At 40.6% G+C, this 127,127-nt stretch overlaps 5 protein-coding genes across 8 annotated transcripts; 2 read left to right on the forward strand and 3 right to left on the reverse strand.

Annotated features, from left to right (window-relative positions):
* Nucleotides 1–1,625: 1,625 nt before the first annotated feature.
* Nucleotides 1,626–67,992, forward strand: LOC121953414 (formin-1-like). 4 transcript variants are annotated; one of them, XM_042500492.1, is made up of 19 exons: nt 1,626–1,709; nt 3,154–4,748; nt 12,652–12,818; nt 19,008–19,128; nt 21,596–21,657; nt 23,793–24,400; nt 28,632–28,773; nt 35,919–36,006; nt 40,358–40,419; nt 40,692–40,780; nt 41,930–42,059; nt 42,183–42,329; nt 43,462–43,521; nt 43,609–43,729; nt 51,760–51,852; nt 58,824–58,875; nt 63,666–63,815; nt 65,873–65,954; nt 66,047–67,992. In XM_042500492.1, the coding sequence occupies exons 2-19, from the start codon at nt 3,260–3,262 to the stop codon at nt 66,089–66,091; spliced, it is 3,708 nt and encodes a 1,235-aa protein (XP_042356426.1). In that variant the 5' UTR covers nt 1,626–1,709; nt 3,154–3,259; the 3' UTR covers nt 66,092–67,992. The 4 variants fall into 4 exon arrangements, with proteins under 4 accessions (XP_042356426.1, XP_042356425.1, XP_042356424.1 ...); XM_042500491.1 differs by lacking the exons at nt 1,626–1,709; nt 3,154–4,748; nt 12,652–12,818 and adding an exon at nt 16,460–18,877; XM_042500490.1 differs by lacking the exons at nt 1,626–1,709; nt 3,154–4,748; nt 12,652–12,818 and adding an exon at nt 16,460–18,877 and having other exon boundaries at nt 43,462–43,729.
* A 2,448-nt stretch (nt 67,993–70,440) lies between these two features.
* Nucleotides 70,441–72,406, reverse strand: grem1b (gremlin 1b). The gene is made up of 2 exons (XM_042500957.1): nt 72,174–72,406; nt 70,441–71,714 (listed from the first exon to the last, which is right to left on the reverse strand). Exon 2 carries the CDS (start codon nt 71,711–71,713, stop codon nt 71,165–71,167), a length of 549 nt encoding a protein of 182 aa, XP_042356891.1. The 5' UTR covers nt 71,714; nt 72,174–72,406; the 3' UTR covers nt 70,441–71,164.
* Nucleotides 72,407–74,472: 2,066 nt separating this feature from the next.
* arhgap11a (Rho GTPase activating protein 11A) lies at nt 74,473–82,667 on the reverse strand. The gene is made up of 11 exons (XM_042500954.1): nt 81,978–82,667; nt 80,542–80,609; nt 80,343–80,439; nt 79,982–80,238; nt 79,719–79,882; nt 79,482–79,622; nt 78,667–78,840; nt 78,436–78,565; nt 78,055–78,163; nt 76,661–76,775; nt 74,473–76,555 (listed from the first exon to the last, which is right to left on the reverse strand). Exons 1-11 carry the CDS (start codon nt 82,104–82,106, stop codon nt 75,090–75,092), a joined length of 2,850 nt encoding a protein of 949 aa, XP_042356888.1. The 5' UTR covers nt 82,107–82,667; the 3' UTR covers nt 74,473–75,089.
* Nucleotides 82,668–83,757: 1,090 nt separating this feature from the next.
* On the reverse strand, nt 83,758–87,061 carry LOC121953743 (actin, alpha cardiac muscle). Its single transcript, XM_042500955.1, has 9 exons — nt 86,956–87,061; nt 85,717–85,867; nt 85,494–85,622; nt 85,213–85,323; nt 85,040–85,124; nt 84,632–84,793; nt 84,356–84,547; nt 84,088–84,269; nt 83,758–84,001 (listed from the first exon to the last, which is right to left on the reverse strand). The coding sequence occupies exons 2-9, from the start codon at nt 85,843–85,845 to the stop codon at nt 83,858–83,860; spliced, it is 1,134 nt and encodes a 377-aa protein (XP_042356889.1). The 5' UTR covers nt 85,846–85,867; nt 86,956–87,061; the 3' UTR covers nt 83,758–83,857.
* Nucleotides 87,062–90,592: 3,531 nt separating this feature from the next.
* eif2ak4 (eukaryotic translation initiation factor 2 alpha kinase 4) lies at nt 90,593–120,651 on the forward strand. Its single transcript, XM_042500953.1, has 39 exons — nt 90,593–90,987; nt 91,127–91,242; nt 93,433–93,535; nt 93,608–93,781; nt 94,921–95,001; nt 95,119–95,270; nt 95,349–95,449; nt 95,547–95,704; nt 96,577–97,115; nt 98,061–98,176; nt 98,988–99,142; nt 99,222–99,655; nt 99,752–99,824; nt 99,907–99,996; nt 100,079–100,201; nt 100,427–100,531; nt 100,753–100,816; nt 100,912–100,991; nt 101,515–101,616; nt 101,721–101,771; nt 101,873–102,109; nt 103,235–103,310; nt 103,643–103,764; nt 104,046–104,095; nt 105,705–105,873; nt 106,471–106,587; nt 106,737–106,802; nt 106,906–107,076; nt 107,158–107,292; nt 107,509–107,616; nt 108,022–108,150; nt 112,247–112,333; nt 112,925–113,037; nt 113,134–113,189; nt 113,668–113,771; nt 115,051–115,119; nt 115,974–116,018; nt 117,553–117,668; nt 120,101–120,651. Exons 1-39 carry the CDS (start codon nt 90,856–90,858, stop codon nt 120,156–120,158), a joined length of 4,977 nt encoding a protein of 1,658 aa, XP_042356887.1. The 5' UTR covers nt 90,593–90,855; the 3' UTR covers nt 120,159–120,651.
* The last annotated feature ends 6,476 nt before the right edge of the window (nt 120,652–127,127 follow it).

Raw genomic sequence — 127,127 nt, forward strand, 5'->3', positions numbered from 1 at the left:
AAAGCCTAAGAAGCTGAAGGACATATCCTATCCTGCTTAACTGCCATTTAATTGCACATGTGTTAAACTATTTAAAACATTATGATTGGATGAATAGTAGCTATTAAATTATTTAACATTAAATGAGATTAAAGTCAATGAAATATTCATGAATGCAATGCAAGTTCGTTTTTTCCCATGTGGAGTGAATACAGTGACAGCAGTGATCAGTCTGGTCTTTGGTTACTCACTGCTGAATCAAAGTTTACCCTCAGCAGAGCCATAATGAAGTGATCCCATCTCTACAGCTGATTTATAAAAACACATACCGGTAAATTCCCTCATTATAATGCGATGCTGCCCTCTAGTGCAATGACTGTGACAAAACACCTGTACTCTTAATCGTGAGGTTTTCCTTCCTTCACGTATCCTGTTTTTTTTAAGCACTTGATCCTTCTCCTCTTTACTCATACGCACTTATTTTCAATTAGTTTATTCTTCCCGCCTTTATGGTATTAACTTCTCTTCCTCACTTCTTACCAGCAGTTGGCTGTTAGCAGCATTTTTAAACAACCAGGCTAATTATGACATTTATGTGATATTCACCTCCAAGTATTTCAGTCAACTTATGTAAGTATCACCTTACTCTCTTGGTTGGAGGCGCTCTCTAGTCCTTGTGGCCTGTGGGCAATAAGCAGACTACAGTTTCTCTTTAAATATTCTTCAGTTTACACCCTCGACTCTACTTTTCACATGTTGTTACACTCACACCTGTCCCCCGCAAAACAATGACAAGTAGGAACTATTCAAATGTTTGGCTAAGCAGAGACACGAAATGACAACTTAAATGTTACACATGCAAATACATATATATATATATATATATATATATATATATATATATATATATATATATATATATATACACATACTACTGTATGCAATAGTAACATTTAATTCTGTAAATCCAAATTAACGAAGTGGAAATATTCCTCCTAACGAACACACACACACACACACACACACACACACACACACACATATATAGTTGTGGAATTAATCGACATATGCATGTACATATGTGTAGATGTATGACTATATTTTTTCTTAAACTGCCTCCCCTTTTATCTTATTCGCTCTGTAATCTCAGTTACTGTGACTACCACATTATGAAAATAGGGGTAAATAACATAAAATGCTATTTACGAAAATACAAAGTGAAAACTGAACTGGACGGAAAACATAACATCCTTGGCAGAGATGAGTATAACTGAAGAGACTGCTGTATAAATTGTAACAGCTGAGCGGTATAACAGTGACCACTAGGTGTCTCTGTGTCGTAAGAAATGGCACCACCTCGGGCCTTCAGAGAGCAGGTACTTTCATACACTTATCTCTCCACCAATGCGAACAAAATGCTAATATTAGCCTGAAAACTGCTACGGCTGGTGGATTAAATTAATGCTAGCAAAACTTCACTTCCGCTCTACTCGATGCACAAACTGAAATCGATCACATGGCCTACCTGCAAACTGCAGCTGCACTGACTCAAAATGTGGGAAGTGATAAACACAGAGGAGCCAATCAGATAGCCTTGAGCCGGCGCTGAGTTTATCTATTGGACTAAACTCCTGTCAATCACGACAGACAAACCCTGAGAAGCAGCGGTGAGCAGTGGCTGGCTGCAGTACAAGAGATGTGAAGAAATATTTGCCATGCCGCTGAATCCGGTAAGTAACTGTTTATATTTGACAAAGTGCTCCTGTGCTTTCACCCGCTGCAGGTGCACTTGATTATGACGCACTTTCATCTTCTAATTGAATGCATGACATTGAAAGTGACGCTGGCATGATGCTAAATGCGGAGTTTTGTGCATTAAATTTTAATTCACAGAAATATATGACAGGATATATGTAGATTTTAGTAGCAGTGGCCAGCAGTAAACCCCGGGAAAGTGTTAATAAGCTGCCATTTTATCACTGACAACTGCACTCGGGTTTATTGCAAGGTGACAGTAACCCACGGGATTATGTTATGATGTAAACAGTTCAGAGAGGTTGCCAAATGTTGAGGACATCCACTGAAGCACATGTTAAAATGTGTGCCTGTTTTGCCTGTAAACGTCTCAAACGGCAGCCATAGCATTGGCCTCTCTGCGTGTGTCGTCACCTTGTTTGACACTCTCAGGTTTTATGCGGCAGCAGCTGTGAAATGTTGATGAAATGCGGCTTGTTTCATGTACTCATGTAACAATGCCGAAGGGAAGGAAGAAGATAAAGTAGGGTTAGGAAGGTATAATGGAGTCTTTGTCTTGTTTAATCACCGCAGGGCTGGATTTTATTTCGTTTTTTAATTAGCAAATTGGTTTAATAGTGAAATATGGAGGGCCTATTGTTGGGAAAGGGGCAGTTTGTGTTTGTGGGCTTCAAAACAAGCTCTGCATTAGCATCCAAAAAGCCTGTAGAGTTTTTAAGTGTGAGAGAATATGTTAAATATGTTATGATTATACTTTATTTTAAGCTTAAACTCATGCATGTGTATGTTAGCCCTTTAAAACCAGAGCAGACTGGCTTTATTTCTTTCAAATACATACACGCACATATACAAACACACACACACACACACACACACACACACACACACACATTATTTAATTGAGTAGAAGTTTTTAAAAAGATGGGAAGATTGCAATGAGGCAACAAAACAAGAAATTACTTAAAAATTAGCAAGACATTAGTAGATTAGTAGATAGATTTTTTTTTAATGGAAAAAGAAAGAGAAATTAAAAACAAACAAATAAGGAAATGACCTTTAAAAAAGTGCTTAAAAATGTGTAATCATTCTGTACGATAATTTAGATATTTAATTATGGTAATTATGAATATAGATATATACATACATTTTTCCCTAGCTTTTTAAAATAATTGAAAATATCTACCAATGTCTTGCAATTTCTTAAATATTTCTTACAAAGTTGCTCATTGTCTTTTTTTTCAATGTTGCACCAATTTGCCCATGGTTCAGAGGTTTCCATACTTGTGAACGACATCTTAAAACAGCACAAGAAAAGTGATGTCATTCCATGTTTCAAAGGGTTAAAGTCACTAGCAGGATTAACATGTTATTGGACATAGATTGTAGATTTACAGCTGTGTGCTTCTTTCTCTCTGACAGTATCTGGACAAGCCAGGTGATGAATAGTCCAAGATCCTCCTCCTCAGTCCGAGTCCAGTCACTCCGTCTGGGTGCCGACCACTTCCAGAGCGCTTGAGTGATTAACATGGCACCCATCATGGAGGGCACACACACCGTGTTGCTCCTCTATGCACCCATCCGTGAGCTAAGCAACATCAGCCTGTATTTCCCCAAGAGGCGGGCCCCGAGCTTCAAGTACAAGAGCCGCGCCCCTCATTCAGAAAGGGCCGGTAATGACCATGACCGGGGAAAGGAGGATCTCGCAACCTCCGAACAAAGAGGCCAGTCTTCATGCTCCTCGGGCGAACTCCTCATCTCCCAGCAGGCAACAAAGGAGGCAGTTGCAGAGCTCTGCTGGCTGGCGGCGGAGCACCACCAGTTGCTGGCGGATTTCTTATCACTGTGCAGGGATTGTGCGGTCAAAGTCAGGATGGGAAACCAGGATGGGAAACTCCAGGAGTACATGGAAGGACAGGAAGTTCACCTGGGAGGTCAGATTCTCAGCAGCAGCAACAACATTTCTCTCAATGTTTCTCCAGAGCAGAAGACATCCAAGAGCAAAAAGGTGAAGAAGTTAGATAACAAGAAGCTTGACAGCGCAGAGGAGTTCCTGCACAGTAAGATGAAGGAGAAAGTTGCAAGTGGAACATCATCTGGTCAGCTTCCTGCTCACAACACTGCTTCAGTAACGCAGCAGATTCCAGGTACCCCCACCTCGGGTCATGTCACTGACAGCTCAGTCACCGGCTCTTACGTCAGCGCAGTCAGTAATCCCATCTTGCCTATGGAGGAACCCTTCCAGATCTCTCGTGAAGGTTGGGACTTCATGGAGGACAACCGGACATTTGACCCTGACATAGATTTCTGCAATGACTTCTCAGAGTATGACGGCGAGCTGGGGTACGAATCGTCGTTCTGCAACCTAATGGAGGGCCTGACTCGGCGGGAAAGCGGTAGCAACCTTCGTCCAATGAAGAGGTCCGATTCTTTGGGTGAGATGTCTGAGACTGCATCGACAGGGGTCAGGGTGGTGGCCAAGGTGCAGGATGTGGAAGGGAAAGTGCAACATGTCAGCCATACAAGCCCAGGGCTACATCCAGGGACTAGCAGCTGCCAGCAGCAGTACGGAGAGTGGCGAGGACCAAACCTGCTGGGGGGTAATAAAGAAAAGACAGGTAACAAGCTATCAGAGGGACTACGTTTGCCTCTATCCCACACCAACGAACCTCAACCCCCAACCAAATCCCACACAAAGAGCCCCTCTTCCCCATCCCTCGCTGGCGTCTTCAACACATCCTTTCCCGCCTCCAACAGTCTCCAGAGCATGTCCCCAGTCCTGTCCCCTCTGTCCTCCAAGCAGGTGAGCCCGCAGCTCAACCATCGCATTGTTCTGCTCTCAGATAAGGACGTGGACCATGAACGAGACAGCTCGAGCAACACTGATGAGCCCAAAATCTTCACTGAGGTCATCGACAAGAACGGCAACAGGCGCACCGTCACCCGTCTGGATCTGAATCTCAGCAGACGGCCCAGCAGCTCCAAGTGGAACTCCTCCAGCAACTCTACAACAACAGGTGAGCCGTTAGAAATCTCCTACTTTGAACACACTGATTCATGTTCAAACTCTCTACCTTTGTGTAAATGTTGACACAAGAGCTTTTATCATCTCAGTAGGTTGAAGCGTTTGTCAGAATGTGCCCTTCATCTGGCATTGCTGCTGCTGCATTTCAAAGAATAGAAGAAGAAAAGGATGCCCTAAGGTGTGTGTGTGTGTGTGTGTGTGTGTGTGTGTGTGTGTGTGTGTGTGTGTAAAAGAGAGGTTGTTATTGTAATGCTCCAACAATTACTCGGCAGCATTTTAACTGACAAACATTTTCAGCGAGAGTTTTACTTTGTCCCTCAGTCATTATCCAATAAACTAGCTAGACTAACAAATTAGCTCCTTTCCAAAATGTCTCTGTTGTTAGTTTCTTGTCTCGGCTTAAATGTGTGACCACAAATTAAAAACTACCCAGCAGAGCTGAACAAGGGGCAAGCAGGGCCTGTGAATACTTTCGTTGATGATCCATTTTAACCCTCGCAGTACCGCTGGAGAGGCTGAGATTAGTGGGAGTGTCCCAGATCAAAGGCTCAAAGTTGACACGGGGTTCGACCTGACCGGGGTTCTCGTGAGCGCGTTGTGAACTGAAGCATTGCCAATTTGGATTTTGAGGGATCTGCCATCCCTCCCCTAAATCCACATCCTCTCCAGTTCACAGGAAACTGACAAAGGATCAGGGACCCAGTGGGCACAAGGGTTACACTAAGAGGGATTAGAGTTTCCCTATTTTCAGCATTTTTTTCCTCTTTCCATAAAATGTACAAATCTTATCTTATGCTTGGTTTAAACAGTTTTATATACTCACAACTTATATAATCTTCGCAAGTGTCACTTTTTTCCTAGTGACCATCAGTCACTCCAGCTATTTTTTTTCTCTTTACAATGGCTAGTCTCTAGAGCGTGACTGATTCTGGATTTTTGGGGCAGATGCAGAAACTGATATTGGGCAAAAAATTTTGATATTGACATATTGGTCAATCTTCTGTGTGTGTGTGTGTGTGTGTGTGTGTGTGTGTGTGTGTGTGTGTGTGTGTGTGTGTGTGTGCAATTGTGCAATTCAATTATCCCTCAGATATTGTTATCTGAAGATATGCAATGAAGGCATTTTGTATTTATTTTATATTTTATAGTTTAACAACAAACTTTAAATTACTCTAGGTTTCTGCATTATGTTCAGTTAAAAATAAAATTTTCATATCATGTATACTGGACAACATAGAAGCAGATACTGATATATCTGTAAAGGGCCAATATCAGCTGATAATATCGGCTGATTGATGCATTGGTCGGGCTCTTCTAGCAGAATGGGCTTTTTCAGATGGAGACTTAAAGAGACAGGTGCTAAAAGAGGTAAATGCAGGTATATATAAACAGACAGTATGTGAAAAATAATGTTTTTAACATTAAAGCATGTACATAAGTTCAAGTAAAACCTTAAATACAATTGTGAACCCTAAAAATGAGCATAATATGGGACTTTTAAAGGTCTGGAATGACTCCAAACTGCACAATACAAGCTGTTGGTCTGATGCTTGGAAGGAGGCTGTAGGGTTGTTGCATTAGCTACTTCTGTAATGTGGTTAATCATGCCTCTCAGTCAGAGTGGCACAAGCTTTGCTTTGCAGCAGCAAACAGATGGCTTTCCATTGATTATGTAATTTACTAATAGACCGTGGATAATGGTCGTACATTATTATGTCAGCGTAGACAGTTTGACCCCTAATTCAAGAGCTATGCTGCATTTTTAGGGAAGCTCCAAAGCATTTGAGCTGTTACATCACAGACCAGCAAAAGCTCAAAAGATACAGCCAGCGATGCTTAGCTCAGCAACAGCCGGAGGGAGGAGGAGAGCTGAGCTTTGCAAAGCTAAGCTAACTGGTGGACAGGGCTTTACTCGTGTGGAGATTGTTTTAATCAGTTCCCACTGAAATGACACTGTCCCTTTGTGTCCTCACTGTGGCATTTACACACAGGTTCAACCGTTAACATTTATGCACTCACACACATAACCCACATTGTCTGGCATCACACCACACCCCTTTTTTTAAAAATTAAATTCAACATTCATGCAAATGTCAGATATAACGTTATGAGCACTGTTTTTTAATTTCCTGAACTCGGGCCCGCGCAAATATCCTGAATCCATGTCAGATGTAACTGCATGATACTATAACCCGTGAGCTATATGTGCGGAACAAGATACTCTTACATTGTTGCTTAAATCATGCTAACCAAATGCTTCATGCTGCACAGTCCTCACACAGAAGCCTTAAACCTTTTATTTTAAAAAAGATCACCCTGTCTATTTTGCTGCATCTCAGCTGTTTACCAGCTCGCCATGTGTTGCTTGATAATTGAATACACTTCAGATGTTAACACAGATAAACGAACATCACAGGGTCCAGCCAACAGCGCTAAGTGGGTCAGCGTGAAGGCCGTCCCTTCATGGTTTGCAAAGGTCCAACTAATTATGACCGGGGCTCTTTAATCTGTGCTGTCTTATTGAAGCTCAGTGCTTATTAATGAGTGTGATTATGCAGACTGGAATGGCAATTTAAAAGTAATAAATTCTCTTGTTTGCTTCATGTGCTAATGCTCTAGCACTGTAGTCTATTGGACACAATACCATATGCACTTGCTAAAAGTGTGCATGTTGTTGTTTTATGTGTGTTTGCACAAGGTATGTCTGTCACCCTCTTTCTGAGACACTTTTTGTCCAGTCCAGTCCAGTCTGCTCTGATTGGGCAGTGCTATCTTCTGTATCATGGCATCTCTGCATCTTCTTTGCAGGTGTGGGATAACTGCAACAGGAAATAGTGAATCTTTTTAGCATTAAAAATGCCAGGTAAAAGCATGTTTCTATGATGTAAGCATGTAGCTACATGGAGCAGTGTACTTGCAGACAGAGAATGATAAAAATCACCCAAAAAGCGTCTATATGCAACTGGACATCTCCTAGCTGGAATATATCCAGAAATTAGAAAGATGTTTACAGCATCGGCATTGGCAGGTTTACATGGTTCACTGACTTGACCTGCATTGCTAAATGGAGCTACTAGCATGTAGCTCCATTTAGCAATGCAGGCTATGTACGGTAAATACTTGCAGTAACGTGCCTGGAGCAGATGACCATTTGAAGAAATCCGACTCACTATGCAATCACTATGCAATCATACTGTAGCCAGAATGAAAAAAAAACTTTGAAACAGAGTATTCAGAGCAGTCTGAAGCCATTGCTACACACGTTTACCTCATGATTTTAAACTTTGGCCACATTTAATGTGATCATTCTTCATTGTAACGCTATATATAAGACACAAAATACAGAAAAGCATAACAGGTCCCCTTTAAAACCTGCAGTGGTAGTCTGGGGGCAGCAGGAACAGGCTACAATTACACTGAGTGCATTTACATGGATACGAATATCCAGTTTATGATAGGGTTTTTGGTGTATCCTGTATATGTGGTTGAGCATGTAAATGCCATATTCTGTTTATGAGAACACTGAATATGCTAACTGAAGTACTGTGAAAGAAACGCTCAATAAAATATACGCTCAATGTGACAAATCCGATGTGTCAGTGCTCATGTAAATACCATATCCCAAATATGATCATAACCAGGATAAGCCTCATAAATGGGTTATTCATGTCCATGTAATTATACTCACTGGCACACTGTCCGTGGAAATGTGAGACTTGTAAGCAAACATTTGCATATTTTCACATCTAGAAGATAAATTGCAACAGCTGTATTCATTTTAGCCACCTGGCAAATTTATCCCTTATATTAAGCTCTGTTTTTGGTCCTCAACAGCTCCTGATACAAATATCTGGCTCAGGTAGCCAGTAACTTTTTCTGTGAGCTGTTTTGTGCTGATCAGGTAGTGCGTGGTGGGTTTTAAGAGCTTTTACATTACCCTGCGGCTGAAAATAATGATGTCAGCGGTGGGACTGAACCAAAACAGTAAATCTATGGGCCAGAATACCAAAACTATGAGCTAGAACATGCTATAAAGCTCTGTACAGGGTATCTGTGGGTTCTTCACTGAAAGAAACCCTTAGCCACATAAAAATATTGATTATATCTGCTTCAAAACATTACTATTTAGTCCAATCAGCCATAAGTGTCCCTCTCTTTTTATCCCCTCTCCCTCTTTCCATCCCCTACTTATTTTTTTGTCTGACATATGGCAGGCAACACCATAATCAGATTACCAGATACGTTCCTGCAAGGTCATATGAAACTGATCAGTGCAGAGCAAGAGTGTATCACCCCACTCTCTCTGCAAGCTGTCATTCAACACAAAGTGCACTGCCTTGCGACATTGTTCCACCAAGTAAAGACAAGGGCCAGCTCTATTAGATAATGAAGTGGATTCTGCCAAAACAGGCTAAGAGAGCTCCTCTCTCAGTCTGTCTCGCACTGTTGCTCCAAGCTGCGTGCATGCAGAGAAACAGGGCACAAAGGTCCTTCTCATATAACTTGTAACTTGTTTTTTTTAATAAATGACTGCCACCAACTCGGCAAATGTTAGCTATGCTCTGTGTCATGCTTTTCAGTATGAGCAGCTAAAAGAGGCTTCTCCACAATGCCCCACTATTTTAGACATGCGCTCACCAGTGGACTGAAGCGAGCTTAACCAAATTTTCTGTCTCCCAGTCAATGCGCTGCCAGGCCCAATAAAAGCACCCTTCCTTCTTCTGCAGATCTGTGTATCCCATCAGCCTCCAGAACTGCATTTCAAATGAGTAATGATGACTCCGTGAGCATTGTGTCATGCTACATCGCTGCTCTGGCCCTCAGAGCACCACAGCAGCACTCATCCCCGAGTTTCTACTTGTAGCTCCCCCTGACACGGACTTAAGCACCAGCAGCCTAACCAGTCAGTCAATCAGCCAGCCTGACAGCCATGCACGGCCAACACGAAAAACAGCTGTGACGGGTGCAAAAGAAACGGGGTGATTTATAAAACCTACATTTTTCATCATTTATATTAAAGTCTATTATCCGTCTCCTTTGCTAAAAGTGATGGAGGAGGGGGTGGAGACTGCCAGATGCACTCAGCATGCCACATGGCCCAGTTCTTTTACTTTGAATGATGAGGTTATAGATTTTTAGTGGATAAAATAGGGCAGACTGGGCAAAGCTGTTTCTGTAATAAGACTGAGAAACTGTAGCACGAGAGGATGCATAGTGTTAATTTGCAAAAGCTGTGTATTTATAGATATGCACACAGATATTTCTGCTTTGTCGGCCTGCAGTATTTATTGATCTGAAAGGAATCACATTTGAAGAATAGATTTTTCTTGTAGTGATTTCACATCTGCTTTCTCGTGTTCAGTTCAGCCTCCACTGAGCTTCCTCTGACCACTGGATGAGTGATGACTGGCCGACAGAGTGAAAGGTGCATTCATCACCACTGACAACACCCACCTGTCAGGGTCAGGCATTAAACAGCTTCTGAGCCGTGCCAAACACAGATACTTTATTGTTAATATCACAATGCGTACAGTAGCACAGAAACGCCCATGCTTTCTGTCAGCTGCTCACTCACAACCTGTGATTTTCTGTCAAGTTACTGCTCTGTCAGTCAGCACCTGCAGCTGTGCTATAAGAAAACACCTGTATGTACTATAGAGGTTTCTATTAAAGTCCCCTGACGCTGCTAAAGAGCAGTGTATTTGATGGACTGTGGCTGTCTGTATGACAAACACAATCCCATCTGCACCCTGTGTCCCCTCAGATATGGACACTGCGATTTGGTTGCTGCTTTTAGAGCAGCGGGGGGGAGATTAAATGGGAATAAGCACACAGTTTTCCTCAGGGACACTGAACTTAAGCTCTCTGTGTGTGTGTGCGCACAAGAGTGCACTGCATTCCCTACCTAATGCATCAAAGTGTTTTTTCTCCACATCTGTTGACAGTCACCACATTAAAGTGTTGCATGTTACTTCACTATGTCTTATTTCTAGCATGCAGCAGTGACTTCAGAGCTTCACTGCAGTGTGTTTAACTACAGGGAGTGATGGATGCTTTTTTTCCCTCCCTGTCCAGATGGTGGCAGTGTGGGCCATCTCACTCTTAATTAAGTGTAACAAAGGCACATGTGCACAAGATTAAGAATGTTTATCTGTAAATAGTAATTCTTCAAAGTCACGAAGAAACATAGCAAACATATATCAGCAGGTGTTCATTGTTTGCCGATTGAATATAATCAGTAGTTTTGTTAGAGTTGTTGGGAGAGCTGTTTCTGATCACTAGCTTCTTTCCTTGGCCCTGTCCGGGCTTAACTCTGCATTTGGAAGTGTCCCAACCTACAGTCAGCAGTTCCCACTGCAGGGCCGTACAGTGCAGCATTATCATAATGAAAAGTTATTAATCTAATCCCTTTTTTCCCCTGCTGTCCAAGTCCGAGATAACTGGAGGGACTGCAGGCATTGCTGCTGTCTCATAATGACTGATTGTGGCACTGAAGCTGAATTTCAATGCTTCCATTTTTTAATGAAGGCCCCCCCCAGTTAGTTGTGTGTGTGTGGGCTCATAACTGAATTTAAAGCATTTGGCTGAGAGTCAGATTCTGGGGGAGCGATACAAGTGGACTTCCAAGGCTTTAGAAGTGGCTGCTGTGCAGAAAGACAGTAATACTGTACGTCCTCTTCAAGGATACTCATTACAGAGGGAAGTTATTGGATATGTTAGCAGCATATTGCACAGGAAATGATGTGATTTTTATTTTTTTTTTTAGTATGCAGCTTATAATATTGCCCATACACGTCAAGGTGTTGTCTTACAGCCAGAGGAAATTGAGGTCAACAAGCTTCAAGTTCTTGTACCCTCCCCCCTCTTATTCCCTCTAGGCTCTCTTGGCTGTTATTCTTTCACATCACAGTCTGTGCCCCATACTTCCTAACTTTCACTTTTCCTCCCTTTTTCTTGCCTGGCTGACTCTTTTGAGACAGTGAACGCATGCATTAGGGCAAGATAAATCACGTTTTTCTGCATGTGAGAAGAATTTAAAATTGCATTTCTGCTTAGTGTCTCCTGTGTGAAGCAGTGGCCTGGTTCCTGAAGTTAATACCATGTGACTTGTTCGGGGCATAGCGCATAAGGTTGTGCAGGTTGAGGCTGTGTCTTCAGTGTGTCTCTGAGCAGTAAATGTTAAAGGCCAGGTGCTCTTGAATGCACAGAATACATTTAACCTCCTCAGCCTACTGCAGCAAAAAAGGACAGAGGGAGGGTTTTCATTTAAATTTTAAAGTGTGTCTAAGCAGTTTTCATCATTACAGTTCACTCAGTACCCTCTGTGTGATAGCCTGGTCAGGAGAGGGCAGTCTTTCCCAATCTAAATTAAAATTAAGTACCATAGTTTCACTCTTTTGGGGCATTAGGATGGCAATTGCTAACACAAATTTCACACACGGATCTGCAGCTGACCTTACTGTAGCACAGTGGGAATGCTGAGCAAAACCATGGCTCTGTTACAGTAAACGTGTCTTGAATGCAAATCAATGGTTGTATCCGTTTTTGAGGCCAGCACTCTGCAGCCATTTTTCCTTATTGGATCAGTGGGGCTTTCTGCTGGTGGCAACGGTGGGAACAGGGCCGGCTAAGTGCTGATAAAAATAGCCAGGTGCCCTCAAGCCTGCAGCAAAACAGTGGTCTCTCTTGCTTGATGCTAAAAGATTCTGATGCCTGCTTTCTGACTGCTTCCATTGTCATTATCCGTGCAGGTTACACAGCCTCAGTCAGCACCGCTTATTTAGCCCTGTCACACACGATCACACCTGTAATGCTGTTGTGTCATTCCATGCTATGCTTTCTTGCACAACATAGAGTCCTAATTACCCTGTGGCGGTGTGTTTGTGTTTGTGTAGACGATTCCCTCTTGCGTCAGGATGACATTTGGATGCTGGATGGTGATGACCCTCAGGAGCCTCTTTCCCGCGTTCCACGCCCCGATCACCTGGACTTCTTACGCATCACACCACCTGAAGATGACATCATGGGGGACACACCCTACTGTCCCAAGCTGGAGTGCACGGTGAGGGTGCTCAAGCAGTACAAACACTAATCACTGTAAGCAGATATCTGCATATGTAGGGAGGCAACAGGAGAAAAATTTGGATTTATTTGAAGTGGTCTGTTTTTTGTTTGTAGCCCAAGTGGTATTGACCAATCATGTCTAAGCAGACTTTGGTTTTAGGCAGGTAAACAGTCTGAATGGAGAGCAAAAGAGGAAAAACACATTAGCCGAAATGCAGTCATGGAACACATGAACTATGGCCTGATGACGATAAAGCTTTTTATTAGCTTTACTTAAGTGGCTACTTGTAAAACAATCTGGCCTTCCCTTAACTCCAACTCCGTGCTTGTGTCTGAAATTGTTAAATGGATTGTTAAGAATGACTGGTGCACTGAGGAGGAAGTCTTAGCCTGGATACACATCATCTGGATATCCTCTAGCTGCACCAGAACCCCCAAAATACAGGTTATTGCTGGACCGATAGCCAATGGGTTCCAAAATTAAACATGATTACAGGTCAAAATTAGCTGATGTGAGCCATTAGTCGACAAGTTCATTAAACGTTGCTACCCTTGATCGTCTGTACTAGTCAGTTAAACTTATTATTAAGATTATTAGTGTTATATGTGATTGCATTAAAGGAAATGCTGATGTAATATTCAGGCACATTTCCTGAAGATTTATTTTCCTGAAGGATGATGTTTTCAATAAGTAGGAAGTTGTCATATTTTGTAGAAAGACATGCAATGTTCATAATGCAAAGTGCGAAAGTGGTAACTGAAAAATTGTGATGAATGATTTTAATTGGCCGTTATAATATATTTTTCGGACAATGTTTATGCTTTAAGTCCAAATTTTGCCAAATTTTGACTGTTGCTCGGTGGTTTTTTTGGGTTTTTTTTTAACCTTTTACACTAGCTGACTAGTGTAAGTTTAAACCTCCAGCAGGGACATTTGTCATTGGGAACATCATTAGGAACATCCCTAGTAATGTGTATTCTCACACCCAGATCAGTGTACCATCCCCCCCTCCCCTCCCCTCGTGGGATTCATAGGTATTTCTCTCCACTGGGCCGTTTAACCACCTGATGATGAATTCTTAGAAATGGATTAACAGGTCATGGATTCTAATCTGTTCACTGGGGACCCGAGCCAAAACTCACTGAGATCACTCCACTCAAACCTATTTCGTTCCGAGCAAAGACAGGAAAATCTCTTAGTCTCTTGAAGCAGTTTCAAAACAATTTTTAACTAAATGCTATAGGCTTTTTAATTGTGATTTCTAATTGTTATTGAGGAGAAGTTGCATCAGGGTATATTGCTTGCCGCACAGCATGTGCCTGATGTAGTACATTTAAAGAACAATTAAACTATGCTTCTAAATCTTTCAGCGATAGAATAATGTGAAAAACTATTTCAGTCTAAGTCTTTCCAGATTCCAACATGTTGTCTGGCAGAGGCGTTCATTACTGTGGCAGATGAGGCAGATTACCTGGGTGTGGTTTTAGGCGGGTAGTGTATCAACGCAAGCCACGCATTGTTTTCCCCAAGACACAGTAGCTGCCGTGACTGTGAGCATAATGACTTAACAAACCAGTACAAAGGCCGTGCATTACAGATTTAGACACATGGTATTGTTGTGAAAGTACATACTCCATACTTCATTGTCACCATCATCCATTTTCATGTCATTTAAAAGACACACTTCTCTATAGTACATGCTGTATTTTGTGTGTTGTAACAGCAAATAGAGGGTTGTGACGATGACACAGTCTAATTATGTGACCTATGTGAGAGTTTTTTGTAGTTTTTTTTTTTTTTTTAGATCTGTTCACATGGTCTGAAACTTGTAAATGGGAGATTTCACTTCTATTTTGAGCCCATGTGTGTCAGATTTGTATTCACGTCAGTAGTGACTCTTTCTAGTACTACCTCTGGGGGGGATTTACTGTACATGCTCTTACGTAACCTAATTCCTCAGCCACAAAAGGCCCCTTTCTATATGTGGCTTTCTTCAGATGAGGGGAAAAATTAAACACCTATCTTAGTAAATTGTTATTACTTTTTTTTGTTTGTGGTTTTTATTGGGAACACATTTCTAAATTATAACAGATAGATAGGATAGATATTTTATTAATCCTTCACAGGACATTACATTTGTTACAGCAGTTCATTCACAGCTAACCGCACATGGCCACACATAACATAAAAGCACAATGTAATTATCCACAGGAAAAAAATCTTAAATAAATACTAAATTATAAATACTAAAAAATACTCACTTCTAAAAGAAAATATCCATTAATATTAAATACTATGTAGTGTATAAAATATCAGTGTGCAAAAGTGCAGTAGTTAAAAACAATGGTTATATGTGGTTATATGGGAAATGCTTTCACAATAGTATTCCTATCATTTATGCAATAATTTAGCTGGGTTTATTACTTTCATTAACTATTGTGATTTTTGAAAAATGTCTGTTTTTCCTATTTTTACTCCAGTTGTGTTTCTTTTAGCATCATAACTAACTAGAAAATACATTTCTGGCAGAAAATGCATGCGGATTCTGAGACCCGAAATGCATTGCTCAAAATGCACAGATATGTAACAATTTGCCTAAAAGATATTAAAGCTCAAATGCTCTGACTACACTGCTGAAAAAAATGAAAACTACTATATAAAACTGGTAGAATTGGTAGAACACATTGCTTGAAAAGGTGGAGGCAGTATTAAAATTAATTTAATACTATCAAATGTGCCTAATTATTGGTTATAAGTCTTATGTCAGCGAGGGCAGAAAACTGTTTTTGAAAATGTTTAATTTAGGGCAGTCATGAAACTGGATTCAGTACATTTGCAAAGCAGCCTGTAGAAATGTGCCCTTTGGTCCAGCTTAGATCGTGCTCAATCAGGCAGACTGAAGGAATGCATTCATGGACGCTGACCTTTGGTTTCTAAGGGCAACCAGTCTGAAGAATGTGGTGTTTTACTAACAACTTTGTTGACATTTATTAAAAAAGTACCAAAGGTTAGAGCAAGTTAAATGAAGGATAAGCTAAAACAGCAAGAAAGAAGGAAGAAGCCTTTTTCTGCTGTTTTGTTTTCTCTTAAAAACAAAACAAAATTTGTTTTTTGACACAGGTTGAATTCCCTGTTGTTAGCTTAAAAACTTTAGCAAATGTTAGCATAAACTTTTAGAAAACTAAATTGTCTAAAAAAAAATTGTCAAAAAATCCAGTTTGACTGCCAGCACTCACAACAAGTAACTTAAGGTAAGTGATACAAAATGTCTTTTTTTTAACCCTAACTGTTCTGCTTAGGTTTCCATGAGCTGCTAATCACACATGTTAGCCTCTTAGCATGTTAGCTAGAGCTGGCTAAGTCCATGCTCACTAATTGCCAAGTCTTAAGCCCTGTATTTCAGTAGCTCACCACTTAATGATGCAATGCTGGGCTAATGGACCAGTGCAGCTCTCCACCTGACCACAGACTGACGCGGTCTCTGTGTTTACTCTCTGTTACCTTGGTAGCCATTTTACGGAAGTGAGCAGAGGTAATCAGACACCTGCGGTGCCGGGTTTTGCAGGTCCCCTCCCAGGAAGGGAGGAACCTGAATGGAGGCGTCACCAGACTGGGTCGACCAGTAAGACACATTTTTTTCAACCTGAGGGTTTTTTCTCACACAGCAGCACACAGGGCTTTCATGTAAACTGGGAGACAAGTTACAGAAAACAAACTAGAAGTAGCTTAGTCTTGGATACCGGCACATAAAAAAGGATAAGCAGCAACTTTTTGGATTGTACCACGCAACTTGTCGGAACAGTTGGGAATGCTTTTGTGAAAGGCAGGTGAACTCTGCTCTCCCAGGGAGATTACAGCAGGACATGCTTCCAGCCACTGAACAGCTTCACTCCATTTACAGCCTCATGGGAATCTTGCTCGCACAGAGGAGTCTGAACTGGACAACACACAGTCAGCAGTAGATTTTATGTGATGTTATGAAAGTCTACCATACAGAACCAGTTCTGCGTGTCACTAAACAGGACTACAGGGTAGTGTTGTTATAATTGGCGCCCTCCCGGAGAAGGTAAGAGGAGCCTGGGAGATTTGTCCATACAAAGGCCTTTTGTTTCCCAGCCAGCAGCAGAGGTGGAATAGGAGCAGCTTGGATAACTGGAGGTGGGGACATTTGTGACATTTTCAATGGACACTTTGGCAAAGCTGTTACCTGTTTCGCTTTGGCTCTTTGCTCTTAGTTGAAGTGACACTTTGAGCAAAAAATGGACAGTGCGAGCAGTAACTCAGATGGAGCAGATAAGCAGCCTGCTAACTCCCTGCTGAATGTGTTCAGCAGTTTCTTCGGCCGTGATAAATCTGGATCTGTAGATATGGAGTCAGCCGTGCTGATGTCTTACAAGGAGCTGTCAGATGAGACGAATCCTCTTCCTGACAGTGGTCAAAATAGTGAGAACAAGCAAGGGAGTGAAGACATGCATCAGGATAATGTGACAGCTTCCTGTGATACAGCGCAGACGGCTGAATCACTGGAAACCTGCACAGAGTCTGAAGTTAAAACAGCAGCTACAGCCTCGCTTGACCATGAGCTGGTCCAGGTCACAAGGGTGGAAACTTATAGTGACAATGAGGAAAATGAGGAGGAGGAGGCGACCCAAAGCAGCACTAGTGGGTCCGAGAAGCTTGCCAAAACCGGGGAGTCTACCTTACCTGGGGAGGACAAAAATTCAGTGCAGCATGGTGATGAAGATGCGCAAAAAGATGCTAGTGAGTCAGAAGTAGAGTACCAAGTGCCTGTGTTTAGGACACACAAACGTAAGGAAAGATCACGTATAGAAGCTATGTTATATCCAGAAAGGTTTGTCAACAGAAGTGATTATAAGTCAGTCCTGATCTCTTCAGTTTTGAAAAGGGGAGTTGCTGGCAGCCCTAAAGAGGACACCACCATCGTGTCTTTGGATGTAGACACATCTGCTGCTGTAGAGAAGATTAAAGACAATGTGCGAACAGATGAGGACGAAGAGTTTACTGGCATAGATTGCTCCCAGCCTGTTGCTTCAGTCATATCTGGAGATCTTGCCTTGGAAGCCTCAAATCATAATGCTGCCTCACCTTTAAAGGAGGACTTAGATAATGCACAGAAGAACGAGACACATGAGCAAAGGCCTGAGAAGGGGACTGAGGAGTCTCACTCTAGCCAGGTGTCCTCCTCTGTTCCCTCCAGCCCTAAAAATCCTGAAGTTTCAGTCCAATCATCCTCCAGTCCGGAGGAGCAGTCAGACTTTGTCAGTAAAACAACTCCTAAAACGTTGCTGTCGTCTACACCCGAAGAGTCCCCAGGTGACATGCAGCCAAGTTCCAGTCCTCCCTCACAAAGCACAACTGCTCCAAAGACACTAGATACAAAAACACCACCTCCAGCTTTATCTGTTTCCCCATCCAAGGGCACTGCGCTCTCCTCGTCCCCTTCCTTCCAAATGCCGGCGCTCTTCAGTGGGTTGCGTGTGCTGAAGAAAGGAGCAGTGGGGGAAGACAGGGAGACAGTGTCAGAGATTAAGCAGAGTGAGAAGGATGCTGACCTGGCCCTGCTCAGCCTGAAGAAGACGGTCAACAAAGCCAAGCTCTTCCCTGATCAGAAGACATCAACGCCAGTCAAAAAACACGCAGAGCCTAAGCCAGTTGCAGAATCTAAAAGCAATGCAATGGTACAACTCAGTCAGCTGCACAACCTAGGCAACCAGGATGAGAAAAAACAGTCAGACGATGCTGATCCTGAACACGGCAAAAAACAGTCTCAGAATGGAGAAAAGGTTGTGGGAGAGAATGTTTCAAGCCCAGAAACCCCCACAACCTCACCAGACAAGAAGAAAACCTCAGATCTCGCCTATGAAACCTTCAGGAGCATCTTTGGCCCGAAAACTGTCAAAAAGGAAAAAACTGAAGATGTGGATCTGGAGGCGGTGAAGAAGAAAATCAAGAATGACAAAGAAAATCTGAGGTCTATTTTTGAGAGAGCCTCCAAATCCCCCAGCAAGGAACTCATCAGTCCCTTAGAGGCTTATGTATGAATCATTTTCATCTTTCCTTAATGGAAATTTAAGTTTCACATGTGGTTTGTGCAAATATAGGGTCAAATTGATGCTGTATCACTGCATTGCCAGACTGACATTTTTGCATGTTTCCTCCCCACAGACAGAGGTCACGTCTCCTACAGACAGCGAGGACCGGACCCCGGGGCGTCTTCAGGCTGTGTGGCCCCCACCTAAACCTAAAGATGAGGAAGAGAAGGTGGGGCTCAAATACACAGAGGCAGGTAAGAACCGCAAACTTGTTGCTTTAGACACTGTTATCTTTTTTTACATCTAAGACCTGGAGGATCGCTGGCCACTGACACACCTCACACTGATTGGCTTTGTGGATTTAGTATTTAAAAGGCAGTATTTATGAATGGATCTCTTTAAAGAAAAGCAGAGTCACCACTATCACACCTTTAAGCACTCACACTTAAAATCTCTAAGACAAGTCATGCAGAGCTAGCTAAGCATCATTAGCAGGCTGTAATACATCCTTTAAATCCATTTAAGAGCACAGTGAGGCTGTGTCTGCATCCTAATGCCGCTGTTTGTGTGGCTGCCGTTTCGTGGCACCACAGGATCGCATGTGTGGGTGTCAGAGGTAAGAAACATTTAATGGAATCGAGTAGACTCTGGGCAGCACGCCATGTTTGGCCCACCTTGTACTCTAAAGGTGTAATGACACACAGATAGGTTAGAAGCGCACACACTGTGGATAGGCTGATTCAATTACAAAGTAAAAAAGCTTTCCTTTCATGTTCTGGGTACAGTGAAATTGTGTTTAGCTAAAAGCGTACAGTGCAAAGCAGCAGCAGCGTGACAGCTGTTGGGTGTTCTGTGTAGTGCAGCATCATTCCTGGGAATAGATTAAACCGAGTGAGTGTGGATTATTTTGGTGATTGTGCTCCAGGGTCGGGCTGTGCTCGTGTGAGAGAAAAGTGTGTGGAACTTCAGAAGCAGAGCAAAAGTCCAGACTGCAAGCCATATAGATAAACCAACATGTGTGCGTTAACAGCACATGCATTCCTTTAAACAATGGCCCTTGATTAGAGTGCTACTTGATTGGTGTAAATAATTTACTATTAAGTGGAGCTGCAGTATCTTAAATTGATTTTTAGAGTAGCTGCCCTCAGATTAATCATTGTTACAGCACAATGTTACTCATTACAACAAATGGCAAAAATGTTGGTCGATAAATAGACCATGTTAATGCATCATCACAAACAGAAGCATCTACTCCATGTTATCTTGATTTTAGTCTTAAAAGAATACTTAACCCACAAAATGATCATTTGTATATCAATAACTTATCCTAAGAAGAAACTAAGAATGAAGAAAACGTTTCTTAAATGCTTCCATGGCGAGCAAAGAATCCAAACACGGCGAAAAATTTTGATAAATTAAATTCGTAGGGGTCTTTTGATATAATCTCACACAGCTCATGCAGTATAATCCCAAAGAAATGCAGTTTTACTGTATGCAGTCTCACACATGGATGGATGTTGTGCCTGATTACGCCTGTGCATTTGAACTCTGCTCAGTGTAATGCATGAGCAGAGTTAAAACGCATGCGCTTGCCCAGGTGCACTGCTTCCATGCAGAAGTATTTTAAATAGTAAGGTTTTAGCCAAAATGCATGTGTTTGTTAAGTACTTAGCATATGACTAGATAAATGAGATTTTGATTCCACAAGTAGACGAGTTGTGTGAGAGTTTGTTAACAATTTTTTTCATATAGTTTTGTTGTTGTTCAACATGCCACCCTTTGCTAGAATTCAATTTTTTAAAAGAAATCTCAGTTTTTGGATTCTTCATCCATCTTGGAGGCATGTCAAGTCAATTCAATTTTATTTTATTTATTACGCCCATTATCACAAAACAAAGTTTGTCTCAGAGGGTTTTAAAGCATACATCACTCTGCCCTTAGACCCTCACATCGTCTAAGGAAAAACTCCCCAAAAAACCCTGTAAAGGGGGAAAAAAAATGGTAGAAACCTCAGGAAGAGATCCCTCTTCCAGGACAGACAGACGTGCAATAGATGTTGTAAATAACAATTGAATTACAATAATGACAAAATGTGAGGAAAAAAAGATTTTAAAAAAAGGAACATTGGGCTAGTAATTGATATACAAATGGTCATTTTGCAGGGGAAGTATTCCTTTAATTGTGAATAGGTATAAACACTTTTAATTGTAAAAATGAGATTGACATTGAGATGTAGACTTTTAAACTTGGTATTGTAAGATACAAACATTATACACAGGGTAGGGAAGGGTAGACATGTTTAGACAGTTTTCAAATACAACTGCAACATCATGTTGTGTGATGATCTTTTCAAATGAAGTCATCTCATTAGAACCAACAGATCTGCATTTTTGTGTGTGTTTTGAAATGACAAAATGTTTTGTTTTGGCTTCCATTCGAGCTAACAGTGTATTTCAAAACTGGTTGGTTTAGTTTTAAATGTGACCTATTTAAAGTAAAAGTGACCCACCCTTTCTCTAGAATCTTACCACTAAACAGAAGCGCATCCTGTTGGTATGCCTCTTGTCTTGCAGATTAGCTTGATAATGATTTACCATACCAACCTATTAGCCAGCAGCAAAAAGAACAACAACATCTGTGATTATTGCATTGAATGGACACATTCCAATGTGTATTTAATAAATCAAAGCGAGTGTATGTTCTTGTTCTGCCTCCTTTCAGAGCACCAGGCTGCCCTCTTGCAGCTGAAGAGAGAGTGCAAGGAAGAGCTGGAGAGGATGCATGTAAGTTATCATATGACATAAGCAGACATGTTCAAACACTGACTGAAAATAGTTTACACATGAGAGAAACCTAGCCCAGGCACCTCTGTGAGTGATGACTAGTAAAAGGAAGTTAAGTGTGGAGGTTCTGACAAACACTAATAAATATGCACAAACAGACATTTGGGATTTGTGAAAATAAGTTTTGCAGTATGTTTTTGGCAGTAATTCCAATGTGTGAGATGTACATGTACAGAACATTAAGGCCCCTAATATTTTTGAATATCCAAAGTGACAGCGCAGTTGGCTCGCTTGAACACAAGATGGCACTAAGTAAGCATTAAATGTTCAAGTCCAGCAGCTAGGCTGCTGTTCAGCCTGCTGCAGTAGAAGCTTTAAGATGTCAAAGGTTTTGATGTTGCCCAATGCTGCACAAAAAAATGTCTTTTAAAAGGAAAATTAGCATTAAGTAGTTCAGTAAGCAAGTTTTTTAAGTTTTAAAGTTAATTTTATACATTTACATGTTCTGAAAAATCATATATATAGGCTGAAATGAAAAGCAATTCTTAAATGGGATTCAAATTTCTCTTAGATGTGCAACCTGTCTTCATGATAAAGAGATATTGTATGAGGAAATTTGTTGCAAGCTATATTCTTTAAAAAACCCAATAGATTTAGAGTAAGTGCATTTAGTGAGTAAACCAAAAAAACAAACATAAAACCTTTGACAGACTTTAACAAATAGCATCATCAAACAATTTTTAATGATAGTTTAATAAGAATATAATAATAATGTTCTGATCTGTGACTTTGAAATTACCTTTAGCACTTAATTACAAAAAGTGAAACTAAAGTTAATTAATTCAGTGACATAAAATATATATATTAAATATTGTATCATGTAAAAACTGCAGTGTGTCAATTAAAATGTTTCTAAAAAAGACATTTCATTATCATTCATTATTACATAATAAGAATGTGGGCTTCTGTGATGTTCTGTATTGGACATCCCCGTTGTTTTTAATGTGATCGCTAACTCCAAATCAGTTTATAGGGGAAATTTACCCATTTTCAATTCCATATATTTTATACCTATGGTCTAAAACAGTCCATAAATATTAGTCAAAAGTAACCGCTCTCTCCCAAATCCAAAATGCAGAGTGCTAAAACACAAACTTGTGATTAAACATTCCCAGACTGTGGCAATAACATATTGGAATTTTTAATTTAGTTACTGTTCCTCTTGAGATGACAGTTAATTCATCAAAAGCATTGGTTAGGAACAGTGTTTCACAGGTGTTTTTCGTCTGTCTAGAGTAATCGAAACTTAAACGTATTATACACCCTTGGAAAACTGAAAAAAAAAAACATATTTGTGGCCATGTTACACAATTTGTACCACTGATAAATTGCTTTATGGACTGTTTCCTTGAAGAGTCTGACCTCAGAATTGGTTTCTCAGCCTGTCTGCGTAAAGCCTTTAATTTGACGTCGACCTTTTAGAGGGCCGATGCTGACACTGAGAAACATGTACCACAGTCAGCCCACAAGAAAGGGTGGGAACGTGCCTAATGCGCTTTCTAAACTGACATAAGTTAATAAGGAACATGTGTAGGATTTATGGCAAAACAATTTCCTTTCTGTATCAAATCAATACTTCGCTTTGGTGGGATTGTTTTTCATTGTTCGAAATGTCAAATGAAAACTGGACCAGATTGTTGCTGTAAGAGTCGAATATTGATCTCTGATTGAGGAGATATATGAGGTGGAAAAAAATGATGTTGTTTTTTAACCAAGAATCACTGTCGTGTAGACCCATCGGATGAATAGATAAACATTTATACCCAAGTTTATTTGAGGAAATATATCCTCAGTTACCTAATATGGTCTGATTTATTCTTAATTTTTTTTTACCGCAGTTTATGTTACAGAACATACATCAATACGAAAACAGTTTCATTTCCCCTGCTATTCAGATTTTCCAAAATTAAATAACTTTATACAATTTGGGAGAGATAAAGTCTAGACATAAAAGCTCTGTAGTATGTCAGGAGGAGGCATGAGGAAAAATAAATTAACACAAGACAACATTATAGGGTTGACAGAAGTTTCTGATACTCTGCAATTGTTTTTTCTCTGACTGTATGTCCTCACAGTCCGACTTTGAGCTTCAGATCTTCCAGCTACGAGGTGAGCATGCTGACTCAGTATCATACCTGGAAGGAGTCATTGCCAAAATGCAAAGAGACAAGGGGTATACTACAGGTCAGGAGCGGGGCGAGGTCCGCGATGTTGCAGTGTCCACCGCAGATGACCTGACACCTAAGACCTTTCGCACTGTTAGTATCCAGACAGACAGAGAGTACTTCATCAAGAGCCCTGAGGGTGACGGTAGCGCTCAAAGCCCCAACCAAAATGTGCCGAAAAAACTCAACTTGGACTCTATCGGACTAAATCTAAAAGCTTCAAAGGCCCCAGGGCCTCCTGGACCACCGCCGCCACCACCACCTCCTCCCCCTCCGCCACCCCCGCTCCCGGGAGGTGGTCCACCACCCCCGCCACCTCCCCCTCCCCCTCCTGGCCTACCTGGAGCTAGTCCACCGCCTCCTCCCCCTCCTCCAGGCGGTGGCCCGCCACCTCCTCCCCCTATGGGGGGCTTCAGTTTGGGCCCAAAGGTGGAGAAGGCCCCACGGAAACATGCCATTGAGCCAGCCTGTCCAATGAAGCCTCTTTACTGGACCAGGATACAGATTCAGGACAATAAGTACGTATAACATTGCTTATATCACTCATATTGCTCTTAAAGGAGAATTGTGATTGTTTGCAACTTGGGTCTTATTTTCAGTCTTTTGGCCGTCATTTCAGTTTGAAATAATAACATTGCACTCAAAGTTATTTATAGAGATCAGGGAAAGTGGCAGAAAGTCCCACCAGGCAAGAAAAACAAGCAGTCAGATGAATAAACTGTTTAAAACAACACTCCAGATTTATTTCAAAACTAAATCAAAGGCTAAGTTTGGAATCATTGCCCAATCTGTCTGTTGTAAACATCCAGGTCAGTTTACAGACTGACTTCATGGTTCAGCTTTGACCTACCATACTAACCATAGTTGTGTACATATTATTTTTGTGTGCAATTAGGGATTATTGCCAACATTTCAGCAGTGCTCACTTTATTTTTTACCAACAAATAAAGTGGTTAAGACAATCTGGTGTAAATATTGTATGTTTACAACCTCTCCAAATGTGTGGACACAGATTTCAAGCCCCACAGGACGTTAATGTTGCAATGTTGCTAAGTTCCCAAATACAAAAATGTTTCACTGAACTTATAAAAATGATGTCCAAGCCATAAAAATAAGACCCAAATTCTAATAAACTGGAATAATACTTTAAAGGGACAATTCATTCCAAATCAGACATTTTTTCCCTCTTGCCTGTAGGGCTGTTTATAAATCTAGATTGTTTTGGTGTGAGTTGCTGAGTGTTGAGGATATCAGCTGTAGAGATGTCTGCCTTCTCTTGAATAAAATAGACTTAGATGGCACTCGGCCTGTGGTGCTCAAAGCGGCAAATAAATACATTTGAACAAATCAACAGCAATGTCTTTTTCCAGAAATCATGACTTGGTTACTCAAGAAAATCCACAGACCTTGTGAGCAGTTTCATGTAGAAATAATTTTTTTGCGTCTACTAATTAACAAGAGGCTTGTGGCACTTGAGATGTAAACATAAATGGCATCTTCCTCGGTTGAGCCGTAACATTAACTTGCTCAGTGATGCTCAGTTAGCATAAGATGCACAATTGCACAATCCCTTCTTGGCAGAAAATTGGTTGGTGGATGTAGTTCAGTAGAAAGAAAATAGTTCCTACATGAAACTGCTCACAACAAGGTATTTGGATTATCTTGAATAATGGGGTTATGATTTCTGGAAAGAGATCTTGCTGCTGTGTTTTTAAGTTGTTATTTATTATTATTAGCGTTATTTTCCCTTTAAGTACAACAAACCTAGTCCAATGTAGTTCTATTATATTGGAGAGAAGACAGACATCTCCACGGCCAATATCTCCAAAACCTGCACTAAAACAATCTAGATTGAAAAACAGCACTACAGGTAAGATGAAAAATATGTAATTTTGATTTTGATATGAATTGTCCCTTTGAGTGGGAGTGAGCTTGCAAAATCACTAATACACACAAACCATATAATAACTTCTTACACTTTTATTTCTTTTCCCTGAACTAAAATGTATATCCAAGACTACAGAAAGCTGAAGACGAGCATAACTTCAGTTCATAATTGTATTTATTATTTTTTACTGTAGTAATTGAGTGAACAACTTGATTTTCATCAGCAAACTTTTTGGTGGATTACTGCAGATTGTCATCAGAGTTTGGTTTAGAAATTCCAGAGAGACGGCAAAGGGAAGTTACAAGAGTGAAATTTTTATCCCAGGCTAATGCAGTTCTAGGCCTCATTGACCCTACTCTAATGTGGTCTTAGTTTGGCCCTGAACACTCGTGTTGAGAGAGATACCAAAGATATGGTTGGTGCACCACGCTGCCTCGTCTACTGGCCCTTTTCAGATACTCTGTAATTGTAAGTGGATTATCCAGCCCATTTACAGTGGCTGTGGTTGCTGCCTCTTAGTGCTAGGCTTCCAGCTTTATAGCCTTGTATTTCCATGGCTGGATTAGTGGGGGAAACTGAGTTGCGGTTTGCACTCCCTCTCTCTCTCTGGTCCCGGCCCAGCACTGGAGGACTGACTGACTACACTACAGCAGTTTCATGTCAGCTATAAATTTAACTGTAAAGGGCCAAGTTAAGGGGCATTAAATGGGTCAGATGTTTAACTATAGCTGGATCAGCTGTGTGATCTCTGTTAATGGTGTGAGGTTTCTGAGTTATGAGGGGGAACAGTGTAAGGTTTGAAATGGCGCCAGGTGTTAAAATGTAAGCCGAAACACAAAGTGCGGTTGGCAGCACACTGGACAGACTTTCTTGGGAAGCTGCGTAAAGAAAAAGGAACAGAACTCAATTACAGTCATAATCCAGTCAATTAGAAAGTTGTCTTGCATGGAAATATTTCTAGGGGTTTGGATGTAATTTTCTTTTCCATGCTAGTTTCCTGCACAGTTGGGTTCAGCTTTTGAGGCTGTTTGTTGGACTTATTTTCCTCAGTGTCTCAGGAAGGAGTGCAAAAATCAAAGGCGGATTTTGGGACAGTATCATTATGTCTTCAACAGAAAACCTCTTGGCTGCCCTAGATAATACTCTTACCACTGCAATAGGAGGCCAACTGCATGCAGAAACAATTGGACTTACTCAACTTACTCTGAGTCACTGGCAATGCAGCTGATTGTTCTGGTATTAAAGCCATGATAATCCTGCCAGCAGTTAGTGTGCTGAGTCCAGGTTCTCCTTTTTTCACTGCAAATTGGCCTCAGTTTAGAGAGATTGACCCAACGTTCTCATGAGCTCATGGATGAGCTGTAATAAAATGATGACCATGGATGGATTACTGAACGGGCTTACCAGGCACAGGCCTTGGGGTCCAAAGTGTAAGGGAACCTCCCTGGTCTTAATGTGCAAAATGTAACTATGTAAGAGAGGTTCTTGTACGGTTCTGTTTAAGATTCTTGGTCCTGTCTAGTGAACCTGACTGCCCTTCCCCCTGTTTCTGAGTGGACCCATTGCAATCAAGGATGCATCATCAATGGAAGTCATTACACAATGGCAGTAAACAATTGTGACCAAATTTCAAATTGCATTGTTTATCTCTGAAGTTTTGCTCCATTATTACAGGTACTTGTTTTTACCCAAAAAACAAGCATGGACCAATCAATAATGAGACCTCAGCATGCTCTTGTTTTCCTGACGATTTCTCTCTTGACTTGCAGGAACCAGTACATAACCTGTTCTATATTGATGGAAAAGAGGTTAAGAAAAATTCATAGAAACTGCATAAACATAAAATAACTACAAACAGGGGCTAATCAGCCACAAAGAAACACAAAATGACCAAAGAAAAATTTCTTCAGAAACAAAACAACTACAAAGTGATGCAAAACTACCACACACAAAATTACCAGAGACATAAAACAAATACATTTAGACACAAAACAACCTAAAAAGGTATAAAATTACCTCAGAGACGGAACATTTCCACACACCAAATTACAACAAATACACAACCACAAAAAGTTGCATAACAACTACAAAGACACACAAAACAACAAAAAATAGTGGCATAACCACCACAATGTCTGTGTTTCTTGCTTTTGTGAAGGAGAGATGGTGGGACCCTCAGCATGTCTGTGCCCAGGGGCCCATGCTTTCATAATCTGCCCACGGCTGTGGTGTGTGAAAAGACGACTGGAAACCGGGAGTTAGGCAGCGTATTATAGAAGTTGTCATTCCAAAATATTTATCAGGATTAAGTTTATTTGTTAGCAAGCCATTTGATGTCTGTTTTATTAACAGACTGAGAGAGGAAAAACAGAGACAGATGTGATGGTAACAGCAACAGCGTGCTTGACTCCTGAACATCCTTTTGACTTTAGACACCTCTTGTTCTTATTTTTGCCTCTGTTTGTTTTTTCCTCGTTACTCGGCAACTTCTGAAACAAAACATCGCCTCCCCTATTCTCGTTCCATTTGCTGGAAATGATTCTATATTACAGAAACGAGCTTGTCTTAAACTTTTTGCTATTTTTATCACCTAGCTCATAAACAGAGCTTTTTAAAGTTAAGATCGCAGTCACTCCTGCCAAGTTTTTGTGGGACAGCAAAATGGAAAAAGCAGTGGGCAGGTTGAATAAACATCAAATATGCTTCCACAAATAGAGCACACAATTTGTTTAGCTCAAGGAAAGTAACCTCGACATTTCTAGCCTGCCGCTGTGAGCCATTGTCATTTTAAGTCTCAGTTTTGATGCTTACATTTAAAGTTAAAACAGCATAATTTAAAATATAATCGCTTTGTTTTCCAGTAACAACACACTCTGGGGTTCTCTGGAGGAACCAAACATCGTCAACGCCAACGAGTTTGAGGATCTTTTCTCCAAGGCCACACCACAGCCAAAGAAGAAACCCCTGTCAGACACCTACGAGAAGAAAGCCAAAACTAAGAAGGTAGGTTATGTTGCTCAACTCAATCTTAAGTTTGGGTTATATCCTCTCATTGTCTCATTTTTATGCCTCCTCGCCAATAGCAATGGCCAGAGCATTATGTTTTTTGGTTGTCTGTCTGTCCATCCCATATCTTTATGAGATAATTTCTTCAAATTTGGCACAAACATCCACTTGAACTCAACAATTAACTAATTACATTTTGATGGTCAAAGGTTCAAGGTGATCTTGCATCTGTCTCATTCTCTTGAATGGAATATTTCAAGAAGACCTTGAAGGAATTTCTCTAAATGTGGCACAGACAGCCACTTGGACTTTCAGACTTAAAAACTTTGTATGAAAAACAAAACAAATGGTCAATTTTTCATACTGAACTGCCATTCGATTGGCATATTTCTGGGTCGGATACAGCCCTACTAATTATAACAAAATTGAAGACAAATGTCTAATAGAATATAATAACAAAGTGATGGCATTTTATGTCCAAAAGGTCAAGATTTGCTTCACTGTGATATAATAATGTTCTGCAAAAACGCTTTTCTGGCCATTATTCAATGTCATATCTCAGGCACAGAGGGGGAGACATTTGGTCAGATTCTAAATTGATGTGTGTGAGGCCTCCATGTTTTCAGAGATATGGATCTAAGTTAAACATGACTGGTTCACGGAAGCATACAACCACAAGGTGGTAATTCTAGTTTCCTCAATGCTGATTGTGTGAAAAGCACAATTAAGGTTTTTTTTTTTTTTTATTTGATGGTTATTTTGGTACTTTCTCTCCCCGCAGCCACCTGAGGGCGTTGTTAGCATGCTTTCTTATCAAGCTTTGTTTAAAAAAGGGCTTTTTCATGCTGTCATGTTCAATCATAAATCAAAGAAAGAAATAACAAGAGGTTGAACCTGGAAGAAATGGATTGCGACTCTCATCAGGTCCTCCTCCAGACTGTTGCCTGCAGTTGCCAGGTTATGCACTGGGCCAACACCAGCTATCAGTTTATGAGTTCACTCCCTTGTATTTTTTTGTGTGCGAGCCAGACTAACTGTGCAGGATTCTGATGTTGGTGTGGCTTCAGAATTACGTTGTTTAAACCATCTTTTCAAGCTTCAAAGTTTAAAGATGGAATATGCCCAAAAGTCAGAGAAGGCGTGCTATTGTGCCAGATTGATCTACCGTTTTCCCTTTATGTCGAAGACACACTTGTTGACGTCTTGTCAAATGTTGCAACTCTGCACCTCTGCTGCAGCCTGCGCCGCGTCAGCATCCTGGCTGCCTCGCGGTCCACATTGTGGCGTCCAAGCAGTTAAAAATCGGCCACTGCCCCAGACTCTCTCCTCTAAATCCATACACATCCCCTATTCTGATCAATTTGTTAAGGCTCCACTCCACTCCAGAGGGCCACAATGTGTGTGTGTGGCTGTATGTGTGTGAGTTCTCCTTTGTTTGATCTCCATCCTTAGATCTCATCCCTTCAGTCTGGTCACTCCAGACCGACAAACTGTCCAACATTTGATCCAACTCAGGCAGCCACATCCAGACAGAAATCTTGCCAACTGTCTCCTGTCTGGGCTCACGTCAGCCTGTAGGAGCTTTGACCCCACGAATGGAAACACTGTTCAAATTCATATCAATCTTAAACGTCCAACATAACATTTGGCTTTTCTTTTATTTGACGGAAAACCTGTATGGTCTCTTGTTTCGATATTGTACACTGGCTGTGTTTGATATCTTTGTTTAGACATTTTGTTCCCAGCTCTGTGATTAGACAGGAGTCTTATATTTAATATAAAGCTCTGTGTTTAGAGCCAGCGAGAGCATTCAGAGTCCAACTCCACGATTAAAGAGGGGAAGTGAATACGTGAAGGCATGGTTGTTTTCAGCCCGCTCGCAAGTCCAACTCGCTGGAGAGGTCGTCAAAATGAAAGAAACTTGTTTACTTAATCATTTTTTATCCCTGAAAGTTTATACTCTGAGTTAAAGGGAGAGAAATCATTTGAGAGAAATCATCTGAATCATCAGCTGATGATGGCTTCCAAGAAGTTCAGCTGGTTAACGGCTGGGGAAGAAAGGAAGGGAAGCATAAAACAAAGAGAAACAGATTTTTGGGGAGGAGGGATAAGAGAGGGGTTAGTGACTTGGTGCTACTGAGTTAAGGAGGAATGGATCATTAAGGTGGACTGAATGGGGGGTAAAAAGCAATTACATGGCTTTTTTTCTACCCATGTCCAATAATTGTATCCCTATTTATATGGTTAGCTGCTACTTGTTAATTGTTTAGCTAACAGTTATTTTCATCATTAATTAATCTACAGGTTATTTTTTCATGTAATTTAAACAACTACTTTGGTCTATAGGATGTAATCAAATAGCAAAAAAACTTCACACAGCTTTCCAGAGCCAAAGGTAACATCTTTAAATGTAGAGCTTTGTGGGACCAACAGCCCAAAACCCAAAGTTATTCAATGTATTATCATGCAGGACATGAAGACCTTTTTCACATGCAGTTTGTTCCTAAAACGCTAACATTTCTTGCATGGGTTCATGTGTGAGCAAGAGCAAGGGATCGATATTCCAGGAAGTATGCACCGCCATTTTCCCACCTCCAGACCTGCCATTCCTGTAAAAAATGCTGGTATGGCTGTGTTGTGAATGGAAGCAGTAAAATCGCAGGGTCAAGCACATAAAGGGTTACATCTGCTGACAGGAGACACTTTAACATGGAGGGAGCGAATCAGTCATAAGACTCTGTTAATGATGCATTTGAATCAAGTAAGAAAGCTACTTACTTGTCTTGCCAACTCTTTGAATATAAGTTAAATTTCGAGAACACTAGCACCAGACAAAAATAGCTCCTTCCCGGGCATGTTTTTGACAATAATAAGAGACGTCGTAAGCCACGTACATCTGTATGTCGTGCCTTGCCATATTCTCTTCTTCTGTTGAGTTTTGTGGCAGTTGGCATCCATAAGTGTTGCATTACTGCCACCTGCTGGATTGTTCCTTCCCCCCCATTTGCTCTGGCATTACCATGGCTTGTATGAAAAGGTGCAAGGCATCAGTGTTCTGAATGTAGTGCATGCGTGAATAGTGAAAATGACTGGTCGTGGCAGAGAGGTTATCTCAGTAATTTAGCCAGAACTATTAGTGAAAGAGGCTTAAGAAAAAACTAAAATATAGTCACATTTTTGGTTTGTTTGTTCTTTTGCTTAAAAATGACTGTAAACAGATAATAGATTATCAAAAGTTACTTTAATTACTTTACATTAGTTGGATTAATTTGCTGACAATTGACTAATTGCACCAACTCTGATTTCAAGTGTTAATCGTCACAAATAAAATGAAATTGTCCTAAGAGAAAAATTCAAATTAATTTTGAAAAACTTGTGAGATCCGACCTCTCAAAGGGACAGGTACTGTTTAGGTAAAATCCCCGTTTTTGATTGGTTGTTTATGTCTAAGAATTTATGTGCATTGCGAGTTATGTACATTGCAAACAAATTTTGTCTTCAAAGTGTTCTGTGTGTAATTCTTACAAGTTTGAATGCCTGAACATGGATGCCTTACTCTGGAGAATCTGACGAGACAGTGGTCTCTGTCCTTCTGCATGACCGATACCTGTGGACACTCATGCAAACTACCTGCCTCCTGTCTGTGTTAGCGCTCACTTTGAGTCTGCTCAGAATTCACTTCTAATGTTTCCATTAAATCTGCATATGTATCTGTGTGAGAGCGTTTCAGTTACCTTGGTTGTTTGTTTCTATGTGTGTTTGTGTATGCACCGACAAGTATACGTGTGTGTGTGAGTGTGTGCGTCTTTGTGTGTGATGACGGCACGTCCTCACAAGTCATTATGCACTTGCTCTGAAAGTGTTGCCAGATCATGCTAACACCACAGCCTGGGGCCGTGTGCGGCGAGAGGAGATGAGTGGGAGGGAATGGAATGTGTGTGTACATTATGCATATGAGCCACTTCCCTGCTTTCCAACAACTCCACACGCCAAAAGTTGAAACTCTGGGATCACGCGGCCGATGCCTACATGAGCTAAGTTAATCTTTATCATGTGTGCCATAGAAAAATCAAAGCTCTTGTTTACTCTGGAGCCATTTCTCTCTCTGCTGATTAGCATATCAAAGCAGAGGAGATGACATGGAAGAGAGCTCTCCCACCCGAGCAGAGCAGACCGGACCAGACTGGACCGGGGGTATAATTGCAGGCATGTGGCTCCACTCCACTGGCTTGAGGAGGCAATGAAGACAGGGCACCTATAGGAGTTGGGGGCGGGGGGGGCATTGGTTGAGAGGATGGGCATGTCTGTGCATTCTTGATTGAGGGATTAGAGGGGAGGCAGAGATGAAGAAATCAATCAAGCTAAACATGCTTTTGCGTGCAAATATGCACATCAGTAAACACGAAAACAATTTCCTCTACCCACATAAATCAAACCTGTATCAAGTTTACACGTAGCGGATCTCCTTAAACAAACAGCAGCTTTAACCGGTTTATGGGAATGACTTATGAGCAATCATAGTGCGTTTATTAAAGACATATTTGAAGCTCAGGCTATGACGTGGGAGAGTGGGTGTAAGATTAACACTGCTGGGTGAGACTGGGGTTGCTGAGTGTATTGTAGGTGGTTATTGATGGGAAGTCTTGATCCAGTTGTTATTGTAACATCTGCCTGGGTGATTCCAGACAGATAGTCAGACAGACAGTCACTGCGGAGCAGGCTGGCTGCTCAGCCGTGGTTGTGTAAACTATCCACTCGACTCTGGATCTGCATCACCCGGCCCACCTCGCCTAACATCAGCCACCTGCTTCAGCTCAAACCGCCCAACGCTCCCTTCTTAATTTTGTTTATTTTCTTAGGCTGCTCGCTTTTTCTCTCTCTTCTCCTCTTTCCTTTGACCTGTCTGTTACTCAAGTGTCCACAGCAGCTTCAGAAAGTTCTCTTTTTCTCCACAGGAGGGAGCCGTTAGATGCCTACCTGTCTCAGCATCAGCATCACACGGCTCCATCCACTTTTCCTGAGCTGTTTGCGTGTCTGAAACCAAGCATCCAGCATCAGTTGTCTTTTCTCATTAACGTAACTGTTTAGGCTAATTGGCAAGTTCTGCAGCCACAGCGAGCGGGGAAGGGTTCCTGGGCTGCTTTTAGTGTGGCCCGTCCAAAGTGGTTAATTAGAGGTGTTGGGAAAGCCTGGTACTCAGCCGTCTCAAGTCCCCAGAGTGGGAGATCCCCAGTGATCCAGGTAATAGAGCTGGAAGCAGCATGGCACCCACTAACGCCCTGTAATGCAATACCCACTTCTAAGGCTTCTGCTCTCCAGCTCCCACTGGACAGCCCAGTAGCCGACAACGCCATAATACCTAATGAAGAAGCCTGACACATTAACTTTTAGAGCGGGGCTTTACCTTGCCAAAACTCTCTCTGGCTTTACGGCTAATTCAGTCATAAGTAATTGTGACCATGTGTAGGCACAAATAAAAATCCTGTGAATTTATAGTTTGTTATAAAAGCCCCGCTTCTCTTTGCCGTGCTCTTCTAGACTGTCCTTTTATGGTGCCACTTTTGCCTTTGTACTTTCACTGCGACTTGATATTTTTTGATTATATCTCACACATGTTCTTCGGTAAACTGGAGGAGGTGCATTTTCTCGTGTTTTAACTTTGCTCCCTCATTCATGTAACTTGACAAAGTGTGTCCCGGCTATGTGTGCGTGCTCCACATTTCCCAGTCGTTTGCATCACGGTGATGGCTTATGACAATGTGTGTTGATTAGTCTGGTCGTTTGGGTCAATCCAGATGATTCCCAGGCTGCTTAGACTAACCATGGCTTCAGGCGCTCTGTCTCGCTCATCATCCATCATCTGCTCCCACAGCCGGGGGAAGTGACTAAGTGATTTTCAGCCGGCGTCTCATCGCAGAAATGAACTTTTTATTCACCATCTGTTCCTCAGTTTGTTTTACGTCTGTGTTTGAATAATGGTGTTAATGATAAATGTAGGTGTGAAGAAATCTGAGGTATAATTCGGAGTAAAGATATGAAGCTGTATTCGATTTTAAAGTAATAAAATTTTAAACCAGCATCATACAATATAGTATTAAAAGGATAGTTTGGATTTATTTAAGTGGGGTTGTATGTGGTTCTTATCCATAGTCATTATATTACATGAAGAAATTTTAGGTCAGCACGCCCACAGTTCGGAGAAGCAAGCAGGATTGCCGACACAGCAACTGAGCAACGTGCTGCTGTGGACTGGGGCCAGCAGCAAAAAAAAGTCCCACCTTAAAAACAACTATAACAATTTAGGTGCATGCTTTATTGAGAATATTTTGACCACTTTACCTTTCCCTCAGACAGCCCATTTTGACGGGGAAACCATTAACGGCTTCAGTTCCCCATCGATACTCTCGGCACACCTCGACTCCATTGACGCTTTTTTTCTACACATCTACACTTGCCTCAATCAATTAGTTTGTTTGTTATATTGTGTAACTTTGGTGAATCCAAACTAACTCTTTTAAACACCGATGTCACACAACAACACAAACAAAATGAGTGACTGAGGCAGCAGTTGACCAGCAAATCCTTTGTTCAGTGATGTTAAATTGCTGTTTTTCTCGGTGGAGTCTGGTTTTAAAAAGAACGATATATCAGCTTCAGTTCCTCATTTGAAATTTCTGTCTGACAGCAAGGTAAACCAGTAAAAAAAATCTAAATATAGTGTACACTTAAATTGATATTGATTATTTTGACTTTTTTAGGTGGCTAAAATATGTTTTGTTGCTGACCCTTCCACAGCAGCTCATCGCTTATCTTCCACATTGAACAACAGCCTTTTTCTCCAAATTAGATGCGTGCCACCAAAATCTACTGTATGTGATGCACTAACAATGAATAAGTACCCCATACAACCCCGCTTCAAAAGATTCGAACTATCCCTTTAATGGACATAACTGATGTTCCTTTCTAAATAATGTCTCACTATCCTGTTAGCTTAAAAGAAAAATGTAATTCTTTTAAGATATGGCAATCAGCTTAAGCCTTATTAACTGAAATGCAGACAGTGGATTTTACACTGAATCCCACTAATACTCTTGCGGTTTTAAAATCTAAATTAATTTTTTATTTCATTTTTATTTTTCCAGATTATCAAGCTTCTGGATGGGAAGCGTTCACAAGCAGTCGGCATTCTCATATCGAGCCTACATCTGGAGATGAAGGACATTCAGCAAGGTGAAAAATATTTTCTGATGTCAGTCTGTTCAACGTGTCTAGATGCTTGCACACACTATGATATCACTTTAATGTCTTTCAAAAAAGGAGCTCCTATTTAGGATTCAACAGCAATAAAATGAATTTACAGTCCAGTTCAACAATAAATTGAGGACGACTCCTGATGAAATGCAGATGGAGTTATTTTTAGAGATGAGATAGCGAGCCCTGCAGCAGAGAATAATTTCCAACCTCTTGACAGCTACTAATTTGTAACCAGAGACATGTGTTTTTTTTTTATTAATTTGTGTTTCAAGATGATTTTTCCAGTTACCACGGTGGGAAAGAAAAATGCCACGATTTGTCAAAATGTGAGACGGCAACACGGGGATAAAAGCAGCCTTTCAGTTTTTCTGTCAGGCTGCTTGAAATCCCTCCTGCGCTGGTTAAAATCAAATTGCCATCTCCTTCATTTGCAGAGCTGCGTGGATTGATTGCATACTTGGTTGCTTTGTGGAAAGTGCAGGCGTGTGTTGAAGTGGCCGCATGTGTGTGTAAACACATAATATGTGTGTTGGGGACAGCGTAGATGGGCCAGGAATTGGTCCTGTCCTGGGACTGTGGCGGAGAGTGCCTGCCGCCTGCTAGTCTGAGCATGCGGCCAGCAGATCTGTTTATTGTAGCCAGTGACGGTTTCCACAAGCCTAATGGGACTGACACCCCACTAATGATCTAAGCATGTACAAAACCACCTTCCACAGTTAGCAGACACTGCGCTACCACATAAAACCACCTCAAACACAAGCCAAACAGCACATAGCAACAGCACGCCCACTTTGTTTAGATTTTTTTTTTTCTCCTTTCCAGTGGTGGACAATAATGAATTACATTTACTTAAGTACTGTACTGAAGAATAGTTTTGAGTGTCTGTACTTTATTTGGATATTACCTTTTTTTTGGAAACTTATTTATTGGACTTGACTACATTTTAAAGACAACAAATATTGTACTTTTGACTCCACTACGGTTCTATGAAGGCTCTCCTCAGGGAAGTTAGCAGATTATGTTTTTTTCCTTTTTCTAAAATGCAAAAGTCCATTAACTGTGATCATGAATTTTTGTGTGTGGTTTGTCTGTCAAAGTGGTGTTCCCACACCTCTACCTTGTGCATGCACTATTCAAATTTGTAAGCTTTTATCGGTAGAGACAGGTTATAGAAGAAAGGTATTTTTGGTTGTGAATTCAAACTAATTTTAGTAAGATTTTTCTATTTAGTTGAGTTGCTGTTTAACAATTATATAACAGGTGTGTAACTGGGATGTTTAGGTTATTTATTTATTTACAAAATGAGAATGACAGGGATGGTTCTTTTGCCTATTTGTGTTTCTAGAGCATTTCTATAGGTGTTGCACCATATTCAACAAGCTTTTCACTGCAAAGTTTCTCCAAGCCAGTCAGTGCATTCAGTGGGTTGTTTGAGTTATGAGGTTCTACAAGTGTATCATGATAATATACAACAATGTGTTGAGATTTTGTTTAACCCTTTGAAACCTGGAGCAACATCACTTGTCTTGTGCTGCTTTCAGACACAACTTGAAATGTTCCACGAATTAATAGGTTTAGAATTTTTTTTTTTTTTTTTGTAAAGTTTGGGAAAAGACTATTTTTAGAATTATCGTAATATTGTATTTAAAAGTATTTTTCAAAATTATTATACATTTTTAGGCACTTTTCTCAGGTCATTTTCTTGATGTTTTTTTTTTTAAAGGTACTTTTTTTTTTACCTATATTTTGGTAATTTATTTGTACTTTTCACAAATTTCTTGCTCATTTTTGGGTCTTTTCATTGCTTGTTGCCTTATTTGCATGTTTTTTAAAGAAATCAAGCCAATTTGCCCAGGTTTCAAAGAGTTAAAAACTACTTTTAATACTCAAGTTTTTTATAAAGCAAGTACTCCAGTACTTTAACTCAATTAATGTGACTCAGCAACTTGTACTTGTATTGGAGTAATCTTTGAGTAGTAGAGCATTAGAGTAGTTGAGCAGTATCTTTACTTTTCCTTAAGTAATAGAGTCGTGTACTTCATCCACCACAGCTCCTTTCTCTTTGTTGAGACGGTTTGGTAAAACACCCAGCGTGAGGCTGCTTCCTTGTGCCTTAATGGGGGTTGTATGTGAAATGGACAATTTGAATCTGACAATGAAGGACAGCACCTTAATAAGCACTTCTAAGGGCTCCGGTCTCTGGCCTCGCCTGCTTGCCTCCCCTTTGTTGCCAAATTAAAAGGACATGGGACATGTAATGTAATTAGAGCTACTAGGGAGGGAGAGAGCGAGGGAGGGAGGGGAGTAGAGAAGGTAGCACTCTAGATTCAGCGAGAGAGGGGGTCAACTGCACCCGCCGGAGTGACTGGGGGACCTCAAGGGCCACCATGGTTCAAGGGCAAAGGGAGGCTCTCCCCCCACACACCACCTAACCACACATACACACGTTCACACACCACACATGCCCCTTCCACACCAAAGCCGATGAGTGAAAAGTGGAAGGAGAGGGTGTGAGGCAGTTGGCAGGCAGGCTTTGATCTGTCGGTGTGGAGAGATATCCGGCTCCCCTCGGATCAGAGTGCTCCTGTGCACTCTGGAGCAGGCCCCCCTTTGGTGTGTGATTGACGGCTGCATGGCTGAGGGACTGAATAATCCACTCTAATAAGATGTAGGAAATGGACCTCCAGCGCTCTCTCTGATCCAGACATTGGGACCACATTGACAGCTTCACCGCAACAGGAACAGCTGGGAACCAGAATGCAAAGTATTACCTTGTTAGCTGAGAGCAGGGAAAAGACTCGAGCTGTGTTGTTGAAATTGTTTCATTTATCCGTGCTATTATAATATACAATTGGCATGGTAATGTTACCAAGAACTGCACGTTTTTTGCACTGCTGCAAACATGATTTTCTACCTGAAATGTTTTTTCTAAAACTATGCCGTAGCGTTTAACCTTTTAACACCTGGATCGACATCAGTTTTCATGTGCTGCACTCAGACGCCTTATGAATTTCAACCTCTGCAACCTGAGAAGAGAAGTGGTTTGATTTCTTTCAAAAACGGGAAAAATTAGAAATTTGGCAAGAAATGAAGAAAATAACTTGAAGCCAACAATGCTAACACTGTGAGGAATGATACACATAGGACTCATATGAATAAACATTGCACTGTTTACAGTCATGTAAAAGTCAAACTTTTGTTTGGGAAAAAAAGTACATAGTTTTATTTGAGTATTACTCGCCATCTTTTTTTTTTTTTTTTTTTTTTGCGTTTTTATACTCTTTTGAATACTTGTAGCTAAAATCACAATATGATCTGTAACCAGATAGAGTGGAGGTTTGATACCAGGCCTTTATAACACTGAGTCTGTGTCAGGTCTTGGTCATAGTAACATTTTGTCATATTGAGTGACTGAGCTGTAGGTTGTGTGCAGCCCTCCTCAGCTGACACCAGCCAGACAACAGTCAGCTGATCCAGCAGCTCTGGAGCCATCCCTCCCCTCCTCCCTCACTGAGCCATAAACCTGTGACACCTCTCAGACACACAACAGGAGTCACTTTCTCTTTTTGTGCCTTCCTCTACATTTTGCCTTTCCTGCACACTTTCGTTTTCACTCTTTGAGTCAAGCTTAACAAAACACGCAGGAGGTCAAGAAACTACATTTTCATACCATTTCTCATTGAGTCTAAATCTCAATCTCTGCCAGCTTTTATTTATCTTTTTCTTTTCCTCTTCCTCTCTCCTCCTCCTGCATCCTCTTGTTTCTCGCTTGGCTCACCTTCTCTTGCCTCTCTCTGAAAATCATTACAGTCAGCTGTTGTGGTTCTAGCTGCGGGCCCAGAGGTTAAGCATTTGGCTCTCTGTTTTGAGCCAGTGTTGGCCCAGAATCTGTGGTCTCGGACTAAGTCTGACCCACTTACAGTGCATCTGCCCACACACCTTGGCCACTCTTCCAGCTTCACTGCTTCAACTTGATATTCTAAATTAGGTGTGTAATTCAACTACATGGTAATTGGATAATGTGATGTGGTTATTGGTGCAGGTGTGGTGTAGTAAATGTGCAAGTAGACACAGATGGCACACTGATTTTAGTCATCTATTGCTTCTTTTTTATTCTCATACAACATACATACATATTAGCACAGATATTACGTTCAACAACCAAAATATTAACAAAATGCCAGAGCTATCATGAGTTTGTATCCCTAGTCAGGCAAACAAGTTTGTTCTTCAAGCCCTGGCAGCACTTAAAAGGCAGCATACTTTGGCCAAGATCTTATCCATTTATAAGAACGACTGCTTACAAAGAATATCTTTACTGTTCCAGCTGTTCTTACTGTGGACAACTCTGTGGTGGATTTGGAGACCATCGAGGCTTTATATGAAAATGTAAGTATGAAGGAGCAGCCTCTCTAAGGTAATAAAAAAAGGAGAAACACAAGGCTGTAACGTTATTTGACAGCTTTAAAGAGAATTCAGAAACCTTAACTTTTTTACTGCTACAAACTGGTTTTACAACAGTATGTGTCTATTACTGTGCAGTATCTTGCACTGCAGCAATTGCAGTACCTGCTTAGCTACCTACCGTATGTCAGTCTCTTGACCTAAATATTCAGCTGTGTTGATTTACATCTTAACTTTGGGCATGTGTGTCTTCACAGAGGGCTACCAGCGATGAGATGGTCAAAATAACCAGTCATTTTAAGAATTCTAAAGAAGATGAAGTCAAACTGCTGGACAAACCTGAACAGTAAGATCACTTCTGCTAAAATATTTTCCCAAATTAATAATAATATTCCACAAGGAAAATTACGTATCCATGAGTCATAATAAACTGTATACTCACATAAATAAAGGTGAGTTCAGGAATCGAGTTCAGCTGTATCCGTATGTTTTAGCCTCATTGTTCACTCATTTCTTTGATGTAGCCAAATTGAATAAATGTACGTGTCTTTCTGAAATTTCTCAGGAAACATTATTTTTTAAAAAAAAACATGAATGGACTCCGGTATAAATATTTTTTTTAGCTTTGATTTACAGGTCATTTTCGTTCACTGAAAAAAAAAATGGAGAATTGATTAAAGGTAGGGCTGGGTATCAAACAAAACCTGCATTCAATCCCTTTTGTGCTGGGATTTCTGACTCCCGAGCAGATCAGTTAACTTTCTGTTGTTGCCATCGCCAGAGGTATCTTACGCCCCAACTTTTGCCCAGTTAGCACAAGCTAACACAGCAGCGCTAACTCCTGCTGTTAAATGGTCCAAACAAACTCACACAATGAGGGTATAAAAGGGTATATTAAAAAACATTGGACAAAGTCTATATTTTCATATACAGTCCACTACAATGTTTGTATGTTTGCCGGCATATGTATTAATGGACTTTGCTTCAGTAGTTCAGTAGTTCCTGTCGGGGTTAAGTAGTCCGAGCCAGTTAACGAGGCCTGGACCCAGCGGTGCCACTCAGCCTGGCCTTCCTATTTCCATGTTTGACCAGAGCTGTCACTGCGGCTGCCCGAGTCATTCCTACTCAGTGTCTACCTCCATCAGCAGGGCCTAATCACACAGGATGTTACCGCTCCGCTCCCCTCTGACACGGCACTGTTTACATAAGTCGTCCCGCATCAGGCCGGAGTTACCTTTGATCAATCCCTGTGCGCCGCTAGTTGCTCTCCCTCCACCCGACCCTGCGGACCTTTCAAACCCAGCCGAGCAGCGCCGCTCATGACTATCAGCTGCCTGTGAACAGCAACATTGACTCAGCCGGCCTGCATGGGGAAGCTCAGCCTGCCAAGGACCCAAAATAGTTCTTCCTGTTAGACATTTTGTTTAATTCTGTCATAACACATCACACCCCATTCTATTCTACCACCTCCTCCTCCTCCCGTTTTGTTTTCCAGGTTTCTATATGAGCTCTCCCAGATTCCCAACTTCGAGGGCCGAGCCCACTGCATCATCTTCCAGTCAGTATTCCTCGATACCATCTCCTCCATCCGTCGCAAGGTGGAGATCATCTCAAATGTCAGCAAAGTAAGAAAATCACATCAATACATTTGAGAAGTGTCATTAAGCGTTATATAGAGTTATTAACCCACAGGCCGTGTGTGTGTGTGTGTGTGTGTGTGTGCGCGTGTGTGTGTGCATCTGTGTCAGGAGCTGTTAGATAGTGATGGCTTGAAGAATGTACTGGGTCTTGTTCTGGCTTTTGGGAACTACATGAACGGAGGGAACAGAACAAGAGGTCAGGCTGATGGCTTCGGACTGGAGATCCTCCCAAAACTGAAGGACGTCAAGAGCAGGGTAACAGAATCTTACCTGTCAAAACTCAGACTTTAAAAAACTGAGTTTCAGGGCTTTGGTTCCTGCAGTCTGGTGATTTTTGAAGAATGAAATAAGTACACTGAAACAGCAAATTTATGTTAAATGTTTATGTTACATACATACATGTGTGAATCTCTGGCATCAGCTATGATTAGTCACTTTTCATTCATTCTTTTCATTGCACTGTGAAACCCCTATGATAAATGGAAAAATCAGTTTTTACAAAATGCATGTCTCCTTCCTATAAAATTTCCTGTTAAATAAAAGGAATTATTCTTTCCAAAACATCTGGAAATTATATCAGTATTTCTTTCTCGTAAGTATAAATTTCGTGAGTAACCAAAAAAACTTTTTTTTTTAATTGTTCCAGTATTGAGAGAGCAAAACAGGCTGCAGTGTAACCACTACAAGCAATTGTGCATCATAAATTAGCATCCACTAACACTGCTTGTTTTTGCCACTGACAGGCTCATATTGTTATTGTTATATTGTTATATATATATATTGTTACCGTACAGGGAAATTAACATTTTTTCCCAGCCTTTCGCTGGTCTTTTTGTTAATTTTGTCTTGCTCAAGGAGAAGGCTCATTCTGAAATTTTGCAAGAGCTGACTTGTTGCAGGAAAAACAACGGTGGAAACATTAGAGAGATGTTGAAGAGAGGAGTACCAGGAAGAGTTTGTTGTGTTGGAGTATAGAAAGAATAGATTATTGTTACCTAAAAGATTTGTGGTGTCATGGCTGAATATATAGGCACTTCCGACAATGAAAAAAGTCTGCAAGATTTCAGAACAAGACTTCTCCTTGAGCAAGACTTGAGAAGCAGACTGGATCAGTGGAAGGTTTTATTTCTCTGTAGGGTCTGTTCCAAAATATTGTCAGACACTTAAAATAACAATCATAGTTTGTCATTGGCAAAAACAAGTACTTTCAATGGGCTTAAATGAACGGCAGTGGTCTCTCAGAAGGGGCTGGCAAGTATTCCTATAATTTTACACTGAATATCCGCTATAATTTTCTGGTAAATATTTGCTAAGCAGACCCATTTGAATCAGATCGCAAAGATATTTTAACATGTAACGTAAAGTATAATTGTCATTTCTTCCTCAGGACAATCGTATCAACCTGGTGGAATATGTGGTTTCATACTACCTGCGTAATTTTGACAATGTAAGGCACCGTCAAACATATTCACACAATATTACACTTTTAAAGCATCTGTCTCTCAACACTGTTATGTTTGATCCGCTGTTCCAGCATGCCGGCACAGAGAAAAGTGTGTTCCCGATGCCGGAGCCTCAGGATTTCTTCCAGGCTGGTCAGGTTAAGTTTGACGACCTCACCAAAGACATCAGGAAGCTGAAGAGAGATCTGACTGGTAGGACATGCTCTATTGTACAACTGCATTCATTTTCAGTGTGGGTAAACCACACATCACATTGCATGTTATTGCTGAGGTCACATTTGTTTCATTGTAAATCAGTCAGGGTAATTGTATACAGTACCATCTCTCACCAAAGCAGTTTGGATGTAAATGCAACATCCCATGGACTCTTCCTGCTCCCTGCAGAGAGGTTTGTGGGTGTATTCAGGACATTGGATGGCCAGAGGCAGCTTTTCCAAGTTTCCAGACATTGTATCTCCTAACAGCCGTGTCATCATAACACCACCACAGCCCCAATGACAGAGAGGCATCTACATTTCTTTGTTCCAGAGCAGAAGTAAAATCCAAAAAGCAAATTCTAGCTCACTGACGAAGCATCAGAATGATAACTGGTGGGTAGATAAATACATTTTGATACTCAAAGTGTCGTGGGAGCTGAGTCACTCAGTAACCCAGCCAGCCAGCCAGCCAGTCAGTCAGTCAGTCTTGGCCAGGGCCATGCGGAGGTTAAAGGCGATGCCCCCCAGTGCCCCTGGTGTCTGTGGTTATTTAAATCAACCAATAATATGGCATATGAAAGCAATTAGATATGCTCCGCAGCTCTCCGCTACGTTTTTTAGATCGCTGTTAAAGCCCTCTCCTCTCTGACCCGGGGGAAAAATACAAAGAGTCTACTAAAGTACCCAGACCCACCTCAAGCTGTCACTCATTTATTAGGAAAAATGGAAGACCTGAAGACAATAAATGCAACACAAGGGCCCTCGTATTTGATCTCTGCTGCAGCGCAGTCTGGCACAGTAGTCCTCGGGGGTATTAGCATCACAGGGTGAGTGTTGGATTGTAGATGTTTGGCGAGCTCCACCTCTGACTCCTACCATTTTTATCCTCTCCAGCCGCCAGGAATAAATATTTATGCCTGGCTATTATAAACCAGCCTAAAGAAAGCAAGTGGTCTTAATTATAATGCTAACACAGATCACTTCCAACCACATTGTGAATTGTGTCTGACACTAAGAGGCTGAATCACACGCTGGTTTACTCGATCTGCTGGACTGAGACGAGCCAGGCCGCCTGGCCCTCACCTGATCCTGAGGTGGCGACTGCAGTGGTCAGCGATGTCTTGCCCTCCAGGCTTGGGTCAAAGGTCAGGAGACTCGGCGCTAGCCTCCTCATAGCTCCTCCAACATCAACAGGTGTCCATCTCATACATATCTGAGCTCACTGTATTCACATTAGCGCAGGAGTGTGTTTGTAGAAGTAATGACATTTTTGCTGCGTGTGTGCAGTCATCAGTGATGCTCAGAAGCGACTCCCCGTCCGCTTGGCTGCCCTCTCCTTCACTGGCTTGTGCAGAAACATGATCCTCTTTTGATGGGGCTTCCTGTTTGGGGAGAGGGTGATGACCTCTCTGTGTGCTCCTCTCAGGGGGAGAGGGATGAGTGGGAGGCCACGAGGAGGACCCAAACCTACTGTAGGACTCTTAGCTTCCATAAAGACAAATACTTTCTGTTTCTGTCTCAAATCATGTATTTCAGTGCAATTAGCTTCGGAGCACATCACCCAAACATTACTTTTATCTTTAAAATCCTGTACAACTTCAGCTGTTTCACAAGGAGTTAATAATCAAACATAAAGTTGAATTTTCAGACCAGAGTGTACCAACATAAAGATCTCTTTAACTGCTGCATAATTGGACGGGACAGAGAGGCAGGGACGCTACCGAATGAAATAGGATCAAATAAAAAGAAACAGTCAGAGCTCATTTGCCGCTCAGGGGAGTTTAGTGTTTCACAGAAGGCCTGGCCCGGGTTAGGCATTCATCACTGTAGCAAATCAGACAGTGTCCTGATTTTAAATGGCCTTTAATGTCAGGTTCAGGCAGGGCTTTTAGCCTGAGGTCTGTTTTACGACAGAGGCTCCGCACAGAACAGCGTGTGTGAAGTCAGCACGCTGAGGTACAGTCACTGCTCGTCTGAACCATCAAGGCAAATGTAATGCTAAATGTGGTGTATTTTAGGTTAACTGATTTGTTTGAACATGGCTTGTAAATTCATTAGGGCTGTATGAAAAAGTTACAAGCTTTGAAGCGTGATTCATAAAGTTTACATTTGAATTCTAAATCTTTAAATCCTCTAAATCAGTTTTTGCATGTTTATTCATTCTGTTCAATCCCTGTATTTCTGCATAGTGGCAGATAAATATAACTATTATTAGTATTATACTCTTTGTAGAATTATATTCCAATGGTGACGGATTGTTTCCAGTTTGTGTGATCCAAACATTCCCAAGAGTCTTGTGAAGTCCAAAAATCAAAATTGTAGAAAAAAGATAGATGTAGTCATTTCCAAAATTCACTACATTTTTATTTAATGATAAATCTTCTCCACAGTACCAGTACATGATACCCCCTCCCCCAATCTGTACCCTTTGAGCGAGCATGTGCATGTTTGATGATTAAGGATAAATATTGCACTGACTAATCCTAGTATTCTGTCATGAGGCAGCACCAGAGTGATTTTGATGCTCCCTGCATCCAAATTTTAACAAGAGTTAATGCTCCACCTACTGTTCTAAATCCTGCCTCATGCATCTACCTGTCAGCACAATGTTCTCTCACAAAAATTTAACAGACTGGCTATAGTTTGATGGATACAGGTTGATTTACGAGGAGTGGGAAATGGAGACAGTGTCTTACCTTTCCCTGCAGAGGCAGTCTCCTGGCTGGCCTCACTGCCAGGGGACGTCCCATAGAAAAGGGAGCTGGAAGTCTGACAGCCTGCTGGAATTGGAGAGATTATTCAGGATCAGTGAGATAATTTCACTTTACAGGTATAAATAACTAGAATATATGGGGGATAGAGCTCTGTACTATAGGTTTCCAAGGGTTTCAAATGGGCTTGCTTTCTTTCATAAACATGGGGAGAAGGCATTGAGAAGAACAAATGACTCAAAAATGTGCAAGATCTATGAAAAAGTAAATGAAAATGACCTTAAAATTAGTTTTAAAAATAATTACAAATCAAAAACAAACAAAGAAGGAAATGACCTGGAAAAATCCCCCCAAAAATAATTCTGTAACATAATTTTAAATATGTAATTATATGTAATGATAATTGTAAATATTGTTTTTCACTTTGTTTTTTTTTTTTGTCCTAGACGTTTTCCAAAGATTTTTTTCCCTTTTCCCTTTTCCCTTTTACACATTGTTTCCTAATTTTTCCCTTTTTCTCTAGATTTTTTCCCTAGCTTTTTACAAATAATTAATTTTGTCAATCTACTATTTTTTTTTTTTTGCAATTTGTGGAACATTTCTTACCAAGGTGCTCATTGCCTTATTACACATGTTTTTGAAAGAGATCGCATCAATTTGTTCAGGGTTCAAAGGTTTAAATACTTGCGAAAGGCGTCTGAAAGGTTTTATAGGTTTTATATATTGGTTTTATAAGTACTTGCAAAAATAAGTTTCACAATCTGATATAGGTATTTGTAAAACTGGAAAAATGAATTATTAAATCGGTCTGAACTTTGGGTCAACTTTTTTTTTTTTTAAACTGCAAAGAAAAATGAATCACCTGTGTGTTATAATGTGTTTCTCACCGGTGTACTGTAGGATTCTCAGTGTTTACTTTTAATAATAATCCAGAGCTACAGAGATGGGAGGTGGTGGGGCGTTTCTGAGACAGAAACATTCATCTCACAGTTTGTTACCTCATCCTGTGGTGTTCCGCAGGCTCCCCATCCACTGTTTAAGCATTTTCTCTAACACACAGTTTTGCATTGTCTTGGTGTGCTGTGATTTCCTGGTAGCTGCAGTGGGGGCTGTGGTTAAATCATATCGACATCAACGTCACACTTTTTTTTTTTTTTTAAACCGCACAGGGTAAATCCTGGAGCAGAAGTCTAGTCCTTTTGTTTGTTTTCCTTCCCGTTTACTGCACCACCGCACCACCCTGTTTACCCACAGCTGTTGTCATGTATTACACAATAGCTGGTCGACACTCTCCAGTTTGGATATGATGGATTAGGCAATGATTCCTCTGGAGAAATAGATGGTTGTTTTGCTTGAGTGCCTCAGGATACCAGCTCTGATTCAGTCTGTGTATTTCCACAGTGTGATGTACCGTCGAATTGGGCAGTATGTAATATTTCATACCTTCCTAGATTTCACAGAGGTATACAATATGTGACGGTAGAAGTGCGGTTCTTGTTAGTAATCTAATTAGTAAGTCCACTGTTTCAACAATCATCGAGTTGGATGTAAAAACATGCCGTAATTCCTCACAGTCTCTGCTGTTGCTGGTCGCCGGCTGTATACAGTCCTGTAACTTATCGCTCCACCACTAGATGTCATGGTGTCTTTTAGCTCAACTGCCTGTTCCACCCATAGAGACTGAGCTCTGATGGTGCATGCTGTGCACTACATACAATGAGTTTGATAGAAAAAGGAGCGCCTCTATATGATGGTATTGAAAAACATACCTTTGGGATTTCTAAATACCATGGTAAGCCGTATTATTGTAATACCGCCCGAGCCTAGTATACTGTACCTGTGGCTTTCGATGTGATTGCACCTGAAAGCACAAATCTGGCTCAGGAAATGTCCATTGTTTTTGTTTTGACATCTGTTGATGGATGCTGGTTTTACAAATTGCTTTTAGCCATACAGAGATTCACAGATCTCTCTTCTGTTCAGTGATGTCTTGATGGAGAATACATTACCTCCCCAGTTGCAAAGACGCTGAGTCCACTGCCTGTGATCTCATCTGTTTTCCCCTCGTAGCAACAGTGGAGGGGTTTTAAAGATCGGTGCGGTGGCTCCCATCATGATCCTGTCTGTCTGCGGTGGGACACTAGTCCTCTGTGGACAGAGAGGCTGATGGGACAAACTGTGCCACCAGCTGAGGGGCCACACTGTGGTGTAGTCGTGGTTGTAAAACTGGAAAATCAGCTGTGTTTTCCTGAATGGTCACAAACAGAGAAGAGGAATCTGTTAAAAAAATTAGATAAAATTAGAGAAAGTAGGGATATAGACTATTATTAGATACTTATACTTGATTTGAAAAAGACATTCTATAATTTGCTTATGTTATATTGTAACCTAAGCATGAACGTTTAATGCACATATGTTATTTTGCTCAAAATATGAATGCTAGATATGCAGAATTTAGCTTGATTAGCCAAAATATAAATGCTGTTTATTTCTAACTTAATTACGAGAGACAAAATCCCACTCACTTTTGCCATTTATTTTACTTTTCAGATTATTTCACATAAAAGGTGATGGCATGGCAATAATTATATTATGTCTAATCATGCTACTATTAACTATCGAGATCTTTTTATGCATTAAAGTTATGCGTCTTAAAACATTACTTATATATACAGTATGTTTACTGTAAATGTTAGTAGTAATGTTTGTTTAAGGTGTTCTTTTTTTCTAGACGTATTTTCTTCCTTTAAATTTTAACTTTTTTCTATAAAGACAAAAAATGAAAAACACTTTTACTTTAATGTCAAAGGATGTAGTTTTAATGTCAAATGTAAGTGCAACTGCTTCATTGATTATTTAAGTTATCTTAAGTTACAGCTTTAGTAGTCAGAGGGTGTTTTGGATGGATTCAAGGACTCCTTTTTTGTTACTAACCTTTTTAATAGGACTTATATGCCATTTAGTTGAAATTACAGGCTTGGCCTAAACTTTCAAAAATACATGAAATAAATGACACTCCAAACAAAGTATAGTGAGCCTACATGAATAAGTGGTACTTTTTTCACATCATTTTATTTTCTCCACATTGGTGCAGTCTATTGAAGCAGGAACAATGCATGACAATTACCTTAATACAAACATTTTTCTAAATACTTAACAAATATATATATTTGAAAAACATGTAAGGCGTAAAACATATTTTAACATCACAAGAACTTTCTCTTTCGCTGACTCTGATTTCTCTTCATTTGTCCCATCAAAGTTTGTGGGACTGTTTGTGGAAAACAGCAACACATTAACATTCACTGCTCCATTAACACACACTTTGGCTTCATTTGTGACCAATAAAGAATTTTTAATATTACAGAAAAAGGCCCTCTAACTTCTAAGGTCTTCAATCTGTCCTGATACTTGCAGGACAATCCTTTATAAATTCACTGCTCTAAAAGAAATGTATCATCTCTTTGAGACAGTCCCTTAAACCGGAGCTTTTGGTTTTTATTCTTTACAGCTGCTGTGTTTTTGTGGGTTTCCTTCTTGCGGCCTCTGCTGTCTGGACCACATTTGGAAGAGGGCCGCCTCTAAATTGTAGACTTGCTGTTTTGAACACTGTTTTAATGGGGTCCTTTTGAGTTGGGGGATTTCTTGTAAGGAAACGCGGTTTGTCCATACAGGATATGTTGTTGTGTTTGCATGGTTGCTGTTTTCTATTTTGATCGCTGCCATCTCTCACTATCAATGAATTTAAGAAGTGCTCTGGAATCCAGACTGTGAGGCTGCATATCATTACTCCTCAATTTTAATGTGCAGACGTTGTGTTTCCTGCCTGATTTATTAAGACAGCCAATAAATAAAAGATGTAATAGACTGAGTTCACCGAGCCGCAGGTGCAGCGGCTCCACGTGCAGACATATGAGAGCCAAACTCGGATCTAACAGCAACGAACGCAGTCAAATGAGACAGCGGGCCAGACTTGTTAATGCTCTTGTTGTGTTGCGGAGCTGTTATGCTATGCAGTCATAAGCAAGTCAAGGTATTTATTGCAGCCATTAATGACTTACAGGTTGGTGGTATGTGCCAAAGTTCTTCTTTACCAGGCCTCTGTGTGTATAGTAAGGATTACAGTGGAGAGGAAATGGAGAAGGTGCAGCTGAAACACACTCACACACAACTGTTTCCTCGTGCGAGTTGGGTCATTTGGCACAAAACCCATCCGCAAACAGCAAACACATCTGCCGTGCTCACATGGACGGACAGGTCTGAGTGCAGAGTAAACAGTGGAAACTTGCCTTTGACTACACCTTTCCAGAATACAATAGTTGGACATCAGAAACAGCCGCAGATTCCTTTTCCATCCCTCTGTTACACATAGTTTTGTCTCCTCTCAATTTCTGTTGTCATTTTCTGTTCATGTAACAAGGAAAGTGTGTGACTTTTCATTGTGGCTTTTAAGTACCAGACAGTACTCACTGCGCTCTCAGGACCTCTTTATACTCTCGGTCCCAAATGTTCGGACAGAAATTAAGAAAAGTGCTTTTGGGTATTCTGAACCCTCAGCCTGGAATTTGTTGCAAATTGACTTGAAAGTCAAGGAGCTGGTGTCGCTAAATGTCTTTAAATCTAAAATGAAAGAGTTAGAAGCAGATTCTATAGAATGTCGTTGTCCTTAGCCTGCCTGGTTGTACAAATGTCCCCCAGAAAATTCCCTTTTGACTGATAAATAGTTCTCTTTTAATGCTTATTTAGGTGCTTGTTAATTGTATTTTGTCTGTGTCTGCAATTTTGTCTTTTTCACTGCTGACTTCTTGGCCAGGTTTACCTTGAAAAGGAGATTCTTAATTTCAGTAGGACCAACCTGGTTAAATAAGGTTAAATAAATGATTATGGTTAGTCAGTAAGTATGTTTTTAAGTGTAAATTACACATTTGTCTCAGTACACTTTACAAACAAGAAATGAGACATTTAAAGAAAGAGAAAATAATTAGAGTATGTAACTAAAAAACTTTGTTTTTTGGGATTAAGATATAAAGTTTGATATTTTAGTTTTTTTTTTTTTTTTTTACTTCAGTCAACAGCCGTTAGTGATAGCCCGAGCTTGTTTCAAGTGATCTTGTCTTGCTCCTCATCATATTTTGATGAAACTAACTCCATTGTTTTTTGGCACCATGTTCCAAATTAGTTTTCTTAGTTTTTTATGTTTTATATCCCGAAATGACTCAGCTCTAATTCTTTTCTCTTTTTCTCCATTTCCTATTCGGAAAAAATGTTCATATCATTCATTTCCCTCTTTTCTCCTCCCTGCTCTCTTCACCAGTTTGTGAGAAGGACGTGCAGAAGGTGTGCTCTAACTCGTCGGAGGAACACCTCCAGCCTTTCAAGGAGAAGATGGAGGGTTTTATTTCTGCTGGTGAGTTGAGACTTTTTTTATCTGTGGCAAAACTTAAGACATGGAAACACCATGAAAACACTGCTCCACATGCTCCACGCATGGTTTGCTAGTTATAAATGTGTGTCAGTTTTTCTCTCCAACAAGTTTTTTTTTGGAAAATCCTCATGCATACAGGAATTGATGTGCATGATATAGAAACATAAAGTACAAAAACAACCCCTTAGTACCAAAGACAGCAAAAAATAAAAGACCTCTTTAATACAATATAGTATTCCACCATATAGACATGAACGTAATCTCTGACTCCTGTGAAGTAGGGGCCGACAGATTATTGGCCTGGCCAATTATTAGGGCCGATATTTGGCGTTTTGCCAATTATCTGTGTCAGCATTTTATTTTTATGATCACGGATAAAATTATTTAATTAAAAAGTGCAAAGAAAGTGTCAGCATTCTATTTTTATTGATTCATTTTTAATTTAAAATTTCACTTGACTTCATGAAAAACGTTGCTGGGATCTTGCTGTATATGATTTTGAGTGTTTCAGTTTTATTTAAAGATTGGCTAAAGGCATTTAAACAAAGTTTTGTGTTTAAGTTTGTTATATTTCAAATTCTTAGTATTGCTGAAAAGATTTGTATTTTTATTGTAAACGCATATCAGCTCCAAATATTGGTTATCGGTCTCATTAAATGTTAATAATCAGTATTGGTATTGGTATCGGCCCTGAAAAACAAATATCTGTCGGCCCCTACTGGGAAGTACTCTTTTACTGATTGTAATCACAAAAATAAGTTTTTCTACCCCTGAGACGATTGACAGTCTCAAGGAAGCTAAGTTATCTTCTCTGCACAATGACACACTCATGTTCTTGCTGTCAGTTCGTGATCAGAGATGTTTGCCTTCAGTCCTGCTCATACACTGGCCTGTTTCCTTCAAAGATAAAGCATTCTTTTAGACAGACGATTTACAGCCGAGGAGATAGTCATGAAACCCAGCTTTCAGGGATAGAAAAGCCCCGTTTTCACCCATGAGACCTTTAAACAGCGGAAGGTATAATTATGTTTTTTGCCATGTCAGACAGTCAGCTGGGTGGTGCAGAATCTGCCCCTTCGTATGTGTGTGTTTGCTCTTGCTGGGAGAGGGCGTCTCTGTGCGCTGTAAGACAGCATGAGGACAGGAGTCTACAGGCCTGTAGAAGGGATCACATTGCCTCTAACACGGTTCTCATGTACTCTCGGCTGCCATAAAGCTGGCAGGACATCTCTGGCTGCGGCCTTGTAAAGACTGGCCGGATCAGTCCTGGGGACCACCGGGACAGGAGGACAACTTCTCCTGACACACTCTGATCATCCCGACGTCTGTCCCCTCTCTGACCTAGACACTGGTCTACCACCCTATAATATAGCTGTAGCAGTTGCCATTTAACTGGTAACATACTGTCAAATATCATAACTTTGGAAAGAATTGAGTCTTCCAGGAAACACAGAAAAACAAAGAAAGTCGCACAGAATCCCTTCATGTCTTAGGTCTCTTTCAACCTTCATAACTTAAGTTCTGCAGGAAGCAAGCGGCAGAGTCAAAGAATTTAAACACAACTTCTCAAGTTGGTTCATTAATGAAGGTGACTGTGTACACATTTGCGTGAGTTATGGCTCACTTATCATTTAAGTGATGGCCCACGCCAGCCATTAGACACCCATATGCTGCTCTACGTTTGTTTCACAAAAGCTTTATTATACACAAACCCTCCTCTGCATCCGCGTGAATGCCATTAAGGCGTCTGAGTTTGTCACAGATGGCTCCATCTCGTTCTCCTGCTGACACATCGCTGGATTCAGTTGTGCCTGAATAAACAGTGAATGTGGCATCAGAAGCTGGTCACTTGGCAAGTTGAGAGTCCACCTGCTTGCAATATCTGTCCCGAAAGCTTTGCGCCAACGACGAGAAACCGTTCTTATATCACAATACAGGCATTTAAAGAATAACCTGTCTTGTGCCAACACCATTTTTCCTCGATGAATTTGCCATTATCATATAAGTATACTGTATATAGCAGCTTATGGACAGAAGCTCTCAGATAGCAGAAGATAAGTGGAAATGAAAGATCTAGATGAGGAAAGAGAGGGTTGGTTAACACAAATTAACAGTGGTACACAGCGTCCCTGCTACTGTAAAATGTCCACAGAGCTCGCAGTAAGCTGTTTTAATTGGAACTTTTTCTACCAAAGAAAAAGACGCCATGAAAACTTCACACAGCGATATCTACAGACTTTTTTGAGTGGTTGGTAACTTGTTTCTTGATGTTCTAGGTGAAACTTTCCTGCTGAATTTCTCTTCTTTTTTTAGCTTTATTTTTATTTAACTTCTATTTAATCAGAAATAGTCCAATCGAGATTCATAATCTCTTTTTTTAAGGGAGTCCTGGCCAAGACAGCAGCATGACAAATTTTATATTAAAGGACAAACAAAGAACAATGTTATTTTTGGATTTTGCCTGTATCAGTATATAGATTTATATCATAGTTAAACCTGTAGATGCAGACAGGAAACATTCGGGGAAAAATAAATTAGTATTATATGCAACCATAGTCATTTAGCACCACGAGTCAACCAGGATTCCCTCTGTCAAAACCACAAACAAAATCCTGCTCACATCCTCTTTTTGGATATAGGGCAAAAATCTAAGAGGCAGTTATCTCAAATCATGTTTTTAAATTTTGGCTGAAACAAACCTTTAAAGCTATAGTTGGTACATTTTATTATTAAAATAACATAGTGTCCCTCCTATGCCTGCTCCTTCTAATGCCATTTGCTACAGTTGACCAAAGCAAACCAAAAACAACCAGTCAGAGCCAAGGAGTTTCTAAAACAGCTACCAATCATATCAGTCATTGTTCTTATGCAGTAAAACTGTCAAAGTAGGCAGTGCACCGTTTAGCTGTAAAAGGAGAAAGCTTGTGGCCTGGCCACAGTGTTAGAAATGGTTGGCTGAAGTAACAAGCTTTTAACAACAAGTTTTACAGCTAAACAGTACCCTAAAATATCTTTCTAAAAAGATTTGAGGTGAAAAATAGGTAATGCAGTAACACAATCTTGTTTCATATTTGTACAGAGCTACCTGGTTTGACCACATGAACAGTGATTGACATGACTGACAGCTGCATAAGGGGCTACTTGGCTCTGATTGGTTGTTTTCATTCACATGCAGTAAAGCCATTAGAGGCACTACAAGGCTAGATGATCTGTGTCATGTAAATATAATGACAGATTCAGCAAATATGACAAGTTATTTTTCATAGTTCCAAGTTAAAAGGACTGATGGTTTGATGCAACGTGTGCCATGTGTTCATCAGCATCAAGTCACTCCATCTTGACTAAGTTTTCATGATGGAGCAATTGTGTGTCTGTATCTCACAAGGACCAGACTACACCGAAGGACTAATTGGTTGCATTACTTGCAGCAGGGAGTGGTGAAAAACACTCACTCTGTCATAAAAGAGTCAGATGAGGTATCTCACCGGGAGATTGTGTCCATGTTTGAAGTACAATTCCTGAAAATATGTTTGTTATTGACGGAGCATGTGTTTGGATCACATACTCTTGTAATGGAAATGTGCCACGACATTGTTTTAGTGTAAGTTATTATTTATCCACCTTAACTTCTTCTGAGTGCTGAAGCTTCCCCTGAGCTTTGGTCAGTATCAGAATATTTGGAGGCTTTCATAACCACTGTGGCTGCCACTGGCTACAAAGCAGCATTGATTTGCAAAGGCACGTCTTGAACATAAACTTTCCAGTGGGATACTTGTAAACCTTTTCTTTCATAAACAGAATTCCTCGAGCCGTTGCCCGTGCTTTGGGAGGGAGCGGTACGTAATCATCGTTTCGTGATGATTCCATGACTTCAAAAGGCAAAACAAAGCAACAGCTCCTCACATCAAAGAGCGGCTGAGGCTCTTAAACTCTGACTCATCGGTGAATGAGTGAATTTCTCACCCAGGTAAACGCTAAGGAGGCTGACCACGGATGCATGTGTTTGACACATGATTTCAGATATTGGTATTAACTGTTAGTTTGACTTCTTCCTTATACAAGAGGATCAAAGTATCCCAGTGAATCAACAGAGTGTTTCTGAGGAGCACCGACCCGTAACCCAGCCTGTGGAGAGGCTCACAGCGGGCCCTGCAGGTGAACCCAAACGCCCTCTTAAACTTTCCTGTGTGATCTCTCCCAGATCTAACAGGGGACACCTCCTGAAATCCAGTGGTCCGTTCTCTTGTAAGGCTGTTCCTTTGCGTGTCCCGTCACTGTTTTTTTTTTTTTTCAGGTTATCAGCCAAGTCCTTCCCTCCTCCCTCCATAGTTTATTTCTCTCTCTATCTTCACACTTATTTTTTTAAAAAAAACATGGTGGTTTTAACATCTAATCAAGCACCTATTTGTTTCACTTTTTAAAAGGAGCCCTTTGAAACCTCTGGGGATACTCTTACGGGCATATTTTTCGTGTTGAATACAAGCCATGACTAATTGAAAACAAATTCCTGCTTTTAATCTCGGCTCGTGGAAGTCTCATTTCGCTGGCTCCCCTCAGGAAATACATGTGTATCATCACATCCTCGGGCTTTCTTTGTTGTTAGTGACTCAGACCCCAATAACCAAAATTCCACTTGTTCACATGACCGTGAATTACGTAGACCAAGTAGAATCTGCAGATAACAACTGTCCAAGGAAGCTGTTTTTGATGAAGTCTTTGAGATGTTCAAATAGAGTCGGTGTGGAGCAGTGGTGTAACATAACTTATTGTTATGACTTTGTTTCAGTACTATTTTTTGAGGGTATCTGTACTTGAGTTTTTATATTTCTGTGAACTTTCACTTTTACTCCACCACATAAAATAAATTTGTACTTTTACACGATTCGGATTTGAATTTTGCCACACGGATATTTCAGGCCAGACACCCTTCTTCAGCATGTATATTGGCAAAATACACGCTGAGGGAAGGCGTCTGGCCCCGAAACATCTGTGTGGCAAAATTAAAAACTCAAATTGGGGGTGGCCTCTAGCTCACAAGGTAGAGTGCACGCCCCATATGGCTGAGGCTACTGCGACGGCCCGGGTTGGAGTCCGGCCTGTGGCCCTTTGCTGCGTGTCATTCCCCTCTCTCTCTCTCCGACCTTTCCTGTCTCTCTTCAACTGTCCTATAAATTAAGAAAAACTGCCCCGAAAAAATAATATTTAAAAAAATAATAATAATATTACAAATTGGACTGCTCTACTGATCTTTTCTTTTTTGAGGATTTAGCACCCAGTCTAAAAAGTTTATTGAGAGAGCGTGTCTTTTTATCAGTACTTGTCCACCACATTACCTCAAAGTATTAAGTAAGTTACTTACACAAAACAGGTAAGCAAATGGGCAGACAAATGAAGTATTGTGAGGGAAGGAAAAAAATAGATTTTGTTGTTTGAATATTTTAAGTTGTAAAAAAGACCTAATTTGTCTTCAAGAGTAATATATGCTACATTTTGAAGGTGGTGTATGTTATGAAGAAATAAACTCAGAATTCTGGTTTGCTTTTTTTTATCACCAGCATTTACTTTTACTTTTTCTTTCAATACTTGAGTACATTTAACAGCATAAAATTGCTTTTAATACTTAAGTACAGTAAGCATCATATTCTTAAAGACCTTTACTCCAGTAATATTCTAATAGATGACTTAAACTTTTACCAAAGTCATTTTCTGGCAAGATATCTGTACTTTTACTCAAGTATGGCTTTCAGGTACTTCACCACTGGTGTGGAGAGACGGAGAGGGATGACTGAAGAAATCCTCAAGGTCCTCAGCATCCCTCTTAGACTGTCGCCGTCTCTTTGTTATCTGGCTGTTAGGTACAGCAGCGGTTTTGAAAAGTGTGTCAGAGTTTTAAAACCCCTAATTTATTGTCCCTCTCAGCATGCACATCTCATAACTTTCTAGTTAGCGACTACTGGTTTCATGTTTACACAGGCAGCGGAGGAAAAGAACTTCACACATCCCCTCTCTCTCTCTCTCTCTCTCTCTCTCTCTCTCTCCCTCAGCCTGTCGGCTCCAGTGCCACCTCTGCACAGTCGCACCAGAGGGGTACCTCAGGCGCCAGCCTGACCCCCACTGAGACTAACGCCATTGGTCACGGCCCCTCTACTCTTCTCCCCCCTCCTCCGTCTATCCCAGACATGGCCACAACCTTCCTTCATTAGGTTTACTCAGCCCCCTTGCCCACATACATGTAAAAAAAGAGTAAAAGTAAAAGGGGTGGTTGGTCGGAGTCTTAAGCTCACCTTCTCCCAAAAGACCCCCAAACCTGCCTTTGAACAATTTTTTGGAGACTTCCCCCTCTTAAATCTTCAAGTAGGAAAGGTCCCCCCATCATTGTAAAAAAGGATGAATCTGGAAAAATGCAATAAATCTGAGATCACAGGCACTCTCTGGCCCTAGATAAATTCTTGCACCTCGGCCTGGCCCGCCGCACACATCTGCCTTGCATTTAGACACTTTTACATGGCAGGAGTCCACAGGAGCCTCCAGTTCCCAAGCCTCTCTGCTCAACCCTGCGCCCCTGCTTCAACACGCACATGTATGTCGACACACAGAAATGCACCTCTGCAAACAGACCACCGCTTCCCGCCTCCAGCCCGGGCGTCACAGGCTCGCACTCTCATGCGTCACCACACAGGAGCATGTCAAACTTTACAATGTGCTTAACTGTCACTTGGATAACACGCTTGCTGTGTCACTGACATCTCAACCCAGAGCCCTACTTCTTCTTCTTCTTCTTTTCTACTCAACTGAGAACTGATGGCTAATGAACACAGCGCCCCCTCTGGAGCTGCCAGGTCACTTCTCAGTGGTTTTCAATAGAAACATTCGATTATCTATAAGTTCACCCAAAGGCCCCAATATTTGCCCCATGATGTATCTTAATCCTATATTTTTTTCTTTTTCTGCAGCTCAAAAGGAGCATTCAGCTGAAGAGGAACGACTCAATGCAGCACAGAGAAGGTAGGAGACCAAATTTAACAACCCCAAGCCAAGATACATTCAAAATTAGGAGTGAAAGATCATGTTTGGGTAACAAATGTTTGTTTTCTGTGGATCTATGAATCCCTCAACAATGGGATTCTTTTGAACCAAGTGGGTTGCAAACATCACATAGCAGTTATTTAGCATGCTTCATATTAGTAATATAGGCAGTGGTGGAGGGCGTATTTAGATCCTTTGCTTAAGTAAATGTACAAACTGTGAAAATATTCTGTTACAAGTAAAAGTACTGCCTTGAAAATATTGATTAAGTAAAAGTAAGGAAGTATAATCAGGAAAACTTTACAAAAGTATGAAAATAAACAACCAAAAAACCTTAGATGTTAATCAAATAATTTTCTGTCAATCAGATAATTGATTAATTGACTATACTATACTACACTATACTCCTATAAACTATTCTATAACTATATATGTTATATATGGAAAAAATATTGGTTTGTAAAGTAACTAAAACTGTCAAATAAATGTAGTGAAGTAAAAAGTACTCAATTTCCCTCTGAAATGAAGTGGAGTAAAAGTAAAAAGTGGCATGTAAAGAAAATACTCAATACTCATTCTTAATCAAGTACTTGAGTAAATATACTCAGATACATTCCACCACTGAATATAGCTCCTAATCACATTAATGCGTTCTTGTTGTAAATTTGCAGTTATTAACAGCAGCTTTCGAGTAATAAAAACAGACTTTATGGTATCCTTTCGAGAAATTCCATTCACCACTTTACATATGCAGTATTTTGAGTATTTCTACACCTGTGCTAACTTGTAGTCCTCTTGCCATTTGTCTTAAAGACAAATAAACATGCTAAGCAGAGACAGCAGGGATTTCTATACACACACGAGTGCAGCGTGCTGTATTTTCGGCCTGAACGCCCTGTGCTTCCTCCCCTGCAGTTCCTATCATTCTTATCTGCCATGTTTTGTGCAGAAGACTCCCGAGAGTTTTCTGAGATTTATAGGCGCAAGACACACTGGCAGCCGCTGAGCTCGCCGTCCGAGCGAAATCATATCTGGAACATTTCATATTGGAAAAAGATGGTGGAGCAGACAAACAAAGCAAATAGATTATTTTTGCCTTGTTTGGATTGAGAGCAGAATTGTTTGCTTTATATCGCAACTCTTCCACTTCCAAAATAAATCATGAAAGCACATAAAGGAGAAAGTGAAAGACGCCGGACAAAGGAAAATGGAAAGTATAAACAATTAGGAAGTTGATTGCTTTGGACAATGCTATAACTCAGGGAAGGGCTCCACACTGTTCTGTTTCATGTTGCTGTTTTAAAGCCAACACCATCGCTGCACCTCTTGCTCTCTGTCCTGGTCCCTCACCCCCGCCCTCTCCATATAGTGATATCTCTACCTGCTAGACTGGACTGACACTGTGTGTGTGTGTGTGTGTGTGTGTGTGTGTGTGTGTGTGTGTGTGTCTTGTGCATGAGTGACACCACTGTAATGAAGGCGTTGAACTTGGAGGGGGAATATTGATCAAAAGGGCCCCGCAGCTGACAGCACCTTTGCCTTTAATGAAGTTTTCCTTTAATTTCATCTAAAGAGGGGGCTGGCTGACTGGCGCTTGGTGGAGCAGGAGGGAGGTGGGGGGGCTCTTTCTCAGGTTCCCACAGAGCCACCTCGTAAAAGTGACATGCTGTTGATGAATATGGGCGTCAGCAGGCTCACCGGGCCCTGGGTGGGCTCTCACATCTGCACTGGATGAGGGATCCTCACACACAACAGCAGCAGCGGCCGCGACTTTATGGTGTTAATAAAGGAAATAGACAACACATCCTCAGTGCTACCTAATACCTCAGCCTCGGCCTCACGAGGAGTCAGTGAATTTAGACGTCTGCGAGCCCAAGTCAACCGCCACCAAGAAGAAGCAGGCGATATGAGCCAGCATCAGGGTAGTGACGAAAGTTATGGCATTTCAGCCGAAATGTGTATAAAACTTTCACATAGGGGCTGCTGCTAATGAATATTTTCATTATGATAAATGTTATCATTATTTTTTAATTAATTGTTTGGTCTAGAAATTTTGAGAAAAGGGTGAAAAAATGTCAGTTGCTGTTTCAAGAGACATTGCTGGTTGGTCCAAAAAAAATTTTTTTAAAAAAAGGAATTTGTGATTTAATATAATTAAAATTAACTTGAATTGATTTGATTGTGTCAACCTGGCCTCAAATTTCCCCAGATCCCAATCTGATTGAGTGTCTGTAGAATGTCCTGATATCACAGAAGTACCCTGATCCACAGTTGGGAGGGGCTCCTTAAAATAGACTTGGCTCTGACCCATCAGGGCATGAGTACGGGAACTCTGGGGTGTCCCGTGGTGTCTGGCAGTAGGGCGTTGGTCCCTGGGATGCACGATCAGATCGGGATGTGGGTAATTTATAGGCCAGGTTGACACCTTTCACTATTTGTCACGTTCCTCGAGCCACTGCTGAGAAGTTTTTTATGGTCAGTTGTGGTGCACTGTCCTGCAAGGGGACATGAGAGAAGGCACTTGGTTTGCCACGGTTTTTGGGTGGGTGGAGTGTCAGGTGGCATCCACATGAATCCCAGGACCAAAGGCTTCCCAGGTTTCCCAGTTGCATTGGAATGAGATGAGCAATGTTACTCACTCACCTGTCAGTGGTTTTAATGTTTTTTCTGATCAGTGTACGTCACATCCAGGTGATTGTAACTTGCCTGAATTCGCCTGATTTGTTGTGAAGTAGCCTTTTTTCCAACATTGATACATATCAAATGTAAATGACAAATGTAAGCTAAATCACACATAACAGGTAAAACTGTGCACTCATGTAAAACAACATTTTTCATCGAGCTTAATTGTAATTAACTGGAATGTCTTTCTAATGAGGCATGGTTGTAAAGAGTTATCTGGGCCATCCGTGGCGATGCCTTTCCCTCAACATGCAGTTCTAATTTGTCTGCTCCATGTTTGGGTTCACCGAGGTTTTCTGGTTCTGTCCTCAGTTCCGTCTCATTAAGTTCCCTTCTCCCACATCATGCTCAATTTCATTTGGCCCAACTGCCTCCTCTACAGTCACCACACAGTCATGGTTTCATAGACGCTAGAAAGCTCGTAAGCTATTCTACTCGGGGTATTGTATGACGACAATGGCACACAACTGCTTAGTGCCTCTGCTGAATCAGCCAACAACATGGAGTTTACTTCTGTAATCTTTTTACTGGGGAAACAAAGGAATGCGGAGTTGCCTGTCCAAATATTTCCCTGATTCTCACGGCTGCTCATGGTTTTGTAATGGGTCTTTTTTTATAGCTGTCAGTGAAGAATGCCGGCTGTGGGTGCTGCAGTAAACCCTCTCACGGCAATGGCATCATAGCATGGATTACAGAAGTGTGCGTGTGTGTGTGTGTGTGTGTGTGTGTGTGTGTGTGTGTGTGTGTGTGTGTGTGTGTGTGTGTGTGTTGTAATTGTTCTGCATTCGCAAATGAAAAAAGGTCTGCTTGATTTTGTTTATGTTTCGTAGGTATACTCACATGTGTGTTTGCATCTGTTTTGAGTGAAGTCGTTGTGTATCTGCGTGTTGCGTATGCTCGGGAGGGTGAAAAGGAAAAAGCACCGTTGCTTGATTTGTGCACGCTTTGACGTGATGACCCAGGGGTCAGTGGAGGAGCTTATGGAGAAGAGACACCAGGCTCGGCTGCAGCAAAGCTACCTGGGACGGAAGGTCTGATTAGCCAATAGAAACATCCCAGAGCCTCTGATTTCTTTTTGTAGCGCACAGCATGATCTACAGTGCTCTCCTTTTTTTTGGAGCATCAGGCAGAAATCCTTTTTTTTTTCTCAGCTTTTTAGAAGACCGTCTGTGCAGCATATTGTACCATTTCACATCAACATGTCTTAAATTAGCGTCGCAAAAAGCCACCTAGCATCTGGAGGTCAGAGCCTGATCTGGGTGTCAATGGGACAGGGCGCATCCATTGAATCATAGCACCCTTTTATCAACCCTTTGACAGGCACGGCTGGAAAATGTCTTTCATGTTTGGGTTAGGGAGGGATCTAAAGCGGCAGGCTGCTCCTCATGCCGTGTGTGTGCTGCTGGGCGCTTTGCAAAGAGTTCAGATTTGGTTACAATTGAATTAAGCAGAGGAGCGGAGCCTACGACGGTGCTGCAGTCCCAGTGAACAGAAAACAGAAAATCTGTTTATTCACGTAGATGTGATGTTTTGTGTGTGCACACCTGTCTGGCTGAGCTCACATGTGCGTATATCACATTCACATTTTTGTTTGTCTGCCAGTAAATATACTCTTGGAGCTGTGTGTGTGAGTTCCACTGTTGTGTGTGCGTGTGTGTGTGCGTGCGTGCGTGCGTGCGTGTGTGTGTGTGTGTGTGTGTTGCTGTGGAGGAGCGGCGGCCTGTTCTTGGCTGTCTCCGTCTCCTCTGGCAGTGTTCCCCTGCAGGCTGTGGAGGTCAATGTGATAATGGAGCTGCCGCTACTGGCTCTCCCCTGTGGCCCAGCGGGGTGAACACTCTCCTTCCAGCTCAGTTTCTCGCCTCTCTGTCTGACTTTACATCTGTCAATTTCTGTGTGTGCTGTGTCTGTATCCCGGCCTTTTTTTTTTTCTTTTTCTTTTTGAACCCTCTATTAGTCTGTGTCTGTGTTTCACGCCTTAGCTTCCTTGTGCTTTGAGTAGCTCACTGACATGTGCTATTATTTATATCTGATTTGTTTTACATGTAATAAGACGACAAAACTTGCTCCCCTCCTCTGTTTTTCGATAGTTTCCAGGACATGGTGAACTACTTTGGGGTTAAGCCAAAGTCCGGGGAGAAAGAAGTGGTCCCGAGTTTCGTTTTCATGCTTTGGTACGAGTTTTGCAACGACTTCAAGAACTCCTGGATACGACAAAACAAGATCATCTCCAAGGAGAGGTGAGTCTGATTCTGGTAGGGTCGCTCCATTACTTAGTTTCTCTGTCAAAGACACATAATGATCGCTTTACTTTTTGGCAGGCGTATCATTCAACCTGTGAAAACTATAGCTCTGATGGCAGCTTTGTAAAAAAAAAAAAAAAAAACCCAACAAAAAACACATTATGTCATCTCAGATTATTGATGATTTTTTAACAGAAAGCCTTTCACACATTTTAGACATGCAGTGTAAAATATGGGCATTGACAAGGCAGAGGGGTCTAACAAAAGATGTTATCAGGTTGAATCATGGGAAATGTAGGATCGGAAATGGGACTCATAATAATACCTCATAATGACAGGACTAAAAGTCTGTTATGTTTGGGTTATTTTAATCTGCCTCTTCTCAGTCACCCAATTTAAAATAGACCTATTATGGTTTTGCTTATTATCTGTCATATAATTTTATAATATTTGATCTTCATATTAAATGTCGCCTGAGTTTCAAATAATGAGGTAAATGCTCTAAATACTTTGTTTCCAATGTTTTTTCAACGCTCAAGACAAGATGACATCATTGGTGGTCATCTGCTCTCGGCACACTACAGCAAGTGTTTCCACTACATACACTGCTACATGTAGCTACATGCTATCATCAGGGAAACCTGTAATCTTGGTTGCTGATGTTCATTTTCTCCCTGATTTCAGATTATATTCCCGCTGGAACATTTCCAGTTCGGTCTTGAAGCTTTTATTGGTGATTTTACATGATAATAAGTGCCGCTTCATTATAGTCATTCAGTTGCAATAATGGCAAAAAGGTGCCGAGTACTGATGCAGAAGACATGAAAAAAAACTGACCAATCAGAGCGGACTTGGCAGTTTCGGGAAGTGGGCTTAAAATCACACGCACTAAATTTTAGTGTTAGAAAGAGGGTGAGCACAGGTGTTTCAGCACAAACAGTATGAGGGAAAGGTGGTTTTTAACCATTAAAGTATGTCATCGCGCCTTAGCAGAAAGCCAAAATACAAATATGAACCTGAAAATGATGGTCGTAAAATCATTACTGATATCCTCTGTAAAGCCTGATGTTTTGTCTCTGGTGGAAGGATTTCTGTAAAATATCTTCGTTTCCATTAACTTCACACTGGCGCTGAATGATTTTGAAATATCACGTCAAATTAGCTCTGATTATACAAGGGTGATGTTCTGAATTAAAGCAGAGATGGAGGCCATCAAAGAGGAGGCAAAGCAGCTGAGGCCTCGGCCCGCTGTCTGAAGGACTGGGGCCTAAATTTATGATGTTTCCTCTGACCTGAGGCGTCATGTCGGGGGGAGGCATTCCACCGTGGGACAGCAGACCCTCCTGGCGGCCGCCTGGCTTTACTAGCAGGCATTATGGGAGAACTGATAAACACTGTAATGATGCTGGACATGCAGCCCAAAGGGCAGCAGGACTGCGCGTGCCGGAGTGAAGCTGTTTGTTACTGTCCCGCCAAAGTGCGTGGTCATTTTGGGATGTAGTTGTAGGTATCCTGTGGTGCCTTCAAGGCTCAGGTTTAATCATCGTGAATCTTACATTTAGAGTCCTCTCTTCTCTGCTGTCTGAATGGATTCTTCCTGTCTCTCGCTGTGAGATGGACATCCATGTGCGCTCTCTTAATTGTTTAGCAGGTAATCGTGTCTCACAGCTGATTGTGCTTATGTACAATTAACTTCATTTTAAATACTGTTTGCACACTCATAAAAGCCAAGTGTTTTTTAAAGGCTGCCTCATTATCTCATCAGCCCACTGTCATTCTCTACTGCTGCTCACTTAAAGGGCTTTCACTGACCACAAACTCATGTGTGTGTGCGTGTGTGTGTGTGTGTCAGACTCTACATGGCTCCATGACACAGAGTGCCCCCGGGAGATGCTTAAATGTTTTGCCCTTACAAACAGCTTCACAAGGACACAGTGATGAGAGGACTCCGACTTTATTTTCACAACTTTCATGATATAGTTCCGAAGCTTTCGGTGTGCGCCGCTTGTTTTAAAAACTCTGCAGATATTGAGGTGATTTTTCTCCCGCTGCAGGTTGAAGGAAGCTCAAGAAAACATCAAGAAGATCACAGCGGAGAAGAGAGTCGAAACCAAGAAGATCAATGCCAACAGTCTGGTAAGCGCTGATCCGCAGACAGCTGGTTTCCTGAAAGCTGCTCTTTCTTGTGTCCTCGCTGAAATCAATACTCTGAATCTTTCCGCCAACAGAAAGAGAGGTTGCGGCAGAAGGAAGCCAGCGTGTCTTCCAGCTGAGCGAAATGACGCAGCTGAAGAAGAAATGAGAAGTGTGTGGAGGAGACCGCGGAGCTGACAGTGCGCAGGCCTCATCTCTCCTGCGTTTTAACACCTGCCTCAACAACTGCCCTCTGCGCCCCGTACGGACACAACAAAACCGGACTCTCACTACTCCCACTGCCGTTTCTCTGCCCTACTAACACCCACCCATTCACACTTTCCCCTCCACCACCCTCATGTCGAGCCTCTTATGTCTGCCGTACAGATCGAGGATGCATGGCTGACACAGTCGAAGTGATGAGAGTCTCAGAGGCCAAAGGTTGATCTCATTCATCCAGCAGGGCGCGACCTCTGAGTGCCCAGCTTGTGAAAGGTCTCAAGGGGTCAGTGAGATTCACAACATCCAAGAGGTTCCTTCTGAATCCAAAAGAGCCGAGAAACCATTCCTTTCTGAACTGTAGCAGACTAATAAAGCTCCTGCATATTCACAGTTTGATGACGTTGCCGATATGTGAACAGAGCCGGCTGCCTGAAGAGGAAAATCCCTGTTGACAAAACAGATCTCTCTCTCTCTCCCTCTCCCTCTCTGGAAGCAGTAAAAACAAAAAAAGCTGTTCTTTGCTGTAGCGAATAGCTTTTCATTCACCACGGCTCATTAAAAGTCTTGTAAATATGTCTCATTGTAGAATTGGCGGGGACGGTGCAGCGTCAAGGAGTGTGATAAATGATCTGCACTGGGCTTCAGATTAAGACAGGTTGGGTTTAAGATGTGTACTTGTGGAGGTTTGACTGTATTGTGTAGCACTGCACCAGACTGACCTCTCCTGGGTGACGGCCAGAGAAGAGCAGAACCCCCCCCCCACACACACACACACACACACACACACACACACACATATAAAACAACAGAAGAATACAACAAAATTTTGGCCGTGCACCCATTCAAATATTTAGATCAAATACACATTATGCAAAACTGTAAATCCGTCACTGAGTGCTGCGCGTCACATTGTGTCCAGCACACCTTTAAGCACTTTACTGCTTGCAGAAGCTGTATGTTGTAGCTCGCTATAAGCCCCGTTATGCTAATTGCGTACATTTTCCCAAAATGGCTTGCACCGTTTTTTGTTGCACCTCTCTTCCTATGCAAGGTTGTTTTTTTTCTTAGATTTATAGACTGTATTGCTTCATGATGAAATCCTATTAGATTCTTGTTCTTTTTTAAGAAAGTATATCAAAGTGTATGTTTTATTTTGGTAAATGTAAAATGTAACCACGCTTCTGTCTAAGTCAAGAAAAGTCTATTTATGTAAAAAAAAAAAAAAGATTTATTTTCTGCCAACAAACATTAGCTTGATCCCCCTTGAGGACGTATTTTTATGAGTTGCAATTGACTGAGAGAGTTCCTGAGAGGTCAGTCAGATGAAAGATATATTTTCACATGAATATTATTTGTATGTTGTGGCCACTGATTTATGTACGCGATGATACGTGGAATTTAAGGAATTTGAATGCCTTTTCTGTTTCATTTCGGAGAGATGAGGGTTGTATTTTAGAGAACATTGAAGCATATCACCTGAAGCCATGTGAGTTGTTATACCTCAGACTTCCATTATCAGAGTATCTGTAAAACTGCACCTTGAATTACTTTTTTTTTTACCCTCCAAAGTCTTTCACGTGTGCCATTTATTTTGTAAAAAAAAAAAAAAAAAAAGGATATTTCATAAACTGCTATGTTTTACTTGAGAGGGTTTGAAAAGCAAAAAAAAAGAGCTGATACTGACCAAGGAACTGCTGTAGCCTCGACTCTCTGTATGTCGGTTCATGTAACCTTCAGTAGCTCTCGTATAGGTGCTCTGTAATTTTATGGAATTGTTTTAAATTTCAAGAATAAACTACTGGATGCCCAACAAACTGGACCAATAAGTCTGAATTGTCTTCTGTCAACACTTGTTGCCTTGTTAGGCCGGCTGTTAGAAACACTGAGCAAATGTGATATTTATGCAAGAAACCTGAGTCATCAAACAAGATTTGATGACTCATAATTCAGTTGTTGTGAGTCAGAATCAAGACTCATTTTTAGACATTACAACTTGTTACTGGAAGTTCCTTTTGTTCTTGTTTTCCAGTGAGGAATGTGCCGTGTCACTTGAACTTTGTTTAAAGAGCACTCAGATTTTAGGACATTTAACAAGATGAACATTTCAGTGTTTTAGCCCCTTTTTTTGCATCATTAAATTACTAGTCGTCATTCTGTGCTTTACAATGGAAATTTAGGACCTTGTTTTTATATTGACAAATATCTAAAAAAAAAAACTAAACTAAATCCAAAAGTTCAAATTTTGACTGTTATCACCTCTGATTGTAGTTTTGCGCCTGTTTGCAATTTTCAGCTAATTATTTTGTAAGTCTCTTTGTTTTGTTCTGTTCAAACACCAAAATATTCCTACAGATTGTGGCTGAGAACATTAATATTATAATGGCAGCGGTGGACAGTAACTAAGTACATTTACTCAAGAACTATAATAAATAAAATTTAGCATTACCAGTACTCAAATATTGTGCTTTTTAATCAAATACAGTTATCTGATCATTTTAGTTACTAGTTACTGTGGAGATTCAGGGTAAAAAATGCACAATATGATCAATAAAATAATTATGATGAAAAGCTATTGATTAAATTAAAAAATAGAAAAGAAAATAAATTATAAAAAGAAACGAAAATGAGCTTCAGCTTTACCAACTGCAATATTTAAGTGATGGACATATAGGTGCATTAATAATTAATCCAGTAATATAATATTTATGATAACAGATATTACTCTGAAATGGAGAATTCTGCGTGATGTATAAGTATTTTGAGTATATTTTGATGCTAATACCTTTGTACTTTTTCCTAAATACACATTTGAGTGCAAGACATTTACTTGTACAAAGTACTTTTACACCGTGGCAGAGCTTCATTTCTCCACCACTGTATTGGGGTGATATTTATTATGGATGGCTGGGATATAATGCCTTTTTTTAAAAAAAAAAAAAAAAAAAAAGAAAAAAAAAATCCCCAACGTTTGCTTCGCGTTTATTTACTGGACGAATCCCTCATCATTTGCATATGAACGCCGCGTCCATCTTTATCAGTCCTCCGATAGATTTACGAGCCATGCGACAAAATATATCGAAGTTAAATGACACCATTTGACAAGATAATTGGAACAGTTAACTGCACCTTTAAACATAAAACTGAATCATTTTACGGTGACAAACTCTGAGTCTGAGTGCGAATCTCTGCAAGAATATGCGGCTCCACGCAGGAGGAGCGCAGCAGATGATGAGTGCACGTTACAGCCATTTCTAACCAGCACTTATAATTTCCCATTTTTGGAGGATCACTTGAATGCATCACCTGAGTGGCGTCAGGATCCGCTCATTAAAGGCACGTGTGTGAAAATAGTCAAAGGGGAAGATGCCAAAGAGGATGCAATCTTCAAACGCCGTGTTTTTTTGGTTAAAGCTCAGTTTTTATTGTTTGATAGATTCTTTTTTTTTTTCGCCCCATTGATTTGAACTTTGTTTCGGAAAGGCTTGTTTATTTTGGAAGAATATTTGTTTAAAGTTTTTTGACAACTGCTGCAAATCAGTGGACGCCAGAAGAATCCAGGATCATCAAACAAACACAGTGAGTACAACCAAATACAGCCAGTTGGTCAAATCTACTGCTCTGTAAAATCTGACAGGGTGATATTACTTTAAAAAGTCTTAATGTTTGTTAACTTTAGGTCTAATTTTTTAAGTTTACATGAATGCAGTTATATGTACTTGATTTTGTGAAGTTGTTGCAGCTTAAAAATGACAAGTTTAATTAAAATCAATCTAAGTTTTAGCAACTTCAGTAAACCATGATGTGTACTGTCCTATATATCTATATTCTGCTTGTTGAACACTACTCAATTATATTTGTATTTTCTTAAAAAAAAAAATGCTGTTAGAACTGGCACATCTCGTAACGTCATCATTGGCATAATACTCCCTGTCATGATCAAGGTAAATCAGTCTAACTTGGTTTACTGAAGTTACTAACACTTGGCATTTGTAAGTTGCAAAAACTTCACAAAATTACGTAAAAAAGCAACATTTTAAGTGAATTTGACAGTTAAATGTAAAGTAAACATACATTCAGATTAATAGTTATATTTACTTAACTGGTTCAAAGGCAATCGGTTTCCAAAATTATTTAAAGTATGATCAACTTGTCAGATTTTACAGTGTGCGGCGTCTTTGGGTGGCTGTTTCCAGCATAATTTAACATTTTATCAAACACACATTCTAAATCTGCATCAGGTGTAAAGTAACAGATGATATGCACAATATTCCGACATTTGTTTATTTCATGTTTTCATGGATAATTTAATCAAAAGTGATAAACAAACCGGTTACATCAAAGATGGCTTTACATTTGAGAACTATTTAATCTCGATACTGTGTAAATCCACGCTGTACATGTTCCGCTTTAAAGACGCCTAATGGCTCTACAACTGGGCGTCCAACTTACCAAAAACAAAACAAAACAAAAAACTTTACTGATGATCTTCGAAATTTACAGAGAGATTCTTGAAATGTCGAAATAAAATTTTCCATTTACAAATATCACCGCTCATCCATCAAATTCCACACAGTGGAAACATCCAGTTAAAGAAACATAAATGCACAAGAAAAAAACACACACAAAAAAAAAATAGACAGGAATGTTCTCCTGTCGTAACAAGCGTTTTGATTTATTAAATAAACCGGGGTTATGCAGTCCTCTCGCTGTGAGGAAGCCGTGCGTAAAACGTGCCAATTCCAAGTTCCCGTGCAGTGATGCTTGTTTTCAAACTTGGCAAACTGGTGAGAAGTCAAATGTTCGTTGCTGTCGGTTTATAAGTTGCATGTCCATATTTTTTCACACACTGTGCAAGAAGAGAATCAATACATGTAAGAAGCTTCACGGACGCTTCCTCCTGGACGGGGACAGGCACGTGTTCTTGGTTGTGTGGCAGCCTTTTAGTATTTTAAATCCTGTCCGCGATGAATATGAGAAACACGCACATTTCTTTAGTCCAGGTCTATGGATATACAGCGGCACTGTTTGACGCGCTGGATGCGTTTCTTCTTGGTGGGTGGCTGCTGGTCCGGACAGTTCAAAGTGAAAGTCATGGTGGTAAAACGCTTCGGCTTGCAAAACGAACAGGACTGGAAAGCACCCTCCTCTCTGCGGATGTGCCGGGGGATGTAGAAGGAGTTGCACTGTCCGTAACAGAAGCGGTTGATGATGGTGCGGCTGACGCAGCCTTCCTCGTGGATGGTCTGCTTGAGGGGCTGCGTCTTGCACCAGTCCCGTTTCAAATACTGGCGCTCCGTCACATGTAAAGCTTCCTGGCTGGACTCCAGCACCTCGTCAGCCGGTGAGGATGAGCCCTGTCTCTGGCGGGAGCCGGAGCCCGCCTGCGGAGGCTGCGGTTGCTGCTCCGATTCGTTTGGGTTGTTTTTGTCAGGATGAGGAATGGCGCCTTGTGAACCTCGGTTTCTTTTGGAATCCACGGAAGAGGATAGCAAGCCCATGATGAAAACCATACTGCAGAAGATACGCGTTGAGTTGGCCATCCTTGGGGAGAAGAAGAAAATAATTCATAACATAAAGCGTTTCAACTCCGGACGGGTTACGCACAGCTGTCAAAGCTTTTACGCTGCGTAAAAACGCACAGATACAGCTTGCCTTTATTTGGAAAACGCATGCAACACATGCACTGTTGCGCAAAACCAATATAATTGTGTGGTTTACTTAACTCAGTTTTAATATCCATGTGAGAAATATAATGTCCTTGTACTTTATGAGGCTGTAATTTATCTGTAATGCAACGGAATATCACCAGATTTAGCCAACGCAAAAGCATAAACTTTATGTTTAATAAACCATCTCCGTATCCACACATGCGCACCACTGGGCGACAAGCATCCAGTCTTGTAATTTTTATAAGCCATAAACCAAATAATGCTGAAAATATAAGAGTCAGAAGACGATCTGCATGGATGTTATTGTCACAAACTGTCCAAATTCCCTCACCTGTCCGAGCCTCCACTGCTCCAAGTGCGATGATCTGATCCTCTCCGGCACCTTTCGATGTGATAGGCACCTACTGCTGTCGACTGTACACTGGCTGTGGGGCTGTGGATGGGTGGGAGACTATCCGCTCCATAGACAGGGGCCAGGGGGTTTAATACAAATTGCTCCAGCGCCGGACTGTCTCCCTTTTAAATGTCTGCCAGCTGAGATGTGCACAACAGTTCCCTCTCCATTATTGGCTAAGCACGACGTAGAGAAAATCAAAACTATCCGCCCCCTCAACACTTCCCTGAACCCACTTGAAGAAAACAGACAACCGAGGAACAGCGAGGGCAGGAGAGGAGGAGGAGGAAGAGGAGGGGGACGAGCCGAGAGCGGACAGGCCTGAAGTTTATGCGCACATGGAAAAAGTAAAACTGTTGATTTTTTGTTTATTTTTTTTTAATCAGAAGGAACATGATGATAATACTGCGCTTTATAACAGTTTTTCAAACTGAAAGGAAGCGTTCATAGTCCTCTGGTAAATTATGAATATTCAGTGTCAGGATTCAGTCATTTAGAAAGGTCGACTATCACATTACAGCACCTGTGAGTCCTCAGCATGGGCTGTAAACTCATTATAGAAAACATATCAAAACACCTAAAAAAAACCATATTATTCCTTGCATGATATATCTAAAAAAAGGACATTTTCTAAGAAACAGAGGGAATTTCAGAGTATGCTATACTGAACATACAGCATTGCTTGCTCCATTGGATAATCATAGCCTGTTCATTATTGTGCATGTCCCCCATGTATGTTTATTTCCACATGCCCAAAACAGGCTACTATGCAGATAAATTATCAGTAATTATCAATCTTTATGGTCCACACATCTTAGTGAAAGTCTTACATCAGCCCAGTGGTAAAATTAATTAAAGTTTATATCTAAGTACTTCTTTTTAAAGCAGCATCTTTAATAGACAGTTTATAAAATGTAACTTATAGCTTTTTTTTCTTAATCATTAACTAATGCTTTACATAATTTTATCCATTATTAAGACCAATTGTTGGGTTGCCTGGTTGGGAAGTATCCCTCTGGTTGATGTTAATCTTTTTTTTTTTTTTTGATAAAATGCATTTATGAATATAGACAATCTTTTAATAAATGCTTGCAGTAATAAGCCAAAAGATTGGAGACAAGATGTTAATAAGATGTTGATTAGTTTAATTTGGTCCAGAGTGTCTGCAGGTTTTTCCAAAGGTTAATGGTCCATTAGTGTTCACTTGACATGAAATAAATCAAGTGTCCTGCTGAAGAAGGATGAATACCACCTATGGTTTTTTTTTGTTTTTTTTTTCAAAATCTTGTAACTCAAAAGTGATGACTTTAAGGCTCATAACTTCTGTATAAAACAGTAAATGAGTTAACTGTAAAAAGTCACATCTTCAGCCCTTATATTATTGAAAATGCAACTCAGCACCCACACTGTTGTTGGTTATCTGTTACTGGATTATGCATATACATTTTGATATATTTTGAGATTTTGCATGCCATTTCAGAGAGGTGAAAACTCATCTGCTGAACACATGGCCTCAGCCCAACCACCGAGTCTGCAATATTAATATATCATATTACGTGAAGAATCAGACCAGTAAAAACAGAATGTTTGCTACTGTCTCTACAGTGACGTTATTATTAATACCAATAAGCTGCCGCAGTACCAGAAGATTTGAACGCAGCTTTTTGTCCAAGTCCGATCTATCCTCCTGCACATCATAAGCACTCGAGCCTCCCAATGGGCTGCGGAGAATAAATCTCAAGGAATGATTTTGACCTTCAAACTTTGACTGTCTACTCTTCAGATTCTTTACAGGGTAAAAAAAAAAGAAAAAAAAAAAGGAAAAACTACCCAGGCCATCCACCTCTTTCATGTCAACATAAGTCAGTGAGCTAGATCCATACAGCCTTTTAGCAGAAGTTGGGAGTTTCAGATACTGGATTTTACACTAAGCTTTTTTTTTTTTTTTAATTTTCTGAGGAAATCTCCAGAGATTCAAATCATATCTTTTAAAATGAACCAGAACAACTCTGTTCAAAGAAATGCTGCAAACAACTAGAAGTGCATTATGTCAGGATTAAGTTGCAACTGGTCCGTCTGGGGTTTAACGGCGTAAATGCCTCAACCATATCAACATGTTTCACACAAACTGTCGCCCAAGTAGTATTCGAGCAGTGGTTGTACGACTCCCCCTTGTGGCTCAGACAGGTGCTAACTATTCATGAAAACCAGAAAAATTCAACTACGGAGAAAGGTATAGGTGTATGTTTGATTTTATTTGTCTGGAGCAGTTCACACGGCAAAGCATTTTACTGGTTGATGGTTTTGAAATGAATGGACTACTATAGACAGATAATTTGATCAATACTGCTCGGCTTATTTTTTTTTCCATAAAATACAACAAAGGTGCATTTCTTTCTGTCTCTGTTCCTGTTGAAACAGGAAGAAAAAAATATTCTGTAATGAACAAACAGCTTTAACTTCAGTAAACAGCTTTTTTTTTTCAATCTACCTAAAGATTAGATATAAAATGCATAAATAAAAGCATAAGACTTGATCTAAACATTTCCAGTCATACCATCAATCACATCACATAATTTGGCCTGCACACTACAGTCTAACCTCATCACCCTGTAGGCTGGTGTGTGTTGATATTTAAACTGTTTTACTGGAGTAAAACAAACATAAGGCATATGAACACCTCCCATTAAGGCCCTAAAACAACACAGCCAGCACCTACTGTAGCTAAAAAAAAATAAATTAAAACCCCTGAAAATATGGATAATATAAGACAGAATGTTTAATGTCAAGTCGTCCTACCAGACAGAGACCTGCACAGTGAGGAGGAAACATAAAAGGCAAAAATATTTGAAGCTATAAATCTACTGGCTTGGTGGCAGACAGCAGTCGCACTTGGTTGAGGGGGTTTCTGGGTGAACCTCTGTAATGGTTCATGTCTTTCTCTGCTACCTGCTGCACAACACGCTTCTGAACTCCTGATGGATCAGGGACAGAAGAGTCCACTTTGGTCTTTGGTTGGACCTTGTTGGTCACGTCACCCAGAGCGCAGGGTTTTCGAGCCAAGGTGCTCGGCTTTTTGGGTGGCACTGGAGGGGGTATCTTTTTGGGACAAACACTGTTGGACGGTTTTGGCTCTCCCTGGTGCAGCTGGAGCTGCGGGTGAGGGGAGAGGCCGCTCTCCAGGCTCACTGCCTTCACCACCGGACCGCTCCCGGTGATGCTAGTGGGTCTCCTGCTCTCTCCCAGTAGAGAGTTCATTCTGCGGACGGTCTGACGCACGGGGGTGCGCTGGAACTTGAGCGGTGATCTGACGTGTTTGGCGTTGGAACCCTTTGGAGAATGAAGGGTGAGCTTATTGAAGTGATGAATGTGGTCCACCACACGACGCTTTTCAATCTCCAGGCTGCATGGTTGCTGGTTTTGGATTTGGGTACCGCTCTCTAGGGAAGATTCACTTTCATCATGTACCACGCTGACTTTAGTACCAGTCTTAAAAGGTGTTCTAAGCTCATCTCTGAGTTCACAGCCCAGCTTGTACGGAGTGGACTGCAGGCCAGAGGAGACACCCAGTTTAAAGTGAGCAGGACTCTGGATGTCCAGAGCTTCAATCAGCCTGCTGCAGTTCACCGGCTCCACCTCCCCTTCACTTTCTCCCACAGTGGAGGCGTTGTGGCTGCGGATGGGAGCAGCACAGAGAGAACCTTCATCAGCCTGTACTGCTGGAGTACAATATTCACCAGACTCAAAAACTACACTGTCAATATGCAAAGGCGATAAGGCTGCAATTTCAATCTGGCCAAATGTAATGTTCTGTTCATGAGCCAGAGGGCTCTGCTGAGCTGGCAAGCTGTCGGCCTCTGTGTCCATACACAGGACTTTGACTGTCGGAGTCTCTGGTGGAGGAACTAGGATGATGTCTGGTGGGTTTTCATTTGTGCCTGCAGAGTTGCAAGTGTCCTGTATGACAGCCTGGAGGTCACTGCCAGACTCTGTGAAGGCCTTCTTTATTTTCAGCAGGGTGGGACCAGTTTGGTTCTGAGCTTCAGTGACACAGCCCTCGCTCTCTAGACTCTCAGCGCTGGAAGCACAACACAGCTTCTTGGGAAAGCTGGCCGCCGCTGGCGGCTTTGAAATGACGATGGCTGGCTCAGACACGCAGTTGCTCTTAAGGCACATGCTCATGGGGGTGTCTGTGAAAGATCCTCTGCTGAAAGCCTGAGCTCCCACAGGCGTCTCCCCACTCCAAGAGGTCCGGTGTGCAGTCGAGTCACATTGTGGGGTCAACAAGTTGTCTTCAGACTTGCTGATGTATTTGGAGCCTGTAAAACAAAGTGGGATATATATATTTAGCAGGTATTACAACTCCAAAAGACTACTGGGATAATCAGATTTTTTTATTAGCCGTTTGTCTCATTTAAACTCACTTTTAGGTTCTGCTTTTCTAGTCAAAACCGCTGGACTGAACTCTGTCTCTTTGGTGAAACGGAAACTTGTGGTGCTCTCCTGAGTGGCGAGTCGCCAGCCAATGGACTCAGATCCCTTTATCACCAGCATGAAATGAGAAATGAAAGATGGGAGAAGTGTCAGGGTAGAGGAAGCTTTAGTGTTATTATTTTTGTTATAAAGGACCCCAAAGGTGTTCCCCAAAATGTAACATTAGTATGTTACATTTTGTTAATATACTTTTGTTAAATGTTCCAATATGTTAATGTGATTGTTGTGGTTAGTTCTTCAGAGGATGATTAAAGTCACTCAGAAGAAACACAGTTTGGATGCGATCAACTTTTTATTAAGTCATTAATATACATATTACTGTAGAGCAGTAGAAAGTTATGCACTGTAAACCTCAAACAACTCACCCAATGTACCCCAAAACAGGTTACAATATATTGTATGTATATACTATAGTATATAACAACATTCTTTAACCTGAGTGCTTACAGGACCTGTATGTAAGATTTAGAAGGATTGAGTGGAATAAAGCAGTGAGGATCGCAGATTCCAACCAGATTCACCTGGAGAGATTTCTTTCAGTGTTCACGTTTAATGTTTTTCGGGAGGTTTTTTTTTTTTTTTGGACTAGAGGCCGAATTATCGGCAGAGTTCTCTTTCCCTCCAGAACAAACAGACTAGTGATTTAAGCCAGAAAAAACACAGAATCAGTTTTACATTACAAATCAGTGTTTTTCAGACACTGATTATCGCAGCTGGATTTCTTATTACTGTGGCCGTCGCAAAAACACAAATGGCCCTACCTGGAGCCAGTATTTTGTTTGTCTGTTCAGGGCTATTGTAGAAGCATGGAGGTGAAACTTGGCGATCTCCTAAGGACCTGCTCCTTGTGTAGATATATAAACGGCTCATTTTAGGGTATCGAAAACTTGATGGTTCTTATTTTCAGGTGATTATACACTAAAGAAAATATACTTATAATCCATTTCTGCCCCCTAAATCCTACACACTGGACCTTAAACATAGTAAATCACAGGACATGTCCTATGGTTTTGCACCATACATGTATAAACACAATTTATTTTGTATTACAAATGTGAAAAAAACAATCCACATTCTTTTTTTTTAATAAAAAACTGTGCATGCATCATTTTAAATGTTAGCTACTGAAAGTAAACTTAGAGTGTTACACAATATGAAAGTGCTAATGTGCAACAAATAACCCCAACAAAAACCCCATGTGCAAATGTTACTTGGTTTTAATACAGTTAATTGCAGCATACGCCTGAATGCAACTGATTTTTTTTATAGCCTATCTGTTAACCAGACGAGTGGAATGTGAAGTCTGTCAGACAACCACACTTACAGCTTCCTTGCTGCTCTTCCCCAGGCTAAAACGCATGCGCAGAGATTTGCGTGGTGCTTCTTTTTTGCCGACTTTAGGAGAAAAGCAGCCGGCTCTTCCAGATTCGACTCTGAAAATGATATACATTAAAGCAATTATCAGCAAAGGATAGGCTATGAGGCCCATGTAGCACTGAGATTAATGTTTTACAAATCCTTATCTCTCTTTGAATTAATCTTTTAAACACAAGCAAGCAGAACATGACTATTTCTTAATACTTCTGAGAATCTTTTACTGCACTGTAAGTGTAATTTCTTAGTGGCAGCCTTTCTGTCTTATCTCCCTAACAGATAATCTACTTTTTTAAAGTGAAGGACAACAGCAGGACAAAAAAGTGTGTACCTGTTAACAGCGTTTCTGTGGCTAAGACGCCGGCTCTTCCTCCTCGAAGAGACAGCTGACTGCCTTCTAGACTTCCCTGCCGATGACATGGTATTTTGGGAGGAGTCCAAGACCCCTGAAGCGCTGTAAGCTACAATAGACAAGAAAGGTGATAAACATGGACACTTAAACACATGCTTTACAGTAGATGCAGAGGAATGGTTGATTCCCATTTGACCAAACAATCAATACCTGATCCAGGAGTGGAGGTCCCGCTGAACAAAGTACTGGGAAGTAACTCAATCCCAAGCGTCTTTTTGACAGATCTACGTTTCTTGTTTGAGAATCCAAAAGAGTGACCGGATTCCAGAGGAAGTTTTCGCTTTGAGGTTGGAGTTGCGATCACAGGAGTGGCAGAGGAAAAGACTGGCAAAATCACAAAAGAATTAATATCTTCAAATGGAAAGGATTTGCTGTTTTATGTTTGAAAACATTCCAGAGATGATTCTGAGCCAAAGCAGTGAGAGGAATTAGCAGTCGTGATTGAAATTTGTGGCAGATGATCCATGCAGAGAAGAGGCAGACAGGCAAAGAAAACGAAAGCCAATGAGGACATTTGAACCCAGGCATAATTTCACATTCTTATGACTTAATAATCATCACCAAGGCAAATTGTGAAACAATTCTACTTAAAGCGGGGCAGAAGATTAAACATGAAGAAAAACAGTTTGATATCTGTGTGAAAAACACAAAGCTTGCGATTTCAAGTGCACAGCAGATGGATTACGGATTACATTTACTTCAATATCATCATGCTATGACAGGCAACATTATCTCGTCTGATAACAGTACATACCAAGACTGTCTGACTGGGTGGCATTTGTTGGTGTTCTATTAGTTTTTATCTTATTCAGTGCACCATTGACCATCTCTGAAATATGAGACAAACCGAACCAAACAGTATTTACCGACTGCACTACTGGAATTTATCTGGCCATTTCCGAGATCTCATTTAAATCTTTGCATCATGGAGCTTTCACCAAACAAACACATTTCTGATGTCTTACCTCCGAAGCTGCGTCTTTGTCTCTTCTTCATCCCTGAGTTTAAGTCCAGCTCCTCAAGTCCCTCGTGAGTAGGGGACAGAGCCCCCGCCTCACAGCCCATCATGGCTGGAACTTTATCTTGAAGAAACTGTGGTAACACACCTGCGACACACAGACACAGCAAAATAATTAGTGCTAAAAAGCTACAGAATGGACCAAAACATAGATGATCTGCAGGTCAGAAGCCTCATATGGTACCAAAGTTGTGGGCGTTCTCTATGTAGCAGTGCACTATGGCTGCCTGTAGCTTGAGGCGTTTCTCTGTGTTGGCGTTCATCTTCTCTGTACAGTCTCCAGTGTGAAGGATGTTGGGAGCCAAGATTACAGACAAGTTACTGCTGTCCATCTTATTCTCTGCACTCCTGTGATAAAGCAGAGAAAAAACACAGTAATGTATATATGAAGACAAAGCTAAAATGGTATGGGGTGTGTGTGTGTGTGTGTTAATATAACAAAGGCACCTCTTAGACACATTGTGGAGGAAGTCAAAAAAGTAGCGCAGGACGCTAAGGTTTTTGTCAGGTAATACACAAGACAGCAGCATGGTGGCAGAGGTCCTGTCCTCTTCTGTGGCGAGCTGCTGGGCCTTCAGAAAGGCCTCCTGCAGCTCTGAGGGTAGCACGGGCTCCGGCAGCTCCCTGAAGAACTGCTTCAGCAGACCGGCCACGTCACAGGGAAGCGCAGTGGACAGGCACTCCTCACCCGCATCCAATTTCGCCTGGACAGACAGAACGCACTCTGAAAAAATGTTCTGTTGTGTTAGACCCTTCTCAGGGTCAAGATCCCTCAGTGAATGCAAGGTCAATTTAAGCCATCACTCACCCTGAGTGCTTTCAGGCGGACAACAGACCCTGATTTTCTGAACAGGCCCTCTGTGTCAACATGTGCCAGCAGTATCATGCATGCGTCGACCAGGAAGCTAAAGAGAGTGAAATGTCATTAGTATAAATACACTAAATGGGACAGGTGATAACTTGCTGACTGTGAGTTCAAGTAGAAGTAAATACACATGCCAACTTGCCTTGGCACGCTCCCACATTCCATATTGTAGTATGGTAAGCTCTCCAGGGATACTCCGAAAACCTTGTTCTGGGGGAACAAACAATTAAAAAAAAAAAAAGGACATTAAAAGGTTAAAATTTAAACATAAAGGCTAATGAGAAAAGGGCAAATCAGTTGATAATTCACTGTAATGACCTTTCAGCATATTACATCCCTCATGTACAACCCTGATTCCCAAAAAGTTGGGATCCTTTGTCAAATCTAATGCAGTGATTTGCAAATACGTTTAGACATATTCAATTGAATACAGTAAAAAGACAAGATTTTTAATGTTCAAACTGAAAAACTATATTGTTTTGTAAATATACACTCACTCTAAAGTTAATGCCTGCACCGTGTTCCCAAAAAATTGGGACAGAGGCATGTTTATCACTCTGTTACATAACCTTATTTTTTTTTAACAGGACCCCTTTAGCATTTGGGAACAGTGGACGATAACTGTTTGAGTTTTGAAAGTTTTCCTTCTCAAAAATCAAAAGCAGGCTTCCTAAAATCTCTCAGATTTAAAAACTGCATGGAAGAACTGTGCAAAAACCCGTGTGAACACTTTGAGAAATTAGCTCTTTAAACAGGAAGCATCATGAAGCTGCAAACAAAGGCTTCAAGGTTCAAGGAAACGATGATGAAAGCTACAATGGTCCCTTTGTGTTGATTTTTTTACCTTAATGATATGGTTCTATCCTGTGTTTTTCACTTTAGGAGAATAACTTCATTTTAGTACCTGATTTATTTCATATAGTCTGAGCTAAGGTTTGTGGTACATTTTCAATAACCACATGAAAGGCTTTCCCTGTAAATGCAGAAGTTCAATGTTCGTTTGAAAAGTCAGTCTTTTGCAACAAGTCTTGTGACTCCTGTCCGCCAATTACAAGTAGGCTTAAGTACACAGGAAACAAACAGGGCTTTCAAACGTTATTAAATTAACTGCCATTAAACTGAATATGGCATATCCTGTACAGGTGTAACTGTAAGTTACTACAATACCTATAATAAAAGTTTCTATTGCCAAATGTCCAAAAATGTCATACCAATGTCTCATAAAGATTTATAAGGACACATTGCCCTTTTGTGCCTTGTTAGATTTGGCTTTCTATGGCCGTTTTAGAAATTTATGGTGTGAATAATCACGAGAACAGACAAACAAAGCATCTGTGGTGACTGACATGGGTGACAACGGCCTGTGAACAAACGGGTCTCGTCAGTGGGGGCATGCTTTCAGAAATATGCTAATTTGATTCAACTGCCTAAACAATAGTGAGTCCAAGGCTGATACTGTGAACTTGTTGATTCTTGTCCTCCATGAGAGATCGTGGAGGTGCAGATTTCAGAGTCACTGCAAATGAAGCACAAGTTAAATTGCGCTGCAGATTGTAAATCAATTGTCTTTAAACTTACCGAGCTGCTGGTTGCTGACTTAAAGCTGGCTGCTTTGTTTTTGTTCCAGTTCTTTGTCTTTATCCCATATGCTGCGCGGAGCTGTTGCACAGCCACAAGACGCATCACGTTTTTCTCCAAGACTTTCATTTTACACGTCTATCTTGTGCTTTCAAATAAACATCAACAAGTCATTCACTCTCTTCTCACAGCAGGCTGACATCCGCAGTTATATCAACTCTGTCCTCCTGAGCAAAGTCTTCTTAAATGTATAACTTTCTCCAAACCTAAGTCATCCTCACGTGGATATTAACTGCTCACGAGGCGCTTAATCCCCACAACCGTTTACCCACTGTAACCTCAAGAGTGAGAACTACAAAGTTACACAGTCCCAAAGAGATGTGAACGACTTGACTAACTTCATATTACGGACCGCCTGTAGCTAGCTTCGTGCTCCGGTTGCAACGCAGTTAGCTCGCTAACGTTAGCCAGCTACGTGTGCAAGTCACATTAGCTCACGAGCAAGCCCCATACGAAAAAAAAAAGCTCCTCTGTGTCACACGACTTATCTTTTACGCTTCCTCTTCTCAAATACTGGACTGTGTAAATTATATCGATTTAATTCGTTAGCTGGCTAACAGCATTGCGCTGTAGTTTGCTCGTCAGGTCGGTTGCCAGGCTGTGTGTTTCCGCAGAGCATTCAAACAGCGGCGCTCCCTGAGCTCTGCGCTGTGATTGGCTGGTAACGAAAAACAGTGTCGGTGGCGTCTGTTTTAATGACCAGAGCAGCTTCACTGGGCGGGGTGGTTTCTGTTCCGCCACAGAAACGCACAAGTAGACGTTTCTTTTTAACCGGTCGACTCAGTGATTAAAAACTAGCCGCACAGTTAAAATGAGGGAAAAAAGCACAACTGTACTGCACATATTCTGATCATAATAGATACATTATAGCTGAAAAACATCCATATTTGACTAGGTACTATTTATAAGATGTTTTTGTGCACTATGTACCCAATTTGAAAACAATATTCGGCATGTTTAATGAGATCACTTAAAAGAATGAAAAATGTAAGATATGAGACTATACTTATCAAAATAAGGTCGTGGCTGTGGTAAGACTTAATATATTTTTTTTATATCATAACCCTCTCCAGGACTACAAATATTTTTTCAGAGGCCTCCCTAAGTTACTGGAGGAAAAAGCATAAATAACTATATTTTACAGTTTATGGCTTTAAATATCTGCGATTTTTGAGATTTTAAAAGAAAACTTACAGGTTTTGGGACCCTGGGGGCATTCAAAATATACACAAAATATAACAATTTCAAGTTAAATGTTATGCCCCCAGGGCAAACAAAACAAACAAAAAACAAACAATACTCCCTCCTCAGAGCTTAATTATTTGGAGTTTGCATCACTCCCTTCCCTCTCATAAGTAATGAACAGTCCGTAATCAAGGCCTATCCTCATAGATATGACAAGAAATTAAATGTTGTAATGGTTTGTTATGCTAAAAGCTGTCAGGCAACATTCTTGATTACAAAGTTTTGTATTGCATAAGAATTTAAACCCAAAGCAACCACTAGGTGGCAGCGTCACCCCCATCTTTCAGCCATCGAATGTCAAAATGGGTTTCAGCAAACTCTTTTACCATTCGCTTGTTGGATTATGTTAAGCAGATATGGATTGTCATGTCACACAGTCTGAGCTGTGTGCAGGGATCTCACAGCATATCCATAATGAAAGGGTCACTCATAATTTTTCCATTTGCATTGCTGGAATAAAGCACATCACAGGAGATACTCTCACAAGGGCTTGTCTTTATTACAATAGAACATACACATTTATATACAGGAGACAATAACGTACGAATGCATGGACGGAAGGAGGTTGGTTGTGTTCAGAAGCATTTCCTGTGGACAATGGAGGGGCCGGCCTCATCGTACTCCTGCTTGCTGATCCACATCTGCTGGAAGGTGGACAGGGAAGCCAGGATGGATCCGCCAATCCAGACGGAGTACTTCCTCTCAGGTGGAGCGATGATCTACGCAAGGAGCAAACACAATTTATTGAGTGCTAAATCAGATTGTTAATGAACTTAATGACTTAAAGCCTTTGCAGTGCTCTCACCTTAATCTTCATGGTGCTGGGGGCCAGAGCTGTAATCTCCTTCTGCATACGGTCAGCAATACCAGGGTACATGGTGGTACCACCAGACAGCACATTGTTGGCATACAGGTCCTTACGGATGTCAATATCACATTTCATGATGCTGTTGTAGGCAGTCTCATGGATACCAGCAGACTCCATACCTAGTAGAGGACAAGCAAAACAAATGAGTTTTGCCCGAGACAGTGTACTCAGATGTATCAAAAAACAAATGCAACCTATTACTCACCAATGAAAGAGGGCTGGAAGAGGGTCTCTGGGCAACGGAAACGCTCGTTACCAATGGTGATGACCTGACCGTCGGGAAGCTCATAGCTCTTCTCCAGGGAGGAGGAGGAGGCAGCGGTGGCCATCTCATTTTCAAAGTCAAGAGCAACGTAGCACAGCTTTTCCTTGATGTCACGCACAATCTCACGCTCAGCTATGGAGCAGAAAGTTTGTGTATTGAGAAACAAAACTTGTATGTCTCTTATTCAGCGAATTAACCATGATGACATCGACCTACCAGTTGTGACAAAGGAATAGCCACGCTCAGTCAGGATCTTCATCAGGTAGTCAGTCAAGTCACGACCAGCCAGATCCAGACGCATGATGGCATGGGGCAGAGCGTAACCCTCATAGATGGGGACATTGTGGGTCACACCATCACCAGAGTCCAGCACGATACCTTTAGCAAGCAAAAAAGGACCACAGTGGGTCAGCTATTCATGCCTGTGAAGGTCTGACCTCTTCAAGTATGTCATAAACTAAGCAATGCTGTTGACATCACATGGCAAACACCCTGCTGGAGAGGGATTAACACCTCCCCTTGACAATGAGACAGGAATCTATCTGGATGATCACCTCGTGAGTGTAAATGTTCAACACTTTCTCCCTTGCCACACAGTTTGCAAGAAAGTTTCAATGTACTGACCGGTGGTACGACCAGAAGCGTACAGGGACAGGACAGCCTGGATGGCCACGTACATGGCGGGAACGTTGAAGGTCTCAAACATGATCTGCAAGAAAAAGCAAGCAGAACTTGAAAGGTTTGTCGTAATTCAAATACAAATAAAGCTAAAGTGGAGAATAGTGATTAGTAAGTACCTGGGTCATCTTCTCCCTGTTGGCTTTGGGGTTCAGGGGGGCCTCAGTGAGCAGGGTGGGGTGCTCCTCAGGGGCCACACGCAGCTCATTGTAAAAGGTGTGGTGCCAGATCTGACAGGACAGAGAAATAACAGCTGATGTCTTAAACAACTCGACTGAATAAACAACAACCGTGTTCTCTAAAAATAAGCTTTTACGACAGTGGCAGGCTGTGAATTCTCAAGGAATCAAAAGGTCAGCTGTTGTGAATGTTGTAAATGAGTCGCACTGTCAACACACACCTTCTCCATATCATCCCAGTTGGTGATGATGCCATGCTCAATAGGGTACTTCAGGGTCAGGATACCCCTCTTGCTCTGGGCCTCATCACCTACGTAGCTGTCCTTCTGACCCATACCCACCATCACACCCTGAGGAAAGAAGCACAAGAGGAACATAAGACATTGGAAGACGTTACTTTTACTTGATGGATTCTTTATTTAGAAGACTTTTCTTTTAGCGTACCTGGTGGCGGGGCCTTCCAACAATGGAGGGGAAGACAGCACGGGGAGCGTCATCTCCGGCAAATCCAGCCTTGACCAAGCCAGAGCCGTTGTCACACACAAGGGCGGTAGTCTCGTCGTCGTCACACATGATTAAGCTTTACTGGGGTGGTCTAAAATTTGTGGGGTGGGGTAGAAACACAAACAGGGTTAAGAATGGGTGTTATGAACAGCTGTCTAAACTGAATACATAGCACAAAGGCCTGTTATAATTAGACAATCACAGACACTTTATCACTGGAGCGGCTAAAGATGTGATGAAGTGACTAGACCTTACACTCATATAATTAATATATGTATTAACTGGGATCCAAAGCGTCTCTGAAGACCTGCCAACACTCGGTCATAGTTGCTCTAAAGTTATTATCACCTCCAAACACTGATACAAAACACCTCAATGGGTACTATTTATAGAAAGCCAATTAGACATGCCTTTGGATGCTATTTTGGTCCTAGCTTTGTTGTAGGACTACTGATACCATATCACTACAGCTGTGATTGTTCCTGGGACATCTCAGAGCTGCTGAGGTAGCACCAAAAAGGGGCATAACAGAGAGACCTGGGATCTATTTTAAGCTCAGCACCCACACTGTGCTTAACAGGGTGAAACAAGTGACACACGGATCTCCTGCTATTTCAGGTCTGGGAGAGCTTGTCTGAGAGCCAGGCAAGCACCCATCTGTCTGCTCACTGTGACACTTTTGTTTTACTACATGGCTCCATGACCCAGCTGCTTATTAGCTTCATTCATTTGTAAGTAATACTCCTGTAAAATACTATATGCTTTGTCACTGAAACTTTCCAAAGCATGGAGTTTCACCTCAACTAACAACTTATAATAATGTTAAATTCAACACCCAGTCAGCCTGGTTCACCAGTAACTCCACTTTTAACTGTACTCAACATGTTCAGTAATTACAACATGTGAAAACAAGCAGTTAGCTGAAGTTACATCATTAATTAATTAATCCATTCATTCCAGTGTCATAATCTCAATGTGCAACTGATAGACTTTGTGACACTCGTCACACAAGTTACACAGACATCCACAGCAAATCAGAGAAACAAGTTGTGTAAAATAATAATCTAATAATCTCATGTAAGACAATAATCTGCTACGGTGATTCACATCTTAATATTTATGTTTTAACTGTACATAGTCCCTTTTAAATAAATGAATAAATCAAATTAATGTACTCACCAAGGTGCACTGGTAGGCGGATGCTTCCACTGGGACAAAAGCTGAGGGTGAGGAGAGCCCCTTAAATAAGACCCAGACCGGGTCTGGGGACCAGGGGCGGGGCCGGGGGTTCACACAAGTCCAAATAAGAGCTGGCAGCAAAAAAGTCAACAAGCCACAGGAAATTTTACATACATGGAGGGGACCTCTCTACAGTGAAGTCACTTGAATAGTACAGTTTTAATGAAATGTTGGCACACAACAAAAAGTTTTGAAGTTATCAGAATATTATTGTATTTATTGTATTATTAAATGCAAGAGAACAACATTAACGTTCATACAATTTATTTGCTGAAAGGAACGTAATGCATAATCTGGATTACTAAAATGAAAGTTTGTCTCATGAATTTTATAAAATATGTAGCTTTCTGCATGAAGGCAGTGCATGTTTGAATGTGTGTGTTGCACATAATTTCTTTAAAGCTCTGCAATCATGAATCAAAATAATGTGAATGCAATGCAATCAGAGTTGTAAAATTCTGAATTTATATTTTTACTCTGATGTATAATACACAACTCTGCACATGTCATATCTCTTAAGAGCTTTTTTCTATACTCAGAAGGCCCACTCTGATGACCCAGTCAGGACAGCGCCGCTGCTGTCTTGTTAAGGAGATGAAAACATTGCATATGTCTGTGAACCATGCTGCTGGTATGTTCACTGAGCCTCCTGAACAGCGTGGAACAGCTGATGGTAACGCCAGCAGGGCTCTGCGTGGGATCTGGCTGTCTGAGTGGCCTGTCGGTGTCAGTGCTCCCAGCTGATTGGCTCAGCTGTCTCCTTTTATGGTGAGCAACTGAGTCATTAATGAGTGGCCACTGAGGGTCTCGAGGCGCGAGTCTGCAAAGAGGAGGTCCATATATGTGCCACCCACTTTTCCATATATTTTCTTTGATGCACAGTGTACCTTATGTGGTAATACTCTCATCTGTGCAGGAATGATACACACATCTGACAGATTATTTGTTGATACATAACATTATTTCCAAAGAAAACAGCATATATGGTCAGGACTCAGGGGGAACCATGCATGTATTTGTAATGACAAGAGCAATTTATTGATTCAGGTCTTCAGGTGAGGAATGACTCAGATGTAAAAGAGCTGTGTATAATATGTGAGGTTATATCAGAGCTGGAGGCATGTGAGAGTGTTCCTCTGCTGCAGGCTGCCCCACCAGATACAGCCTCCTATATTTAGCTGTTTCCTCTCTATCTCAACAGATAGGAGCTGGATGCAGCTGAAGCATCTCAGAGTTATTTGCATGCCAAACATTGCATTACTTTCATAGATTGGATTAATATTAATTTGGTACATGAATAAAGGAGACATGATTCATGGTCAGGATTTTCTACCTGGCAACAGTGAGAAACAGTGTTCGCTCCTCAGTCTGAGGTTTGTACAAAAGAAATGTAAAATATATATATATAGAGATTTTTTTTTGCAAATGCCTCATACAGTATTATAGAGAACAGTTTTAACCCTTTGTAACCTGAGCAAATTGGCTTGATCTCTTTAAAAAACATGGGACAAGAGTTTTACAAGAAAATGACCTAACATTTAGCAAAATAAGAAAAATGTAAAAAAAAAAAAAAAAAAAGAAGTTTTTTTTTTTAAAAAAATAAATAAGTAGGTGAAATGCTTGATGAATAATATTGATAATAATTATCATAAATATATTATCATAAATATATTTTTCTTTACATTTTTTCCTTTTTTTCAATTACTGTCATCTGTCAACAATTTTTCGCTCTCCTTTTTTTAAAAAATATTTTTTTCAGACGTTTCTTTTCCTAATTTCTTGCGATTTGCTGGATGTCAGGTTGCTCAGTGCCTTTTAGCAATGTTTTTGAAAGAAATTAAATCAATTTGATTTGGTTTGAAAGGTTTAAATGCATGTAGAGGACACCTGAACACAGCCCAAGAAAAGTGATGTCATTCCAGGTTTCAAAGTATTAGGTCAGTTTCGTAGCTTAAAGGAGCCTCAACAGGATACATTCATCACAGAGAGCAGTGTTTCAAACTTGAAGTGTGGGGTTTAAAGAGATGTGGCTTTAGGCAGAGAAGGAGGTGGATGCAATGTTTTAGGTATAAAGATCAGCATATCTCAGTCTCTGCTGCATTCATTTTGACCATTCTTCATTTGAAGTCTTTTTGTTATAAGTAATTTTATAGAAGCATGGTAAATCGCTGCTGTACCTCTTTTAGGAAATAGAGTGGTTTGATTTAAAAAAAATCCCAGTTCTAAATCCACTTATGTAATCATAATTGCTACTCATCTTTTTCTGTATAGACTATATCATTTAATATTACAACATGTCTTCAGATCGCCATTAGTGAAATTTCTTCTTTATCTTGACCTTTGGCCCATCCACTCTGGTACACTCCTGCCCATCTTATCTTGAGATTAAGTTCAGTGATGTAATGTGAATCAGTACATTTTCTCAAGAACATTATTAAATACTTGTTTTTCAATATCATAGTATAGGACTCCTCTGGGTCTATGGCCTACCCTGGGGCAGCTGAGAGTGGACGTTAATCATCCCAGGAAGACCCAAAGTGGACTACGGTGCCACTGGCACCAAGCACTCTCTGATGACCCCCTAACCAACCCATTCATCCACCCAAAGCCTCAACACCCCCATCTTCACACCAGCCTGAAGGATGAGCACAAGCCCTGGCACAATCAGCACAGACGACGTTGTTACCATCTGCTCCTTCACTGCTGATGGGTTTGCATACACACAGACAACAGACCAAAAGCTACCACCAGCTGCTTGCATCTGTGCTCAGAAATCAAGAAAAGACAGACGGCTCAGGCTGAATGAAAAAAAAAGAGAAGTGTCAAATGTTTAAAGTATTTATTTTGTTACATTAAACACAGTATATTAGTGCATACTGGGGATATACTGTTTTTCTCCTGAATAGCACAATGCAAGACACCATTTCTAAACATTTTAGAAACAACATAATCTTTTCTATACTTAAATTAACTTCAAACCATTTCAGCTTGAATGTATGACTGACCATGACACCATAACAAATCAGACTGCATTTCCAATCTGCCACAAAATGTATTCCCCCTCTATAATGCAGACATTACCCATCAAGAAGTATTTTATTTTCTGTATGATTCATGCATAATACCCTTGGTGACTATGGAGAAGTGTATTATTTCCCAGCAAAAGGTATAGGGAGATATACTTTCTTTCAGACTGCATGTTCAGCCAAGTAATTTATCTTATGTATACCACTTGCACTTATTTTTAACACATTAATACAAGAAAGTATTCATAATTTTAAAACAATTAAATATTACTTTCCTGTTAAAATGGCATTGTGTTCGGCAAAGAGCGCATTATGGCTCGTTTAGGACTCGAAATTGAATGTTCAGGACTTGGGATTTGTCAGCCTGGACTTGGCTTGACTTCCCTGTCTTGACCTGGGACTTGTATTAGCACTTGTGACTTGCAAAACAATGACTTGCACCCACCTCTGTTGTAGTCTTCTCTGTACATTCCGTTCCCAGCAGACCCAGTTCAGGGTCATTACTGCCCTCTAGAGGATGTTTACAGGACAACAACGTGATGACGTTTCACCTGCGACGCCGCTTGCGACAGCCATGCGCCACTTGGCAGCCTTGTTGTATACGCCTGCTGTCGGCTGTGTGATAAGATAGCAACTGCGAAGCTAAAAGCTGTGAGGTGAATTTCTACTAAAGTTTGGAGTTAGCAAAGTGACGGAGGAGCGGAGGGAGGCGGTGAGTGCAGCGGCGAGCTGAGCGGAGCCTCTTCCTCCTCCTCAGAGACGGCTGTGAGAGTGTGACAGGACAGGAAGACTGCCATGTAGCCGAGGCAGAAGAATGAGCTTTCAGCAAACTCCAGCAGAGGAGGGGACAGACGACCACACGGTCCAGCAGGAAAATGAGCTGGAGGCTCTCGCGTCTATCTTTGGAGATGACTTCCAGGATCTGCGGAACAAGGATCCGTGGAAGGTAGCTGGAGCTGTTAGCAGAATGCATAGCCTCTGGTGATGTGTAAAAGTTGACACATTAGCCTGTTGCTGTTATCTGTAGTGATCCATCATCATCATCATCATCATCCCTCCAGTTAAGATTCATTGTCTATTTTCAGGTGAAAAGGCCTCCAGAGGTGCACCTCTGCCTGCGGCCCAACGGACTGAACAATAGACAGGAATGCTACGTGACAGTAGACCTGCAGGTCAGATGTCCGCCCACATATCCAGACGCGTGAGTACTGACCCCTGACCTTTGCCATGTATTTACCATTACCATTATTCCCACTGCACTGCAAGGTGTCCAGACACAGGGTGAGCAGCTGCAACAAAAAGTGAGGGAAGTCTCTTTCACCGTGTTACTCATGTCTCTAAATGATGTCCTCGTGTGTCTCTTGTAATGTAGAAACTGAGTCTAGCACACTTATTCATCGTCTGTCCACACTGAGACATTCTGGAGACTACTGGTCAGAGAAACTCGTGTTCAGGATGCCTATATCTTACTCTCTAAACAACTTCACCTTTATTTATTGTAAACATTAACATTACTCTTGGCAAGTTCTTTTTTAGTAAGATGAGATGCCACAGAAGAAAACAACACTCACTCGCATCTTTCTTCTGAAAAAATTGGGAAACAAAAAAGTTATTAAAGCAAAGGATTTTATCTGAATGTGGGATCATCACTTGTGACTTATGACACAGCAGTTAGATTGTATCACCTCTCTCACTGTGTTTTCAGCATCGTCAACTCTGTATATTTCGAGACTATCTGTTCCTTCCAGTGCCCACCAGGTACTGCATGTCTGATATTGGTCAAGTTAGAAAACATAGTTGCGAAAACAGCTTTTAATTTGTAAAATATTACAGATTTGACTCAGAGTTATTCATTTGTTTAGGATCTTTATATTTGACCCATAGAAATGAGCACATGAATAAACACATGCAGTACAGCTTTAAGGAAAAAGGACCTAAAAGCACAGTCACAACTAAATGACCACTGACCAGGGTTCAAAAGTCATTGAATCCATCAATCTAAAAATAAGGCCTTTTGGCATTAAAATGTTATAAATCAATTTTTCAAATATCTTAAAAATGCTCAGACATTAGAGATGGGATTTTTATGAATCTTTTTTTTCTGATTTTGTATTTTGCAAAAGATCAAAATAATGGATAACATAAAAATAAGAAGAATTTACTGATTAACTCTTGCAATAACATCATCAAAGATACACATTTCATATTACAATAAATGAAAAATAAAATAAAAATCCCCCTGACCTTAAGTAATTGATGTTGGTACATGTCTGTTTTTCCTTCGATATTGGCTTCATCTTACATTTCATTTCACTTGGCATGAAACATTTTTTAAAAGTCTTAAATCCCACTTCCCTTAAAGCTGTATTAACCCTGATTGGCATTGTTCACTAACTCATATGAAAACCAAAATTCGTCTTGTCCGCATTAGCCCACATGATTAGTAGTAAATGAGAAAGAAATGTGTATTTTTCTACAGGCCAAACTGTGGCTTTTTTACATTCCAGGACATTGTCCCAACGTTCCTGATGGTAATCCAGGCACAATCAGAACAAAGATCCACTGTTGGGTTGTCAGTGTCATTTCAGTGTTTACTAATGACAGGTCTACTGGGCAGTAGATCCATATTATACTGACATTGTGATGAGACTGAATATTGTCCTGGATTTTGGATAATAACATTGTGAGTGTTGTCTTTTCCGGGTTTTAAAGGCTGCATTACAGTAAAGTAATGTAATTTTACAAGACCATTCCACCAGTCATTGAAAACCTTTTACATACACTACATTTTCAGGCCTGGAAAAGTCATTGAATTAGTAGAAGCCAGTTAAAGTTTTGGAAAAGTCATGGAATTTTGTTGTGTCTCATGAAATTGTTACAGTTATCTTGTGTGGATAACCTTCAACGCAGTGTCAAATCACAGAAAATTTATTTTCAGAAGCTTTGGATGTAACTTAAATGCATAGATGAGTGATGTTTCGTTTACAAGCACGTAACTTTATTTCATTTTTCCCGAAGTTCACTCTCTTTTTTCATGTATGCCAGTTAGCTGAAATTATGTTTGCAAAGAGTTAGAAACTGGTATGTTTGAAAAACACCGGGCAAAAACACTTTTTTAAAAAAATTTTTATAGGTCCTTAAAAAACCATGGAAATGTTTTTTCATGGAAATTTTGTTCAGGAAAATGTGTGCGAACCCTGGATAATATTTTTTTTTTTAAATTCTCATTTTGGAAATATTTTGTTAAAGCACCAATATTCAACTCTACAATATTAATACAAAATTGATATTGAGGTATTTGGTCAAAAATAACACAATATTTGATTTTCTCCATATTGTTCAGCCCTAACTAGTGATCAGTCACTCCTGATAAATCTTGTGGCACCTACAGGCCTCCAGAGCTGGAGCTGACTAATGCCAAAGGTCTGTCGAATGGTAACCTCCAGAGCCTTCAGAATGAGCTCATTAAGCTGGCGGCAGCACGATGCGGGGAGGTAAGGACGCACAGACGCACAAATATAAGTATATACAGACTGTTTTTAACCTACCAACCTGTCTACCCATAGGTGATGATTTACGAGCTAGCAGTATACATCCAGGGCTTCCTGAGCGAGCACAACAAGCCTCCGTCGAGCTCCTTCCACGAGGAGATGCTGAGGAACCAGCGGAGAGCACAGGAGAAACGAGCTCAGGAGGAGCAGCAGAAGATGGACCAGCGGCGCAAACAGGAGGAGGAGATGGTAAGGCACAGAGACACAAAGCCATTCATGTTGGATTACTTTTATCTGTGGTTTTACACTAAGTAGTTTCTCCGGCCCATTCAAAAAGGATCTTTGATTTCATCTTGTGGGAGCTATCACGTTAATCTTATCTTTTCAGTGTAATTAAAACTAAATCATTACTATTGTAGGAGCCAGTCACGCAATTATTTGTGTAAATGTTTGTGTAAATGATTTTGTTTACATTGTTTGTTTATTTATCTGATTATTTTGGTTAATTAGTCAGGTGGTATAGGTCACCGGTGAACAGGAAGTGATGTGACACAGGTGGTGGGAACACGTGGTTCTTACTGTAACCGTAATCACAAGCATGAAGGCATAAAACAAGCTGGATTTATTTTCATTTTTACGTCATCTTCACAGCAAATAATTTACATTTTATTATTTTACAATAAATGAGAACGTCACCCAAAGAGCGATTATTCTGGACATTTGTTTTATTGGATGCGCGTTAAGACCTTTCCGCACCTATGCAAGTGAATTAAAGTTTGGTCGTTGGACCTTAGTCGCTACAACCATTGATAATGTGAAGAAGGAACACAAAACCCATAAACTGATTTTAAATGCTAGCTTTTTATGCCCAAGTAACCAGAAATTATGCGGGTACAATTTTACAATTCCAACTTTAGCTGCAACTAATTCTTATTTTCATTTTCAATTATTTCCTTCATTAAACGATTGTAGTTTGGGCTAAAAAATGTCAGAAAATTAAAAAAAAAAAAAGCCGATCAGTATCAGTGTCCCTCAGAGCCCAAGATGACTTCCTCGGTGTCTTGTTTACCTTCGTTTGTTTCAGAATTATTCAAACCATTTAAACGATTATGAAATAGTTGGTGATTAATTAGTTAGTTAGTAAATTAATAGTTTACAACAAATAAATTAATTGATTAATCATGCATCTATAGATTGAACTACCCATAAAAATGAGATTATTTTTCTGAAAGACCTCTGAATTTGGGGAATGACAGCGAGTAGATTTTCCTCTTTTCTGATCTGCACTAATATGACACACTGCGAAAAACAAACAAATAACTGTCCCAACAACTGACAGAAGTTCTAGCTATATAGGATGTTGACCGAGGTATTTTTTGTTCATGTAGGAAAAAGAGATCATGGCTGAAATCCAAAGAAGGGAGGAGGAGAAACGAGAGGAAAAGAGAAGAAAGGAGATCGCCAAACAGGTATCTGCGCTGCACTATTTCCACTGATCAGTAAAACGTGCATAGTTTATATTTAATTGCTTTCAGACTGAAAAATAGGGTTGTATTTGACCTTTAGTGTGGTGTTTATATTCACAGGAGCGGCTTGAGAGTATGGAGCAGCCACTTACTGCTAATGCCTCCCTGTTAGGCAGGAGCCCACCCAGCCCGAGTGGAGCTCCTCCCGAATTGATTGAAGCCAAAAAAACAGCTGGGAACCGCCGCCGGACTACCTCAAATACACGCCACAGGTACACAGCGAACCAGCGCATGTTCCTAATGTTAAAGAAACATTGTAAAAGTGCTTAAAGTTGTATCTGTTTCCCCAGACGTGACACGGCTAATGAAGACAGCCCTCGCTCACAGGAGCTCCTCCATTTCTACAGCAGCACGTTTGGGGAGCTTGTTGTCCACAGAGGGAAAAGCTTAGGTGAGAGCGGTTTGAGACAGTGCAGCCAGTCTGATGCAAAAGTCGCTTCATCCGCAACACTAACCTGTTTCTACATTCGTGGCTGTGATTCTGACAGGTGACAGCGAGAGGCTCCGCCGTAATGTTTATTACGGATTTGAGGCAAACTCCGGAGACTTTGCTGTGATCTACGAGTGGACGCTGCGCTGGAACAAGAAGAGGAGCAAGTTCTTCACCAGCCAGGAGAAAGGAAGGATTGAGAACTGCAAAAAGCAGGCAAGTAAAGAGGGAGGCAGGTATTCAGGGTTCACACGCTCATGGAAAACCTGAAAAAGTCACAGTCACATTTTCCAGGCCTGGAAAAATCATGGAACCAGTAAAATTATTGAAAGTTTTGGGAAAATCATGAAAATGTGCTGTGTGTAATAAATTGAACAGTGAACGGATTTTCTGCACCTGATGATGTAACCTAGCTCTAATATGTGTTGATGTGTGACGTTTTGTTTTTGATTATTTGTTTATCATGTATATTTCTGCCTTTTCTCCCCATGTTACTTCTCTCCCTTCATGTAAGCCCACTAGGCATGTCAAGTAATTTAATTTAAGATTTAAGAGTCATTTTGTAAAGATTTTTAGCCATTTTCACAGAAAACTTTAAAACATGTTTTTTTTTCTTTCTTTGTTTCATTTATATATATATTTTTTGTTGAGTTTTTTCTGTTTTGTTTTCTATGCAGTTTTGGCATTTTTTTCTTTAAAATATTTTTGTGGAATTTTATCGAAAACCACAAAAATGTTTCGGGTTTGTTTTTTTTTTTCTTAAATTTTTGAAAGTTTCTTTAAAAATCACCAAATTGACACCATTATGATAGCCAGAGACCGTTAGAACAGAAATTATTGTTGGATTTTCAAATTTCTGACCATCCTTGAACACATCGTGGAATGTTTGATTAGAGTTCGAATCTTACATGTTTTAAACGCCAAGGAAAAAAAAAATGGGATCTTTTGAAAAGTCTTGAAAATTTTTTGATATTTTGTCCACGACAATGTGTGGGAACCCTGAGATTGATTTTAAAGTATTCAAGTGGTATTAAGAGCAAGAAAAATGCTCCTGGCATACCGTACCTTACGTCTGAATTCCTGTGCAGATTCATGCGGCAGAAAATGAGTTCAACTCCCTCCTGCGGTTGGATCACCCTAACTTGGTGCGCTACATGGCGCTGAGCTCCACGGAGAAGGAGGACTGTCTCGTGGTGAACCTGCTGGTGGAGCATGTTGCCGGCATCAACTTGAGCCAAAGCCTCACCAACCACACTCCGGTCCCTTTGGATAAACTGTGTCACTACACGGCCCAGCTGCTGGCTGCTCTCGACTATCTTCACTTCAACTCTGTGGTGCACAAACAGCTGGTGGCCTCCAGCGTGCTGGTGGACTCTGAGGGCAACATTCGACTGACTGACTACAGCTTATCGAAGCGGTTTGCTGATATCTGCAAAGAGGACATATTTGAGCAAGCTCATGTACATTTCTCAGAGGACACGGCGATGCCGACAAAAACGGGCAAAAAAGGGGACGTGTGGAACTTGGGGCTGATGCTGCTGTCTCTGAGTCAGGGGAAGGAGGTGAAGGAGTATCCAGTAACTGTGCCGGCCAGCCTGCCCGCTGATTTCCAGAATTTCCTCCACAAGTATGTATGGAAGGAGTTTACCAGTGTTTCAGCCGATTTATAATAAATCATGTATGCTTTCCATTGGTGCTGACCATTTTCCAAACCTTACTGCAGTGTTTGTAGATTTCCAATTTGACAACAAAAAACAAAGCCAAAAATGAAGGATTCAAACACTGATTTGATGTTGAATACCATAATAATAATTTAAGTTTTAAAGCATTTAGTTAAGTCCCATCAGTTACTGAAGTAGTTACCAGTTAATTTTCTTTTGATTGACTAATTTCAGTTGATAAACTGACTTAGCTTTGCAGCTCTTCACTGAAAGATTTTTTCAAGATTATTACATTTTTGGCTTTTGCCTTTATTGGGGATAGGAAAGCTGAAGTGGGAAAGGGGCAGAGAGAGGGGATGACATGCAGCAAAGGGCTGAGGTAGGAAACGAACCCACAGCTGCTGCGGCGAGGACATAGCCTCTGTACAAGGGGTGCCCGCTCTATCAACTGAGCTACTTGGCACCCCGCTGAAAGAAAGATATTTTGCCTTAAACTTGAGAGAGTTTCATGTTTCTGTGAGTTGACTCTCACATCGTACAGTCATGAAGGGAAACCAGAGTCTGCCTGGAAATGAGTAAAAACACATTCAAAACTCTGAGGAGCGTGCCTTGGAAAATGGTTAGTAATAATATGAAGCATATGGGATTTGTTGTGAATGGGCTAAAACATGCAAAAAGCCCTGGTTAGTTCCTGAAGGGCATTATGTTTTATAGGCTGTCAGTCTACTTGCTTTGCTGGCTGGTTTTTATATAAACCTGTTTTATACATTGAGCTCACTTAGATTATTCAGAGCTTTTTCTTTTGTTTTTGGTTTGCCTGCTTTGTGTTGCCAGCAGGCGACCAGCACAATGGATTTGTACAGCTGACTGGATTGTTCCTGTCTGTTATGCTGTATGTGTATTTCTCATAGGTGTGTGTGCCTGAATGATGCTGAACGCTGGACCACCCAGCAGCTTTTAGACCACGCCTTCCTCAAGCCTCCATCACCTAAAAACCTGCCACAGCACCAGGAGGCCAGCCCAGAAGGTCCCATACACGTCCACTACGTACAATGTGTACAGAAAATATTAGAAGCACTTTTGAAAATTCAGTACACAAAACCACAAAGTGCAAACAAAGCATCCTAAAATGAGTCAACAAACAATTAGGTCAGAGGTGTCACAGACAAACTGAGTCAGGCTCATACAGTAAGTGTGGTAGTGTTTATTTTGGCAACTGATGAAATCAAGTTATCAGTTAATTATCAGTTTATTTTATGGAGGACTATAGGTGTCACGTAAATAGTAAAGTGTTGAATTAATTAGTAACTAATTCATTTATTATTATATAAATCAATTATAACTAATAGGCTAAATTACATACAGTCTGTCAATTTATTTTCTTAGCTAATCATTTAGTCAATAAAATGTCAGAACTTTGGGAAAAATGTGCATCATGATAAGCAAGTTTTTCTATTGTTCAAATAGTTTTTTTTGTCAAAAATACCACATATTCATATTCCCTGCAGCAAATACTCACATTTCAGAAGGTTAACGCAGAGTAAATATTTGCTCACTAAACAATGTGATTAATTATTTTACCTTAATTTGATGTAATTATTTGTTTCTTCCACACTAATATTTATTGCAGGGTTGTTGTATTACATTACATTGTACAGGTGTTTTAATTTTTCTTGCACAAGACGTGTATACAGCGTTAAGAAGATGGAGCTGATTCCATCCCCAAATTTCAAATGTCATACTGTTGTACACGTTGAAAAAAAGAAATTGATAAATGAGAAAGATCTATTACAAGAAGACAGTAAAACTGTTTGTCCTATTTTTTCCTTTAATCTCAGATCCTGGTGTGGACTTTCCATCATCTGTCATCCCACGAAGCCACATCCTCAACGCACCCTTTAGCTCCGGAGTGCAGCGGCAGTTTTCTCGCTACTTCAATGAATTTGAGGAAATCCAGCTCCTTGGAAAGGGAGCCTTTGGTGCTGTAATTAAGGTGAGCTCTTTAGTTTTATTGGGAGGTGAAGTTTGTGTCCACTACGTCACTTTACACTTTTCTTGTCTTGCCTCTTCAGGTTCAGAATAACCTGGACGGTTGTTACTACGCTGTGAAGCGCATCCAGGTCAACCCAGCCAGTAAACAGTTCAGACGAATCAAAGGTGAGGTGACGCTGCTCTCACGCCTTAACCATGAGAACATTGTCCGCTACTACAACGCGTGGATCGAGCGGCATGAGACACCGTCTGGAGGGATGCTGAGTAACACCGACAGCTCTGAGCCGTGGAGCACTTCCGACAAGCCTCCGCAGCACAAAGAGCCTCCGAAGCGCATCAACGAGCTGGGCCTCAATGACAACGTGGAGGATGTGGCGCCACCTCCGGCTCTGTCCAGCTCAGTGGAGTGGTCCACCTCCATTGAAAAATCCTCGAGCGCCAAATGTAGCGGACCACAATCGAGCGATGAGGAGGATGATGATGAGGAAGAAGATGTGTTCGGTGCTTCCTTTTTGTAAGAGCGTTTTTTTTTTTCAGTGTCAGTAAGTCCACTAAGACTTCTTTCTGTACAAACAGCCTGATGCAGCAATCATTTTTCTTTCGCTTTTAGGCCATCAGATAGTGACTCCAGTAGCGACATCATCTTTGACAATGGTGATGAAAGCATAGACGAGATGTCTCAGGTTTGAATATTGACACTTCAGTATTGATTCGCTTGTGAGTGCCGGGCACAATGCAACAAACTGATGTTGTTTCCTCGTGCAGGTTGAGCCGAGTAAAAGACCTGTGATGGACACAACAGAGAGCACAGACTCAGAGCGACCCCCCCTGATAGTACATCACTTGTACATACAAGTAAGCTTCACCTCCGTGTTCCATGTTTTTACCACTAGAGGTCTCTGCCTCCCATCTTATTTGTGGTTTTTTTTCCAAACAGATGGAATACTGTGAAAAGAGCACTTTAAGGGACACAATAGATCAGGGCCTGCACCAGGACCAGACTCGGTTATGGAGACTCTTCAGGGAAATACTGGATGGCCTCGCTTACATCCATGAGCAGGTGTTTAATCTGTGTGTACTTAAATGTTCAAGTTTCCACCCTCCTTTAAATAGAAAATAATCCCACTGGCGGCAGAAGTCTCCCATAACTGCAAGGATCACACTTAGAAATCCAAGCCATGTGTTTTTCATTTTTAAATATAACATATATTTGAACAAGTAGGAAGCCGTGTTTTCAATTATCCATGACCGAGCAGAAGTCTTCATCTATCCTTTTCTCTTTTAGGGCATGATTCACAGGGACTTAAAGCCTGTCAACATCTTCCTTGACTCGCAGGACCATGTGAAGATTGGGGACTTTGGCCTGGCTACAGACCATCCTGCTAATGTGGTATGCATTAAACCTAATGTGATATTCATTTAACAGCTTCACTGTGCTGACAGGCTGCACTGTAGAGCCAATACCAGGGACTTGATGTGTGAAACATTGAAACTCTGTGTCATCGCTGAGCTTAATAGTTAACAAAATAGTAGCTTGCGCATCTGTATAAATCCGGAGATGAGGATGTTATTATCTGTACTTAGGGAGATATGACTGCTTGTGTTTCCCAGGCTGCAGGTAAATTTGAAGCGGAGGAGAGCAGCTCAGCAGTGATGCCCAAACCAGACCCAACAGGTGCAGAGAGTTTTAAAACATTCACAACACTGTATTGTCCAGTATGCACGGCCTTCCCTGACACTTTGTGCTGATTTTGCGTAACTGTTCTGCAGGTAACATGACAGGCATGGTTGGAACTGTGCTTTACGTCAGTCCGGAAGTTCAAGGAAACACCAAAGCCACCTACAACCAAGTAAGATTTCAGATTGTTATTGAAATATAGCTGTATTTGAACCCTTTGAAACCTGGATTGACATTGACTTTTCTTGTGCTGCGTCTAGACGCCTGTCACAAGTATTTAAACTTTTGAGCACTGAGAAAATTGATTTGATTTCTTTCAAAAACGTGGGGAAAAAACAAAGAACTTGGTAACACAAATCGCAAGAAATTAGTGGATCTATTAATTAAGTTATTTAAATTATTTTTCGAACGCTAACTATATTTATAGCTAATATAGCTTAACTCTATTTATAATGGTAATAATTACATATTTGAAATTATTAACAAATATTATATTTTTTAGCACTTTTTCAGGCAATTTCCTTTTCCTTTTTTTTCTTTTTTTTCATTTCATGTAATTTTCTTGTACTTTTTAGTCATTTTTTTATGTTGCTCATTGCCTTCTTCCCATGTTTTGGTAAGAAATCAAATCAACTGGTTTCAAATGCTTGTGCATTGGCCTTAATGTGTCTTTCATCTATTCCTTGTGTCCTCAGAAAGTTGACCTCTTTAGCCTGGGCATCATCCTGTTTGAGATGTCCTACCGGCCCATGAACACGGGTGCTGAGCGCATCTCTGTCCTCAGCCAGCTGCGCATGGTATGCACATTTTTAGGCCAAGGGAGCAATTCATGCCGGCAATTTAGGCTGCAGGCGCTGTAAAAGAGACTTTTTCTTACTGACCTCACCTTTTCATGCTGCAGGAGCCCATGATCTTCCCTGAGGACTTTACTGTGTATGAGCAAAGAACCCAGGTAAGGATGCTGCAGCACAGCATTTTGATGTGAATGTTTTTCCTCTCTGTCCTCAGTTTAACACCAGAATGGCTCTGTGTCTCTTCCTTTGCATCTCTCAGAGGAAGGTGATAGAGTGGCTGTTGAATCATGACCCAGCCCTGCGGCCCACCGCTCAGGAGCTGCTGAAGAGTGAACTGCTGCCTCCACCACAGATGGAGGAGTCAGAGCTGCATGAGGTGCTGCAGCACACCATGGCCAATATCAACGGCAAAGCCTACCGCACCATGGTGGGCCAACTGTTCGCCCAGAACACTTCTCCGGTCATGGATTACACCTACGACATAGACCTACACAAGGTATGGCTACTGCTTGACTTGTTTTGCATTTGTCTTTCGTGTGGCCATATTGTTTAATATATGTATTACGCTAATTCTGTTCTGGACTCAACATAGTATCAGTTCAAGTGTTTGCATTTATTTAAACAAAGCATGGATGGTATTTAAGACATTTGGAAAAATATTAGACATACTCATTGAGGGAATTTATTTAATACATTTATGTATTTAATACATTTATTTAATGAATTTAATAAAGCTAAATCATTTATTTAACATGCAGTTGTCTTCAGAGACATGAGGGCTTTTGTTTATTTAAGGGAATACTTCATCCCCAAAATGATTATTTGTGTATTAATTGCTCACCCGAAGAATGCAAAAACAGAAAAAAATGCTTGATGAACTGTAGTCAGTGGGTCTGCATTTTACAACAGCAAAAATATCAAAACATCGGTTGACAAACTCTCACACAAGTTGTGCAGTGTTATCCAAGTCTTATTTATCCAGTCATTTTCTCAATACTTCCCAAACACATGCATCTTCATGAAAACCTTATTTCTGCATTAACTATGCACATGTGCTACTTGTATTAGTGTTTTACATTGTAATGTTTCAGTGAAAATGCTTATGTTTGAAGTACTGAGCATTTGACTGGATAAATAAGACTTGGATTATACTGCTCTACTTGTATGACACCTTGTAAATGGAAGTTTTGATATAGTTTTGCTGTTGTTAAACATGGACCCCATTTAATTTTATTGATGAAGAATTTTCTCAACGTTTGGATTCTTGTTCACCGTAGGGCCGTGCAAAAAAACCAAAGTTTTCTTGGTGAATTCAACGTAAGATGGACTGAGTAACTGATATACAAACGATCATTTGGGGGATGAAGTATCTCTTTAAGTATGTGTTTTGGATGTGTTGTGGATGTATGTGTAACGCTTCAGTAAAAAGGCAGTGTTTGTACTCTGCAGGTTATTCCTCTCTCTTCCTGAGGATGTCACTGCAAACATATAAATGCCTGCACCGACCCCTTAGTGCCACTTCACTTATCTGCTCTGTATAACCGACCAGCAGAAGGCTTGTTAGCGCTTAATCGATGTCTCCTGATCCCTAACAGAGGCTGTTTGTTTGGTCTCCCTCCAGGGCAGCTTCAGCTTCAACAGTGCCAAATTGCAGCAACATGTGTATGAAACAATCACCAGGATCTTCAAGAAGCATGGTGAGTACACTACGCTTGTTTGGTGTGTGTGTGTGAACGCGAGCCTTTGTTGACTCTCCACTGTGAAACACTTGGACTCCTGACCCTGCTATAAGCCCTGTTTTCAGGACCCAACATCTGCTCCAGTGAGTGGCAGCTTAACAATAAGCACACTGTTGGGCAGCACAGATTCTGTGCAGGTGCTAGTGTTATTTTTGTGCACACTACTGATGATGTCCAGCTGTACTTATTTGTTTATGCTCAGTTTGTATCGGATCACATGCACCGTCTCTTTTAGGGTGAGGGTTATGTTATCATATGCAGATGTGAGAGTAATACATATTTGTTTTCAGGTGCGGTGCGTCTCCAGACACCGCTGCTCCTCCCCAGGATCAGGAAGTTGTATGATGGCAGCGAGCTGGCCTGCTTCATGGACCACAGCGGAATGCTGGTTACACTGCCCTATGACCTTCGCGTGAGCCTAAAACATGCACACACTTAACACACGTGCAGGCGTGCATGTCCGCGCTTGCACACAAACACTAATTATACAACTACTTGCATTAGCACATGCAAACACACACACACACACAGTGTGAGGCTGCAATCAGCAGCCGCCTTAAGATCCTGCTACCTCAGGAAACCCTGAGGACTAAATGGTTGTTTCCACACTGTGATTGATTACAGCCTGGTATGCACTGACTTCACTGTCATTATACAAGTGCACCTCATGTCTCGACTCTCCTTTTACTTTAGATGGCGTTTTCAAGATTCGTCGCTCGCAATAACATAATGCATCTGAAGAGGTAGAGTTAAATGATTTAACACATTTTTATGCCAGTTGTAATGATAATAACAGGGTTTCCGTGGTCATGGAATTACTGGAAAAGTTATGCAATTAGGTGAACTGTTTTCCAGGCCCAGAAATGGTTTTGGAATTAAGAGAAAGTTTTGAAACGTTTTAACACTTTTAAAATTTTATATTGTTTTGGCTGTTGTTTACAATGTGTTCATAACAATACCAAAATTGTTTAGTATAATGCAAAACGTGACTTTTATAACTCATTTACAATCTGGTGCTGCACTGTTATACCATTCAGACATTATGAGTATCACGTGATACACTTAGACCATATTGGCTTGTGTTATCGCTATGACCATGCCTCCTTTTGAAGGAAAGAATCATGCTGTCATATAAGGAGAGAAACAATAAAATGCCGAAAAGCTGTCATGTAGTGGCTTTCACACAGAAATCTGAGGCACATAAGAAACTCAATATTTACTCTCAGTGTGGTAAATCGCTTCAGTAAATAGGCAGTTAACGATGCTAGTGGCAGTTACTAAAGATGGAAAACTTAGTCAGCTTGGGTGGGAGGCAGACACAGCTTAATCTCAGCCTATAGATCAAACAGTTGGCTATTATCAGGTTGGTAATTTACGTACAACACTTACAATACCTAAACAATACCTGCCAGCTGATTTGGTGGCATTAATGTGTAACACGCAGTTAATTTACTTAGTTAATAGTTAATTTTAGTTAGTTTTAGTTATTTAGTGCTAGCACCTTGGTTATCCCCAAATGCCTCAAAAGTGCATGATCTAAATAAAAGTGTTTTCATTAGTAAAGATGTGTGTGAACCCTGTAATAATATGAAGCTCTTTTCAAAATGGGTTTACAGAGTTCTCTGCAAAAAAGCTATAAGCTATAAACATGTAGATGTTACAGACTAATTAGTAATTTATGAATCACATTGACTATTTAATGTGCTAGGAAACTGTTTGCAGCTGTGCATCAATTCAAAGCTCTTTTGTGTGTCTCTTCTAACTATAACCCCCCCCTACCTTTTGTAGTTATAATAATGAAAGTGGTGAAAAAAACTTTAAGGATGGATTGTTGTTCATTTTTAAATATAATAAGAAAAATTAATAGTATGATTTATGACAATATTTGGACTTGCACAGCAACAACAAGCAAGGCTAAAAGCAAAACTGCAACTTCAAAAGGTACATTTTAGGTATATTTTAAGGTATTTGGCAACTGAACACATGTAATGTTTGGTTGATTTTATTTTGTTTTAGTTTTAAATATTAATGCAGAATCTGAGTTGCTGCTGTTGTTTACAAACTAAATAAATGAGAAATAATTTTGTTCAGTTTTTACTGAATATTTGTAGGCAAACTGTTGCATTTATGTTGACATATTAACATTTTAACACTATTTTTATGCAGTTTTTTTTTTTTTTTAATTTATAGTAAAATATTTTTCAGTATTTTGTCATATCGTCAAGAATATGGTTCTGATATTATTTTAGGGTTTTATGGCTCATCCCTAGCTGGTGCTTTTAAATCTATTTAAAGGCTGACAAGTTCAGAATAAACACAAATGTGTCTGTGTTCCTCTCAATCTTTCTCAAGGTACAGCATTGAACGCGTATTTCGCCCCAGGAAGTTGGATCGCGCGCACCCAAGGGAGCTTCTGGAGTGTGCTTTTGACATCATCACACCCGTCACCAACAGCCTGCTCCCTGATGCAGAGGCCATTTACACTGTCTCTGAGATAATCCAGGAATTCCCTGTGCTCCAGGTTGCGCACATTAAATGTATTTCTAATGATCCAGTGAGCTGACAGTTTGTGCCGTGCTGCCAGTCTGTCGTGGGGCTGAATGCATCATTGTACTTTTATTTTCCCATGGATGTCATCATGGCAACCTGTCCTGTTGATGTTTTTTCCCTTTTCACTTCCCCACTCACATTCCTTACATACCAAAGTATGTGTAAGGCTGACAGATTTACACTGTATTTATTATTTGTATAGTAAATCTGGTATGTGCAGCTCTGTCCACTTCCTTTCCTGCCTCCCAGTACAATCCATTTCCTGTCCACACATCCCAGTGCTGCGTCAGACTCCGGTCGAAAGACTCCTTGCATGCTTGATGAACCCGGTCAACCCAGGGTCTGGCCTCTGGTTCATCCCTTGTAGATCCTGTTTCTGATCCTCTCCACCACCCTGCTCTTTGTGTGAAAGCTTTTAAGAATACGTGAGTCAGACAGAATGAGAGGGCAGCCGGACACAACAGTCATTATTCACTGAGGCATTCATTCTACAGAGGTGCTCTTGGTTTTGACTGTAATTGCAGCTGGGGGGGTTAAAGGTGTGTGTATGTGTGTTTTGTGACTGCAGGAAAGGAACTATAACATTTACCTGAACCACACCAGCTTGTTGAAGGCCATCCTTCTCCACAGCGGAGTCCCCGAGGACAAACTGAGCCAGGCCTCCTCGATACTGTGTGACGCCATGGTCAGTGCAGGTCGCATGTGCAACACAGATGTTATCCACATTGCGTGACTGTTGCTGATATGCTGGTATGAACATAAGTAATAGTTTTCTTCCCAAATATAGCAATGGTAACATTCCTATGGCCCTCCTTTGTACTGTGTTTGCCCCAGAGCGAAAAGCTGACCAAACGTGAGGTGGAGGCAAAGTTCTGCAACTTTTCCCTGTCGACCAGCAGTGTGAGTGTCCGCCGAGTGCATGAACCTCCTGTAAAAATAATCAGTCCTGCTGCAGCACACTTGCTCTCGCTCGTAAACACTGAGATCTCTTCCTCTGTTGCAGTTGCAGACGCTGTACAAGTACATAGAACAGAAAGGGAGTCTGCAGGACCTGGCGCCACTGCTGACATCACTCACCAAACAGAAGACTGCCGTCACCCAGCTGGCCAAGCAGGGCCTTAAGGACCTGGAGGAGATCACAGTGCTGCTGCATAGACTGGGAGTTAAACTGCAGGTGATTTGGATTCTGGGTAAATGAATTTTCAGTGGACTGTGCATTTTTCTCCTCTTTAAAGCATATGTGTCCTCTCTATAGGTGGTGGTTAACTTGGGCTTAGTATACAAGGTGCAGCATCACTCTGGGGTCATCTTCCAGTTTGTGGCTTTCATCAGGAAACGCAAGCGAACTGTGCCGGACATAGTGGCCGCTGGAGGACGCTATGACCACTTGGTAGGTTTCACCGCCGTTCATCCACTTTTTGTCAAGTCATGACAAAAATCTGCAGCTATTATTTTAAAAATGTGTCCACGCATGCATGTATGTGAACCATATTTCTTTCATCTCAAATATAGCTCTTCTGTCTGTATTCCATTATTTCCATATGAAGCAGTGCTGGTGGTGCAGTCGACGTGGTGCCTTCATGTGCTTTGTTCTCTGTGCTCTCAGATCCTGGAGTTTCGAGAGCCAGCTTCCACGGTGCCAGTGCGCTCTGCAGTGGGGGCCAGTGTGGCCCTAGACAAAGTCTGTGCTGCTATTGCCAACATGGAGGAGCCAGTGAGAGAAACACACACACATACACACACACAGACACACACAGACACGGACACACACACACACACACACACAGACACAGACACAGTGGGATCTAACATCACTAATCATTGTAATGAAGGAGCAGCAGACAGCTACATATTTAATGATGCCCTATTACAGCGGTGGGCCGCCACACAGCCACTTTTAGAAACATGTTAATAACTATGATCACTGTGACTCTTGACACCCCTGAGTTATTTTTGTAGGTGCATAATTTTCTGCCTTTCATAATTTTGTGCCCAGAACACTTTATGTAGGTGTGAAGACAGACACATTGAAATGAGTCATTTAATACAAACAAGTTATTTTATTACAGTTACAGTCAGTCTTTAACAGTTTTTACATTCTTTGTTTTCTCTGTATCAGCTGTCAGTGAGCTCCTGTGATGTGTTGGTGGTCCCAGTAGGACATTCTTCAATGTCCAGAGCCATTAATGTTGTCCAGAAGCTGTGGAGCACCGGCGTCTCTGCGGACATCGCCTACGATGTCTCACAGGTGAGCGGCCTGCCTGATTGACCTGCACAAATTGTCTGAATGGTTTCAGGGTGGAAAGTCAAATCAAGACAATTTTGATTTCAAGATGCTAAAAGTTTTCTTGTAAACAAAGTAGGGCTGTCAAATGATTCATTTTTTAAAATCGTGATTAATCGTAGAATTATTATTTTGCATTACAAAACAGTTAAAGTTTTACAGTTAAGGGTAAAGCCATTGTCTTGATAAGGAATCAAGAGACATGGTTTATGCCCAAAATTGCATGGGAGTATCATAAGGCAGGCATGTCTGTAAAATGGAGACTCATCTGTACAATACCATTTTCATTCAGAAATCTTGAGGTCAGAGGTCAAGGGACACCTGTGAAATGACCATGCCTTTTTTCCATTTCCAACATTTAGCCTAACACTGGAGTGTCATTTAGCCCCCTTCCTGAGAAGCTAGACATGGCATTACATGGTTGGTACCACTGGACTCCTCAGTTCTTGTAGTTTTGGGTAATACCAGTATTGTCACTCTAGCTTTAAAACGCAGCCCTGTACAGCCTCTTAAAGACGGGAATATTGGCCAGCAATTAACACAATTTTTTTTAAAAGATGTGCCATGTATGGACCTTAATTGCATTGCAATAAATGCGTTAATGCTGACAGCCCTGAGACAAAGTTACATACTATGTTATTCACCAAAATGCGTTGTGTGTATCCTTGAAGTCTTACAGAAGTATTGACGATATTCCTTTCCCCATACAACATTTTTACAGTCAATTTTCTTTAACATTTTGAGACCTGCGTCAGTGTTTGCTTGCTAACAGTTGTCTATTTCCCTGGCTCTGCTGGTGCATTGCTGCATTTTTTGCAAATTACCATCAAATGGAGATCAGTGGAATAGTTTGAAACCAGTGGCAGGAATTTGTATCCTGTCAACTGCGAGTGTGCACCAAAAAATATTCTACCATAGTGCTTCTAGTGTTCAAAAAATGTACACAGAACCATTAAAAGTCTAGTGTGTAGGATTTAGGTGGATATATTGGCAGAAATTGAATCAAATGTTTATGGCTATGATTCATTAGTTCAGATCATTAGTTCAGATCACCCAAAACGTGCGTGCTTCCACAGAGTCCTCCATGTTGTTTGTATAGTCGCCCAGCGCAGACAAACCAAACATTGATTCTGGATAGTGCCATTCACAGTTTTGTGTTTTCACATTGGTTGGCTGGTTGCATTCTTTAACCTTACTGCTAGATGCTGCTAAATCCTTCACACTAGACCCTTAAGTTGGTTCAGTAAAATGACATCAGTTGTGCTCTGACTGTTGGAAAAGTACATAAGAGGTTGGAATTGGTCTGCAGTGAAAATTATAAACCAGGATATTCACTTTCATGCTTGCATTTATAAATGACAAAAACTGTACAACATTTTTTAAAGGCTTGTAAGCATCCCATATGCTTTTTTTAAATGTATTTTCAATTTAATATTAAATGGAAAATATTAAAAAAGCAGTTGACGTATAAAGAAGCAATAGCGCTGTAAAAATGCTTCACAGACACTTAAATGTAGTCACGCCAATGCCATTATGACCCAAGCCTGAATGTATTTCAGCTGAAGGAAGCAGAGTTCACTCCTCAGTAGGTCACTCCCTTACTGTTTCTTCCGGACCTGCAAAAGGAAGGCATCTGCAGAGAGGACGAAGCTACAGCAGAACTGCACGTTGTAGTTCAAGCAGAAGGATTTCATTAAGTTTGTGTTCATCCACTAATAACTCTGTAACTGAGCCCTAATGTTTGTTGTTATACAAACACGCAGCCACATTTCAGACTTTATAGATCCCTGGATGAGAATGACCCATTGTGTAAAATGTTTGTTCTTCTTGTCCTGTAGTAACTTCATCCCCCCTACAGAGGGCAACACCCAACTTCCGTCCTTGAGGGAAAAATCACCTAATCTGTCAGCAACAGATTTATCATGACGGCATCAGAAATAGTAAACATCCCAAAGAATGAGCTGCACTTTGTGGTTTCACTTGAAAGAGTCTTACAGGCCATATTGGGACAATGCCGTGTAGAGTCATTTCAGCAATAATCAACTCAGTCATCTGTTAGACGAGCTTCCAATAAACTTTTATGATAAGCTCTTATTAGGGTAAACGGCCACGCTGAGATCAGTCCCTGCAAAGTGAGGTCATATATCCTCTGGTCCAAAACTCCTCATGCCATGCCTCTGTCACATTCTTCGTGTTTATGTGACAAAGTGATCTCAGCCTCGTGTTTGTGTGTTGGTGTAAATGCCCTCCCTGGCATATTGCTGCCCACATTTAAGTGCTTGTGTTTTTTCCTCCTTTTACTCTTTATAAGCTATTGTTTTAACTTCCCACTTCTTCAGTGGACAAGTGTTTGCTTTTAATGGTCTTCATTGTCTTCTGTACTGGCACAGGACATAAGTGATTGGCCACCTTCGTTTCCTCTTAGAAGTTTCTAGGAAAGGTTGGCTGAAAACAAATAGCATTACGTCCCAACTTTGACAGTGTTTGTGTGTGTATTTGTTGATTATGTATGCAGGCAGTGATTTGACTAGTGGCAAGTTGGTGAGAACACCTAGTTCGGACCTCCTCACCCATCCCTCCCCCTTTGCTAGACTTTTGTTAACACCTTTCACACGCTGGTCTCTTAACAGGCCCCAAATCTGCAGCTTTAATTCATCCTCAGGAGACCGTTCCCCTCTTTTAGCTTTTATTAGCCAAATATGGCAAACCCCTTCCACATGCGGTCAGCTTAGGCGTATGGCCCAGAGCTGCCCACCGGCCCTTCAGGCGACGGCTTACCTTTGACTTAATTTGTTCTGTCAATGAGAATGCTGTAAGAAAAAGAGGAAGTTTTAAAGCCTACATGATGACAAGACAAAGTGACACATGCACATAAATACACTTGCGGCACACAGAAGGGTTTGTTCTGCACCATCGTTAGCTCGTCGAGCAGAGCAGCCAGTTGAAACTTTTCGGCTGAAGTTGGCGGGAATTAATTGGGCTGACACAAACATATACATGCATACACACTGTCACGGTTGAATGCTTTACCTGAATACACATTGGTTTTGGTTGTGACTCCGAGCACATTGCACAGTCACATTCTCGTTCCAAGCAAAACTCCACTCAAACTGACTGACTGTGGCTATAGAAGAATTTTTAAAGCCGCTAGTCCAGTGTTCCCCCAAAATGACCTCTCATTTTAAATGACTTTCCAACCTTAATGTTGCACTAAACTGAATCTTTCAGTAATTAATGGAAAAAAACACTAAAGGCCCCAGCAATGAAACATGGGGAAAAGTAATCATCAAGAAATCACAACATGAAATCTAGCGGTGAATGGTTGACGTGTGCTTAGTGTTAAGTGCACTCAGTGATTTTTATGCCCTGGCGTGGGTGGCAGCTGTGGCTGGAGGCATTATTTTTATGGTTTGTCCGTATGAACATTCTTTCGTCCTATTCTCATGAATGTGATATCTTGAAATATCTTGAGGGGGTTTGTACCAATTTTAAAGAAATTCCCGAGGGAATGTGACACAAATGGCCGCTTGGACTTTAGTATGAACCGATTAATATTTGGTGGTCAAAGGTTAAGGTTTCTGTTTTTGGCCATAACTCAAGAATTTGTGTGCTAATTATACCAAAATTTGACGCAAATGTCTGATAGGTAACAGTGATGTAGTGATGACATTTTGTATCCAAAAGGTCAAAGGTTGACTCAACTCCACAATGACATCGTAATGTTTTCTTTCTATTATTCAACTGTTATCACTCAGGAACACAAGGGGAGACATTTGGTCGCTTGCTGAATTGGTGACATTAATCCTGAAATGTTTTAGAATATGTAGCTTCTTTGTAGCAACATCCCAATTTGAACCGTAGTCAACTGTCATGGCTACATATGAGTCTGGACAGACATGGGTGTAAACTGCAATTGGACAGGTTTGTGGAGGCATACTTATGTGAGGTGATAATTCTAGTTTTTAATGTATCTCTGGTTTAGCTGAGTTGCACCCTTGAATCCCCATTTTGTGCACTGTGCATGTGAGTAATTCAGCCTTTTGTGATTTCATGTGTTTAGTCTCAGGAGACACTGATGGAGCACTGCAGGCAGGCCGGCATTAACTGCATGGCCCTGGTCTCTGACAAGGAGGGGAACTATGTGAAGGTAAACCAGCCTTACAGTGCAATAAAGCATTGTGCAGTATTTCCCAATAGAGTTGCAATGTATATTATTTTACCATTGCAGAATACTGCAATATTGTACTTAGAGATTTTTTGAGTTAGTTGAAAGAGGGAAAACTACACTTCATAACCTAATCTGTTGCTTTTCTTGGTGCCTCTTGTATCCAGTTAAATATTCAATTTGTGCAATACAATAATTTTGGAAATAATTTACTTTCATTGTTTTAATTTAACAAGCAGGTTGTTTTTTAGCAGTATACTAGAACAGCAGAAAGGCAGAACTGAGCACTTTTTATATCTTTATTTATTGCAAGTAATAGTTATCACTATATTCAACATTATAGCGTATTTTCCTTATATCATGCAGCCTTATTTTCCAATCCTATCCGGAAGCCCACTGACATCTGAAATCATTAGACTATAATACATTTTGAGAAGGCAAATGTCTTTTTTTTTACTTAAGAGAACAGCTTTTCTGTGAGTATTATTGTAGATTATGAAGCTTTCCATGCTGTTTTAATGAGAGAGAATTATGGATAGTTGCATACATGTTAAAGTCATTTTTTGTCTTCAGGTCAAATCCTTTGAGAAGGACAGACAGTCTGAGAAACGTATTCCTGAGTCGGACTTAGTGGACCACATCATTCAGAAATGTCGGACCAAATTCTCTGAGGAACGAAACATCAGGTAAAGACATTCAGGTTTGATGTGCTGCTCAGATGTCTGAATGATGTAAGGGAGGGGGGGCAGTTCTTATATAATGTTGTCCTTGTGCCCCTACAGAGAAATCTCTGAGAGCATGTCTCAGAATCCAAAAGGATCACTGCTCAACACCACAGGTCTGATTACCATTTACTCTTTACAGTCGGTCTCTATGTACAGATTAAATTGTTTATTTGTAACCTCGAAATCTTGCTGTAGCATGAAACAGCCACACCTCTGTTTTCATACAGTCGTGCTTTGACTTCACTAAAGTGCTGCAATAAAAGTGTTAAATCATGAAACACAACATTGTGATCAATGTGGCATCTGTAGTACGACCCAGTGTTGCATTTTCACTTCTGGCATTTAATTGATTTGTTACCCAGAGTGACGTACGATTAGTGCAATAAAGGAGGAAGTGTTACTTTTCACACCACCGTCTGGCACGCACACAGGTAGCTAACAAACTGTTTTAATTAGATTGAATAACAGTCAAACAAATGTAGTTTTCACTCTTGTCTCATTGGAGTGAGTAAACGTGAGATGGAGGTGTGACCGTCTGAAGCCTCATGATTGGATATAAAAGTGGAAATGTTTTTTCTTTTCTGTCTGCAGGCTCTTCAGAACAGCACGGGAGTAGTGGCATCATGAATATGAATGTGAACGTCATCAGCCCAGAAAAAGTTTCTGCCAGCACCAGACGACGCTATGAAATAAATGTTTGTGACACACACACACATACACACACACACACATTTGTATTTTGCTTCTCCTGTCACCTGTTCTGATTGTTTTTTTTTTTGCAAGATATTCTGATGCAGTTATCCAAAATTAGTCACAAATTTCTGTCATCCAGACAGTTTGTATCTTCACCTACTCATCTAAGCATTTCTCTGCAGTAGCTTAAGTGGTAAAGAACTCCATAAAAAACCTTAGTTGACTGAGCATTGCAAGAGAACTGAGTTTAACAATATTTATTCATAAAAAATATTGCTGTCTCTCAGTTCCACTGATTGTTGCTGGGAGTCATCTAAAGTTCAGCTTAAATGTAAATTCAAGTAGTTTAGTAAAAACTTTAAGCGCTTTATTTGTCACGCGATGGTCTTGTGAGACTTAAAAACAAACTGATGCACAAAACACACAGAGTATCACTTTTTATTTCCCCATCCCGCCGACCAAGACTTGACCTCAAAACGTGTCAGAGTGTGTTTTCAGTCTTACATGACCATGCCATGACAGTAAAGGAATTTTAATTGTTTAAAAAGAGAGTGCCTGGAAGTGTTTTGTAGTGATTTTTGAGTCCGTGTGTATCATAAGTCAAAGAGCACCTCGAACAAACTCAGTTTGAAAGTGCTCCTACTCAGACATATATTTTTTTAAATTTTGAATATTAAGACAGGTTGTCTTTTCATTCCTGAACTCTTCTTTATTTGAAACCACTGAAAGCAAGCTGCGATGCAGGATGTTCAGTCTTTGCATACGTGTACATTTTTCAGCTGTGTTTTGTCGAGAGATATAGCTGAATATTGGCAGATTATTAATATTCCAGGACTTGGATCATGTTAGGGACATGCTGCTGTTATAAAGTAAACCATAGTCACGCATTCATAAGAAAGCCGAGCATTGTCTGACCCATGTAAAGACCTCGTTTAAGAGTTTTTGCTGCCAGTTCTCGACATAAGTTGTCCCATAAAAACTGTAAACAAATAAAACAACCCTTTTTTTCCCCCAAATCCTTTCTATAAAATTGTCTATCTGCCATGTTCTTCTTTGTGTCTCTGCGTGCTTGTCTTAAACACTGGAGTGTTTGTCATTAACAGTATGGCGCCTGAAACTGTAGGTCAGAATTGTTTGCTTGTAAAAGGAATGCCCATGTGGATGATTTATTTTTCCTGACAGTTCATATTGATCATGGGAACAACTATTATTTTCTTCTGCCATTTTCTATTTATTTTTTTCTTATTTTTGTTCTTCTTTAAATCTCTCTCTCTCACACAGATCCAAACCAGATTACAGAACCTCGGTAGCAATTTGCAGAACAGAAGCAATGACATTGAAGTTCTGGCAGTAAGTCATTTATTTGTTTATCCCTCCCAATCCCAGCTCCCCCTTTTTTCTGCTCTCCCACCTTATCTCTTGAATTCATGTGTGAAATCGCAGAGCGAGGAAAGAGCTTTTTGATTGCTAAAACCGCAAACAACACTTTGAGCAGCCCTTTTATAGTGATTTGCCTCGTGCTAACACCCCCCTGCTGGAGGTTAAGATGGCTGTGAATCCTTTCCAGTCGCTACAGAACAATGAACACTAAACACTAAACAGAAGGCAGTCACCGTGTCATTTTGGGGGATGTAAATGGCTGCCATATTGAGTTTATTTGTGGTTGGTTGAAGATTTATGGCAAGATATTCTCAAAGTAAATCATCCCTGCTTTTCTTATTTACCATGTCGCTGCATATTCCGAATACATTTGTCACCCCTGTTGGGGTCTGGATTGCATCAGCGACACAACAGTAAATACAAGTTATTGAAACATAATCACCTTGATTCCGGTAAGAGGCTGCACAGGCCCGTAAGTCTTCGTTGTTGCATTTCAGCAGCCCGCTTGTCCATCAGCCTGAGTGGACCACAGTGGTTTTGATTTTCCAATGATAAACCCAGGAGGCCATTAGACCCTTCCAGTAAAAGGGACATGAAGTGCCTCGGGCCTGGCGAGGGCATTGTGAAAGTGGAATTATAAGTAATTTACTGATCTCAGAGTAGACTGGATTATCTTGTGTTGAAAGAATTACACAAGCTATCGGGCAGCGGGTGCAATGCCTGATATTTTTAACTCAATGAGGAACATGTTTGTGGCATTGCTGCAACAAGAGATAAGGCTCCATTGTGTTTTTGTGTAACCTTGCTTGTTTTGTGTCCCACAGGTGGACCTGCTGAAGGAAACGCTGATCAACTTCCTGTCCCTGGAGGTTGGTTTGCTACTGGCTTCATCAAGACCACTGCAGAGTTAATAAAAGGCTGCATTCTTAATGAAGGGTGGGAGAGAGGGGGGAAGTGGAAAGAACGTCCAATAGAGGTCAAGATCGTACACAGGAAGAGGGGATCCCGTCTCCTTCCTTACAGACCTGATGAGGAGTTGAGTGAGGGAACACCCCTACCTTTTCCCACTACCAACCACTCAAGCTTGCACTCCTTTAACAAGGCTCACATATGGGACAGACACGTACTACAGTTAACAAAACGCATACTTGAGAGGTGTTAATGTTCACATTCCAAACTCTTGACCAAAGCTGCACTCATAAAAACCCTGCTTCCAAAGAGCAGAGGTTTAAAAAAACGACTTAAATTATACTGTGCTAAGAAACATGAAGAAAGCTGAAAAATGCTCTTAACACCACTATTATATAAGCAATGCCTCCACTCCATAAATGAATGGGCCACCTATACAGTTGGTCGGCCCCTTACAGCATGTGTCAAAGAAAACACATTGAGTGTATAAATGGCATGACAATACACAGTGGGTACAGCCAGACGTGCAGGAAAGGCCTGTTTTAAATACAGCAAATTACCTCAAGTCACACAAGGAGCCAAGGAAATCTATAAACCCACTGTAACATTGTGCCTTCACTGCCCTGCTACACTTGACATTCAAAAATATACTCAAAGGCTGCAGATGAAAACCCCTATTTATACCTCCAAAATGCTGTTTTCTGTTAAGATACATGGAGAAAAGGTTGTGTTGGAAAGTCTCTCCAACTCTGTTCAACATAATGTCAGCTAGGTGGCATACATAAAGGGAGAGAGGTGAGAAAATGAAGAGATACATGTGATGGTAAACAAAAGGCATCACATTGATACAGGCTATGTAAGTGAATTTGCAACTCTTGAGGGTTATTTAACATGTCTGCGGTCATTTTGCATTACTTTGAAGGTTATTTTGCATCTCCTCCATGTCATTTTGCAGTACTTTGAGGCTGTTTTGCTACTCTTTAGTGTCGAGAAGTATCTCTTTGGGGTCGTTTTGCATGTCTTTGGGGCCATTTTGCATTACTGTGAGGGCTGTTTTGCATCTCTTTGGGGTCATTTTGCATTACTTAGAGGTCGTTTTGCATGTTTTTCGGGTCATTTAGCATTAGTTTGATGTCGTTTTGCATCTCTTTAGGGTCGTTAAGCATCTCTCGGGTCATTCTGCAGTGATTGGGGGTCGTTTTGCTACCCTATGGGGTTGTATTGTGGCTTTTTGGGGTTATCCAGGGACAGTTACTTCATAAGTTTCATTGCATACAACAAAATTCCATGACTTTTCCAAAAGAATCTATGATTTTTAGTAATTCCATGACTTTTTCTACATTCCATGACTTTTCTGGTTATTTAATGATCCCGGGAACCCTGTGTAACAGACTTTAATGTCAGTGAGGGTCGTCTGTGTTGTGTGTAACACCCTATCACCTGGTCATCCCTCTTCCATTTTGTTGCATTAACCCTTGCTTTCATTCTTTGCAGTTTGATAGTGAAGAGCAGTTCAACAGCAGCGTGAAGACTCTGCTGTCTCGTCTTCCCAAGCAGCGCTATCTGAAGTCCATCTGTGAAGAAATCCACCATTTCAAAATTACCAAAAAGTGAGTATGGTGCCTTTGCTCATTTGTGTAGTCCTGAAACATGCTGCATGTCATCCCCTTTCTCTTCCCATCTGATAAAAGCAATATCCAAAAAAATAGCCTTTAAAAAAGTATGCTATGTAGGATTGTTGGCTACTGTTTATAGTGGCATTGAAAGTAAAACTTAACCATTTATTTTGCTGGTTCTAAAAGTTTGTGTGATGTGATCTAATAATCTGTGAATGGATCGACAGTAGTGTCGACCACCCTGTGAGTGACAAGCCGCTGCAGACAAAAAAAAAGAATTCATGCAGAGCTTTGCCTGTGCTGCGCTCACAGACCAGCAAAAATGTCGGATACAAAAGGACACAACATTTAAAAAATGCCATAAATAAACAAAAAGACAGTGCGTCCACCCCCCAGGCATCAGCTAGCACCACATGTACCCTGTGATTTGGTGTGAAACACTTAAAAACCATCCCCCGAGTCACTGGTTTGCGGTTTTGTCTTGCTATATATGTGTCTCTTTGTTGACTGCTTACAATCTGACAACTGGTCGCTGCCTTTTTAAAGCCCTGACCTCACCTGAGCACTGTGAGGGTACATGCCCAGAAATATCCCAAAGGCAGAGTCTCTGCAGAAATATACATGGTCACACATTTCTAGTGGGTCATAAGTGATGATTGAGAGAAAATCCTGCAGAGTATATCTTTAAGAAATGCAGAAAATATTTCAGTAACTTTCTAAAACCCCATTTTCAAATGCACAGCCTTGTCTTTGGAGTCGAAATGCTTTAATTGAACTCTTTCGTCCTTACAAGTAAAGAAACGTTATACTATGTGACATTTTCCAAACAAAGCATTGCAGACGTCTTGAGTCAGCAGGAGCTCTCGTGGAAGATGAGCCGAAGACGCCATGGCCTCCCCTTTATGCTTACCCCACACACTTCCATCTGCCACTGACTTATTTTTATTCAAATAAAACCTGAGGCAAACAATGGAATACATTAAAGACCACTTAAAAAAGGCAGACTTCCTTTTACGGGCAGCTGCCACTCCAAAAGCTCCAACCAAGCCCACACACTCCAGGTGAAACAGTGACAGTCAGCCCTTCAAAGGCAGCTGTAATACGGATAACTACTGCTTTGCAGAACATCAAATCCTCAGCTGATCCCATTTCCTGAGGTGAAATCTGGAGAAGGATTTGCCTTGTTTGGTCTTCTGATGTCTGTCTCTTAACACCCAGGTTGATTGACAAAGACTGCAGCACGAAGGGGGGGCAGGTTACCTTCATCTATTGCTGTGGTTGTGGATGTAGCTGTTAATATTTCTAAGCTTCCCAGCAGAACGTTTTGTTTTTTTTTTCATTTTCAAAGGCCAGGCTAAATCCTTAGCGTTTGAGCTTTTAGTGTTGTGACGCTTATGAATGCCCATAGAGAGCAACCCTGTGAGGGATTGAGCGGATTTTCTCTTTCATGAATGAGATGGCAACCAAAAGAACAAAAATCAAAGCTTCTCTTTCTGCCTTCCCGTCCGCCTCTCCAGAACAGTTGGTTTTCATTTCCTGTCTCTGCTGTGTGATTTGCCATTTAGGGGGGGAAAAAAGTCTCTGCTGATAAATGAAGGTCACAGAGGCAACAATGGATATATTCAGGGTGTGTTTGTTTAGTTGTTTTCCTCAAATGTGGGGCACAGGCAACTGAGGCCAGATGAGTGGGCTAAAGTGCTCATGCAGTCACCTGGCTACAGCAAGACTGTAAACTAAACTTATCCCAGGAGGCTTCGCAATCACTGAGCCTTCCTTTCAGACTTAACTACTGTGGGCCTACCTGTATGTATGACCTCTTTCTCCAGTGCTCTTTTCGCACATTTACAGTTGGGCTGTAACTAACTGAAGATTATTTTCACTGTTGATTAATCTTTCGATCATTTTCTTGATTAATTGAGCAGTTGTTTGGTCTAAAAATGACAGAAAATGTCGATCAGTGTTTCTCAAAGTCCAAGATGACGTCAGAAAATGTCATGTTTTGTCTACAACCCAAAGAAATTTGTTTACTGTCAGAGAAATCAAGAAACCAGAAAATATTCACATTTAGGAAGCTAGAATCTGAGGCCGGTGGGATTGTCATTAGTTTAGCATGTATTTGGTCATACACTAAGCTACTGAATTTGATGCTAGTGTGGCTAACATCTGGAGAGGACCAGTACCAGTTTAGATAAATAATTTTGACTTTTTTTGCACTGAGTTATGGGACTTCACTCTTGGCAGGGTTGAATCCTGTGTTATTTTCCCAGACTGACCCTTTTATCTCAAGAAATCTAAGTTCTTGGAAACCCCACTGGCTGAATTTCATGGTATTGTCCTGATTTTGAAATGTCCTATTTGGAAGTTCTCCACAATGTTTTTTAATATTCTGTTGCATCTTATAACTGACAGATGTTGTTCTCTCGCAGGGTTTCTGTGGTGGTCTTGTACAGTTACAAGGACGACTACTACAAGATCCTCCTCTGAAGGCCAGGGGGTTCCAGTGGCGTGGGAGATGCCCCCCTCAGCTTGAGGCTCTGGACTCCCAGGGACTGTTTTCATTCTTGGGCCGACACAATCTGCTCGAGGACTGAGCCCCAAAGAAACAATATATACCATGTTGAATGGTAATTCAGCTGTTGGACCCAAAATCCAAACCTTTCACAAAACCTTCATTGGTTTTGTGGGCTTTCTCAGACAAACCTGGATAAGAGGTTCACTTGACTTTACTGCCTTAATAGAACAATAGAAACTGAAAGAGAAAGGGCTTTTTACTGAAAATTATGTGTCATGAAGGCAACAATTTTACATTTCTATTAAGCAACAGGATGACTAGGAGGAATAAATCGCCTTTTCCCACATGTAGCTGTGAATTTGTGTCTGTTTTAGTTGTTCATGTGAATATAACAGCTACGTGCGGTCTGATGATTAACAATCTGGATGCAAAATATTACCTCATAAGCTAATGCTTATCTTTATGTAACTGATGGCTATTAATCAACAGGGTTATCCCTTGTCGTTACAAAGTCTTAAAAGACATTGTGTTCATTTTCGCTAAAATAAGGCCTTAATTGGTATTAAATTGTCTTAAATTAGTCTTTTAAAGGTCTCAGACAAGCTCCGACGTAGGTGTGGGATTTTCATGATTTATTTTTTTTCCTGACGTTGCATGGTAAAAAGTTTAATTTACAGTTCCTCTCGCTTTACGATCATACAGATGAGGATAACAGAACCCACATCATTTATATTTTGTTTTGAGCTGGGATGCTCAAAGCAGATGTCCCACTGTCTGCCATCTAGTTCTCAGTTTGATGTCACATGTACAAATGCGGGGTATTTTAAAAAAATCAGAAACAAACAATAGTAAAAAATTACACCAAAAATGTCCTAATATAGCACGTCAACCTAAATCGCACCAAAACGTAATACTATAGCATATCGTTCTAAATCGCACCAAAAATCATACTATAGAATGTCTTAAGTATGTCTTTTTGGTGCAATTTCAGACGACATGCCATTGTATGATTTTTTTTGGTGCAATTTCGGGCAAAATGCTAATGTATGACTTCAGTGCGATTTCAGACGACATGCTATTTTATGACTTTAGTGTGATTTCGGACAATATGCTATAGTATGATGTTTTTGTGCTACTTTAGACAACATGCTGTAGAATGACTGAATGCTATCATATGACTTTTTGGTGTGATTTTGAACGGCATGCTATAGCATGACTTTTTTGTGCTGTTTGGGATGATATGCTATAGTATGATGCTTTGGTGCGATTTTGGACAACATACTTTAGTATGACTTTTTAGTGTGATTTTTGACTACATGCTACAGTATGTCGTTTTGATGCTATTTTTGATGACATGCAGTAGCATGACCTTTTGGTGCAATTTTGGACAACAATCTATTGAATGACTTTTGGGTGTTATTTTTGGATGACTTGCTACAGTATGATATTTTGGTGCGATTTTGAAGGACATGCTAAAGTATGACTTTTTTGTGCTGTTTTGGATGATATGCTATAGTATGATGCTTTGGTGCGATTTTGGACACCATGCTATATAGTAGGACTTTTTGGTGCGATCTTGAATGACATGCTATACTATGTCGTTTTGGTGCTGTTTTTGACGGCATATTATGTATGATTTTTTGATGCTAGTGTGGCTAACAACTTCAATGCGATTTCGGACAGCATGTTATTGTATGACTTTAGTGCGACTTTGGACAATATGTAGTAGTATGATGCTATGGTGCGATTTTAGATGACATTTATAGTATGACTTTTTGGTGCGATTTTGAACGACATGCTATACTATGACTTTTTTGTGCTGTTTTGGATGATATGCTATAGTATGATGCTTTGGTGCGATTTTGGACGGCATACTATAGTATAACTTTTTGGTGTGATTTTTGACTATGTCGTTTTGATGCTATTTTTGATGACATGCAGTAGCATGACCTTTTGGTGCAATTTCGGACAACAATCTATCGAATGACTTTTGGGTGTTATTTTCGGATATACTGTGATATTTTGGTGCGATTTTGAACAACATGCTATACTATGACTTTTTTGTGCTGTTTTGGATGATATGCTATAGCATGATGCTTTGATCATAGCAAAACAACAAGGCAATAGTATGGCAAAGGTGTCAAAAAATGGCATGTCCCAAAAACAGCTGAAAACACCTTAAAACAGTATGAAAATAAAATAGCATAAAATAGCGTGATGAGACATGACATAGCATTGTGCAAATATGGCCAAAAACAACATAATATACCAACTCATAAACAACTACCAAAACAGCAAGGCAAAACTGTTAAAACGTGACAATGCACAGACACAGCTGAAAACACCTCAAAACAATATAGAATAGCTTGTTAAGACACGCCATAGCATTAAAACATGCAAAAACAGCCAAGAACAACATAATTTCGCTTGTCGAAAAAATGACCAAAACAGCAAGGCTATAGGATGGCAAAATGTCAAAAAATGGCATGTCCCAAAAACAGCTGAAAACACCTTAAAACAGTATAATAAAGTTTGCTAATAAATGCCATAGCATTAAAACGTGCAAAAACGGCCAAAAACAACATAATTTCGCATGTTGAAAAAAAAGGCCAAAACAGCAAGGCTATAGTATGGCAAAATGTCAAAAAGTGGCATGTTCCAAAAACAGCTGAAAACACCTTAAAACAGTATAACAAAGTTTGCTAATAAACGCCACAGCATTAAAACGTGCAAAAACGGCCAAAAACAGCATAATTTTGCATGTCGAAAAAACGACCAAAACAGCAAGGCTATAGTATGGCAAAATGTCAAAAAGTGGCATGTCCCAAAAACAGCTGAAAACACCTTAAAACAGTATAATAAAGTTTGCTAATAAACGCCATAGCATTGAAACGTGCAAAAACGGCCAAAAACAACATAATTTCGCATGTCGAAAAAATGACCAAAACAGCAAGGCTATAGTATGGCAAAATGTCAAAAAGTGGCATGTCCCAAAAACAGCTGAAAACACCTTAAAACAGTATAATAAAGTTTGCTAATAAACGCCATAGCATTGAAACGTGCAAAAACGGCCAAAAACAACATAATTTCGCATGTCGAAAAAATGACCAAAACAGCAAGGCTATAGTATGGCAAAATGTCAAAAAGTGGCATGTCCCAAAAACAGCTGAAAACACCTTAAAACAGTATAATAAAGTTTGCTAATAAACGCCATAGCATTGAAACGTGCAAAAACGGCCAAAAACAACATAATTTCGCATGTCGAAAAAATGACCAAAACAGCAAGGCTATAGTATGGCAAAATGTCAAAAAGTGGCATGTCCCAAAAACAGCTGAAAACACCTTAAAACAGTATAATAAAGTTTGCTAATAAACGCCATAGCATTGAAACGTGCAAAAACGGCCAAAAACAACATAATTTCGCATGTCGAAAAAATGACCAAAACAGCAAGGCTATAGTATGGCAAAATGTCAAAAAGTGGCATGTCCCAAAAACAGCTGAAAACACCTTAAAACAGTATAATAAAGTTTGCTAATAAACGCCATAGCATTGAAACGTGCAAAAACGGCCAAAAACAACATAATTTCGCATGTCGAAAAAATGACCAAAACAGCAAGGCTATAGTATGGCAAAATGTCAAAAAGTGGCATGTCCCAAAAACAGCTGAAAACACCTTAAAACAGTATAATAAAGTTTGCTAATAAACGCCATAGCATTGAAACGTGCAAAAACGGCCAAAAACAACATAATTTCGCATGTCGAAAAAATGACCAAAACAGCAAGGCTATAGTATGGCAAAATGTCAAAAAGTGGCATGTCCCAAAAACAGCTGAAAACACCTTAAAACAGTATAATAAAGTTTGCTAATAAACGCCATAGCATTGAAACGTGCAAAAACGGCCAAAAACAACATAATTTCGCATGTCGAAAAAATGACCAAAACAGCAAGGCTATAGTATGGCAAAATGTCAAAAAGTGGCATGTCCCAAAAACAGCTGAAAACACCTTAAAACAGTATAATAAAGTTTGCTAATAAACGCCATAGCATTGAAACGTGCAAAAACGGCCAAAAACAACATAATTTCGCATGTCGAAAAAATGACCAAAACAGCAAGGCTATAGTATGGCAAAATGTCAAAAAGTGGCATGTCCCAAAAACAGCTGAAAACACCTTAAAACAGTATAATAAAGTTTGCTAATAAACGCCATAGCATTGAAACGTGCAAAAACGGCCAAAAACAACATAATTTCGCATGTCGAAAAAATGACCAAAACAGCAAGGCTATAGTATGGCAAAATGTCAAAAAGTGGCATGTCCCAAAAACAGCTGAAAACACCTTAAAACAGTATAATAAAGTTTGCTAATAAACGCCATAGCATTGAAACGTGCAAAAACGGCCAAAAACAACATAATTTCGCATGTCGAAAAAATGACCAAAACAGCAAGGCTATAGTATGGCAAAATGTCAAAAAGTGGCATGTCCCAAAAACAGCTGAAAACACCTTAAAACAGTATAATAAAGTTTGCTAATAAACGCCATAGCATTGAAACGTGCAAAAACGGCCAAAAACAACATAATTTCGCATGTCGAAAAAATGACCAAAACAGCAAGGCTATAGTATGGCAAAATGTCAAAAAGTGGCATGTCCCAAAAACAGCTGAAAACACCTTAAAACAGTATAATAAAGTTTGCTAATAAACGCCATAGCATTGAAACGTGCAAAAACGGCCAAAAACAACATAATTTCGCATGTCGAAAAAATGACCAAAACAGCAAGGCTATAGTATGGCAAAATGTCAAAAAGTGGCATGTCCCAAAAACAGCTGAAAACACCTTAAAACAGTATAATAAAGTTTGCTAATAAACGCCATAGCATTGAAACGTGCAAAAACGGCCAAAAACAACATAATTTCGCATGTCGAAAAAATGACCAAAACAGCAAGGCTATAGTATGGCAAAATGTCAAAAAGTGGCATGTCCCAAAAACAGCTGAAAACACCTTAAAACAGTATAATAAAGTTTGCTAATAAACGCCATAGCATTGAAACGTGCAAAAACGGCCAAAAACAACATAATTTCGCATGTCGAAAAAATGACCAAAACAGCAAGGCTATAGTATGGCAAAATGTCAAAAAGTGGCATGTCCCAAAAACAGCTGAAAACACCTTAAAACAGTATAATAAAGTTTGCTAATAAACGCCATAGCATTGAAACGTGCAAAAACGGCCAAAAACAACATAATTTCGCATGTCGAAAAAATGACCAAAACAGCAAGGCTATAGTATGGCAAAATGTCAAAAAGTGGCATGTCCCAAAAACAGCTGAAAACACCTTAAAACAGTATAATAAAGTTTGCTAATAAACGCCATAGCATTGAAACGTGCAAAAACGGCCAAAAACAACATAATTTCGCATGTCGAAAAAATGACCAAAACAGCAAGGCTATAGTATGGCAAAATGTCAAAAAGTGGCATGTCCCAAAAACAGCTGAAAACACCTTAAAACAGTATAATAAAGTTTGCTAATAAACGCCATAGCATTGAAACGTGCAAAAACGGCCAAAAACAACATAATTTCGCATGTCGAAAAAATGACCAAAACAGCAAGGCTATAGTATGGCAAAATGTCAAAAAGTGGCATGTCCCAAAAACAGCTGAAAACACCTTAAAACAGTATAATAAAGTTTGCTAATAAACGCCATAGCATTGAAACGTGCAAAAACGGCCAAAAACAACATAATTTCGCATGTCGAAAAAATGACCAAAACAGCAAGGCTATAGTATGGCAAAATGTCAAAAAGTGGCATGTCCCAAAAACAGCTGAAAACACCTTAAAACAGTATAATAAAGTTTGCTAATAAACGCCATAGCATTGAAACGTGCAAAAACGGCCAAAAACAACATAATTTCGCATGTCGAAAAAATGACCAAAACAGCAAGGCTATAGTATGGCAAAATGTCAAAAAGTGGCATGTCCCAAAAACAGCTGAAAACACCTTAAAACAGTATAATAAAGTTTGCTAATAAACGCCATAGCATTGAAACGTGCAAAAACGGCCAAAAACAACATAATTTCGCATGTCGAAAAAATGACCAAAACAGCAAGGCTATAGTATGGCAAAATGTCAAAAAGTGGCATGTCCCAAAAACAGCTGAAAACACCTTAAAACAGTATAATAAAGTTTGCTAATAAACGCCATAGCATTGAAACGTGCAAAAACGGCCAAAAACAACATAATTTCGCATGTCGAAAAAATGACCAAAACAGCAAGGCTATAGTATGGCAAAATGTCAAAAAGTGGCATGTCCCAAAAACAGCTGAAAACACCTTAAAACAGTATAATAAAGTTTGCTAATAAACGCCATAGCATTGAAACGTGCAAAAACGGCCAAAAACAACATAATTTCGCATGTCGAAAAAATGACCAAAACAGCAAGGCTATAGTATGGCAAAATGTCAAAAAGTGGCATGTCCCAAAAACAGCTGAAAACACCTTAAAACAGTATAATAAAGTTTGCTAATAAACGCCATAGCATTGAAACGTGCAAAAACGGCCAAAAACAACATAATTTCGCATGTCGAAAAAATGACCAAAACAGCAAGGCTATAGTATGGCAAAATGTCAAAAAGTGGCATGTCCCAAAAACAGCTGAAAACACCTTAAAACAGTATAATAAAGTTTGCTAATAAACGCCATAGCATTGAAACGTGCAAAAACGGCCAAAAACAACATAATTTCGCATGTCGAAAAAATGACCAAAACAGCAAGGCTATAGTATGGCAAAATGTCAAAAAGTGGCATGTCCCAAAAACAGCTGAAAACACCTTAAAACAGTATAATAAAGTTTGCTAATAAACGCCATAGCATTGAAACGTGCAAAAACGGCCAAAAACAACATAATTTCGCATGTCGAAAAAATGACCAAAACAGCAAGGCT

This window comes from Plectropomus leopardus, chromosome 14 (genome assembly GCF_008729295.1).
Source record: "Plectropomus leopardus isolate mb chromosome 14, YSFRI_Pleo_2.0, whole genome shotgun sequence".
In the NCBI taxonomy this organism is placed as follows: Eukaryota; Metazoa; Chordata; class Actinopteri; order Perciformes; family Serranidae; genus Plectropomus; species Plectropomus leopardus.

Bases quoted from the DNA above. Each gene is read 5' to 3' on its own strand.
- LOC121953414 (XM_042500490.1), top strand. From the start codon at position 17,081: ATGGACAGTGCGAGCAGTAACTCAGATGGAGCAGATAAGCAGCCTGCT. The intron at 21,658-23,792 runs GTAAGTTATCAT...ATGTCCTCACAG, and splicing joins AAGAGCTGGAGAGGATGCAT to TCCGACTTTGAGCTTCAGAT. The intron at 58,876-63,665 runs GTAGGAGACCAA...GTTTTTCGATAG, and splicing joins CTCAATGCAGCACAGAGAAG to TTTCCAGGACATGGTGAACT.
- grem1b (XM_042500957.1), bottom strand. From the start codon at position 71,713: ATGGCCAACTCAACGCGTATCTTCTGCAGTATGGTTTTCATCATGGGC.
- arhgap11a (XM_042500954.1), bottom strand. From the start codon at position 82,106: ATGAAAGTCTTGGAGAAAAACGTGATGCGTCTTGTGGCTGTGCAACAG. The intron at 80,440-80,541 runs GCAAGTTGGCAT...CACTCTCTTTAG, and splicing joins GAATGTGGGAGCGTGCCAAG to CTTCCTGGTCGACGCATGCA. The intron at 76,556-76,660 runs GTGAGTTTAAAT...TTTGTTTTACAG, and splicing joins TAGAAAAGCAGAACCTAAAA to GCTCCAAATACATCAGCAAG.
- LOC121953743 (XM_042500955.1), bottom strand. From the start codon at position 85,845: ATGTGTGACGACGACGAGACTACCGCCCTTGTGTGTGACAACGGCTCT. The intron at 85,623-85,716 runs GTACGCTAAAAG...TTCTTTCCTCAG, and splicing joins TTGGAAGGCCCCGCCACCAG to GGTGTGATGGTGGGTATGGG. The intron at 84,002-84,087 runs GTGAGAGCACTG...CTCCTTGCGTAG, and splicing joins CCAGCACCATGAAGATTAAG to ATCATCGCTCCACCTGAGAG.
- eif2ak4 (XM_042500953.1), top strand. From the start codon at position 90,856: ATGAGCTTTCAGCAAACTCCAGCAGAGGAGGGGACAGACGACCACACG. The intron at 112,334-112,924 runs GTAAACCAGCCT...TTTTGTCTTCAG, and splicing joins AGGAGGGGAACTATGTGAAG to GTCAAATCCTTTGAGAAGGA. The intron at 113,190-113,667 runs GTCTGATTACCA...TTCTGTCTGCAG, and splicing joins ATCACTGCTCAACACCACAG to GCTCTTCAGAACAGCACGGG.